General features: G+C 43.4%; 1 protein-coding gene across 2 annotated transcripts; it reads right to left on the reverse strand.

Annotated features, from left to right (window-relative positions):
• Positions 1-7,108: 7,108 nt before the first annotated feature.
• On the reverse strand, positions 7,109-85,485 carry TRPM8 (transient receptor potential cation channel subfamily M member 8). Of its 2 annotated transcripts, XM_004427705.2 has the most exons (24): positions 85,369-85,485; positions 81,814-81,887; positions 75,144-75,300; positions 74,025-74,202; positions 71,368-71,540; positions 65,027-65,201; positions 63,904-63,971; positions 61,213-61,410; positions 56,108-56,210; positions 54,866-54,984; positions 50,288-50,578; positions 48,583-48,678; positions 47,628-47,757; positions 45,935-46,080; positions 43,287-43,399; positions 42,657-42,873; positions 36,123-36,214; positions 34,678-34,819; positions 33,000-33,171; positions 30,749-30,926; positions 20,937-21,127; positions 12,686-12,785; positions 11,594-11,627; positions 7,109-7,159 (listed from the first exon to the last, which is right to left on the reverse strand). In XM_004427705.2, exons 1-24 carry the CDS (start codon positions 85,483-85,485, stop codon positions 7,109-7,111), a joined length of 3,315 nt encoding a protein of 1,104 aa, XP_004427762.1. The 2 variants fall into 2 exon arrangements, with proteins under 2 accessions (XP_004427762.1, XP_087280650.1); XM_087424524.1 differs by lacking the exons at positions 7,109-7,159; positions 11,594-11,627; positions 61,213-61,410; ... (5 more) ...; positions 81,814-81,887; positions 85,369-85,485 and having other exon boundaries at positions 12,595-12,785; positions 42,657-42,879; positions 56,108-56,252.
• Positions 85,486-142,826: the final 57,341 nt, after the last annotated feature.

Raw genomic sequence — 142,826 nt, forward strand, 5'->3', positions numbered from 1 at the left:
CAAGAAGGGCTCATGGTGGACATTAAATCATGACACTTTGCACTTAAAAAAGAATGAGGGAAATTTCTCCTTGTCTAACAAGACTGCTGTAGGAGAGAAAAAACTGATTTTAAAAAGTTGATGTTATAAACATATCTGTGCAGCCCCCAAAGCCCCAGCTTGATCCTATACTATGGTTCAGAAATGTCTGCTCAGGTCTGATCGACAAAAGGGGCAGGCCACCAAAGATTGCTTTTCCCCCAACGACTTCCATCTCCAGGAGAATAAAGGCCCATCCACTAGTGCCTGGGTTGGGGGTCAGAGAGGGCAGTGGGTTGTTTGTCTCCGAAATCCAGCTCCAACTTGGCCGAGGTCCTCACTTCTGAGCCTTTTATTTTTGAGACAGAGGCTGTAGGCACGGCCTGTCCCCCTGATGACCACACAGTTCAGTCCCCATGTGGACCGAGAGGAAGCAGTGTGGGGGGAGGCACACTCTCCCTATTCTCCTGGAACAAATGTGGCTTTGGAGCAGCATGACCCCACCTTCAGCAAGGAAAGCGTGTCCCGGGCAGGGCCTGAGCCTCCATCATCACGTGGGTTTGCAGAAGCTGGCCTCAGGAAGACCTTGGGCACCTGTTTGTGAGCCCACAAGAGACCCCTGTGGCCTCAGAAACAGCTAGGCATATCTGAGGGTGGTGACATATGGGACTGGCTCTGAGTCAGTGAAGCTGGGGACCCTTAGGCTACGGATGGGTGCCTAACTGGGGGGACCGAAAGATGGGCCATGGGCAAATCTGGCCATGCTGGCAAGAAGCAGAACCACAAGGGACATCCTTCTACTTGCATTCAATCAGAGTGTTCTAGTCATCTGCTAGAGAAGTCAGCTCATGTAACTCTGGGAACCCAATCTCTACAGAAACGAATCTGACTGAACTAAGGAATTTTCTTTTTTTACTCTCAATAGAACGACAAAAGCAACACAGGACAGTTCCTCTTCATTATTTAATTCTTTGACACACTCATTGGAACCAAGTTGCAGGATCATCAGGGGTTGTGTACAGGTACACAGGACACACTTGGTACCCCACACAAAGACAGCACCTCCTATTAGAGGTACCTTCAATCCAGGTGCTATTTTCATGAGCAACACCTAAAAGAATAACTGCACACACAAAAATCGTGTAGAGTAACCATGCAAACACATCGACCAGAAAAGCTGAGCTGAAAACACCAAACAGTTCCTTCTCTAATACAAGTGAACTCGAGTATCATTCAACTTCTCCGTTTTTAGTTTCACTTCATTTGCTGCTGATACTGCTGTACATATGAACCTATTTCTTTAACAAAAACAGGGTCAGTGGAAATATGAATATAAAGACAAACACATTTAAAGGGATCAGCAAATAGTTATGCTAAATTTTGTCTTCTGGGAGGTATTCTTTTTTTTCCCTCTTTTTAAAAATTTTATTGAGGTCATATTGGCTTATAACATTGTGTAAATTTCAGGTGGATGTTATTATATGTCAGTTTCTGTATAGACTGCATCGTGCTCACCATAAATAGTCTAGTTTTTATCTGTTCACCATACTTGTGTGCCCCTTTACCCCTTTTGCCCTTCCTCCACCCCCTTCCCCTCTGGTAACCACTAATCTGTTCTCCTTATCTATGTGTTTGTTTATCTTCCACATACAAGTGAAATCCATCTGACTTATTTCGCTTAGCATAATACTCTCAAGGTTCATCCATGTTATTGCAAATGACGCGATTCTGTCTTTTTTATGGCTGAGTAGTATTCCATTGTATATATATACCGCATCTTCTTTATCCATTCATCCATTGATGGGCACTTGGGTTGCTTCCACATCTTGGCTATTGTGAATAATGCTATGATGATGTTTTCAATTTTATTTACTAATTTTCTTCAAATTCACTACTTGAATTTAGGGTGAGAGGTTGGGACTGTTGTTTCTCTCTGCACTATCTAATGTACAATGACATAAACTTCATTTTTTCCAGTCAATATGGAGTTGACATAAGACTCCTCTTAGTGGCCTCAGAAAAGGCAGATATTCTAGTTGCCATGGTGAAATGAAAGTGACATTCTCTCACTAACAGGGAAATTTTAAAAATTCCATTCATTGATAATTTTTGTCATGTAAATTTTCTCCCTTCTACTTTCAACATCCAAAACCATGAATTCATCAGCCCTATTGAATAAGATTCCCTTTGAGGCCATTAATGAGATTCGAGTAAAAAGACACCTTTCATTTGTGTTCATTCCCTGCAAACATTGTGAATGCTGTGATCAGTCATTTTAACTACTGCCCAGACAAAATGAAAAAAAAAAACCTTTTTTGGTTCATGCCTTTGTAGTTTTTCTAATTAGATGATCTTTTAACAGCTTCCTTCTAGGATTTCCTTCTTCAGCCACTGAGTTTACAGGTGAGTCAAAGCTGAAAAACCTAACTATGGACACTTAAATTACCTAATGTGCTTCCAGCATATCCCTTTTGGGCAAAGATACCACCACTTCCAGAGAAAGCTGGGACCGGAGTGTTCAATAAGATAATCTTTGTGATTCTATACCAATACCTTCACCATCTGTAACATTTAAATAAGTATATTGGCTTCTTCCTAAACTAAGGATTAAATATCATATTTTATGTTAAGAGTTCTAAGTTCATGTATCGCATATCTTATACTCAAGTTAATAATTCCTATTTGCTATACATTTATGAAAAAGCCTTGTAAATGGTTTGATAATCAGTACATATTCCTGGGAATCCAGCCATGGGAGATTTTCCCAAATGCAGAAAAAGATTCATGCACAAAGACGCTCACCTCATGGACCAACCAGAAACAGCCTTCAATGACCAACATTATAGAAATCATTAGAGGCTGAATATTATGCAATTATTAATATAATGTTTAAGAAGATCACGAATATAAAGAAAACATCTTTGATTAAATATTAAGGGAAAAATCTTATATAAAATTGTATATGAGGTGTGATGACTGTATGTAAAATTTTAAAAGAAATAAAACACGTCAAAAAAAGAGACTTGGAAAAACATTCAGAAATGTTAGCAGTGATTAGGTAGTGGGACTATTTATAGTCTTTCTACTTTTCCATGTGGTCTAAATTTTCTGGAATATTCGTGAATTACTTTTAATCAGAAAATAATAAATAAGAGGGGAGAAAGGAACACCCAGTGAAAACAAGGTCAGTGCTGCCTCTCCAGGTTCCATTTTTCGGTGGTGATTTTTCACGTTATTAGGAATGGGGATATTTCTTTCAGTTGGAGTTCTTAGCGAGTGTTGAGAGGGAAGGATGCTGCTTTATCATCTCCTTTGATAGATAAAAAGCATAAAGAGAAATGAAAATAGTTTCTTCTGAAAAGAGCAGGGTCCTCTTGCTCCAGCATGTTTTAGAACCCGGCCTGATTTGGGAGACTTTTAACAACATGCCAACTAATGAGTCACATACTACAAAAAAAGGAAATAGCGGGGAATCAATCGGAGATAAATAACAACACAGGAGGGAAAGTATGACCAGGTTCTCATTCCTAGGAGAGATGTTCTATAAGAGGCATGGGGTAAAAGTAAGAAAAGTGAAGGAAAAAGGAGGATGCAGGAACACACTTTAAAACAATCAACAGCAAGTACTAGTCACTGAGCCTCAAGGTAACAGGGCAGCTTTCAGGGGGATCCTATCGTAGGAAATGTCCTTCCTTTATGTCCATCTTCACGTGTGAAATCAATCACACGTTTTGTTCTCAGATTTGAGCATGCTAGAGTGATTAAAACCATCTGCTGTGTACCCAGGGCCTGAACAATCTCAGTTAGCGGTCAATAACAAATTGTTCATCCATCAGCATTCCTTAAAACTTTCCCATTTAAGATGTCTGAGATGACCTGTGAAAACAGAGAAAGAACATGGTGTTAAGAATTGATTTCCCACTTTCATTCTCAGGATATGATTTGCTTCAAAATATATTGGTGATATACTGGCCATGGGTCCAAATATACTACCAAAAATTGAGAGATTTTCTTTTGGTATTGAACTGGCTACAAGACCATTTTTTTCTCTTAAAGATGTGAGTTCTGATCAACTTGCTAGTATGAATGGAATGACTACAGTTGAGTGGTCGAGGCACAACTCATTCAGTCTAGATTAAGACCCAAAATGTTTCTAAGGGCTTTATTTGCTGAGTAGCTTCTGCATAAATAAAAGGGTGAGTTGATTATAATAAAGTTAAGAACTGCAATAATTTTTCTAAATAGTTTTATGATGACTCCCAAAGGAACCTCAAATTCTTTCACTGAACAAGAATTTAAGTGCAACAAATACAAGAATCAATGGATTATTTTGTAGGTATCAAACAATTTCCAGTTACCTTACTTCCCTCATGGTCCTCAGGGAAGGTGCCCACTCCTAAGTATAAACGTATGAAAAAACAAACGGCTATACTCTCTTCCTGGTTCTTATTTCCTTTCCACCTTAGTGTGGAAGAAAGAAAAATATATGTACAATCGTTTATTTATTTCATCCCAAGTTACTGGATCAAAGGCTGATGCAGGGATGGAGAACCCAGATGGGCACATTGGTAAAGACTTGTCCCAGAGTGTCAGTTCCCTGACTTACCTCCACCGGTGCCAGTTCACTCCCATCTGGGTGTCACTCTCTTCCCTTGGCCCTACCTCAAGGAAAGATTACCCTCACCCCTCTAGACAAAAAAGTATCAAGGAATAACTAGAAGAATAATGTTTTAGCAGCATGTAGCTGGTTGCCACTAAAATTACATTTTCAGAGAACTTCTTAAGGATATGCCAGACAGACAACACCAAAAAAAGAAAGTGGATCTTATATCCAGAAGAAAGTATACAAAAAAAAAAAAAAAAATGGACATGCCAAGTTCATTGTGTCTAAAGATATCAGTGCTTAAGAATTTACATGGTTTGGGGCCGGCCCGGTGGCGCAAGCGGTTAAGTGTGCACGCTCTGGTGCGGCGGCCCGGGGTTCGCCGGTTTGGACCCCGGGCGCGCACCGACACACCACTTGTCAAGCCATGCTGTGGCGGCGTCCCATATAAAGTGGAGGAAGATGGACAGAGATGTTAGCCCAGGGCCAATCTTCCTCAGCAAAAAAAGAGGAGGATTGGCAGATGTTAGCACAGGGCTGATCTTCCTCACGAAAAAAAAAAGAAGAAGAAGAATTTATGGGGCATCTGTTTCCTCAGAGGCTCTTCCTCTCATCCTCTTTCACTCATTGACGGCCCACAGAGAAATGGGCCCTTCTCCCAACACATGTTCATTCACCAATTAATTAACTCTCCATATATTCATAAAAATTTCAGTTTAAGCAAAGGGCAAGTTGATAAGAAGCCAGTCTGTCTGCTCATTTTACTCACAGTCAACACATTTGAAAGAGAACGAGAGGTGAGATTAGAGCTTGAAAAGGTGGATGTTCACATCTCATTTTGAATCTTTTCTGATTATTACACCTTTCTGGTTTTTAAAAATAATTTTTAATTGTTTTGTCTCTTCTTGATTGCTTTTTCTATATTTCAGCTCATAAATTAAAGAAAATGGCAAATGTTTCAAAACTCAGATTATAATTTATTGTAAGGTATAATATTATTTTCATTAAATACCATTATGAAAGAGTTGAAATACATTCTTCCTAAATATGTGGAGGTTTACTTTCTTGAGCAACTCGGGAGCTATACCCATCTTTCAGATTATATAAAGTATGCATCAGTCTTGCTCTAACAAAGTCCTCCATAATAGAGAGATTTTTAATATGATCTATAATTTTCAGAACCCAAGGAAAAGTACTAAGTGACCAGAAATACTGAAAGGGACCTGATGCAACATGATCACCCCTATAACACAATCACTCTGTGGAGAGAACTTCTGCAGTTGAGTATTTCGTGCACAGGCTGTAATCAGTGTCTGAGCCCCAGCACAGGTCCCAGCACAGTTCTTGGTAGGAAGGAAGGAAGGAAAGAATAAAGGAAGAATGGAAGGAAGGACGGAAGGAGAGAAGAAAGGAAGTCTTACTTGTGTTTCCATTCCTTGCAATTCACTTTCTCAAAAAATCCTAGTCAAACGGAAGGCCCATTCTGTTTTCTCCTAGCTCCACGTGTCCCTAACAACCTTTTTAACATTTGGTTTCAGAATGGAGACAGGTAATGGGACACAATTAAAGCAAATGGTAAGATCATGGAGCCATGTCTTGGGTTGCATTTTGCCAGTTAATTGAATTACATTTTTATTTTTATTTATTTATTTATTTATTTATTTATTTATTTATTTATTTAGTGAGGAAGATCAGCCCTGAGCTAACATCTGCCAATCCTCCTCTTTTTGCTGAGGAAGACTGGCCCTGGGCTAACATCCGTGCCCATCTTCCTCCACTTTATGTGGGACACCACCACAGCATGGCTTGACAAGCAGTGCGTCAGTGCGCGCCCAGGATCCGAACCCGGTCCGCCACAGCAGAGCGCGCGCACTTAACCGCTATGCCACCGGGCTGGCTCTGAATTACATTTTTATTGTGCAAATGAGCTATTGCTAAAAACCTTGAATGCCTTACTAAAACATTTTGGTAGTAAAAATGTGATCAACATACATTTGTATATTCCATAGTAATAAACATAAATAATGTATCGTGAGAACGAGGTACGTGTTTTAGGCACTGATCCGTAAAGATATCCATAACAGAGAGTTAAAGTAAGGAAAAAAAAAACAAATCTTAGATCAGTGTGACCTTGATTCCATTAATGCCAAAACAGTTGCATAGTTTGCAAGTGCTTTTAAAAGATCCGAAAGGATACTTGGACCCTACTGCTAGCTGTGCTAACCTCTGGCAGGGAGCAAAATTTGGTGGGGAAATTAATGTGAGAAGGGGCTTCCACCTCTTCCTTCCTATATCCCTGTATTGTTTGCATTTTTTACATAATGCATGGTTTTCAAATCTGATAATATTTGAAAATAAAATAACTAATAAAAATACCATGATTTTGAATTAGCCTTAAAATATGTAACTTTTCAGAGAAAAAAAAAAGACATTAAAATAACTTACCTTGCTATAATTAGATTTTTCTCCATCAGAGTCCATGCAGTTTTATTTGATTTTACTAGCAATCTCTTTCAGAAGACCCTTGAGATCATTCAGCTTGGAAAGGGAAAAAAACAGACCTGATCTTAAGATCAATTTTCCAACTTTAAATTTTAAATTACTACTCCATGACTTTTTCATTGGTCTTAAGATCAATTTTCCAACTTTAAATTTTAAATTACTACTCTATGACTTTTCCACTGGTCTTAAGATCAATTTTCCAATTTTAAATTTTAAATTATTACTCCATGACTTTTCCATTACTCTATGACTTTTAAATTATTACTCTATGAAACAGATGCATATATTAAACAGCAAGTATGAGAGATGCCCGGAATAGGGTAGAATGAGTGACATGTGATATTAGATCGTGACGTGATCAGACCATGCCTACGGCTTGCTTTCTGAAATCATTTCACTAGCAAATAATCATTAGTACCAATTAGTATTAGCTTTACTCAAAGGCAAATCACTAATGTTTCCACCAAGAAATTATAGATTTTGACAACGCAGAGAAATAATGTATAGAAATAATAATGTTACATGTAACTAATACTAATAAAATTATAAGATAAAGTTTTGCTTTGATAGTATACTAATAAAATTAAAATGATATAATACTAATAAATCAAGTTTTTGCAAATAAAGTGTCTCCCCTCACAACAAAGCAGTATAAATAGTAAAACAATTTAAATAAAAGGCATAATAAAATTATTTTTGATACATGCATATTTCACAAGTTTATTACACAAGATGCATGCAGCTCATTTTAAATGACACGCCATATTGGCACTTTTGATAGAAGCTATGGACATAACGCAATTCCTGTACAGTTGGTCTCTAACTTGCTATGTCACTCAAGGAAAAATCTGTGTTTAACTCGGGCTTACTTCCAGTAATAACCTCTTCATTTAACTCTTTTTAAAAAAGAGCAAAAAGAAGCCAATAAGGGCAAACCACTGCCCAAAATAAAGAGGCATGTAAGATTCCCTACTTAACAGACTTAAGGTCAACTGTGAATGAGTCTGTTTTCCGGTATGAGATGGAGAAAGTTTTTATTCACTGGAGAAGCTTTTGGGAGAGCCCTGTGTTTGGCGGCAGTAAAATGACCTGAACAAGCTCTTTAGAGTGGGGTGGAAGACTCCGAGAGCTTGCTCAAGAAACAACGACAATCCCTAAAGCTCCCTGCGGATGGAAAGCACAGACTTCTCTGTTGCTCAGAAAAGGACGGGGAGAGGATGGAGGAGGGAATAAGGAGAGAGAGGGGCAGGAGAGCAGGATGAGAAGGGACTGGGATCAGGAGAGAAAGGGGAAAGAAGCAGGAAATCCCGTGGGGGACAGCCGGCGGCTCTGTGCTGTGCGGCTTGAGGCTTCCCTGGGATCCGCCCAAATTCTAACACCTATCCAATGTGTGATGTAGGTGCGCTTCTAGGGGGAACCGGCAAAGGGGCTGAGCTCCACAGCCAGGAGGATGCCAAGGGGATTGGACCCGCAAGCACTTCTCAGAGGTCCCCGAGACCCCTGGCTTGCACACATGAGTGGACAGCCTTCAACTATGATTTCCTCAATGGTTCGGGACTCCCTCAGCCCCCCTCTCCCACAACCCCACTGCTCAGGCCCACTGTCCCCACTGACGGTGTCGCCCCACTCAGCCCCTCAGTGGTTGGGAGGTCTCCCTGGCCCCTGGGAGTCAAGTCAGCTGTGCAGTGCCCCAGCTCTCTCAACGACCTCTGACCCAGGCCTTACAGGTGTCCAGAGGGCCGAGGCTCCTGCCCCGTCCCTCTCTGCCCCGCCCATGGTTGCTGCCATCCTGCCCATTGTCTGCAGGCCCCAGAGCAGGGTCAGCGCCAAGGCGTGGCTTGCAGAAGCTCCAGCCCAACCCCTAAATTGACTTTCCATCAGCTCCCTCCAAAGCCACCCCAAGTGAACCCACAGTAAAACAACACAACAAAACAAACAAAAATTGTGTTCTACAAACACAACAACCTAGACAAGTCCCTAGCACCTCTATTCCCCGAACCAAACTGTTTAAGCCCCTCTTATGTGGCCACTCTGATCGCTCAGAGGGTTCTTTGAAAGGAGCATGCCAGATATGTCCCTCACGGGCTAAAACTCCCCAGAGGCTGCCCCTGCATCGGAATAAAATCCAGCTCTAACGAGGCAGCAAGTTCCCGCACAGGATGACCCAGCCTCCCCACTTCCTCCCACTCAGCGCTCCCTGGTTCACATGGCCCCTCCTTAGCTGCCTGGAACACGCCATGCTTCTCTGGACTCAGAGCCTTCACAGCTGCTGACCCCGCTCCCAGTACTGCAGACTCGGGCAATCTGGAATGCGTGCCCGATACTGCAGAGGAAATCCTTATTGCTGTTCGATCCTACATAATTCAGCTTGAAAAGGCTCCTATACCCAAACCATTTAACAAAGGATCCATTCATGAAATTTGGGGGCCACGTCTGCTTTGATGGCACTTAGCCCAATGCCTGGTATGTGACTGGTGCTCACTAGATATTATTGCTATGTGGCCGAGGCACAGTTGCAGCAGACAATATATTTAAATATAAATATATGTCATGGAAAAAGTGAATAATCAGGTAAGGTTTTATATATATTATACATTAAATATTATATACGTCTAATATACATATTCAGTCTTACAGTACTACACCTTATTGTTCATTTTATACATTCTCTTAATATTCTTTAAATTTTCTCTAGTCTTTAAAAATATCCAGCACTTTTCTTTTCCCTCTCCACTGATTGCAATCACGATATACATCCTAGCACGATAGTTCATGAACAGATACTCAACTCTAATAACATAGGAGTCTTCCCAGCCCCTCAATTAAAAATTAGCAACAGTACATCTGAATGAGAGTAGCCGTAACAAGATCTACTATTGTGTGACAGCGTGTCTCCAAAGACGGCTGCCACCAGTTCCTTTCTCCCCGTACACACGTGTCACTCCCACATCACGAGAGGGGTTACTCCTCCCCCACCTCAGTTGGGCTGGCCAGGGACGGCTTTGATCCATAGACTGTGGAAATGACATCATGCCAGGTCCAGGCTGAGACTTTAAGAGCACTGGCAGTGTCTGCTTCCTCACTCTTGGAAGCCAGCCACTATGTAAGAAGGGGGACTTCCCTGAGACCACCACACTGTGACAAGTTCAAGCCATGTGGATCAGACATCACACGTGAGAGAGAAGCCACTTTGCCAGACCCTGGCCTCACCACCAGCTGAATCCAGGCCAGGAAACCCAGCTGAGAAAACGCGAAGCAGAACTATCCAGCTGAACGCTTCCCAGACTCTGATCCACAAAACAAGAGGAAAATAAAACGGCTGTTCGAAGCCACTAAAGTGTAGGGCTGTTTGCTATGCAGCAACAGGTAACTAAAGCAAATTGTGACTGAAATATTCGATTGTCAGTGCAGAATGGACCATCAGGCTGAGTAGTTGATGCCAATGTATACAGCCCGCAGTTCCAGGGGAAGGGAAGGAGAGGAAGACTGGGGAAGGAAGAACAGAGCTACTCGGCGGGGCAGGGGGAGGCAGGAAGGCACCAGGCATCGACCCACCAGAATTCAGGAGGTGAAGCCCATGAAAACAGCCTTGGTTTTCAAAAATGCTGATGGTAAATAACACATAAATAAATCAACAAGAAATTGTGAACTGCATAAATTCTTATGTTGGAGCTCCATGAAGGGCACCTTTTGTTCATTTATTCATTCAACAAACATTCATTGAGACCCTCCTATGGGCAAGTACTGGGTGCTGGAGATGCTGCCACACCAGACAGGTTATTACCCAGCAGTCAAATTCATAGCACTGGGAGGGAATACGAATGCCACCATCCAGGATGCCATTCTCAAAATACCGTGATAAAACAGCAGCTATCATCTCCTCTTCACAACCTAATAGGGATCCAGCATTTATGAATCGATTATAATTTTTGCTGAATCTAATCATAATTTCTGGCTTCCCAGCTCAGGGTGGAGGTGAGCACGTTCTCCCTATGCCTAACGCCCAAATGTGTGTTCATGTATTTGCAATGCCCTTTAAATTAAATAGGTTATGAATTAGAGTGGTACTGAAGACCAGCATAGAGGCTCCCAGGCTCCCACACTGCTCCTCTGAGCCTCGCTAGTGTTCCCTATATTTGCAAGCATCTGACACCTGCCTCTACAGCCAAGCGAAAGAGAAGAGGGGTCCTGGGTTAGAGAGAGACAGAAAAGATTCTAGAGTTCATGGAATTGGGACTTCAGCACTATTCCCCGTGTGGGGCGGGAGCATCTGAGAAGCAGTTCCGTTCCAGCACCCAGACCTTACGCACTGAATGAAGAAAGCTAAGTGTGGAACAAGGTCACACCTATTTTTTTTTTTTTAATAATTAAACTTTTTTATTATCAGACCGTAATCACTGGCCTCTAGCTGAGAGCTCAAAGATAACAGAGATAAAAAGTATATTTCCCAAACTATTAACAGGACTATACCTTTGTATCCAGCTGTCTAAATCGATGCCTCATTCTTCAAGGAAGTTAAAAAAAGAGAACAAGAGACCGAGAGAGATTGAGAAAGAGCTATTAGTCATTTTACAGTCTTTTAAAGTACAAAATACAGATCATTTTCATTTTCAACTAAACCTCAGCTGCATTTGTCTTTTTTACTTTCTTCCTAATACCCAAACGAGGCAGAATTCGCCCTCTCGCCAGTTAGAAGTGCAGCAAACGGATGTTACCTCGGCTGATGAGGTGGTGGGAGATGACCTGTAAGGTCCTTCCTTCCCCTCCAAAATCTAGATCTCCGAGTCTAGGAACGGAGAAGAGCTTAGGGCATCTGCTTTGTTACTCAAGGAGAAAAAGTATGCCATGCGTCCCATGGGTCCCAATAGCTGTGTTGAACCTAACCAAGGGATTTGTTGTGCTTACATTTACTCTTTTTTTGTTAGAGTGAATTTTGAGGTTTGTTTGGAGCTCTGACTGTTAACCATGTTAACCGCACAATAAGAAGGGCATGCTCCAAGACTCCCTGCATAACACATTCCTTGTGGACCATCCATGGATTTAGAGACTTATCTAGTTCTATGGGATGTTTATAACAACTCCATGTGATTCATAAATGACGCTCAGGACTTCTCAGGGACAGTCTGCAACAGATCCACCAGTTTTACCATCTTCCGATCTCTCTACATCTTTATCACAGAGATACATGTGCGGCACTTGCGAGATGATGCCCACTGCCCAGGATCTGTGGGTCTTCCCAAATCCACCTCTGCAGCCATGGCAGAGGGACCCATGCCCTTGTTACCTGGTTCCAAGGCCCTGCCCTGCAGACTCCAAATACCTCTTTCTTCCCGAGGGCCTTAAAGGACAATCAGGATGGTAGGTGGGTGGCTTTGCCCTTCTTGAAAGGCTAATACACGCTTATGTGTTTGTCATCTTCAACTCCCTGGGTAATGTCTTTTTGGTCTATTGCTCTCTGCTGTAAATTCTCTTCATAGAGTTTGCTCAAATAAGCTGCCTATGTTCTGCTGGCTTACATATACAAGGGGAGCCTTGCAAAGCAGAAATGAACGACTGACATACTCCTCTGACGTGTCATTGGCTTTGGTGTTGATCTTGACGAGGTAATTTTCTTTCATGACACCCTCCCATGCCAGAGTCTCGTTGTCTTCATTTTTGAAACCTTGAATAATGAGACAAAGAAAAACATTCAAATCATTTCATTTGCCCCCTATCTCCTCAATCGACACCTGCCAGGCATTTTGTGATACTCCGAAACCAGGAGAATTCGATTCGTCTTGCACAGGCTGATCTGACCAATGTTACTTACTAGTGACAGCAGCAGAGCGATGGAATATTAATGAATTTCTCGGTAACAATGAGGAATTGCAGCTGCCTGCACGAAATAGGAATGCAATCTTTACTCTAAGTGGAGATCAATCTACAGCCTGTCTGTGTGTTCCGTGACTTAGCAAAATCGTTTCACTAATGAATTTGGTTCTTACATTTATAGGTGCTCCTCATCCATTTTATTGATAAAAAATGCTAAACCGATCATTCAGATGGATAATCACTGATGGATTGCCTGCTCTCAACCTAAAACTGGGGTAGGAACTTCGGAGGAGAGGCAAATAAGCCCTGGACTTTGTTCCCACCTTCTTGAAATACGCAATCTGGGTGTGGAACTCAAGGAAATTTCTCACGTCTAGTTTTCTCCTTTCACCTAGGCCAGGGCACGCCGTAAAACTGGACTAGGGCATGTTCCAGCAAGATTCTTAGTTCTATTTCTTACAGTTGCCTGGGCCTTTCCGGTGGCAGAGCAAACCAAAGAACAGATCAACAAGACACCTGCGTTGCAGGTCCTAGTGCAATGGACAGCAGCCCTCCATATGAATTCACGGGGAAAAGAAAGCATGTACGTTCATGCAGGTGTCCACTTGGAATCAATTTATCTAGTTTCATTTTTAAATTATCTTTTAAATTTGTTCATCGACATGTTAGAGTTTAGGAACAATTATAAGATCTTGCTGGATTTAAAAAGAATTAATTGGGAATCAAAGACAGAGCCATATGCTAGTGACAGGATTGAAGCAAATCCTACATAGCAAATACGGATTTATTTTTAAATGGTGATTATTCACTTTAGAAAATAATTCCTAACTGAATTTCTTTCCGCTGTATTTTTCCTAGCAAAGTTGTTTCCAACGTCTTTTCCTCAAACTAAAATGTATGTAGAAGCCCAATAGGAATATTTAAAAATCAACACAGAAAGGACAGACATTCCTGAACACAGATGGCCAAAGAGAAAGAATGACAACGACCAAGAAAAAATAGCCAACGTCTTTAGCAGCCAAGGAAATGCTGGTTGAAAAGGTAACATAGCATTTGCAACAATCAAATTGGAAAATTAGCAGGGTCTACAGTAATGACTATACCCTGTGTTGGCAAAGAAAACTCTATAAATTGTTACAGCCTTGGAAGATGGGGGATAAGAAGGTGGAGAAGGGGGTGGCAGACAGTATCAAAAGACTTAAACGTGTACATACCCTTTATCTAGAAATTTCTCTTCTAGAAATAACTCAAAGGAAAAAATCACTGATGTGCTCAAAAATGAATGCATACAACTGTTTAACATAGTGTTATATGATAACAAAAAAGTCAAAACAATCTACATGTTTAACAACAAGGGATTGGTTAAGTTAATTATGGTACATCCATACGATACGGACTACGGAATATTCCATATTTTAATACAGAATATTCTACCGTATTAAAAATTGTCATGTAGATTACTATTTATGGTTATGGAAGATGGTCACAGTGTATTATTATTAATTAAATGAACAAATTAGATTATGAATATGTATGCACAGAACAATCACATTATTATACACCCATACAAGAATGATAGAATAAATACCAGTATGTTAACAGTATTTATCTCTGGATGGTGGGTTATATATGCTCCTGCTCTTTCTTATTTGTGCTTTTCTATATTTTTCAAATGTTCTATTAACGAATATAGATTACATTTTCAATCAGAAAAAACACAAAATTTTATAAAAATGCAATTACTGGGTAGCATACTTTTTTCTTATTTGAAGATGTCACCAAAAAGTACCAAAAGTGGAAGCTTGGATTCTACCTTTTATGAAAGTTATTTGAAAAATCTTGCATTTTTCTCCAAAGAGGGGCAATTTCAAGCTTAAATTCCATGACTTCCCCATTGTCGGAGGCCAATGCAAAGTAAATTTAAGAAATGAATTATCGTGAGAGGCTCTGGCAACCACAGAGTGCTGTGGTTTCTTGAATTAGAGGTCTCCAAGGAGAAACATATGTGCGGGCGGTGACCAGGCACCTCGGGAAGTGTCCAGTGAGTAAAGTGGGCTCTCAGCTTCCTCTCTCCTGTCATTACTGCACATTGGGTGGAGAAGGAGCCTGTCCCTCTGTGGTCTCCCATTTCCCCCTCTTCTTGGTTTCTTCCTGAGAATAAGAACTGTTTGAAGAGGGAGAATGTTGACAGCTCACACTGTCTGTTTCTCCACTTGTTGTAACTCTCCCACGGCCCTCTGGGGGAGATGGGTCCAAACTAAGATCATTCATTTCTGACCTGTTTACTTCTTCAAGCTGAAGCTCCTGTCCATTTGCTGGCCAAATTGGGGGATTTATTTCCATTTTTACGTTCATATTGTGCCTAAGTATTAAATAAGTTTTGGGGCAACGTAATCCTGAATCTGGAGGACTGATTTGTCCTTACTTATACACTGAGTTTCCCGGTTCCACTGATCCTGGACTGAGCACAATGTATCCTTGGAGAGTGGACCTTCATCCCACATAGCCCCTCCATCTGTCCATCCCCAACTGGAACCTGACTAATGATGGAGAATTCACTACTCACAGGACTATTCAGTTTTTTCCCAGATAGTATTAATTGTTAGACATTGTTTTTAATTTATATTGAGTCAAAATCTTCCTCCCTGCAACTTTTATCCATTGTTTGTTTTTCTCTGGAACCATTCAGGAAAATATATAAAACTTGTTGCCAGAGCCTTTAGTTGCCAATTCATTTCCTTAATTTACTTTGCATTTGCCTTCAAAACTGAAGGCACAGATTGTCCCCTGAGCCTTCGCCACAGGTCCTATAGGCACTCATCTATGACAACGCCCAGGACAGTCCAAGACAGTTCTGAGACGCGTCATTACGTGCCTCTGATCTTTGGGCATGGTCTTTGAGTACAGTTAAATTCCAGGTCTCAACTTCCAATTCCCTTCTCTGCTACAAAGAATTTTCATTAAAAATGACTCACTTTGTCTTCGAAGGCAAAATGATGGGGAGAAAGACAGCAACTTATCCAAATTGTCAAAACACTTTTCCTTATTAAGAAAGGCAATTACACATGTGTGATAGCTAATGACATCCCAGAAGTGATATTTAATGTCTTGAAATAACGTTGTTAAAAGAGTTGACTATGAGGATTCTTTAAACTGTGACAAGAGTTGGGGGTCGTTGGCACACTTAGATTCTGAAAAACCAGATGTTATGGGATAGCACAGAAGTTTGTTATGACCAATACTGAAGGTCACATTCGTGAGTATCTTGTCTCCATTTCTATGTAGTTAAGGAATCCCACAAAAATTGATGGTTCTTGGCAAGTTAAATTTTTCTTAATTACCAGTGATTATCATGTCTATGTTAGTAAAATTCGCATTTTTACTTTCTGAACCATCAAAATATTTGGGATACACTAAAGGGACAGGAATGATTGGCCCAATATGGAACGTGAATCCAATGATGACAGTCAGTAACCATTCTATCAGGTTCAATAAAGAAAAGACCCAAAAGCAACACATAAGCACACACCCAGTAGCCACTGGGAGACACACCACCTGTGAATAGTAGGAACAAGGCACAAACAAAGGAAAAAATCTCTAACTCATCCCGGCAAAAATCAATATGGAAACAAGAACATATTCCTTTAATTATTTGTACTAGATTCTTCCTTAGATTATCCTTTTCTCAAATTGCCCTCAACACCCATTTTTTCCATTTAACAGAGACTTTTTACCAGTAGTGCTCCAGTGGGGGGACACATGTCAAGACCCTGCCCCACCCCCAAACCCTAAACTGACTGCTCTTCCCCAAGTCACGAGAATGAGCGTCAGGATTTGAAAGGCATCATTTTACATGGTGATCTGAGGATCTCCAAAATGGGCCCTGGGAGTTTCTTTGTTCAGTCCCGCCTTGAGGGAAACAAGTTCATTGGCAAAGGGGTATAGTAATGTATGCTTCGTGATGTATGTCACCATTTCTTGCACTATCATGTCTTTGGTCTACATTTTGTCCTTCTCCTGAGATTCAGGATGGTACATTGTCACCATCTGGGGCTGGGGGCAGGAGACAGGGGGACTGTGTGGAGCTAGAACCTGGCTGTGGGACATGGCCCAGGGTCTTTCATTAGTCCCTCTGCAGCCCTCCACCCCCTTGACCCCTCTCTCCTCTCATCTGACCTCTATAACTTCCTCCTGTCTCTGACCACTCATCACTCTGTGGTCCCCTCCCAGCCCCTGCCCCTTTGCCTGGCTAATTCCAACTCATCTTCTGGGGCTCAGCTTAAAGATCCCCTTCCTCCAGGAAGTCTTCCCTGACTCACTCTAGTATACGGTTTAAGTGTCCACTGCACATGTGACTATCATGGCGCCCTGCACATTCTCTAAATTAGCCCTTCCCACACTTCTTAATGAAGGCTTTTTCATTTTTCTTCTTTTCCTCTATATTATGAGCTCTGTTCGAGGTTAAGTATAGCTTCTATCTTATTTAGCATGGTATCCACAGTGCCTGGCTGCCCCATGGTGGGTGCTTGACATGTATTTGTTGAATTAATGCTCCCAGGCGCCCTTCCTTCCTCGCACGGCAGGCTCCACCTGACACTAACTGCCTCATCCCAGGTCTGGCTCCCCACCAGGCTGTGGCCCATGAGCCCAGCCTCGTAGCTGCAGCCCCAGAATGGAGAGTTAATATTTGTGAAGGAATGACCACCTCCTGCGATACGTCTGCTTTTATAGCATTTCTTTCCTATGTGTTAATGTAAGGTCTAGCCCTTTCATGCTTCACTTTTCTTGCCTATGTACAATGTCCACCCACTCTGGCTCTCCCGCTATATTTAAGCCCAGATCTGCAGTAAATGTGAGGTGGGTTCTACAAAACTCTTCCAAAGAGGATCATGGCAAGAAGTGAGGTGGGTGGGCTCTTGCTTCTGGAACTTATAAGAATTCAGTGATTTTCCTTTCTAACTTTTATCCTGCTATTTAGACATTTTATGAGAATTTTTTCACTGGTTCTTGGTGGCTGTCTAGAATATAAGTGATAAGACTTGTTGAAGAATTCTTCCCATTTCTATCCCAAATCGCTAAAGTTTATTTTCTGGAACCAACTTTGTGCATTTCTATAACAACCACATCAATCACAGAAAAGGTCTTTTCAAGACAAGAAAACCTAGACAGTATTCAAATGACTCATGAAAATATATCAGTTTTAGAAGAATGGAAAAGGAAAATCAGCTAAGTACTGAGAAAGATGAAGAAGCTATTTCCTAAAGATCTGTGTTCATCTGCCTAAGCTTGGTGAGGATCAAGAAAGTTACAGCAAATAGGATCATAAATGTACAGCACGTCAGCCAACGTACTGAGCGTTTCCCGATGGTAAATGCAGTCTTAGCTGTTATAGTGTAGAAAATTTTATTTTAAATTAAGGCAACAAGGATGATTTTGGACTGCTCAGAACTATCCAGCTAGAGAAATGTTTTCATTTCTAGCATGTCGAATCTAAATTGAATACGGCGGGTGAGTTCATGAGAGATAAGCTCCCGTCCTCACTGCTCATTTCAGCTGTGAATGCAGGGGTGGGGAGGGCTGTGAGCAGTTTGCCTTCTTCTGACAGGCCAGCGCTGGGCTGGGGGAGGTGCTCCCAGGGGATCAGCACCCGCAGCCTGTTCTGGGGAAACCTGGTGTGGTAGATGGCAAAATAGGGCCACAGATTCTTCCCACACCTGTGTCCTGGCTGCTCTCCCATTGAGAAGTGGGGCCTCCTTCTCCCCTCCCTTGATTTGGGTGGGCCTGTGACTCGCTCTGACCAACAGAACCTGGCAGAAGTGATGTCATCTGATTTTCTGAGCCCAGGCCTCAGAGGCTGTGCAGCATTTGCCTGTCGTGGGAACCCAGCCACCCTGTGTGGAAGCCTGAGCTGGGGGACACTGAGGCTCCCCGCGACAGCCCAGTCGACCCCACACATGTGAGGGCATGTGGACATCGGGACCATTCAGCCCATGGCCCACCTGCCAACTGCCGGACGCCACGAGGAGCAGAGACCAGCCATCCCAGCGGATCCCTGACCAAGGACTGATCCACAGAATCATGAGCACATAAATGGTTGTTTCAGGCAACCAGGTTTGGGGTCGTTTGTTACACAACAATATATAACAGATCTGCTCAGGGACCTAATGTGACCCATCTTTGCTTTTTCCATAAGGAGACTGAGAATGGAAATCCTGCAGCTACCCAGGCTGGGCCCAGCCTGAGCCACTAACTCTACATCCCTTGTCAACACACGGGGCCATTTTCTGTCTTTTGTGGGCCAGGAGGGTGACCTGCAGCCCCTGAACTGACGGGGTTCCTGGGATGCGTGACATGCAATTTTACAATTGAGACAGTCCCTGGCCAACTGAGACAAGTTGGTCACCCTAACTGGATGTCCAGAAGCAGGACCTTCAGAATAAGAAGGGGACGTCCTGGGCAAACCAGGGCAAGTTGGCCACCCTGGGCCCTCGGCACTTTCGCCATGGAGGGCCCCTCCCAAATAAAAAATATATTAAAAACATTTTATGACTGGGTTGGTATAAAGACATTTCTTCTGATTTTTAAAAGAAATTAAAAGATTTTCATGGACCCTGGAGCACACGGGCCCCGGCGCTGTGCCTCATGAAGTCGGCCCTGCAGCTGCTCCCCCATCCCACTTCAGAGATGGATCCCCTGGCTTAAGTCTGAGGTTAGAGGGCAAGGTGAACTGGCTGGTGGTGCCTTTCTATCTTTTCATTTGTGTCCAAACATCCAGATGAATAAAAATAGGCCTGTCCCTCCTTTTGTGCTGAGTTTGGTTGAAACATGTCTATGGGCTAGGAAAACTTGTCTGGGTTAGTGGCTCTGGGATCAGGTGTTAAGAAAACCGAGCCTGACGCAGAGAAGAGAGCTGGATGTGCACTCCCCACAGTCAAAGGAGACGGTGGACCCGGGTATGACTGAGAATCCAACCGTGAGAGGTTCTGGCTCCCAGAGCAGGCAAGGAGAGGGCCGGGTGGGGACCCGCCTGCCCAGAGTTGTCAGGGCTAAGAAGGCAGATGACCACATGAGAGAGAGAACAAACTGACCTGCAGGCACGTTGACTCCTGCCTTCTAGAAGGAAGTGGTCCTCATCAGGAACAGTCTGGAAACCAGAGGCTCCCAAGGAGCAGCCACCAGGGAAAGCATTGCCAAGTCCTGGGAGTCATGGGTGGAGGGGCCCACCAGGGAACTGCTGACCACCAACCAAACACCCACACAGTAAAGGCTCAGTTTTAAACACGTGTCGGGCCAGAGAGCATGGAGCCAGCCTCGAACAACACCACTGTTTCTAGAAAGGACTTCCTGCTCATTCCCCTCCTTCCTCACTGTGCTCCAACCCACAGAGGGTCTCTAACGCAGCTGGTAAGTGGGAAAGAGGGAGTAAGAAAGAGAAGGAAAGCCCATGGCCCACCCTTCCTGACAAGTCTACCAGCTGAGAGGGGGTGCAGTATAAGGTGGGGGTCTCCCCTCTGAATGGTCATTAACGGGCTGGTTAATATACTGGACCGTATGTTCTAATTTCTAAATTGAAAATGTTTTACCAAGTAAAGATTTTCTATTTTCCGAAGGGCAACCAGAAAAGTCATGAGCCGTGCTGGAGTCAAGGCTCAACATTTCCCAGAGAATAAATTCACAGAAGCAATGGAGAGCAAAAACAAAGTCATGTTTTGACACTTTCTCCTGAATTACGTTTGTTCAATGTACTATTTGCATTATTATTATGTCCATCCAGAAGTTAGTCCCCCAAAATAAGGCTATCCTGGCAGATCTACAACACTTTCTTAGTCTGCTCTCCCTCTTGAGTAATCCATTGGCTGGCCTGATGCCTGATCTTTACAGATATACAGATGTGAGTGGTGAAATAACTGAATAATTCCTTCCCGTTGAGATAGGGACCGGGCATGCTTCCCTGAAATTAAGCACTGCGTTGACCCCCAGCACAAACGGATAAGGCACTCACAGCAGGCGGAAGATTCCACGTGTTTCTCTTTGCAGCAGCACTTGAAGCACTTCTTCAGCACCCTGTAGAAGTAAGCGAAGACGACGAAGGGGAAGGGGATGTTGAGGCGGCTGCAGTACTCGTGCACCAGGAAGTACCTCTGGAACTTCCAGACCTGGTCGTTGTTCTCCTGGACGGTGCCCACCGTGTAGCTGGGGGAGGGGGGAGAAGGTCAAGCCTTAGCCTCCACACGCCTAGTCACTTCATTGCCAAATACGGTAATATTGCTCCTCAGCAATCACTGTAATAGCTTAAGTCCAGATGGAAAAGAAGAATCCATACTGGTGTCAGGCCCAGGACAACTCAGCACCAGGCACTCTTCAATTCATGCTGGGCCAAGACCGTGTCTGGCTTATGTTTTTTGTTGTTTTTTTTTAATTACCAAAAAACTGTCCAATGAACTTTAAAATGACTTTTATTTCAAGACCTTTCAAGGAGTCCCTTTTTTCATTTGTCTGTTATTGTGTTGACGCATAGAGGCCCCAGGTGACGACTGTCTTAGGAATCATTTCCCCCTCATACATTGTTTATGGGAGTTTAATTGTAAACAATCCGGGAAAGCGGTCTGTTAATATTTATCAAGGGCCTTACAAATGTTCATCCCTTTGACCCAGTGACTTTACATCTGGAAATTTAACCTAAGACTAAGGAGATATTAAGAAAAGAAAATATATGAATGGATATACACACATGGCCGTTTGCCACAGCACTGTAAGTAACAGTTGTCCCCGCCTGCCACCCCAACAGAGTGGAACAACCAAAATGTCCAACACTAAGACAATGTGTCACACGTTATGCTGAAACAATAGCATTACATTATGCGGCCATGCTGTGGTGGCGACCCACATACAAAATATGTGTGCCATTATGCAGTCATTAAAAATTATGTTGATGACTAATGTTTATACTTTAGGAAAATGCTTATCATACATGCTAAGTGAAAATAATTAGGCTCACAGTTGCACTTACAACATAATCTCACTATGTAAATCACACTTCACAGGGAGCAGTAGACCCCTCGTGAATGGTGGTCGTCTCTAGTATCACATCATGGGTGCTCTTGGTTCTCTTTCTGTTTGCTTTCCGAGCACTGCACAATGAGCATGAAGTACTTACATCATTAGAAAAATGTCTGTTTATTGGGAAAATGTCTGATTAGATCATTGATTTCTCAGTTACAAGTTAAACCAAGACTATAAAATAGCTAACACTTATTATGTACCAGACACTGTTCTAAGCAGCCTACTTAGATAAATGATTTAATCTGCAAACAACTCTCTGTAGGATGTAAGTCCTATTTTCATCTATGATTAACAGATCAGGAAACTGAGGCACAGCAAGGGTACGTACATTGTCTGAGTTGCCAACTAGGAAGTGATGAAGCCAGGATTTGGACTCTGCAATCCAGCCCAACATCTATTTGCTTCACCACTACACGATACTACTTCACAGAATGGAGCGTGAAATCTTTTGAGCTATGCTCTATTTCAAAAGGATTTGGTTGAACTACTTAGTAAAAGATAACTGTGAAGTATTTTACCATTTGCAAAGTTCAACCATCCAAGACCCTTTTATCGCTAATATCAAATCACCCCTTCGAGAGCCAAAGAAGCAGCATGAACCCTTTGAAATCTCCTATAAGCCAATCCTGAGTGGCGAGGCATTCCATTCTCCAAATTCTGGGTAAAAACTTCAGACCCAAAGTAAATGAGGTGACCAGGCAGAGAAACTGGATATGTTGTTGCAAGACCTCATTCTTGCCCCTTGGCACATGACAATCCAAGACTTCAACATCCTTAGCTATGAGAAGATCATGCACACATGGAAAACCTACACAGATAATGGTTATGGCTTTGGTTATGAGCTTGGCTCCGCTTGTGTTGGAGTTTACTGATAAACTGCACACCTCTGAGGTCTACACCAGGTCCTGGATTTGTGCAGGGCAGGCTTTTGCAGCAAGTGCCCCTGCCATACCATGTGGTCTTTAAAGGGAAGAGAATTAATGTTTATTGAACATCTAATTTTTTTTTTTTTTTTTTTTTTTTGCTGAGGAAGATTCTCCCTGAGCTAACATCTGTACCAATCTTCCTCTATTTTGTATGTGGGTCGCCACCACAGCATGGCCACCAACAAGTGGTGTAGGTCCATGCGCAGGACCCGAACCCAGGCTGCTGAAGTGGAGAGCGCTGAACTTAACCACTAGGCCACGGGGCTGGCCCCCATATTGAACATCTGTTATAGGTAAGCTCCTATGCTAAGCATGTAAAATGGTCACTTGACTGATTCTCACGTCAACCCCACGTGGTAGATTTGTTAGGTGAAAAATAGACAGGACTGTGATGTATGAAAGTGCAGCAAACTGAAGCCAGCAGTTATCCTGGCATTTCTTCCAAATGTAGGTCAGGTTGCTTTGAGACTAATACCAAGCATCATTGTCCATCCTGGCTAGTCCCTGCTGGTTCTACGTCTGCCAAGGGCACTGCAGACTTCTGCTGCTGCAGTAAGAGAAGGCAGTGGACACACCCAGGTTGACGGAGTCCAGGCTAAGAACTTGCCAGAAATCAGTTTACTACTTTGTGCCAGAACAAGGATCACCATTCAACGTATTGTCCCTAGGAGTATCTTAAAATCTTATGTATCTAGTCAAAAATGGATTCTACTGACTGCTCCTTCCACGCATAAAACTCAACACGCCAACACAAAGAAGCAACAGCATCCGTTTTAATGTAGCAAATGTCGTACTCTGAGGTGTTATCCAAAAGGAATTAATAACGCCTAGTGAAAGCAGGAATATTTATGATGCTGAGAGCAGAGGAAGGCATTCTTTCCGGCAGGTGGGCCTCCCTCCCTTCCTCGGCAGCTCAGAGTGGAACTGGAGCTGAGAAGGGTCCAAGTAGGAAGAGATTCACATCTTGGCTTAACTGGTCACTCAGAGACAGTAAGAACATCTCATATCTTCTGGGTCATCTAGGAAAAGGATTGGCAAATTGCAACCTAGGGGCCAAATCCAACCCCTCATCTGTTTTGTAGGGCCCACAAGCTAAGATGGTTTTTAAAAGCAGAGAGGTGGGAATGGGTGCCTCTGGCCCAAGTGAAGACCCTGGCTGGCCCTTACAGAAAAAGTTGCTGATCCCTGGTCTAGAATGTATTTAGGCCAGTGCCCATAAGGCTTTGCATTTGTGTCATGCTTTATTTTGAAGAACTCTGCCTGGTATCACTGTTTCATTTGTTCCTCAGAACAACCTAGTTGGCTGCAAGGAGCCTCCTGTTGGAATCTCCACTTCCTCTGCACAGCAGGGCACAGGTAGATCCAGCAAGCAGTGCTCCTTTCCTGGGCACACAGTAAAAACTCTTATCTACATCCCAGGGGGTGTGGGTGAGATAGCCGATTACTGGGCATTAACACCCAAAGCCACTTCGCACAAATAATGCATTTCCGGGGCTGACCATGCTGAGGTTTATTTACTGAGGTCCACCTTCCCATACGGCAGCAGCTTCCAGATTGTTCTTTTTCTCTCAAGTCAGTTCCAGACTCAGACAAAGACACATGAGGGTTCCCCAGGGAAGGGTGATAACTGAGCACAGCTTCAAACTGCTTTGCTAAAGTAATTTTCACGTTCTTTAGACACTGGTTTCCATTTCTATAGGGGAGAGGCTGAGCGCTGGTGCCAACATGTGCATACCACACTCAGCAAACTCCGACGTCCAGAGCAGCCTAGAGACTGTCTCTCCCATCCAGGCTCTCCTCCACCACAACTCAGGTGGTTCTCAGAGTCTCCCTGCCGACCACTGACCATCCAGGGTCTTCCCCAAGAGGAATTCTGCTCTGTTCCCTTTGATGCTACATCTCCAATGATATCTCGTGCCCTGAGCTACCCAGCGGTGGGAGATTTGTAGTGATAACTGAGCTCTGTCTCTTAAGAACACCTAAGCAGGGGAGCAGGTGAGGAGGAGGAAGCAAGAGTCCCCCAGAGAGACAAACTTTCAGGAATTCACTGAACTTGAAAATGTTACCAAGAGCTAATAAATGTTTGGGATTCAGATAGCCTCATACATAAATGAAATCCAGCAGTGTGTTAAAAGAGTAAGATGCCATAACCAAAGAATAGAAGAATGACTAAAAATTAAGATCATTTATATAATTCATCGTTTTTAAAATACATCATAGATCAAAAGGAAAAAGTATCATTTCAATAGCTGCTAGAAAGTCTTCTGGCCACATTCAACATCCATTTCTGATTAGGAAAAAAAAAAAGAAGAAGAAAAAGAAAGGAGCTTAATAAATAAGAAATAGGAGGACCCTTCCATGACATGACAAAAAGAAAAACAGAGAAGAAAGAATTCAGCAAGGAGACTTGCTCCAAAATAAATAAGCAAAACTTTAATAGCCTTCCTACATATCAAAAAGTGGTTATTAAAAAAACGTAATAGAAAAAATATCTCGCTCATAACAACAAATGGCTAGAAAAAATGTAACAAAAAATCTGCCAGGTCTATATAAATAAAACCATAAAACTTCACTGAGAAACTATATATATATTTGAAAAAATAAAGAATCACATCATCTTTTGTGGATGGTAAGATATAAGATACCATTTTTTAAAGATGCCAGCTTTCCCTGAATGATTCTACAAAGTTAACATCATCACAATAAAATTCACAAGATATTTTTTTTTTTTGGAAAGGGAAAGAAAAAAGGATTTCAGAAGATAAGCCCTGGGATCCTCCATATGATTAAATTTACAAGAAAAGCCAGGAAAGTTTTGAATAAGAGTAATGAAGGGGACTTGTACAACAGATGTTAAAATGATTTTTAAAAAATCAGTAATTAAAGCCATTTGGGAATAAAAACTAAAATAGAAAGACTGATCCACAGAACAGAATGAAAAACCTGCAAAAAATTCACGAAGAAAAGGTGGATGCTAAAACAATGGCAGAATTTCAGAATAAATGGAAATACAAGAAACTTGCCAGCTAGATTTCAATCAAACACCTCCTTCAAGCTTTTCGCAGATTTCACACATTTTCTGTTTGTTATTCCTTCCCCAGCACACCAGCAATATCTAACCAGTGCCACCCCATGACCCCGGGTCACCTTGACTTTTTCCACCCTCACAGTGCCCCAGCAACATGTTACAATGTGCTGCACATCCCTGTGCCCCTCTCCTTCCGCAGCATCAGAAAAGCAGGTTCAAAACCAACAGAAGCCAACACAAGAGACAACCAGCGATTTCACTGCACTGATTTCTGAACTGATCTCTCAATATCGCTATCAGAATAGCACACTGAGACTGTGCCATACGCCTGTGTAAAGACCCATGAATCTCCCTTCACCTATAGGAAAATGTCCAAACTCTTCAACATGGGTAAAAGACCCTCCATAACCTAACCCCTGCCTACTCTCCCACCCTCTGAGGCTGCTGACTCTCCCGACTGGTTTCATCTCCTCTGCTCCTCCCTCTCTGGCCAGGCTCTGGGCTCCCCACCCCCAACATCTGTCACAATTCATACCCCCCCGGGGAACCACAGCCCTTTGTAAATAGCCTTTTAAGCTGCTTACATTATATTATATTGTATTATATTATACCATGTTATATTATATTGCATTACATTGTTATATTATATTAATATATTTATGTGCCCATTAACTTCCTTAACAGCAGGTTAAGTTAGAGGTTACTGCCTCCAACTCCTCATTTGTAAAACGATAATAAAGCCACGCCTACCCCAAAATGATTAATAATTGAATAAGGTAGCACATCTAAAGCACGTGGATGTGCTCAGCACTGAAAAATATCAATAAATATTAGCTATTATTATTGCAATTATCTGCTCTTTTTTTTTCTTCTTTTCACCCCATTTCAACAGCCTTCCTCATACTGCTCAAGTAGCACCCAAAACTTTAGTTGGTACCAGGGGATTATTATCATTTTTCTACTTTTCTGCGTATTCATAATGAACATATATTAGTCCTAAAAATATTTTATTCTTAGAAATTATCCTAGATCTGGGCATGTTTGCTGAGTCCTCTTCAGAAGAATGCACAGGGTGGCTTTATCTTCAGGACACGGCGCCTGGAAGCGTTACAGCCCCGTGTGAAGATGACCCAGAGTCATCTACTGGTTTTAAGTTCACTCCGTGCCCCTGATAAGCCACACAGGGCCTGTGAGCAATCATACGAATGTAGAATAATCGCAGATGTTTGCATGCATTTCCTTTCCCTGTGAACATCATCTAGAGAGCACTCCAATACTGCTTTAAAATTCCCAAGTGTGCGTTTACGTTACACCATGAGGAGGCCGTTGAGTATGGTTAAGTTTTCACATGAATATTTTGATGTGGTGTCAGACAGGGGTCACAGCCTGGGGCCGTGGGCTCACAGAGCAGGCCCAGAACAACTGTGACAACCATTAGAAAGAGTGTCTGAGGATTTAGCCCAAGGATGGCAAGGGGGCCATGCTAGCTGCCCTCAACGCCCCAGACAGGTGTCAACAAAGAAAAGGCCTCTGGTTTAACCCAGGGACTGATCCAGGAGGTCCCCCAAGGCAAGGGATGTTCCCAGGTTGTCACACTTAAGCACTGTAGGGGGCGACAGTGGGGTGCGGTGCAAGGGCTCTGGACTCATGGTGGGGAGACCTGCGTCCCAGCCTCGAGTGGACACAGGCAAGCCCGGCAGTGGTGTGGCCAGGGCCACAGACGCTGCGTTGCCCGACTTTCATCTCCTCAACCTGAACATTACAGGCTGAGCTCCAGTCCCTCCCGGCTCCAAATTCTGTCGCTTCAGGATTGTAAAGCAGACAAGAGGTTACAAACACGACATGGGCCTCGAGAACAGGTCCTTTTGTGAACAGCTCAGAGCACACAGACTCAGGAAAGCTCTGAGTAATATTCTACTCCGCGCCTCGCTGAGACTGACTGAACTAGGGTAGCGCAAAGGTTATGGCATTGGGAGCTGTCGGCCCTTTGGTTTAATTTCTGTAGTAATTATGTTCACGGTCGGTTTCCACAGGGATTATCCAGTGTTCGAGGTGAAGGTTGATAGGATATGTCACTGTAAAATAGGACCCCAAACCATCCCATTTCCTCCCGACTCTTGCTTCAAGTTTGGAAATTGGTCCTCCTGTCCCTGCCCTGGAGTGGACACATAATCACCCTTCACCTGCCACCTCTCTCTGCAAGCTCAGACTTGGGGACCTCTGGCAGCAGGACATTGTCTAGCTTCCTGTGAGTGACACAGGCTTCCTGACTCCTGAGCCCTTCCCTGGTCAGCAGTTAGGAGTGGTGATGGGGAGGTTGCACAGTCCCTCTTTAAGGCCGCAAGGGACCAATGACCACATGATCTTCGTGGCCTAGGCACGTGGCACAGGACAGATTTTAGGCATCTATGACATGAATCCCTTGCTGGTCTGTTATTCACCATTGACGCTTCTCCGTAAATAACAGACCTGGAAGTTAAGCTCGTAACTGATGGCTGAATAATGAACTAAACATGGGAGAGAGCCCTGTTCTCTTCATTCATCCAACAAACCCACAAAGTGCCGGGTGCTGAGACAGGCACAGTCTCCATCCTCCAGAGCTTACTGTCCAGCAGGAGAGAAAGTTGTCCCTGTGCAAGGGTCCTAAGGAGCCTCTATGCAAAGTGGACAGGGCATCAGGGACCACTTGGGTAGAACGATGCTTGGCTCATCAAACGGCAAACAGAAATGGGGCAGGAGACCATCGAGATGGAACAGGTAAGCCAGCAGAAGGACCAGCATTTGCAAAAGCATCAGGCATGACAGATCACCCTGTGTAGAGACAAACACTTAAGTGCCTGCCAGGGACAGACAGCAGGGGTCAAGTTTGAAGATATGTTCAAAGACCAGGTCACGGACTGCCTGGAGGGGAAGTGGAGGAACCTGGAATTTACCCTGAAAGCTATGGGGAAATACTGAAATGCTTCTAGAATTTTTAGCAGAGCAGTGACATTTTAGAAACATCCTTGTGGCCACAGTGTAGACGCTGGACTGGAGGAGGACTTCTCTGAACACTGGAAGACCAGATGGCCACTTACTGCTCAGCCCCTTAGATGAGTGACGTCCCCAGGGCATGTGCCCCCACCCTGTCCCCACAAAGGGAGGCCAATGACCCTCATCTACAATCCTTGTGTCTCTTGGAACCTCAGGGCTCCATATGACACCTGTCTGTTTCTTATTTTCTTTTCTAAATTACAAAAGTAATATGTGGTCATTGTAACTAGTAGAATATAGACTTAATAGTTTTAAATTTCTTGTTTCTTATTGTAAGAAAACAAGATCAAACCACAAAAACTAAGTGTGCAATTCATTTTTTATATTTAACAAAATATCATCCTTCCAAGTCAATAAATATAGATCTAACTTTTTCTTTTTAAGAGCTGCATGAGATTCTGTAGTCTATGACATGCTGTATTCAGTCATTCTCCTATTAATAGGCATCAAACAATGATCTAATAAACATCTTTGTACCTAGATCCTTAGGATAGATTCCCAGATGTGAGGGAGCTGTGTCAACGGTTTGCGTATTTTTTCTTTTAATAGCAATTTTCATATCACTTTCCAAAGAGCTAGAGGCAATTCACGCTCCCAGTAGCAATGCCCACTTCCCAACACCATCCCCAACACAGGGTCCTTTTCATTTTTGCTCTTCTGAAGGGTCCTAAACCAGCATCTCAGTGCTGGTTCCATCTGACCTTTTCTATCCACAAGGTTGAGCCATTTTTCGTATGATTACTGGCCATTTGGATTTTCCTTCTCTGAACTGCATTTCTTCTGTCAGTTTTCTACTGGGTCAGCTTTCTCTTATCAATTTGCAGGAGCTCTTTCTAGATTAGAGATTAAAAGCCTCCACTCACCATATGCCAACATCTCCCCCAGTCTCCTTCACTAGGAGACTTCATCTGAGGCATCCTTTATCTTCAACACTTGTGTTATGAAATCAAATGTGCTTATCTTATCTTTCATAGCTACTCGGTTTCTGGTTTTGACTAAGGGTTTGTCTTCCACCCCAAGGTTTAACAAATAATTTTTTTTAATTTGTATTTTGTTGCTAATTTGTCTGTCTGTCTATGTGTGCCAGGATTTATATGCTCAAAATGACCACCTACCATAAAGCAACAGCATAAAACTAAAGTAATCCCACTGAAAGTATCCCGTGGGACTCTTTGAAACTCTCCTAAGGAAGATGAAGGAGAAACGAAAAACATGATTTTCTAAAAGTATTAAGGAGAATGGCCAAAGGCAATAAAAATATTTTAGAATCAACATCATATTCTCACTCAGCTTCATTAGACATGAGCCCCAAAGGAGAGTCAGTCTCCTGACTCTGCTCTTTTTATTTGTAGTGAAACTGAAAAATATAAAGGACTAACCAACTAAAGTCTGAGTCCTTTAAGCCCTAGGATCCATCCCACTGAGTCCATAGAAAATAAGAACCTTGGCGATGAGTCGAACTGTACTGCAATCACCGTCATGTCAACGTCATGGTGCTCCAGGGAGACTGCGAAACGGATGCTCAACGTACAGCGTCTGAACGGGCGTTACAAGGGCTTGTCTCGGTGTCAAATAAACTTACGGCACAGCTCACAGGGACACACTGTGCTTTTAACATAGTCCCTTTAAGGCCCCACCCAGTTTTGCCACGGGTCCCCCAATCTCTGCCACGACCTCCTCAAGGGCAGACCATCGCTGCTTTGCTCCTGGTTCCCCCGCACCCCCTGGCGCAGTGCAGACGCGGTGAGTGGACCCAGCACGCACCCAAACATGGCGACCAGCAGGTTGACCAGCAGGATGTTGGTGGAGAGCATGTAGATGCACACCAGCGGGATGGTGATCCACTCGGGGAACCGGGGCAGGTTGTGCTCGTCCAGCTCCACACACAGCGGCTTTGACTCGTTCCCGGTAAAGGTGCAGTGGGAAAAGTCGTACGTGGTGCCTGAGGATGCAGAAACCAACAGGCAAAGTGAGGGCCCTCTGGAGGAGACAGTGCCATGGCACCTGATGACCATGGGATGTGCTGGGCACTGTTCTAGGGCGCTTTATACAAACTAGGTAGAATCACCTGTTCACCCACTCAGCAAGTATTTACCGAGAAGCTACTACGAGCCAGGGACTTCACTAGGATCAGAGATAAAAGGAAGGGCACGGTCTTTGCCCTCAGGGGGCTTCCAGCCTCTTTGGGTAGGCAGATAATCAACCACATACATTTAAATTTTCAGCCCATGAGAAGTGCTAAGAAGGACATGCACAGTGTGTTCTGTGGGTGTAACCTGAGGCAGCTCATCCAGGAACAGCTTCCGCAGGAAAGAAGGGTCTCTGAACTGAGAGCGGAAGGACAAGCAGGAGCCAACTGCATGAAGGGGAGAGATGGGTGACTAGAGCATCCAGAGAAGGAACAGCACATGCAAAAGCCCTGTGGTAGGCTGTTGGAAACTTCTGTGGCAATGACAGAATAAGATGTGCAGTGACCAGATATGTTAACTTTTTATGTTTTACTAAAAACAACGGGTAGACATTAGACTGCTATAAGCAGAAGAATGACATCTCAGATTCTCTCTATTAAAAGATCATTCTGGCTAAAGCACAGATCGCAAAGAGCCAGAGGGGAACATGAAGAGGTTACACTACGAGCCATGCAGGCAGGCGATGAGGACGGCTTAGGGTGGTGGTGGTGCGGATGGTAAAAAGCGGTTAGATTTCAAAGACATCTAGGAGATGAAATCAACTAAAAGTGGCTGATAAATTGGATATGGGGGATGAAATCATAGGAGGTGTCAAGAAGGTGACATCGAGGCTTCTGATTGCACAACTGTGAACAATGGCAGTAGAACATAAATTGGGGGCCTTGGAGGAAGTGGAGTCTGGAAGGGAGGATGGAGAGCGTTCCTTTGTGCGTGCTGAGCTGCCCCTGAGACATCTCAGAGACGGCAGCGGAGTAAGTGGCTGGCCCTCTGAGAGTTGCTCTGGGCTAGAGAGCCTCCTCTGAGCGTGTGAGTGAGGTCCTGCGGTCAGTGAGACGCCCTGCAGGGAAGATGGTGCTATGCTGGTTTTACCCACAATGGAACTGAGAGTCAGAGAGGTCAAGTCGCTTCCCAAGCACATAGCGCATTCACGGCTGACCAGGATTTGAACCTTGCCTGCCACTTGCTCTTTAGCTTACCATGAGCTGCCTCACACAGGACTAAAACCCCCGATGTGTAGGGTTGTCACGCGGATGAAATGAGCTCACTTATGCAAAACAGCATGTGCAGATGGGGAATAATAATAACAAGGTGCCTTTCCATTGCCGCGCGGAAAAAGCTGTTTCTAAGATCTTGGAAGAGGCTGCAGCAGAAGAGGCCGGAAAGACTGCGTGAGGCCACAGGGATAATTGAGAAAACACCAGGGAGCTGAGAAATACGACAAGTAGGGCAGGGCAGACATCGGGATCATTTTATCGTGGCAGGATAGAACATGACAAGTCCGGACTATTGTCAGCATCGCAAAGATGCTTTAGACAGCTCATTCAAAACACACACCAGTTTGCACACGCCCCACACTTTCCTCAGGTAAGGTAGGTGTGGGCAAGTTAATGCCATCTGTGCCACCATTAGCCTGCCCCCACAAGACAGCCAGCAGTGGGTGAATGCTGGAAGTTTAAATTCCAGGTTCCAATGCAAAATTTTCAATATTGCCTTTTTTGAAATAAATGGATGCCCGGTTACATAGGAGAGTACAACTCACAACTCTCATTTCTAAACTAGTGAGGCTTGTTGCTGTCAATTGCTCAACTGCTGTTGAAAATATGAGAAACAATATTTTTAAAAGATTAAAAACTGCAGGCCGAATTTTGGGCACCATCTGCAAGGACATAAAATCCTGCTCAGGCACACAGCAAAGGTTTTGAGAGTTAGGGTTCGCCGTGTGCTTCTGAGACACCCCAAAGGGGCAGAGCAGGGAGCGCTGGAGGCTGGTTCTGGAAGCGACTGCCTCCTGCCCCCTGTCCCCACATGGGCCACGTCAGGCTCACCGTCCACGTCGCTGGGCACTTGGCCAAACATGGCCAGGTAGGGCTCGTAGATGACGGAGCGGAATATCCACCGCCAGCGATGCTCGTTTTGCCTGAGGATCCCTTGCCTGGCCACCCCGAAGGCCACCATCCACACGGCGAAGAGAAACAGGAAGAAGAAGACGTCGATCAGCTGTCGAGGGAGGACACGGGAACGGAGTCAGGACCGCACCACGGGCGGCTCGGCCGCTCAGCCGGCCACAGAGAGCGGCAGCGGTTCCAGGGCCCGGGGCACCTAAGTCACCCAGCGTTCCCTCCCTAACTTTAATAAACGGCCATCATCACCTTTGGATCTTGGGACATCTGTTTTCCAGAATCAAAACTAACTGATGCATTTTTGCTGGCTGGTCTCCACACCAGCTCAGCGACAGCAGCTTTCTGAAGGAGAGACCGGCTTGAGAGCAAGAGGGGGACCTCGCTTTGGAGAACTTCTCCTTCTCTACATCTCATGGTGCTCACCTTGTTTAAATCCCTAAACTATTTCCTTTTTTTTTTTTACAGAAAATAAAATCTATCCTTATTAGACAAGAATACACAGTTGAATTCTTTTTAACTTTCTGCACACACAGCATGACTTCATGGTGACTGGATGCCTCAGATATGCTTTGAATTAAAACCACAAGCTCAAAGAACCTCAGCGTTGGAAGGGAACCTCCAGATGAGCTAACACAGATGCCCATCTGATTTACAGACAGAAGCACGGGAGGCTCGGGTCATCTGGAAAACAAGCTCAGTAAGGCAACTTCGTCAGTGTGAAATTCTCTTTCCGTTATTTGTTTTAGTGCCATCGAGTGGATTCTGATTCCTAGTGACCCTGTGGACGGCAGAGCAGAACCCTGCCCAGTCTTTTTGCGCCATCCTCTCACCTTCTGGCGCCCTATCAGATAACACTCTGCTGCTAGTCACAGGGTTTTCATGGACAATTTTTTCTGAAGTGGGTGGCCAGGTCCTTCTTCCTAGTCTGTCTAGTCTGGAAGCTCTGCTGAAACCTGGGTGGACCTGCTGGTGTTTGAAATCCCAGTGGCGTAGCTTTCAGCATCACAGCAACACGCAGCCACCACAGTGTGACAACCGACAGACGGGTGGTGTGGTTCCCTCACCGAGAAACGAACCTGGGCTGCAGTGGTGAGCGTGCCGAATCTTAACCACTAGATCCCATCTTTCTGCTGTACGTCCCTATAAAATGGGTCTGGTAACGCTCATTATATGGTTTTAAGGTTGATGTCAAAGCCTCGCTATGCTTCTAGCTCACTGTGTGTCTCTAGACAAACATATTAACCTCCTTGGACCCGACTGTCCACATCTATAAAATGGGTATAAAAGCCCCCATCCTGCCTATGGTCTTAGTGACTTGTTAAGACTCAAATGAAAGCACTTGGTAAAGCGTAAAATCTAAATAGACATAAGGATTGAGGTTCTTTATTGGCAATGCACTGAGTTACACCATTTGCTTCCCACGGTCATCTTTTGTTAAATTTTAACCTGGGAGAGGGCCCTGATGAAAACACATTGAAGAAAGCAAACCTTACTGATTGCGAAATGCAACAGTCACTCTGTGGCCAAACCCCCCCCATCAACAATTAAAGGAACTCTGGATACAGCAAGAAGAATGCCGGCTACAAATATTCTTTGTTCTTACCATCCTCTGCAACATGATGATCTTCGGTCCTAAATTTCTGCTTACGGTGAAAATGTGGATCAACCTTAGCGTGAATATAATGTAATCCAGGCAAAAGATGACTCGGCCGGAATACAAAGAGGTTTTATTAGAAGCGTGGAGCCTATGGAAAGAAGGGGAACAGAATTTGTGAGATACTGACAAACATTTCCAAGTTTTGTTTTAAAAATAACCAACGTGAAGCAACAGCTGAGAGCCGGGGGACTGAGTGAGTGGAAACAGGCCAGGGACGCCACCCATCTGTCAGTCACTGAAGACCAGAGGCTACGGTCTTCTGCCCTCGTGGAGTCCAGTGGAGGCGAGGACGCCACATAAAACAGAGCTTTCAGAGGTGCCTGCCACTTTCGTCCTTCATCCTCAAATACTACTGCAGGAACCCAATCACGTCAGCACTAACTTCCTGGCCTGCAGGCTTCTACAGCGATCCCAACGCCCACCCACCCCAACCCCCGGGACTTAACCCTGCCAGGTTCCCTCTAATGAAACTTACCTTGTTCGCACCAGATCATTTGATTAGCTGACCACCTGCTAATGTGTTAATTGAAAGCCATATGTGCTTTCTAACTGGAATGCTCTAGAAATCATGGCCAGCCAACTGTGATTCAAAGGCTGGGCCTTTAACCCAAGCAGAAAGGGAGGTTATTGAAGGAGGAAATTGAGTTCTTCCTCCCTTCAAATTGTGAAGTGAGCGCTCATGATAAACCATCTCGTTCTGGGTAGGTATAAATATGAACCGTCAGGCTTCTCTGCAAGCGACTCCACGTGGACTGCTCAGATTTAACCACAAGCTCTACCTTGAAGCTACGGGGGGAAGGCAGGCCTGGCGAGAGGCAGCATAGGCAATGGAGCCATAGTTGGGGCGCACCTCAATTTCTCTATCACGTGGAGTGCACACTGCCTTTTGCCCTCAACCGTAACTTTAGATTGGTTTTTGTAATCATAAGCTCTGGCTCTGGGATTGAAGAAATACGCTTGTAACTGGGAGGGCAGGCTCCACAGCCAGCATTCATTTTGAAGTTAAGTTCATTTTAGAAGATTATATGTCCCAAAATGAAAAGGCTAGGCAATATTTAACATTCTCATTATTGTCTACTTTCCTCAATTTCTAATGATCTCTCCCCAAATTCTATAAGCATGAAGAGAAACACGGGGAAGCACCCCTTTTCAATTACAGATCACCAGGAGGGGGGAAGAGAAGAGACACACGTTATGCCAGGCAAGCTGTGCGCTGTGTCTCCAACAGGCAGAGACAATGGTCTTTTGTAATAATCTCTAAATGGAGAGGGCAGGGGCAAAGGGGGACAGGCTTATCTTGGGCTTGAAACATCAAAGATCTTTCCTTCACCTTTTCACCCAAGAGAATCCAGAAACACCCGAAACTGGGAGAAGTGGTGCAGGCTACTTACCGAAATGCAATTCCTGCTATGAAGTAAAAAAGACCAAGAGTGTCCATAACATTCCACAAGTCAGTAAAATAATTCATCCCATTAACGTACCACTGCAGCACAGAAAGGGACAGAGAGACAACATGAGTAGCTTGGAAACATCAACCGCTTTCAGATTTTTAATGTGCACACATTTTTTTCCAGATCCTTTTTGAGACAATGATCTGCCAAGTGAGCCCTACCACGTGCCCCATGTTATTCCAGGGGGATTGGAAAGGAGGTTGCACGTGTTGCTGACAAAGTCAAGAAAAATGACTCATGTATCCTTACTGGTTTTTACAGGTGAACCAGCAGAGAATGAGTACAACCTGTGTGGGCAAATGTTGAACACCCCAGCCACCATGTACAATGGCTTAGGCTGTGCACTGCACAATTCCAGAGGGTATTATCCATACCATCGTCATAATAGATTTGTGTATTTATTGTAAAAATTTTCTGGCACGTGGCAATAAAACATCTTGATAAAAGGAATCTTCTTTGTTTTTCTTAATTTGCACAGAGGTGCTATATGTGGCACCCACGAGGACAGATGTGGTCACAGAAATAACTGATGGGAACAGTGTGCCTCAGAGATCCTTTCTTCATGATTTGTATATATTGGTCATGATTTCTCGGAAGAAAGCATATCAGGAAAACACTGAGATGAAGAGGAAAAGGATTATCCATTTAGAAGACTGTATCTGGACAGCCTCACTGGCGATCCATGTGCTGGATTTGGGTTCCCTAACCCTTCAGTCATCCATCTATTCAAAACATGTTTACTAAGAGCCCACGGGATCCCAAACACCTGTGCCGGGCTCCTGGGACACACAGACACGGGATTAGGTGCGATGCTGATTCTCAAGGAGTCCACTGGCCCACGGGAAAGACACACGTTGAACATGTTTCAAATGAAGCATGATGAGGGTTGGAGGGGAGGTGAGACCAAAGGCCCCAGTGAGCTCAGACAAGGAGACCACCAGACCCACTCGTGCAAGGCAGGAAAACAGCAGCTGAGAAGTGTCATCGAAGGAACACGGGACTTTTCAGCCTTACTAAATGAACTCGCCAATATGGCTCCGTTTGATATTCAGATGGTATATTTCCTATTTTGCACCTGAAACCAAGGCCTAGAAAAAGAAGCTAAGGAGTTTGTCCAAGGGCAGACGGCCAGCAAGTGGAGGCCTCAGGGTTCTGGATCTCAGCTTCCTCTCTCCAGTGTCACGTTGATTCTTTAGGGCCCACAGAGCTCCTACAACTTTAAACTTGGAAGGGAGTCAGGAAACATCATTGGTTTCTCAAGAAGTGTTTCCTTTCATTCACTTAAAAACGCAAATAGCAATTCTAGTGGACAAAGAGGGAGAGGACGTTACAAAATCAAGCACCAAAGAAATACTAAAAGCTCCAGACTTGAACAGCCCCATTTTTACCACATTCCACTGTAGGATGGCTGAACTTGTGGGCTCAGAAATGGAGTCCATTTGGGTGGTCCCAGTGACAATGGTTGCCACCACCAAGAACCATTTGCAAGACAGGGTGGTTGGGAGAGGCCCCATCTGCCACCCGCTCCCCCTTCGAAACCCTGGTCTGGGAGGTGAGTAGGCACAGGGCAACCCATCAGCCCCAGCCTGGCTCAGCTCTGCCCACGGACCTTTCAGAATCCTGGGCTGAGTGACGGGAAACACCCTGAGTAGATCAGTTCCGGGGCTCAGGGGCACCACTGCAACGAGAAAACATTTTTTTCAAATGAATAGAGGCCTCTTTTCTGAATGGAACGTCAGAGATGGGCTATATTCACAAAACACCAGGACCATATTTCGTCACATCTTTCAGGACTTGGGGACTCAACGGGCCTCAAGATTGAGCAGTGCTTTCCATAAGGGATGATCGGATTTATCTCATTTTACAGAAGCATCCACAATCTGTTTAACAGACATTGGCACTTACTGACTGCCATGGTTAAAAACGCCAATTTAGCAAATCAACATCTGCCCCCGGGGAAGGAGACATGGGAAGACACTGAAGGGCACACTTTTTGACACCCAGACACAATCTAAAACAGGCAACGTCCTGTTTGGTTTTGTTTTTTTCTAACAAGTGTGAATTAGGTTAATTAAGACAGCACCAGGCCAGCAGAACTGAGTGTTAGAGGAAATCAAATTGAGGATTCCAAACGTAGGAGTCTGCAGACAAGAAGAGAAACAGCGACCCCGAGTGTCGGCTTCCTTTAATGACAAGGATCTTCAAGGCCGTGTTCTGCAGACTCGCTCAGAGACGGCAGAAGCAGAGCTGTCGGCTGGCAAAGATCTCGAATGGCAGAGCTGGACTTGAACCCACGATCCTAACCCTAAGCAAGCACAGGGCTTCCCATACCACCGCCTTAATACACAGCACTGCTGAACTAAAACTGGCCTACTCAAACCTAACATGTAAAATGAAAGAGAAGAAACACTTGGACAAAGCTATACGTGCTCATTATCACCCTCCGTATCAAACACCACCCACTATGAAGGCAGGCATAATAGCTGGAACTCGGCCTGACCCTGTGGGCATCACTTCCTCCAGGCAGGCCCCGGGAATGACTACCACCTCCACAGCCCACTTCCCTCCCCCGAGGTTCCTGCCCACCATCCACTCCCACTCAGAGTCCTGCTCTGTGTCCCTCCTGGAAAACACCTCACCCTACACCTGCCCAGGGCCCGTCCTTCTCCAAGCACAATGCACCTGCCCTGAGTCTCCTTCCTGCGTGACCCAAATAAGTGACTTAGTACTAAATGTACATCCGAATTTGTGCGTGGAGATGTTTGTGACTTAAGGACTTCAGGTCCTCTGGGCCACCCTCCCAGTAAATGTGAGACTTGCTGATTCAGTGCTGCTCTCCCGTCCTTGAAAGCTCATTGTCATTGCTGACTGGTAGGAAGCTCCATCAGGACGGAGATATTTGCCTGTTTGGGTCAGTGCTGAATCCCAAGTGGCTAGAACAGTGCCTGGTACTAGTAGATACTTAATAAATATTTACTGAAAGAAAGAATGCGTGAATGAAGTATTTGGCTTAAGCCAAGCTGTGTTTCCCTGCACCTTCCATCCAGGCCAGGCTCTGCCTTCCAAAGCAACCCAGAATAATCCTCTCTCTAGGCCTTCTGGCTTCCTTAGATGCCTGGAGGAAACAAATAATGTTTGGCCTGGAACCGCAGCTTCTGCGTCTTAATGCAACGGGGGAGGCAGGGGCAGAGACGTCACTGGTGGAGAAATGGTATGGAGCATGAGTGAGGGGCGGGAGGAAGCAGGAAGAGGACTTTTTACTTTCTACCAACCATCCCAAGAAGCAGCCACCACCAGCAGCCTCTGCCCAGGAAGGATACCGCCGGGCCCCTCCCCTTCTGCCCAGTTCTGGCCCCATGAGCCCCTCTCTTGACCCCCCACTCACTCTCAGTCACGGCCCAGCTCTGGGGTTGAATCATGAAGACCCTGCCTCATCAATTCATTTCTTAAAAAACACACACATGCTTCCCAGAAACACGCAGACCCCAGCTCCTGTGCTTGCCCCTGAAGACCAAATATGGATAAGAAACCGACATGTGAATCAGGTTATTTCCACGTCACCCAATTCTGGGCCACAACAGAGTAGGTGAGAGGAGCTGGAGAAGCAAAAGGAATTCCCCAGGGGAAGGGAAGCTGGATGAGATGTACGAGGCCACCGAGTCAGGAATCTTAGCCTCTCGTTCTTCTCGATAACCTCTAGCAGTAGGAACCATGCCCATTTAAGGATGAGGATCTAGATGATTATAGAAATTAAGTTACCACTGTCTATTTGCAATTCCTGCTGTTTTTTCCCTCTTCCCTCCTCTTCTCTCTGTCTCTGCTTATTCACGCTAATGACTTTTCTCCCCACTGGGCTATGAATTCACTGTGACTTGATTCTATTTAGTGATTTCATTTAAGATGTGAGGCTGGTCACCTGAGGTGAAGAAACCAGAGCCGTGATGTGTGTTGCTCAAGTTCACACAAACCTCACGCCTTTTCTGATGCCCTCCACTGCTCCCCTGTCATATCCACTAAAGCCCACAGAGCTCGGGTCCCTGTGTGTGACTCAAACCACCAGGGCCCCCTCAGAGTCCTGTGTGACTTGCCGGATGACCTCGCTGCCCCTACCAGGAGCAGGAGGGCTGTCCACTGACTTCCACAGACCAGTCAAGATCCTTAGGCACAGAGGCCACTACTGGGAGGACACTGGAGGCTAAAAGGGCCTCCCCTGCCCACAGAGGATGAGAGGTCTGCCGGCCTCTCAGACAGGATGAGATTCGGGGCCCTCCCTCCTCCAGTGTGGCAAAGCCCTCCAACCTCACCCTTTAGCCCCTTCCTCTGCAAAAGCTAAACTGGGAATGCTGTCTCTTCCTCTTGGATGTTCCTTTGAAAGGTGGTCAGCTGCACCCAGGAGGGAAGGAAAGGGAGGAAGCCAGGGCCCTGGAACCAACCACACCATTTGAGGAGAAAGGAACATGTGACCTCGTGCAGAGCCAGCTCTTGCAGCAACGGAACTCAGGAGGTTCTTAGTCAAAAGGTTGCCAGTTAACTTTCTCACGTTGGCCTGGGCCCATTCCTGTTTGAAATGCTGGCTCTCCTTCCATCTTTCTCTGCTCTCCTCAAACAGGATATTTTCACCCCTTGCTGCTGACACACAGTGGGTCAAAAAGAGAACTAGCAAGTGAAAGATGACAACTGAGAGACAGAGACTATACGAGAGGTGTTGTGGCTGAATTGTGTCTCCCCCAAATTCATCCATGAAGTCCTAGCCCACGGGACCTCAGAATGTGACCTTGTTTGGAAATAGGGTCTTTGCAGATGTAATTAGTTAAGATGAGGTCACACTGGAGTAGGGTGGGCCTCTGATCCAATATGGCTGGTGTCCTTACGACACTGGGAAATCTGGACACAGACAGGCACACAGGGAGAATGTCATCTGGACATGAGGACAGGGATCCAGTGATGCATCCTCAAGCCAAGGAATGGAAAGATGGCCAGCAAATCTACAGATGGGGGAAAGGCCTGGAAGAGATTTTCCCTCATGGCCCTCAGAAGGAGCCAACCCTGTTGACAACTTGATCTCGGACTTCAGGCCTCCAGAACTATGAGAGAAGGAACTTCTGTTGTTTAAGCCACCCAGCTGGTGGTGCTTGGTCACAGCCACCCTTGCAGACTAATACAGAAGGCGTGACCTGGACTGAGCTGTGACTGTATGAGCCAGTGCATGGGGCTCCCACGAGGCTGATCTGAAGTCACAGACTTCCTCTGCATGTCAGCACGATGCTGTCCTGGGGAGAGTTGCTGGTAGACAGAAAGCCTGTCAATCTTGCCATGCTCAATACTGACTTCAGTCATTTATGTAACTCTTCCTCCACCTCCACCCCAACTCCATCCACATCTGTCCCTCCCACCCACTAGGTAAAGGAAGGCAGATCCAGGGCCCTGGTGACAAGACTCCTCCTACCACTCGCACCCATGGCAGACATCACTAATTGATCAAGACGCTCTCCTGCTAAGAACAAACAGAGCCTCAGAGTCTTTCTCAACTCAGGACTCCTGGAAGCCACAAAAAAAGTCTCAGAGTTGGCATGGTAGTTGAAACCAATTTAGGATTCCTATCCTAGGCAGCCACTCTGTGGAGTCAAGAACAGCACTCTTTGCCCCTCCAAATCTCCTGTTGCACTTGACATAGTATCTTATAAACTAGAAGCACTTTGGCCACACTTGTTGAATGGATATGGTGTTGGATTTGGGCTCAGAAGGGACAACAGAAGTGACAGCAACAGTAGTTCTCAAATAATTTATAAACTATTAAGTCTGAAAGGATTTTCTGGTGTGACCTTCCATAATGGTTTAGGGACAGCACCGTCCTTCACCATCAATATCTGTTTATTCAGCAATCACTAACTGAGCGCCAGCTATGTGCCAGACCTGGGTAAAGTTTTGGATTCGGTGGTAGAGAGTGGACGCCAAAAAATGCAGATCCCAAGAAACTGCTGAAAAGATCTATGTATAATTCACATGAACTCCCTGAAATCCACAGGGACTTGTATGACTTTCCAACACTGTCACTCTGACACACTGAGCATTAAGATGCTCTTAGCTGTAAAGTCCTCCCAATCCCCCTGCCACTCATGGTGCTGCCTCCCCTGGTGACGGTAACGTCACCAGAACACAAATGGCTCCCGATGACGGGAGTGGGTTTACAGTCCAACGTCAATTTGCTCTTTGAACACATCCCTGGTCTGGAATAATTAATCTCCATCAATTAACATTAACCAGAGAGCAAAGAGTGTGCTTGGTGCTGAGAGATCTCACTGTAGTGCTGAGATGCTGAAAATGCATCTTCATGGGCTACCACCTAACAAGAACATCTATTTTGGGAAAATAATGACTTTGGAACTTCAGAAGCAACTTCTGCTCCTCCTTGGCGTTAGGAAGATGCCACCCACTGAGGAAAGAAGGAGGTGCCTTCCGTGGGGGCTGTCCTACCTGTCTCATTTCATCACAGAACAGGACAAAGACCAGCGCGTAGAGGACCAGCTCAGGGGCGTGGGGCACAGAGTGAAAATCCATGAGCAGCACGTAGGCGAAGAGCAGGAGGAAGGCGATGTAGAAGACCACGTTCCACGAGAAGACCACAAAAGGGGAGGTGAAGAACGCCACAAAGTACCACAGGAGCTTTTTGTGCCTGTCAATGGGCTTCTTCCTGGACCTAGAGGTAAGAGCATCGTCACCATCCTTGGAAACATCACTGCATGGACTACAACTCTCCTTCTGAACATAAATGAAAATAGACCCACAACTGTGGCGGCGGGGATCGGGGGGAGGTGGTGTCAAAATTGTGCTCTAAGATCCACCTGGCCAAAATTCAGCCCTTGGCATTTCATGATGAAAAAATCCAAATTCTGCCTCGAGATTGAAGACACGACCCTACCTCTACCTGTTTGAAATCAAACCCAAGGAAAGCCAGAGGAGGTCTCAGACCTAATGTGTAGGCACTAGAGCAAACATCATAAGTTCTAGGCCTTAGCATCCTGTATACGAGGGCACACACACACGCAGGTGGATGCATACACACACACACACTCACAAACATGATTATGTGCCTTGGTTTCATACCTAAATGATACAAAGCCACAGCCAACCAAGGGTAAAATGAACAGACACAGGATAATCTTCCAGTTCTTGGTGTCTCGGGAAATCTCTCCATACCACTGCTTGGAGAGAAAATTCTACAGGAAAACAGAGACAAAGGACACGGGTCCTTATTAATGCAATGAAATACGGGATGGTATGCACCCTTCCTTTCCAGCCCTCAAACCTCCTCAAAATAAAGAACTCTCTGAATTAAGGTCCTTATTCTTTTATATTAGTTACCTGGATTCTAAGGGCTCTGATAAAACAATTTAAAATTCTGTTTGACTTTCAGTCCTTTCCTAAGTTGGGTTCTGTAAACTTTACAAGAGAGGTTGTATGAGTCCACATTCACTAAACCTATAAATTTTAACCAACTCTAATTCTTATTACGTAAGTTTAAACAAGCGTCCTTCTAGCTCCTTTCTCCTCAACAATTGCAAATTCACACACACGTCCAGTGCCACCTGCGGTCCCCAAGGATTCATTTCTGGAGACAGACAGGTGGGAAGGTAGAAACCACTGGTGCCTCAACATCAATTCGAGCTGGAATACATGAAAAAGCTTTTCCCAGACTGTACTGACCCCTGACAGGTGGGGCGGGGCCTCCCATGAAGGTGGGAGTTAGAGAACTGAGGCTGCCTCTGAGAGCTGCATTTTCAGCCAACAAGAAAGGGGGAGCATAGACTGGACCACATCAAAGGAACACACAGGTCTCACAAAAGAACACGTTGGAATGAGATTGGTGTGTCTCGTGGCGGAGCAAGGGGAAGCCTGAGGCCTTCCCAGCACTGGCCGGTGGGGCTAGGACCAGCGCAGCCCACCCACGCCCCGGGCACTTCTTTCTAAGAGAAGACAGCTTCTCCTTGGAGCCCTGCCATGCTCTGCCTGGGCTGCCGTGGCCGGGCGTGTGCTTGGCCCATGAGGGACAGCCCCCAACAAACGGCAAACTGCAGTTGGTGGGTAAATGCCAGCTTCTCTGTGTCGGATGGAGAACACTGGGGTAGGCTCCGTGCAGCCCTCCAAAGTCTCCAGTGGGGTTGAGCCCTAGTTGTGCACAGTGGCAACTGCGTCCTTAGGACGTCGTATCTGGTTCCTTCCCTTCCCCATCTCACTGCCCCCACTCTGCTCATGTGCTTCCTGGGCTCACCTCCAGAACAAACTACTTTGCATTCAAATCCTTGCTTTGCAGTCTGCTTCAGGGGTGGGGGACAGGGGACAAACAAAGACAGGTAATGTCCAGCCTTCCTCACTCTCATAGTCCTGCCAGGGTGATGAGCACAGCAGGCCATCACCACTAGGCCCCCGGTCACAGAAAGCTCTCCACTAGCTTGGGTTCCACAGCCATCAGCAACATCTGACCCCACACGGCAGCCTGCCTACAGGAAGCAAACTCCCCAGTCCCATGGGCCTGGCGTTCTGTGAACATCAATAAACTGGCATCTGGTTGAAACTCTTGGGACTGGTGAACTTGGACAGGAGCATGAGGCAGTCTTCCCAGGGCCCACAGCTCTGGGACACCAATAAGGTGGGGTTTGGGGCCTAAGACGCTGTGAGCAGAGCATGGCCACCCTGGCAGCCAGCCAAGTCTCCTAGGCAACCCTGACCACAAGGGTGGGCTCACTCCAGCCCACAATGGTTCAGGGGATAAAACAGAGCAATAGCAAGACTCCTTCTTTGTGTGTTCCTTGTCATAGATGACCACACTCATTTAATCCATCCTAGCTACAGTAGCAAAACGGATTTTTTCATAAACACTGAGCTAATTATTGGCTGCCTGGTATAATGGAAAGTCTATAAGATGGACAATCACCATGGGATCAAATCCCAGCACTGCTACTTCCTAGCAACCTGAAGAACATTCCAGAACCTCTCCGAGCTCCTGAGTCCTCATCAGTAAAATGGGATGACATCCACCTCTGTCCATGCTGTAAAGATGAAACATGATCACATGTGTAATGGGTGTGGCAGACAGGTGTGAGTCCGTCCATCTCTTCCCTACCCCCACTTCACACCCAGACCCCTCCCACTGGGATTCTGGGTGGAAAAGCTCCCCTCTGAAACCTGAGACACCGAGTGCAAACCGCTATTAATTTAATTCAGTGCAGAAAACCTCTACCCTGGCTTTACTCATTCCGTACGAGTTTTTTTAGTTCATTTCTACTAATAATAGCTGTAAGAGTCACGGCTAACATAAAGGGCTTGCACCTTTCACATATGATCTCATTGAATCCTCATAGGAGCCTTTCCTTTAACCCCTATTATGCCCATTTCACTGATGAGGAAACTGAGGCTCACAGAGCTTGTGAAACCTGCCCCACCTAGTTAGAGATATAGTGAATGGAGACCCAGGCAGTGGGATCCAGAGACCGAGCTCATAAGTACGGTGCTGTACTGTTTGCTTTGAGGAAACTCAAAGAATATTCTCTCTCCTGCACCATCTCCTGAAGCAAGGATTTCTACAGATGTCTATACACTGCCATCTCCCGTAACATCACCCAACTTCTCCCGCTATGGCTTTCATATTGGAGGAGGAGGTTTGTTTTCACTATTATATTTTTTTATGCTGCTAACGGCATCTGATGTAAAAGGCCCATTTCTGGACGTGATGTTGGTGACCGCACGTTGTTTACCTGGACCCCAGGCTGGGCAATGAAATGCTGGTCTGTTGCCTCCACCGCCAGCTCCAAACAGTTGCTTCCACCCCAGGCTTCGCAGGAATAGACCAGCAGTTGTTCGGCCAAGTCTTCATCGTTGCTGTAGCACTCTGTGAACAGCTCTACAGTGACATGATCACCAGAGAGCGGGAAGCTGGAGGCAGAGCTGACAAATACACAACACTGTCCTGCCCCCATCGCCCCCCCAACCAAGCCCTGACTTCAAGAAAAACCTGGGAGTGAGCGTCCTGGTTTATAAAAGGCATAGAGAGCGCCAGCACAAGGTAATTCTTTACTGAACAAAGGCATTTTCTTTAGGCACACCATACCCAGCAGATGTCAATAAACACTCATTAAATTCAACTGCATTGAACACTGGGGGCCCCCCATCTTTGGCGGGGCTCAGCCACTGGGGAGGGGATCCAGACCCTCTGCCTCCCCTTAACCAGAGCAGCCCTTCTCCACCTCATTAACATTCTGTGCTTTCTTGGTCAGGTTTCTTTGCAGATAAGGCACAATAAAAAAAAAAAAAAAAACGTGTAAGAAACGCTGACCTGTTGCACCAAGAGTGTGCTTATGTTTCAAGACCTAATGACAAAGAGATTGGAGTGTAGATCCTCAGAGGAAGTTTTTTAAAAGTCAAAATATTAGGAGCCATTGCCTTGTTGAAGTCAATCAGAAATGAACATAATATCTTCAAAATTTTAATATATTAAAAGAAATAATTGGACATCTTTTTTACAACACAGGGATGTTAAATTCATGAGCATTTTTTCATTTGCTAAGACAACAGACAGATATGCATGCATTATGCAGTGGACCACACTGCAAACTTAAAACGACCAAGTGAAAACGGGGAAACCTGAGCAAGCCCAAAACTCTCTGTTGTTGGGAGCCAACTGTTCCTGGATTTCTTACATTCTCACATGGTCCTGGCCTTCTGAGCAAAGGACACTACAGCTTTGTTCAAGGACCGTTGAGTAGCAGAGGAGAGACATTCCAGGAGGATAACACTTAGCAATGCTTTTCCCATCTTCCATTCCAGGTAATGAATAATCTTGCCCTGGAGGGGAGCATGTGCAGGTCACCTGCAGCCCCATAGAAGCTCCGAGTCTCCTAACACCGGGGAGCTGCAAGGTAGCAACACCAGCCCTTATTCACATCACCTCGTGGGGAATCGAGATATGGGGAACCAACCCAAGATGCCGCCTGGTTGCTGCCTTTGCCGTTAGTAACAAACCTTCTGGGTCCCTGACCCAGAGGGCTGGGGTCTTCTCATGTATGTGAAACTGGCAGGCTAACTTATTAGCTTGCAAGTCAGATAAAACCTCAGACTTGTCACAGTTTCTTAACAGCATCCCAAAACCAAACACCCCAAAGCTCCCTGTGGCACTGGGTTACTTACGCCTGGCCTGGGTGTGGCCATGGGCGTCTGCAGGACTAGAGGGCCCACATTTTCCCACTTGTGTTCTTGGAACATCAGTAAGTGCCAGGACCAAGGGGCCTCTGGCTTCTGCCATGGCATGTGTACCCTTGACCTCATGATCTGCAGCACTTGAATCAGGCGAGAGGGGGGAGCCTGGACATGCCACTGACCTCCACCACCTGGCCTGAGAGCACCACGGGTGCACGTAATGTGGCATGTGGCATCCCACCCATGGAGACTTACCCACTGCGTGGGTCTCGTACTCATTTGCCAGCTCCTCCGACTCCCCGGCAGCATTGATGTCATTCTTCACCTTGGCCAGAGTCTTCAGAAGCTTGCTGGCTCCCAGGGCTGCCAGAGTACAGCCCCTGGTCTTTCGGAGGAGTGGAGAATGCTAAGGTTAATTCATAATCCCTTGAAGTGGTCGAGTCCACATTAATGTCAGACCAGGACAAACTCATAGCAAAAGCAGGAAATGGTAAAACCTGAATTGTTTGTAACAATTCAAAGTAAAAGATGCAATGTGCACAAGATAGTCTTGAACCTGAACATACTCACAGTCTTGAACATGAAATTAGCACATAAAAAGAAAACATCAAGATAAATGCCAGGAGGAACTGATAGGGAGACTATGACCATGGGGGCCTGACTCCCCACTGTCATACCACATCAGCTCAGAGGGAAAAAGTGGATAAGGGCGTGGAAGACCTGACAAGCTAGATAGTAAGACTGTCTGTGTGACTGTCTGTGTCAATACTCAACACCCAATTTTGTGCTCTAAAAATGCAGAATGTAGCTTCTTTGCAACTGTCCATAAATCATTTACAAAAGTCATTATGTGCTAAACCACAAAGAAAAATCTCAATGAGTTTCCCAAAGCAGAATTTGTATAGGCCCTACTTCCTGTCCATAATGCAGTAAAGCTAGAAATTAATTTTTAAAATTAAACTGAAAAACCTTATCCACTTGGAAAACAATCACACAGGCACACATGGCTGAGAAGCAGGTGTCTACCAGATTGCCCACCCAGCACAGCTACCTTCCAGGGACCTCCCCTTTCAAACACACCTCGGTCGACGTGGAAACAGACACAACCGTATTCACCTGACAGCAGACATTCCATTTTATCAGTGAGAGTTTAGATTAGGCACGTGAGTTTCGAGAAGGTCAGAACAACCACAACAAAGCAGACGTTTACCTGTTCCCAAATGACTTTGGAGAGCTCCTTCTTGTTCTGAAGAATGGCCCAGATGAAGAGCGCCTGCAGGGGGTGCCGAGTAATAGGTGACACGTCCTGGGCGGGGTTAAGAGAGCATGGGGTCAGCGTGTGCAAATGGTACATCACTGTAGTAGATGCAGCACTCTGAGAATGGAAACTGGGGTCAGGATGCCCCAGGAGAGCACCCCATGTTTGGAGGGCTCTCTAACTTAGCGTATGAATCCATTTTCACAGCACCGTGATGTGATTTTCACCTCCGCCACTCACCGGGTGGTATAATTTGACACAAAACCTTTTATCTATCATGAAAGACGACACGCAACTAGATGGAAAGGTACAAAGAGTGAAAAAATGTGCCGACAGCAATTTAAAAACTGAATGACGTCTCGCAGGTTGAAGAGAAAGCAATTCCTTCTCATGACCTGAGTCTGTTTCTTAGATAGAAAAATTGTTCAGGCTAAATTCTAACTTTCCTATAGTTTAAGTTCAATTATCACAATGTAAATCTATGCTTATTTCTTTGGAGCGTTATTCAAAGTTTCGATTCCTAATACATCAATTGGAATCCCAGCTCATAGTGAGCATTGCATGTCTTCCAATGGAACCTTTTCAGACAGAGAACAACTAAATGTATATATTCCTTTTAAACTTCCTTAGAGGTTTTGCCAAGATCCAAACTTCTTAAGGAGTGGTTACAGATACTGCAGAGGGTTTTAACATAAAGTCAAACAGAAGTTTTCTATACACTTCCAATTCCTTCAAATACCTAGCTTGTTTAGATTTTTGCTACACACACACATATTAAAATCCTAGAACTACAAAAGATAATGACCTAATTTGAGTTTCCCCAGAAGCGATCAAGGATTTGAGACAAGTAGTTTATCTGAAAGGTGATCCCAGAAAAACCAATAGAAGAGTGAGAAAATAAGATCAGAAAAGAAAGAACCAATAAAGGTGCATTATCAGCAAGTTGTCATGGTAGGTAACTAGAGATTAATCCCACTAGGCAATCCCAGGAGCCAGTGTAGAACACACGTCTCAGAATTATCTCCCCCAAGCAGATAGGGAGCTGGGGTATTTATACACCAACATCTGGCAGTCATGGGTCTCCAACCAGAGCAGACCTTCAGCAAAGAGTTGCAGGTGCTGGTAGTTAGATCTGAGCCTGCCTGTACTTAAAATAGCAAAGCTTGAGAGAATAGAGGTGGTACATCCACAACATCCTCTCAAATGGAAACCTGGATTATTCCTTTGGAAATATTTACCACCCCTCTAATTCACAAAAGAATACTTGGCAGGTCTTCAGTCCTCTACGTGGGCAGCAGAGAACTGTTTTAGGCAGATCACGTCCAAAAGGCTAAGACATGAGCAGGCAGCCATTCCATTGTCTCTGTTCCCTGTTAGATACCTTCAGAAAGTGTGTGTGCCACACCAAGCTTTGCAATTAAGAAAAAGTGCAACAACTAGTTTGAAATATAGCATGAAGCTTAAAGCAAGACATCAGAAAACTCACCAGGTAGACTCATTATCTTAAGTAAAGGCAGTAGCAAAAATTAACAATGCCAACACGTTACCTATGTTATGGCAATGAGGTAAGGAATGGGAAAGATGGAGGTAGAGAAATTTTTTGAAGGGAGACTCAAAAACCCAGAGAATTCAAGCAGACAACTGTCCCAATACATACGTGAAGTTCTATGTCTATCTCATCCCTGCTATTTCTGTCTTCCTTCCGGAAGCCTCTTCGGAAGTTAGCCACCAGTTTCCAGACGAATGTGAGGAGGGCGTCATTATAGGAATTCTTGGCAATCTGCAGATTCCGATACACGAGGGTGCTGAAGTGATTGGAGAAGAGCTCGGTGAGGACGTCGTTGGTGAGAAACTTCCGCAGGTTCAAGCCATTCTCCAGAAAAAGGCGGACGAACTTGGGTCTGTCCTTTATGAGAGCAGTAAACATGACTTCTTGAAGGTCAGCGGACTAAAGAGAAACAGCAGAGAGAAAACTCACACCCTAAGTCCAATAAAGGAAACCCAAGTTGTTTTCCTTCTCAGCCACACTGAATTTCCAGACACAGAGTAATAGTATCTTCAACTTGTCCTTCAATTCTGCTTTGAGAATAAAATTTATCTTTTCAATTGTACACAATATTGGATTCTAGTTCAAAGATCTAGGCAGGAGAAGCTGCACAATGGAATCTTTGAAATCAGCCAGATGTGGGCTCGAAACTGACTTGGCCTCTTGCTATTGTAAAGTGCAGATAATTACACCATGTAGGGATGATGTTGGTCAAGAAGGATCATTCAGTTAGGGGGCAGGGGGCTAGCCATATAGCTTCCACCATTTCTCTGGAGTCTACAATAGACACCGATTGTGAGCTAACCACCAGCCACCTTCACTCTGTGCCACAGAATCCTCCTGCTGCCCTTCACACACCACCAAGCAAATGCCTGTTATGTTATGTCATGTTACATAACAGTAAGTCATTGGAACACTTGGTTATTATTCATTTTTATCTCTACTTTCTGGGATCCTGATAAAACTTATCCCACAGAAGCTTATTGAGAATCTTAATAAAGATAATTCATGTTGACTTCAGACACAAACCAGTGGTCTACAGGCCACACCAGCTCTCAGATATGTCCTGTCTGTCCTCTATAGTATTTCTTACAATGTGATTCAGTTGCCAACATTAAAAATTAGAAGGTTCATAAAAGTCCACATTTCCAGCATTAAAATCTAGATTTACGAGTGAAGACCAGAAGCTCTGACAAGATGGGAAACCATCAGCTGGAGCCAAGTGGCAGATGCTCCTGGAGCCTGGGCTCTCCTGTTCCCAAAGTCCCCTCCACTCCTCACTGCTATCCAACCCAGTGGGCTACTTTCCTGACCCCTGGTTCAGGGGAGTACTCCTCGCCAAGGGCAGCATTAGTGGTTTCTGTTTCTAATATTGATCTCATGGGGATCACACATTGCCTGGAGAGGGAACTGTCAAGGGTCCCTTGAGTCCCCACGCTGTGCCTCCAGGCGGGATAGGGAGGGGAAGAGGTGGCTGCCCTGGGGAGGGCGGCAGCTGCCCTTTCTCCTCTGTCCTCACAGCAAGTGTTCCTCGTGCCCAGTGTTTCAAGTTTCCTTCTACATCCATTTGCCTTGTCCTTGGTCACACATTTGGTAGCACATGGCAGTGGTTCTCAAACTTAAATTAAAATCACCTGGAGGGCTTACTAAAACAGGCTGCTGGAGGTAAGCTCAGAATTTCCGCTTTAGCAAATCTGAGGTAGAGTCTGATCGTTTGCATTGCTAACAAGCTCCCAGGCTACGTCCATGCTATCACCGACCCAGGGACCACACTTTGAGAACCACTGGCATACGAGAAAGAGAAAGGCTTTGCAGCCAGACATATCTTTGTTTCCAAACCTTGGTTCTACCATTAGCTAGACGTGTGACCTAGAACAAAACTGTCTCTGAGCCTCGGTTTGCTCTTCTATAAATAGGTGCTGGGGAGGATGAGATGAGATAACACAGGTCAAGATGCTTTCAGAGGTTCAAGCTCAGAGCAGGCCCTCAAAAAACCATCAGTAACTCCCCCTCCTGTGGTACCCATGGAGCCCTGGCTTATTAAGCAGCAAAATGATGTAATCCCTGCTATGGGTTGGTGTGAGGGCCAAGTAAACTAACACAACGAACCTGCTTTGTGCACTACAAAAGGTTACACAAATACTGCCATTATTCCAAAGATTTGTATTTATTTTTAAACAAAGACTTATATAGTGCTTAATATGTGCCAATATTCTAAGCACTTTAGAAACATTATCTGATTTAATCATCATAACAATCCAATAGTAGGCCCTGCTATTACGATCATCTCCATCTTCAGACGAGCAGTGGTGTGCTGGTAAATGTTCAATAACCAAGTCTCTGGAAGAAAATAATAAGCCCTAATTTGTAGTATTTGCCAATTCCTATGGCGTGTAAAAAACAAACAACAAAAAAAAAAAAACAGAAGACTGAGATTTGGAAGGGCAGCAATGAAAGAATTAGAAAGATCATCAAGTATAAGGAAGTATCGTTAGAGACCAAGGCCAAGATTATCCACAGCCTCATATTCCCAGTTACTATGTACGGGTGTGAAAGTTGGGCAGTGAAGAAGGCTGAGAGTAAAAAAATGGATTCATTTGAAAAATGCTGTTGGAGGAGAGCTCTACAGATACCCTGGACTGCCAGAAAGATGAACAAGTGGGTCCTAGAGCAAATTAAGCTTGACCTATCGCTGGAGGCAAAAATGACAAAACTGAGGCTGTCCTACTTTGGGCACATCATGAGAAGGCAGGATTCTTTGGAAAAGACAACAATGCTGGGAAAAGTAGAAGGTAGCAGGAAAAGAGGAAGACCAAATATGAGATCGGTTGACTCCATAAAGGAAGCCATAGGCATGACTCTACAGAGGTTGAGTAGGGCTGTTTAGGGGACAGGACATTGTGGACATCACTCATTCATAGGGTCGCCAGGAGTCAGAGCCGACTTGACAGTACATAACAATAACAACATGGTGTAAATGCTCCCACTATGGCCAATTTTCAGCTACCAATGTGACATCACTGAACGCAGAATTGGGAATAGACATGAGGCAGCACACCACTGTGTAGTATTTCCAGCATGCAGATACAATAGACATGAATAACTTCCAGAGTATAGATCATAGCAAATGTAGTAAAATAATTAGAAAATGATGAGTTTTGATTATTTACTACCTTTGTTTTTAATACAATTTATTTAGTTCTAAGTTTACTTATCCAATTTTTAATAATGACTGTATTTAACAACCAACTCACAAAACCCCTAACAATTTAGCAGTCTGCTCTTGCTAAGGCCAGTATGAACTGGCTGCAACACACCACTCACTGTATGAGGAAATTGAGGCATAGAGAGATTAAGTAACTGGCAGAGGTTAAGTCATGCAGATGAGCCGGCTCCAGAGTCCATTCTCTTAACCATTACGCCCTCGCCTTTAACTATCTTTAGCTGAATTAATAAATCTAAATGTACCATTCAATATGTGCCTGGGTTTATGTTTATTTGCACCATCTGACCTTACTTAAATAGGACATTTCACACACAGGGATTCATTTATGAATCAATTAACTAGATCTACTTAGAATTCTATGTTCCCTTGGCTAACTAAAGGCTTGCAATGTGTGATAGGGTTCATTATACTGCAAAGACCAAACACAAGATAATGTTTGCTAAAGGAATGAATAATTTAAAAATCCATAAGCCATTACTTTATTTGCATTCCATTATTAAAATTGACCACATGTTAACATAAATCAAGTCTTCGTCTTTGATTATATAAGTGGCCTAAAAGTGTTTTCTGAACCTGACTGCAAAGGATGAAAGTTATGAAACATCTACACCTTCAAATCTATACATACATGTATAAAATGACATAGATTTTCACTGCCCAACAACAACTTAAATTAATTCAGAAGAGCTGAAAACAAAGAAACACACGGCCTTGCAGATTCAAGTGTGATGGCTTGTAATTGTCCCTACCAAACAGAGATGCTAAGGCTGATTTAATTTTAGTTGTACACAGAGGGATACTACTGGAAAATGTGGTCCCACAACTCAGATCAAATTGAAAGTGAGAAAAGTCAGTCCACTGGAAAAAAATACAGTTTTTATTGGAAATACAACTTCCATACTGGAGGTGCTCATTTGACTGGGGGAGTCCTGATTTGCTAGCTCTAAGACATTCATTGCATGTCTTCAATCTACTTATTCCATTTTTCCCTTATGCATCTCACTGCTGACAATTCTTTCATCAGAACTTGGCCAGGCAGGTGAGGCAGGATGCAAAATGAGTACTGCTGTCTTGATTTTTAGTCAAACTACTTCTGAGAAACTCCTTTCAATCATTCTGCACATATTTTCCTTATATACTTCTGCCCATCTGCTCCCAGGAGGATATCTGCACCTCTACACCCAGACAAAGAATCACCTCTCGCATCATGGCTGAAGAGCTATAAACTTTGGATGGTGTTGATGGACTGATCTTATCTCACTTTAGTGGATTTGTTTTTATTATCTCTTCACAACAAACCTATTAGGTCAATGTTATTATCCCACACTACAATGAAGAAAGTGAGAGATGGCAACACTCATATATTAGAAGATAGTAATCTTTTACAAGATTCACCACTGAAGACTTTGTCAGAAACGGACCAGATGTGACAGTGGAATAACCCAGGAGGGCTTCTTACTTACCTCCCATCGGCGATCATTGGTGAAAATCTCATCGTTGGCTAGGTCCAGCTGGTTCCATTCCAGCAGAAGCTTCAGCTGCCCATTCCAGTTATCCTTATCTTGTTCATTGGTGCTAAAGGCTGTCAGAGGACAAGATAACAATCAATTCACCAAAGGCCCAGAAATAAGACAGTCAGAACCATTTCATATGGCCAATTATCAGAGCCATTTATCAAAGGAGATTCTAAGCATCTCTCTTACAATCAGACAATCAGAACCATCATTTCACTGTATTTTCACTCATTCTCATCCATATTCTGCATGTCTCAAAGTATATAATGAGGATCAGTTCAGGTGTTAACAATATCTTTCCATTTCATATCCTAACAGTGTAACTATGCTATATGGATATTTTTCCATAGATTCAGATTCCATAAATGTTACATTTCAAGGACCACATCTGATTTATCCTATATCTAAATCTGTGAAATAATGAGCCATATTATAACAATGCTCTACTTGTCTTTTCCAGAGCTAATATTTTCTGGATCGACGTATCTCTACAGATATAATCCCATTTTAATAAATATCCTTACAACCAAATTTCTGACAAGCACAATAAGAATGATTCTAATAAATAGCTAATGCTTAAATCGCACTTCCTAAGTCCCTTGCCCTACTCTGCACAACTTACATATATTAATCAGGAGGCTCAACTCTAGATGAATCTTTGCCAAGGATCTATTTACTTCAGGTAATATCCACCTTGATGGAATTCTAAGACAGCAGAGATCACAGACAAGAATTTTAAAACTGAGGTTCATTCATAAGCATCAGGAGATCTGTAAACCCCTGAAACTGAATGCAAAATTATTTCTTCGTGTGAAGCGTGTGTGCACACGGGCGTACATATATGTGGAACCTTAGGACAAAGGCCCATAGCTTTTATCACATTCTCAAAGGAGTCTGAGACTCAGATAAAGATTTTAAACCACTGTTAAAGACAGCTCTTTGGAGAGTGCCGTGATTGTATTTGACCAGTACTTTAATGACATAAAAATTCTTGTTCTATTAAATTCATTCAACCAAGGAGATTTAACTCAGCAGGTCAATAATAGTTATTCTAGCTTCCAATCTATGATCATCAAAATTAAGTGCAAGATTATATTTCAATAAAGCTGTTTAAAAAAATTAATGCAAGCCATTAAAAGCCATGGAAAGCAACACAAAGCTGAAACTTCTAAAGGAGCTGTTTTTACTCACCTTTGTACAAAGCATAGGAAATAGCGTTGCTCACAATTTCGTCCCCAGCTTCTTCCATTTTAATAACTGTTAATAGGTGAGAACTTTCAAGAATTTCTTTGAGCTGGCAAGATTTAAAGAGCAGAGTTGTTAGCCAACTGATTTTAGGCACGAGGAGCCAAAATTTCTCTCTTAAGGTGAGGAATCTTTTATTCCTTTTTTTCCCCCCAAGCTGCAGTAGATAGTTGTGTGTCCTAGCTGTACGTCTTTCTAGTTCTTCTATGTGGGATGCTGCTTCAGCATGGCTTGATGAGTGGTGTATAGGTCCGCGCCTGGGATCTGAACTGGCGAACCCTGGGCCACCAAAGTGGAACGCACTGACTTAACCACTACACCACCTGTCGGCCCCAACTGCCATTTTTTTTAAGGAGCCCCTATTGGTTGTTCCAGATCTCCTTTGCTCACCTATGGCACCTGTGCTTCTCACGTCTAATTTCTAAATTGGGATAATGAGTCCTTGGCCACAATGAGAATAAAGTACTGATTATACAAGGACACACATACCAAAAAGATGAGAGACTCATTGACTAAGGGTGAGTGTGCGTGTGCATGTGTGTGTTTGTGTGTGTGACAAACTCCGGCACATGGTAGGCACTCAATTGTTGAATGAGTGAATAAATGAGGAAAGGGCACCAGAAAACCACAGAAATGGTCCAAGTCTGGTCATAAGAGCTTAAAACATAGAAGACAAGTTCAACGTGAACAAGATCCAAGAGGACTTGGTGATTAGACAAAAAGATAAGGAATTTGCTATACTATCCTTTGTGATTTTCTGTAATGTTTAATTTTAAAACATTTTGTAAAATTAAAGAGCTGGGATGGGCAGAGCCCCTGATTCCAAGATTTCGGGCGTTGGTGCCCTTGGTGGGGGCTTGGTGAGGAAGCGCACCTTCTAGGGGAGGAAGCGAGTCTGGTTTCGGTTAGACTACATCCGAGGTGTTGGTGGCTTTTCCTGGCAACATTTGTAAATGAGGATCTGGAAGTACAGAGACAGATCCAGCCCAGACAGAGAGTCTCTGCTGGGCGGGAGAGGGACGTCTGAGGTCAGGTGGGAAGGGTGAAAGATACGGACCAAGAAGCGCCCTCGGATTTGGACATGAGGAGGTGACCTTCAAGGCTGTGATTTCCTGGGAAAGGTGGTGCTGGAGGCCTTAGTTCAAAGGCATCTAATGGCGATGAGGAAATACATGAAAACTGCAGGAAAACGCTAGTGGGTTTGATGGAGAGAGTGGGAGGGGCGTAGCATGAAGGGAAAGGCCCTCTCCCCATGCTGGCAGCCTTTGTTCGAGCAGAAGGAAAGGGGTCCAACTAGAAATAACAGGTGGGGAGGGGTCCAGGTCCCAAGATTCCAGGCACAAGTAGGGGTGGGCAGCACAGAGGGGCTGAGACATCTTTTCCTTTGAAATGAAAAGGAAGGAGGAAGTGAATATGGATACAGGGCAAACAGATGGGACCCAGAGACGGCTACAGGGGCTCCTGAACTGGTCTCTCCTCCTCCACTCGTGTACTCTGGCCTCCTCCAGTCCTGTCCCCCCACTGCAACCAGCGTGAGCTTTCCTGAAAGCAACTCTGATCACATTCTCACCCTGCTTCAAACCTTTCAGTGACTTCCCATTACACTTGAACAAGACTAGAACCTCAAAACGATGTTCAAGGAGTTCCCTGGCGTGGGATCTTATAAGCTTTCCAGCTTATACTCACAGTATTTGCTCTCATTGCCATCTTTTGGCTCCTCAGGTAGGCCATGCTTACCTCACACCTCAGGACCTTTGCACTTGCTGTTCCCACCACCACAATCCCAGCCCTCACCCCTTTAACTCTACCCATCCTTCAGGTCACAGCTTCCACATCACTTCCTCTGAGAAGCCTTCCCCTGAAAGGCCTTCCACACCAGGCCATGCTCTCTTGGCTCAAGCTCTTCTGAATCTATGTTACCTTTCTTCAGAACACCGATTTCAGTTTGAAATTATACAATGCATTCTATTGTAGTCACTCAACATGAACTTTTTTTCAATTTCTGTTTCCTCTATGAGGACAAGGACTCTTTCTGCTGTGTATACTATTCTTTCTGAAGTGCCTATTCCAGAACCTGGCTTATAGTATGTGCTCATCTAATAAATATCAATTGAATAAATGAATAGAGGAAAGAGTTTGAAATGAATGAATGAATGGTATCTGGGTTGGCTGATGGAGTGGAAGATTGAAGGGTCAAGTTCTTGAGAAAGTGAGGAGTAGACATAGGGGAACAACTCTGAGATAACCGGTAGAAGAGAAAGGCATGACCTCAGGGAGAAGTATATGGAGTCTCTTGAAAAGGTTGAGAAACTGTGAGTCCAGGTTTGGGGCTAGTTGTCCTCATGATCAGTGAGGTCACCCACGATTACCCTGGGAGGTTGCTCAGTTAATATTTGACAGAATGTATGCAGTCATTAATTAATAATTCTACTCTTGAGCTCGGTCTTTTGGGAAATCTGTACCAATTGCAAAACCTCATATGAGCACATAATTAAAATGCTAGACTAATTTTTATTAGTGATGTATGTCTTCTGACTGGCATGATTATAATTATGATATATCATTAACATATTAGATATGAATATGAATTAAATATGAATCCCAGAAAGGATAATATATTCACAGAAAGCGAAATGTGTCTGATTTTAGCCTGCTTCAGATGAGTTACCTGTAATGGTTTTCTTGAAGCAGAAATCAAAACTCTTCATAAAGGGTATGGGGACCCATTAGGTAGTATGGCCCTTTGGACATGACCTGGTCCTGACTCTACAAGCCAACATGCGCAAGGAGTAAGAGGAAAGTCCTGGAACAGACCCAGGGCCATCTTTAGTGGGTAAGTTAAGAGTTGTCAATTTCTTCCTCTATGAGCATACTTGAACTGGCCACTACATTTCCTCCATCCATGACAGGAAATCACCTTGAGTACAGAGCTCAACACACAACGTCTTACACTGATATTTACACTTGGGGGTTGCTCCGTTGATATGTCTGGAATTGACTCAGACGGTTAGGTCTTTATATCTGGAGAATTGAAACTACATAACCACTCTGGGGAAGGACGACTCCTTTTCCTCACCCACATATTTCCATGCAGAGTGAGTTCCGTCCCTGTTAGGCTCCTGGATGTTCTCCACCCCTTCGCTTACTGCTACTCAGGGCGAGGAAGTGACATATCAAATTGGTGACTTTGGCCTTGCCCAGACAGTTCTTTCCTGCTTCTTTCCTTCTTTCATTGGGATCTGCTCCTTGCAGAGTGCTAGTGCTCGAGTCTGCCATCAGCCACATGCCTAGCCTGGCGGGGAGGCCAGCAGTTATCCAGGGCCGCCTCTGTCTGGGTTGGCTCATCTGTCTCATTCTGGGGCTCAGCATAAGAAGGCCCATTGTGGCTACAACCCCTAAGCCACATCTTTCAACTTTCCTCCATCATCAATGAAGCTGATATTTTGATCTCCATTCCCCTGATTCTTATGTGTGTCTCTCAACTGGACTTGGCCAAGATACAAGAAAATCCCAGCACAAACTTGCATATAAAACCAACAGCTTTACCTTTTTTAGTAAAATCTGCAAAATGTAACATCTCAAATAGGAATATCATATAAGCATTTGCTGGGCAGGGCATCATTTAGCACCAACATTGACTCTCTGTCCCGGGAAGAGGATGCATCCATGTTTTTAAATTCTGAATCTTAGGTAACGAGGCTTAACCCAGAAGGGACTCGCTTTCTGATCACTTCGATCCCTCTGCACCTCATCAGATTATCAGCTAACTGCTCACTCATCTGAAATTAAATAAGATCAATAGTGTCCCAGGGTGTGTTAATTTACCACAGAGTACCTGGCAGCCTAGAAGTCTGGGTTGATTTTTCTCATTATTTACAAGAATTTGGTTTGTCCAGGCTTGACTTAAATAATGACAAAGGCTACCATGAGCAAGAAGATGATCTTCACTATTCCAGGATTTCAGTTTCCTATATTAGGTATTTTGAGGTTCTTCTACAACTAAATGCCGTTGTAATGCCCATCTAGTTAAAGAATTTTTTTTTTAATTTATACTAAATCCAACCTTCAACTCTCATGATGAAATGGGCTCTAGGACTAAAATAACTCTGATTGTCTACAGCCTGTTATTTCCTTTACGGAAAAATTTCCAAGTGGCAGTACATGCTCCTAAAAATATCCAAATATCGAAGGTCATTTTTGAATGAGCTGATGGGAATGCACCTGCTGATATTAACGTGAGCTTTCAAACGAACTGAGAAGTCAAGAAAATAAAAGTCGTTTTAAGTCAACAGCAGTCAGGAAACAGAGAGAAAAATGAGAAAGCATAGCATTATGTTAAAATAAGAAGCATAATAGATATTCTGATAAGTACACATTTCTTACATGATCTAATGAGCAAGGTGAGAGATCCTGAATTGAGTCACAGGCCAGTTAATTTAGAAAGGCAGGGCCGGCCCCGTGGCTTAGCGGTTAAGTGCGTGCGCTCCGCTGCCGGCGGCCCGGGTTCGGATCCCGGGTGCGCACTGAGGCACCACTCCTCCAGCCATGCTGAGGCCGCGTCCCACATACAGCAACTAGAAGGATGTGCAGCTATGACAGACAACTATGTACTGGGGCTTTGGGGGAAAAATAAATAAATAAAACCTTTAGAAAGGCAATTATTCTGTAGTAACAACTTCTCCAACAGATGTAGACCCAATTTAGAATCTGCATTACTAAAGCATCATTATCAGGGATTTCTTTCCTCCCCACTGCTGATACATACAAACCACAGAAGCTCCACATTTGTGGACGTCATGGTGTAAAAGAAGGAGCACCAGCTTTGCAAACAGACAGACTTGTGTGTAAACCCCATATGCTGCCCCTTATGCGGTATGGAGACCTGGCGAGTCATTTAACTCCTGTGAGCTTCAATTTCCAGCAAGAAACATGGTTTGGGCCAGAGTACAGTTTCAAAGTCACTAAGAATGTTTAAAACACCCTCAGCTGTTGGGGGAGTCGGACATTCAGGGTTTCTCCCTTCCCAAGAACTTGGCTCCCCTGCAACTCACCCATTTGATCCAACTCTCAGTCTCCTCCTCAGGCAGCCGAGACACTGTGCGGGGTAAGAAGCGCACCAGCTTTTCCTTGACAATAGAAGATGTCAGGGCGTCCTCCGCCTCTACCAAGCTTGCAATCACGTCAGCAATCTGCCCCGAGCCTTCCACCACCACACAGGGAATTTTACTTTTGATGGAGGTATTGATGGCCTGGGAGAGGGGAGAGATAGTGGGCCTGATGGGAGACACTGATGATCCACAGAACCCAGCTCGGGACCAAGTTCTAAATCAAGTTGGTTAACCGAACATATGGACACATCCTGCATTTTTTCCTTTGGGGTTTTATTTTCAATCAGAAGCAAACCAAAAGTTTGCAATTGCTTTATGAATGGGAAATGTAAGCCAGTTGTATTGCATCCTGTGCTAATGCCAAATTCCATAGTAAGAACATATATGACTACCTTAAGTTTTCCATAAATAAGTGCTTTAAAATATCCCTATATACAAAATCAATCACTCCAAATACTGACATCATAGGTTGGAGTGACAACTCTTAAGATGGTATTCAATGTTATTGTTGATAGCTTATCTGATACAGGTTAACAATATTCATCCTTTTAAGATATGAAAATACCTTCAAAGCAGCAGCCACATATTTTGTATTATGTTGACTCACATATTTCCTCCTCAAATAATTTCCCTTGCCCCTTTTATTGAAAGAGAATAAAAATATATTTGCTTCCTGGATAAACACCTACCACATTTTTATCTCCTTTATGAAAACCACAAAGGCCAGCATAGGGGCATCAGGTTTTAAGAAATTAATCACTTGACAGCAAGACAGCAATCTACACACAGGGACAGAAGAAATTGTGAAGCCCCTTCCTCCTGCCAAGAGCAAATGTCTTCCTTAGAGAAGACATTGCGCGTAAAGTGTGTGGTCCCCTCATCAGAGCAGGCAGAGGGCTGATTCACAGATCAGGCTGGGATTCCATCTGCACCTCACTGCCTGCACTAAAGGTGGGTGTCCGGGCTGCACTGCGGTGGGGGGGAGGGGGGATGATGAGAGAGGGAGCTGAAAGATGAGAGGATAAAGAGATGAAGACATGCTCAGCTGGTAGCTTCTCCTCCTTTCCCTCCTCTCTCCTATCCCCTCTTCTGTGAGTTGTGATTGGCTGAGCAGACACTTGTGAAAAATGCTGTAGAAATTCAGCACCCTACGCCTGCTGGAGCTCTCTAGAAATCTAAATTCTAAATCTAAAATTTGAGAGAGAGAAAATAAATGTAACCATCTTTTAATTATGTTCTCTCCATCTCTCTTCCTCTTTTATGTGGCTGCTACTTCAAGCATTCACATCCTGACAATTTCACATTGAAAAAATTCTCTATTTTAGGGGCTGGCCCGGTGGTGCAAGCAGTTGAGTAAGTGCGCACGCTCCGCTTCAGCAGCCCGGGTTCGCAGGTTCGGATTCCAGGCGTGCACCGATACACCTCTTGTCAGGCCTTGCTGTGGCAGCATCCCATATAAAGTGGAGGAAGATGGGCACGGATGTTAGCCCAGGGCCAATCTTCCTCAGCAAAAAGAGGAGGATTGGCAGCAGATGTTAGCTCAGGGCTGATCTTCCTCACAAAAAAAAAATCTCTATTTTAATTTTTCCCTGAAAAATCTTTCCCTGAAAGACTTTCATCTAATAATGGTCTCAGTAGTCGATCTCATAGCAGGTACTCAATAAACACCTCTTGATGGATGAATAAATAAATGAAAAGATCACTGTTATATGAAGAATAAACAAAGGGAAGTGCTAGATTATGATTCCAAATAACTTTGCCAGAAATTACTTGTAACTCCAGGGGTGTACTCTGGTAAAGAGAGAGGAGAAGATCAAGAATCTTGGATATGTATGCTCTAAGTGCTGTGTTAGAGTTAAAACAATATAGGAAAAATCGGGAGAAAGGCAAATCAACACAGAAATTAATTATAAGGAGGAGTTAAAAATTACTTTCTTGTAATGTCCTATTCCTAGAAAAATAAGATCTTGAAAATGATGCTATGCCTTCAATAAATGACTAAAATGCAGTCACAGGGATGGTTTTTAAAAAGTCAGACAGAAGTCTGGCTGCAGGCAAGATGAACCCAGTAACAGCAGAATCTACACGCATGGGGTGGGAAGCAGAATTCTTGCTCAGTTGCTCAATGTTGCAGGTGTAGAACCATTCAAGCTTTCCATGGTCTTAGAATCACTTAGGGTTTGAGATTCCTTCATGTGGGTGGTGCCCTAGCAGGCTGAGGAAGCACATGGATGAGCTTTAGGTGGTCTGGGAACACTGATTTGGGGGCAATCTGTGTGTACATGATCACAGCTCATCTCCATGCAGATGGGTTGGCCATGGTTTTCCAATATACTTACATCCTTAAGTCTCATGAGTTAACGTCAACCCTTCTCTGTGGCAGGTTGACGGCCAAAGCCAACACTAAGTATACAGGCTATTCATGTTGCTTCAAAGTCTCTTCCTAAATCTTCTCGGCTGAAGAAACAAACTAAGACAATTAGGGGAACATTGTGTGGTGGGAAAAATGCTACCTACTTGCTGCAGTAAAAGAAATTAGTCAGGTTAGATTAGTTGAGCCCCCAAGCCCTACAAATATACATTTGTTGAGTAAGCTTATTGACCGATCTTCTAGAAAACCAAACCAAGACTCACTTTCAAAGTCTCTTTTCCACCTCCTTGGGCAAAACACACAATGGGGATCTTGCCACCATAATTGGAATCTATAAAACATAAAACGTAAAACTTATTTTGGGCTCATTAGAAATACTCGCCTACCTCAAGGAAGAGATGGACCAGGAGCTTCCGCCCCATGAGCCCAGGGTGTGGGGTGATGGCTGCAGATCTCAGACTTGACTGTCTACCCACTGATCACGATGGATGCATCTCTGTGCCCCAAACCAGTAAGAGCATGACACGGGTCATGTTGAAATTTGTTACTGATATTTAAAGGGCTAAAGTCTGTGAATGATTATTTTTGCTAATAGATATTGGCCAAGTTCAAGTTTATCCTTATAATAATTACACTTTCACTCATTTGCATAATGCTGTGATTTCCTGAGTGGGTGAAAAATTTGCATAACTCTGTGATCTCTCAAGGGAGAGTATTGCATATATAAACATCTTCTTTCATGTACATCTCACTGAGAAAGGAAAAAGGCCGTGAACATCCCCAGCAAGTCCCTGTTACAGAGTCTATCACTACATCATGAGGTAATCTGGTTACACAACGGGACACATCTCAACACCAACATCTCAACAACAGGAAGAAAGTGTCACTTTCCACAGCAAATAATGGCTCTCACTCAACTGCTGCATTCTCCCCTTGAAATCAATGTTTTAGATGGTTCTATTGCACAAAAGTAGCCAAGATTCAAAGAAGTAAACCATCCAACTCTTCAACTAGTGGGTTGGTTTTTATCATTTCTACCCTAGCTAATTGCATCGCTTCATAAGCTCATATTTGCCATCGTGGATTTTATTTGTTCTTAAGTGTTGTCTAGCAGAAGAGACAGCAGATGTTCTATGCTGACAAACCAGGGTGGGACAAGCCAGCATGTGCCATTGCTCCAGCACGTTGAAGGATACATATCACAGTGACTCAGGCAGAGGCACTCCTAGTGTGTTAAAGAAAGAAGAGAAATAACAGCTCTTCTTTGGGAATAGGACCTAATCACATGGGTTCATCATGCTTCACTCAATAATTGGGAGCTAGTGTTGTTGCTGCTGCTGCTCATGTTATTGTGTGTGTCTGATGTCCCCCTTCCTAAATACAGACCTTGAATAGTGCGCTCGGAGATGTACTTCTCTAGCTGGTTCCGGAGCTTTGCTTCGACTGTGGGGTGTCCATGGCAGCCGTTGTCCACCAGCAGCAGGTGCGTGTGATTGCTGTCCAGGGTGTACAGAGGGTCTCTCTTGAAGTCGTCCATAATGTACTGAGCTGAAAAATACTCCTGAAAAGCACAAAGAAACTTGTCCTTGAGATTTTATTTGTTGGCCAAGATACATGATGACATTTTTATATGTTCATATGAAGGCTAACCCTTTGGGTTCGACTATATTGATGTCTCCTCCCAGATTCCTAAGTTCAGAGGGGTCTTAGAGATCTTACAGAGCAGGCTTTCATTTTAAATCTGAAGAAACGAAGGTTCAAAATGGTTGGGTCGCTTGCCTATTGTCACATAAATGGCTAGTGACTGTGTAAGGATCAGGTCCCCAGTCCAGTTCTTGTTCCTTCTCCCGGTGCTCTTTTGTATAAATGTATTGAAACAGCATTCAGGAAAGTGTGTAGGGACATGTATATATGGATATATATATCCAGACACACAAATATATGTGTATACACATACACACATATTATATACATGTATGTATATACACATATATACGCACACACACACACATATATTTGAGTGTGTGTGTCTGGATACAGGTAAAGGCAGACGTTGATATACACACATATGTATTTTTCTGGGCTCTATCATATGCCAAGAACTGTGCCAGGGTCTGGGGATTATAAAATGAATAAAATAGAACCTTCACCCTTGCAAAGCGCATAATTACAGGACCACAAAAAGAAGTAACTAAATAGGTACCTTGTCCTAACACTTAATAGCAGAGAATAAAAAACTGCTGTGGGAATATAAAGAAAGGAGTTCATGACCCATGTCATGTGGGGTCATTTCCCATTGAAAGTGTTTAGTTTTTAAAATATCAGGGTTGTATTAAAAGGTGTTTCAACCTGAACTCCAAGAGTATAAGTTAAGTTGAAAACTCAGTGAGGAGAGGAAGGTTATTGACTCTATTAATGACATATCTATATGATCAGAACAGAGGCAGAATGAAAAGTAAAATTCACATGTTATAATTCTATTCTCTAGGTGGCCCTTGCCCAGTCAGGAGCTCCAATCAGGAGAGTCCTGGATATGGCAGATGAGATAATATTTGTAACACAGGCATCCAGTCGTTTGATGGAAGAACGTGACAAACTTTTCTGGAACAAATAATTCCTATTTCATTTACACCCTTCCAGAACACAACAGTGATTCCAAAACCCTAACAAGGAAAGAATCACAAAAGGAAAAGCCAAAGGCCAGGCTCTCTAATGAACAAGGACACAAAAGTCCTGAGACACCATTGGCTAATTAAACTCAGTAGGATTATTAAGGAACAATTAGTGTTGTTTCCAGGAGTTAGTCCATTAGGCTACGGTTTAGAGAAGAAAAATAACCCAACAGAAGCAAAAAGATAGTTTGTACTCAACATTCATTGTCAATTTAAACAATTACAAACTAGAAATAAAAGGATGCTGCCTTATGATACTTCTTAAAAATACATATATATTTAGCCAAATCCTATTTACTGGTGAAATACTAGTCTCATTCTCACCAACTACCTACCTGCTGCCTTCACTGTTATTTGGACATTTTAGCCAAGTCAACAAGATGACCAAAAAATGCAAGGTATAATTAAATGGAAGTGTTATTTTAAAAAGTAACGATATTTACCAATAATATGGTTGCAAACATAAAACAGCCAGAGAATCTACTGGAAAACTATTAGAACAAAGACAAGAGTTCATAAAATGTCTGATTCAAAACAACAAACAAATTACTATTTTTATATGTACCAGCAAAAATCAATCACTTCAAAAATTACATCAAATAAAGACCCCATTCACAACAACAATAAAAATATAAAATCTCTAGAAATAACATTAAGAAGAAGTAGGTAGGACCTAATGAGGAAAATTGTAAGTTTTCCTGAAAGACACAGACTTGCATAAATTGAGAGACATGGCATGTTACTGGACGAGGACTTGATATTATAACAATTTCAATTTTTCCTGCAGCAGCTTACAGGTTTAATATGATTCCACTCAGTGAGGGTGAAACTGTACTGTGTTGTTTGTCTTGTGGTTGTATCTTCACAAAGGGATTTTAAAGTTCAAATAAGAATAATGAGTAGAGACTTGAGCTATCTTTTTTAATGCATGGGTACTGCAACAATAAATTTTAAAGTGTAGTACTGACTCAAGAAAAAACACCTGATAGAAGACGAGAAAAAATCTTGAAAGAGAGCCTCAAAATCATGTAAAACTGTAGTGTTTGTGAAATACAGGATTGTTTCAAGCTAGCTAAATCTAGGTCCTAGTACAGCCCCATGGTAGGGTTTGTAATGAAGCTGTGAGTAGAAACTACATAGGAAGAGATGACCAACAAAGTTATCATGAACAATTATTAGATTCAACTTATGAAAAGACCAAACACTGTTGTTCAGGGAAGAAAAGAAACAAGGAGGCTGACCACAAGATCATATGAGTTTGCTACAAAATTACTCTAAGTCACTCAAGATTATCATTAACAGAAACATAAAAGGAATAATAACTAGCTCTATAATTTGACTATCTAAAAATAATCCATGCTTATTGTAAAAAACATGGAAAATGCAGAAAAGCATGAGGAAAATTAAAATCATGCTAAATTCCACAACTCAGTGACAGTCACCATCAAGGTCTTAGTGCATTTGTGTCTTTTCCAGGCATTGATTGATTGACATACTTTTCATAATTTTCTATTTAAAATTGTAAACATTTTACATGCTATCAGAAAATCTTTGGAAATAGTATTTTAATGGCTCCACAATTTTCCCTCATGTTTGTACAGTAATCTACCTGAAGATTCTCCCATTATTAATATTGCTAGATACTTAGGTTTATGTAAATTCCTGCTACTATAAGAAATATTTTAATGATATGGTTGTCCAAATATTAAATTTCCTAGTCGTGTATTTATAAGTGTGATTACTGGATATATGTTAGGAAGCTTTCATGCTCTTGATATGTATTTCCACATGCTTTTCCAGAAAGAGCACAAACTTGTTCTTTCTCCAGCAATTTGTAAAGATCTCATGCTTCTTCATGTGTTGGAGACTATAAACATTTTTGAAATTAGCAACTAATAGACTTTTTAATTGCTAGGTGAAACCATCTGGCCCAGAACAATTTTGGAGATAATTTTCTATTTCCCTTTAAGCTCATTCATTGATAATGCATCTAGTCATATTTTCATATTCAAGTTCTTCTTGAATCAGGTTTTTGCTTTTGTTTTTTTGAGGAAGATCAGCCCTGAGCTAACATCCGAGGCCAATCCTCCTCTTTTTGCCGAGGAAGAGTGGCCCTGGGCTACCATCCGTGCCCATCTTCCTCTACTTTATATAGGACGCCGCCACCTCATGGTTTGACAAGCAGTGCATCTGTGCGCGCCCGGGATCAGAACATGCCAACTCTCGGGCCACTGAAGCGGAGTGAGCACACTTAACCACTATGCCACCAGGGCAGCCCCTTGAATCAGTTTTGTTGTTGTTTTCTTTTTTTTTTTTTTTGAGGACAATTAGCCCTGAGCTGACATCTGTTGCCAATCGTCCTCTTTTTGCAGAGGAAGATTGGCCCTGGGCTAACATCCAGGCCCATCTTCCTCTACTTTATATGGGATGCCACCACAGCATGGCTTGACAAGCAGTGCCTCGGCGTGCACCCAGGATCCGAACCTGCGAACCCTTGGGCCACTGAAGTGGAGCGCGTGCACTTAACCACTACTCCACTGGGGTGGACCCTTGAATCAGTTTTTTAAAAGTTATAGTTTTACAGAAAAATATAAATTCTAACAAGATTTGCAGATTTATTGACATACAGTTGTATGTTGCACCCATATTTTTCTCAATATTTATTATTATACTTGATTTCTTGGTTTTATTTACTCCTTAAATTAAATTGTTAAAACTATTTCAGAGAATAAAGAATATTTTTATTCTTTCTTTTCTAATTATTTCTGATTGAATATTATTTTTTCCTCTTGCTCTTTTTAAGTTTTGTTCAAGTCATTATTTTTCAAATCTATTAATTTGCATACTTGAGTGGTTAAAGGACTATGAACCATGTCTCTGCCACTTACTAGCCATGTGAGTTAAGGAAGTTTCTTACTTTCTCTATGTCACAGTTTTCTCATCTATAATGAGAGGTAATAGCAGTACTGAACTCATAGGACTGTTGTGAAGATTAAATGAGTTACTGTACATAAAACACTTAGAAAAGGGCCGGCCCCGTGGCTTGGTGGTTAAGTGCGCGCGCTCCGATGCTGGCGGCCCGGGTTCGGATCCCGGGCGCGCACTGAGGCACCACTTCTCCGTCCATCCTGAGGCTGAGTCCCACATACAGCAACTAGAAGGATGTGCAGCTATGACATACGACTATCTACTGGGGCTTTGGGGGAAAAAATAAATAAATAAAATCTTTAAAAAAAAAAAAAAAAAAAAACACTTAGAATGGAACCTAATATATAGTAAGTGTTAGTAAACAAATGTTAATTACTATTGCTATTATTAATATTGAATTTTTTTTTTATTTTTAGTAATAAAGGTATTGGACTATGCATTTCACTCTGAGTGCAGCTTTGGCCACATATCATTAGTCTTAATATGTAATGTTTTCATTTCCATTGCTTTCTAAGTGACCTGCAATTACAGTCATCCCTTGCCTGGGGGATGGGTTTTAGGATTCCTCTCAGGTACCAAAATCCACAGATGCTCGAGTCCCTTAGTTGGCCCTTTTCATCCTCGGATTCAACCAACCATGGACAGTAAACACAGTGTGTAAACCACTGGCAGTTGGTTGAGTCTTCTGCAGGTGCAGACTCTGCGGGTACTATGGTTACAGAGGGCCAACCGTATATTTTTGAAAGCTCATTTTTGACCCAAAGTTATTTAACAAGAAGGTTGTTTGATCGTTTGGTTCTTAATTTCCAAGTGATTGGGGTTTTCTGTTTAATTTTCATAGACTCATTTCAAGTTTTACTTCATGACAGAGAATGGGTCCTCTAAACTGCCACCAGGGAAATACTAAAGTCTTTTGTTCTTGTTGTTCCAATTCAAAGGAAAAAATACATACTTTACAGGGGTGTTTTTGTGATGCTATGAATAATATACGTAACGTATCCACCACGGGGGTCATGATTATACAGCACAAGGTTAACTCCCACATCCATGACAAACATCACTAACAGATACCAGCATTCTTTCCTGCCCAGCTTGCCACTGTCCTCAGAATCCTCCCCCAGGCCACTCTCACCCCTGAAGTTGGCATTTGATGTGAGACCATTTTGCCCTCCCTAACTGAGCATCTAGTAATAACAATAAAAGCTACAATTCACTCTGCACAATTAATTTATCCCATAACAATACAAGGTTATTATTATAAAAACTCAGAGAAGGGATCTCGCTCAGACTCTGCACTTATCAAGGGAGCAGTTACTCACACCCACACTTCCTTGTCTCCAAAGCCCATCCTCCAACCACTCCACCGTGCTGCCTCCTGGGAGACACTCAGGAAATGCCTCCCCACTCTCCTCTGCCCCTTATGAACCCAAAAAATGGTAACAGACACAAAAGTAAAATAATTTAAAAAATAAAAATAACCACAGTGATTTCCAGAATCCTGAACATTTACTGCCTAAACTTCTAAGGAGTCCCAGATGGAAGACAGTGTGGAATAAATTGGGATTTCTGAGCATCTGGCCCAAAGCTTCTGGGTAGAGAGCACGTGTTGCTTAAGGAGGTCCTCATCTCACTAGAAATGCTATTTTCAACATTCCACACATGATGCAAAACCCCATCTGTCTACCTTGTATTTTAACAATGAAATGCGTGTTTACTGTCTAAATATGTTCACAGGAAACTTTGGAGGCAAGGGTGTCTCAGAGCCCTCTTGATGCAAAATTAACCAGTGGCCTAGGCACTAATTTCAATTCCCATGAGTGTGGCCAAGCAATAAAGGCGTGGGAGCCAGAGCTTGAGCCCTCTGGGGATGGAATCAGGTCATGGTTATAAAGAATAAAAAACCTGATTCTAGCACAATTTGTTGGGAAAAAATTTTAATGAACAAAACACATCCATTGGCAACTCCAGTGGATGTTCTTCGATTATGTCATCCTTGTCTTTAATGCCTGAGGTTCCAAAGGTGCTCCTTGCGAGGCTGACTTCCCTATGAGCTGACTGCATCACAAAGCCCCATGCCATGAGCTTTCTCCCACGTGACCCCGCAGAGCTCCTCCTGACCCGCCCTACCTCAACATCGCAATTCCTGATGAGGGTGTCCCTGTTGGAGACCATGCCCCAAGCCGCAATGCCAATGGCCACGATGTTCTCCTCTGAGTTCCTGCTGATGGTGTTGTCTCTCACCACCTCCCCGATGTACTTCATCAGGCCATAGTGGGTGCCTCCAGTGAGAATCCAAGCGCCTGTCAACGAGGAAGAAGAGCACACGCTCAGCTGGCTCGGATTCCTGTCCTGTGCTCAAAGACCCCTAAAGAAGACCCCACTCCGGGAGCAACAGGACACTGCACTGCCACCACACTTCAGAACGGACCTCACCTGTGACCGTATGAAAAGGAAGGAAAAGAAGCTCTCAGCGTTTCTAAGAGATGCTGGATGAAAAAGAATACAAATTCTCGGCCCCTCTCTAGATCTACATCATCAGACTCTCTGGCAGGTGGGCCAGGGAGCCTGCATCTTTAGCCAGCCTCTCAGGTGAATCTTTTTATGGGTAATAAATGCCTGGCCTGAGCCTCTGAGCAAGTTAGGCAGCATCTCCATGGAAAGTGGAGCACTCTCCCCGTGCTCCCAGGCCCCCACCTCGGTGGATCTGTGTGACCTTCCTGGCATTACCCTGGTGCCTACAATTTAACTTTACTTTATAATTACACAATTTTGCATACTAGTATTTTAAGGTTTGCATTTGATGATCTTCACAATGTCAAGGGTTTTGTATGGTTTTTTATTTTGTTTTGTTTTGTTTTCAAAATTGAAGTAAATAAAATACCTACAAAATATTATTTAGTACAATAATAGAATCTAAAGTTGAAAATGACTCTGATCTAATATGCTTCCCACACAGGAATCCAGCCTGAGGGATGGTCCCAGCCTCCCTTGATTAGCTCTGGTTGTGGAGGCTCAGGAGTCTGGAGGCAGAGCCCACTCCTCCAATGGTCAGAAAGTCCTTCTGTCTGCTATTTGTCTCCATTCTCTAATTTTACTACTGTTTTCAGCAGTGAGGAACAAGTTTAGTCAGCTCCCACATAAAAGTACTTCCAAGATTTTACTTCCAATATTTTAAGGTAAATGTGATGTAGTCCTTAGAATTTTCATACCCGATTCCTTCGCCAGTTCTCACAGGATGTGACTTCCAGACCCCTCCACACCCAGCGTCCTTCCTCTAGACAGATTTCAGTTGTCAACAACTCCCTTCAAACTGAGGCACTGGGAAATGAAGTAGCTCTCCCATGGCCAACGCAGAGCACAACAAGACTATTCACTTCCCAGCTCTGGTGCCTCACTTCATCTAAGATGATGTCCCAGGCCAGGGACTTCTGTCTGTTTTGTTCTGCCATACTCCCAGCACCTAAAGCAATTCCTGACACATAGTAGGCATTTAATAAGTGTGTTCAATGAGTAAATGATGTGTGTTCAGGATTTAGTAGTAAGGAAGCTGAGTTACTCTGTTTCGTTACAAAGTTACTACCCACAGTGGCCCCCTCTGGTTGGTCAGGAAATGAGAAGAATAAGTGGGGTGATAAAAAATCTCAATTTCTTCTTGACATTAAGGAAAAACTCATATCTAAACTAAGACACTAAATTCCTTAGTGCTGTCAATCAACTAATATTCCTAATAAAAAAGTTTTTAAATATTAGGCTTAGATCAACTGATTCTAATCATGAGGAAACACCAATCAAACTCAGAGACAGTCTGCAAAAATAATTTGCCTATAGTGTTCAAAAATGTCCTGAAAGACCAAGAAAGGCAAAGAACAGTTCCAGATGAAGGAAAGCTTTTTAGTTTGCTATGATATAAAAAGCTAAATGTCTTGGAGTCCAGATGGAGGGAAAAAACAACTTTTTTTTTGCTCTAAAGGACATTGCCAGGATAATTAGCAAAATTAAAATAGGACTCTTTTTTAGGTAACAGTACTGGTCAATGTTAACTTTGGCGGGTTTGAAAAATGTCTTGGGTTATGTGAGAGAACACCTCTGTTCTTAGGAGATGCATGCTGACATACTTAGGGGCTATGGCTGTGATGCCTGCAATTTACTCTCAAAAGATTCAAAAAAAAATCATAATATGTGGATATGGAAAGAGATGACAAATGTGGGAAAATGTTAACAATTGGTGAATCTAAATGAAGGGTGGACAGATGTTCATTGTAGTATTCTTATAACTCTTCTGTAGGTTTGAAATTTTTCATAATAAAAAGTTAAAACGAAAAAAAAAAAGGTAAAGCTGAATATTTCAAGTAACAGAGCCACGGTTATTTACTTTGATCTCTATCAAACACTACCGTTGTCCTTACAAACTGTCAGGCACTGTCCCTATTTCCAAAAGCGCATCACTGACCTCAAAATTAAAGAGCAAATTCAACTTTCCTTTTTGATTCACCAGAAGATTAAAAGAAACATAAAATTACCCGCAAGGAAGCACCTTAACGCTGATTTTAAAGTTACTTTGTGAAACGCCCCCCCATCCGCCAGAGCTCCCTGGCTGTCCATTCATTTAAGGATCTTGCTTCTAATAAGATACTGATTAATCATCTAGTTCTAGAGCATCTGGATTCTGCGCAGGACTTGCATACGGGAATTTCTGTCTCCGAAGTGGCTGCGCAGCCAGGATGGCCTGACCCGCCGCGGGCGCAATTCCCCGGGACCGCGGGGACCGCGGGGACCGTGCGCACCTTTCGACTGCGCGATGTAGATCAGGCGGCTGAAGATCTTGCGCATGCGCGGCTTCAGGGCGAAGTTTTTGGCGCCGCCGGTGACAGAAATGACGAGGTTGGGCGTTTTCAGGTGCCAGTGCTGGGTCAGCAGCTCGTAGAGGGTTTCCGCGTCGGTGTCACAGGACAATCGGATGTACTGTGGGGAAGACGGAAAGCATAGGGTCGGCACTGCTCACCTGACCATCGGATTTAGCCCCTGCCTCACCTGCCCCTATGGGAGGGGGTGAGGAGAGCGCATCGCAGCTAAGGAGGGTCCCACGGGGAAGTGGAAGGGAAGCAGTAGACTAAGGGGATGTGGATGCCACTGAAGGGTCTTCCCAGCCAGCGGGAGAGCTTGGGACTTGATCCTGCAGGCAGTGGGGCACCTGTGAGGGATGGGATTTACATCTGAGGGAGTCCTCCAGCGGTAGTGTTGACTACAGTTTGCGGGACCAGACAGGTAGAGAGAGCTGTGGAAAGGCAAGGGATAGTGGTGGCCCATCTTGGGGCAGGGACCCTGGGAAGAGACAGCAGTGGACCAGCAGGGTCACCTTCCAGGGCCACAACCACTGGGCTTGAGGACAGAAGGAGTCAAGGCCCAGGCTTCCAGTTAGCTGTGGATAGTTCAGCCATTGAGATGGAGGACAGAGGAGGATTTAAGGATATACACTTCCAGTCATTAAACTTTGTTGTAAAACCCCGTGTAAAAGCCGGCCATGTGGGTGTGTAGAGGGAAATGCCACCTTATTCAGGGCCATATGTATTCTCAAGAATGCCGTATGCCAAGCTAAACGGGACAGTTCACAAAAGTGTTCATCGGGCTTTTTGTAGCAGTGGGCATCAACGTGGATGTTACATGAATGCCGCAGTGTGTGCAGAGAAAGGCCGTTGGGTGATCATCCAGTCACCATCTGTGGAGTTCTCCAGATGCACGTAATCCAATCACAGCTTTTGACTTTTACAAGGTTTATCTTTTTCTACAATAGTTTTTGCATTGACTGCCCATCTCTCCCGCCTCCACACTATTAGACAATTCAAAGTAGCCCAAGTTGTGTTGGTATATGAATTAGCTAGTTAAAGTAGAAAACCACTGGTTACCTTCCCTTTCTTCCCCAGGGTCTCAAACTGAATATCCCCAAAGGCGTCAGTTGGAAATTCCTTGGTGTGTTTCTTGTAATTCCATTTCTCGTTTTGGTTGATCTGAGTGCCTTCGATGTGCTGGCTCTGGGCATAGCCACACTTGCACACGTTTTCCCTGAGCAGAATAATATTCACAGGAAGGAACAGGTTTCATTAAACCTACTTAAATAGTCTGTCACATTTTTAGAATAAGTCACACATCATTAGCTTAAATAAACACAAAAAGAGATTTGACCATCAGGTGTTATTTTCAGACTATTTTCATCATCTCAGTTGGCTGTTCACAAACTATCCTGGTGTTCTATCCCTGTTGTCTGTTGTCTGTCTGCCAGCAAGCTGGCTCTGTGCTGAGACATAAGATATAAGGAGAGCAGACTCTGCCCTCATGGAGTCTATCATCTGCGCAAGTAGCCATGAGGTTATTGTGGGATTGGGTCTTAGAAATCTGGAAACTGTTTATTCAGCTTCCTGCGTGATTCGTGACACACAGGAGCCCTGGGGCAGGGCTCAGTGCCTTGGTGCCAGCCCTGCCAGTTTGCCCAACTCTTCTGAAGTGAGGTGAACCCTCCCCATGGGCTCTACTCCCTGGAGAGAGGTGGTCCCCTGGCAGGGGCCCACAGCATTCCAGAATGTAGAGAGACCATCCTTTCCGTGCTGGACATCACCTGCTTGGGAAACTTTCAATAATTTGGGCTAGACAAGGATAAACTGCAATAAATGAACACCATTTCTTCCCATTAAAGGTGCAATAGAACTAAATTTAATTGTTTGTTAAATGACATATGCATGATACGAAATTGGAAGAGGATGAAAAGATAGACAGTAAGAGGTGAAGCCTCTTCCCCTTCTCCTTCCCAATGTGCTGTAATTGTTCAGCAAACATGGATGGAAAATCCACTCGGAGTCAGACCTGGGCTGAGCTGCATGGCATCCAGAGATTACCTGGATGGGATTCCGGGCCTTGGGTTTCTTGTGATCTCTCGGGAACAGCTAAGTACAACACCTGGCAGAGTGCAGCGAGGAACAAACAGAACACTTCCTTTTATCCTACACAGTCCTTCTCTTGTTGGCTTGCTGAGATGGTTGGAAATGATGCAGAGCATCCAGCTGGACCCAGCACACAGTACACTCTCTATCAAGTGACTTTAGGTTATGGTGGTGCCATACATGCAAATCGAGGAATAGCAAAGGCAGTGGCAACAGAAAAGAAGCAAAAATATAGTAAAAAAAAAAAAAATCTAAAAATGCATGCCATGTCTGCTTGGCCCCTCTCTCCAGGGCTGTGTTGGATTCTGAGGGTCATGGTCTCCAAGGAGATGAACAACAACCACAGAAAAATTCTAATGTGGCCAAAGCAACTCTCCCTAGGGAGGCACTGCTCACCCTCTTACCGGTTTCTTTCTCCCTGTCTCACCCACATGGTTCTGCATCTCTCCTTATTTCCTCTCCAGTCAGTCGTTGGACAAGCTTAAAGAGGGTGCTAGGAATTCAAGGGGGCCATGGCCAGTGTAGAAGGAGAATGAAGAGTTCTGTCCCAATGAGACTGGAGAGCAGCTCAGTAAGAGACATATTTGGCCACTGAAAGAGGCCAGAGGGACAGATCTCTCCTTTTTCTGAGAGAGCAAAGACAGTGGAACAAGACAAGGCCACCACCAGTGGGTGACAAACGTCCCGATTTGTGCACGACAGTCACAGTTTATATTTTGTTGCCCAAGCCCTGGTAGGACCAGTGCCTCCATCTCTTATCAGTGTCCCAGGTCCCACAATAGTGAATAAATACATTGATTGGTCTTCTTGCAAGTCGTTTGTATCCTCATCCATCCTGAGTAATTTTGCAAAGCAAGTATTTTTGCCTTCCAGAGGATAGGCTTAACTGTATATGGCTGTCATGACCAGAGAAGGGCTCTCTTCTCAAGCCCTTCCTCACTGTTGAGCTTATTTGACAGATGGCAAAATGTATTAATTCTAAAAACGCTCTGTGGTGGAGGATCACATTTTCATTTTACAGGATGATGATAGTGATATGCATTTCTGTGACTATTGCTAAAAATATAATACGAGCAGAAACTAGTTGCTTTGTAGGCAAGTTTTATGACTGCACCAGAAGCAGATGGATTCCAGTTGTGGCCAAGATTCTACCACCTGGACACAATTGGCTTTGATCGTGTTACATGGACCTGGAGTTACTCTACTGATAGAGATCTTTTTGAGGTACTGCAAGCCCAGGGTAACTGCCAAAGCCATTCAACAAAGAGATTTTATAATGAGGAACAAATGTATCCCAGTGGGAATCTTTGAAAGCAACTTGCTCTCCTATGGGAGAAGCTGCAGATAATCCATCAGTGTGAGTCCCTGCTGGAGATTACACATTTGATGTGGACTCCCGTGGGACTGTCCTCACTCTTCAACCTCAATGACACCGTTGGATCAAGACAAGCCTGTTCATACAACTGAATCCTGTGGAACTGTCCACAGTTGATGGGCCCAGAGGTAGGAAGTCAATCCAGAATTGACATAGGAATCCCTTTCTTGGGAATTTGGAGTTAGCACCAAAAGAGCTGTTCCTATGTCTCCAGGTCTAGACCTGGGACATGGAAGTTCCAGGCAACACAACACAATTGTATCTACACTGAGAAAGAAAGCAGGTGTGCAGGGAGAGGTGGAGATAAAAGGTAGACAGAGAAGACTTCTTGAGTCCCCACATGTTCCAGCCATGGCCCTAACCAGCCCAGACACCCAGCCACTTCTCTCTCTTAGGTTGTTTGTGGCATTCCTGTCTCCGTATAGTACATCCCCCCTTTTAGGTTAAGCTACCTTGCATTCTTGTAACCAAAAGTCTTAATTACTATAGAGTATGGAAATTATCTGTTTTCAAAATATATGTCAGAACATTCAATATTTTCTGGATCTGTAAAAATTGAGCTAGAGCTTGGATTCAAAATCACGCTTCCAGTGGCAATCTTGCCTCCAAAGGAACAGTTCCCTGGGGCATCACTCAGTTTGGCCAACAAAAAAAAGTCATCCAGAATTGATCACAGTTGCCTCAGTCATTTCTCTTACTAAGTCCCAGGGCATTTCCTGAGCCAAGACTGCTGCCCATGGTCTCAGAGTCCCACCCACTAGAGTCCAAGTTGGCTTCCTCTCCCCTTTCCTTAGCTATTACCATCCCCCTATCCTTTGGGGTCTGTCCATACCTACCCAAGCTCATTGCAGGGTGGGGAGAGAATTCCCTGCCCCACCCATCCTTGCTACAACTGAAGACAGATTCTTGAGACCTTTTCCCTTCTAAGAGTAGGGGCGTGTCTCAGGTGACCTTGACACAGAGAGTTGTGTGGCTCCATGTTGATGGTCTGTGGGCTGAGCTGGTAGCCCTCTAAGCATCAATTTGCATGAATAGGTTTACAAATGTTGAAGAGGCCAGAAAGACATTAAGAGCTCAGATACCTGGAGGAGGGATAGGAGTGACAGAGAGGAGAGCTGAAGAGGACAGGAGAACATCAGGACCCTAGTTCTACCTCGCAAGCCAGGTCTGAATCCTATAGAGCTACACTGTCAATAAGGTAGTCACTAGCCATGTGTGGCTATTTAACTTTATATTTAAGTTCATCAAAAAGAAATAAATTCAATTCACTGGTTACACTGACCACATTTCAAAAGCCACATGTGGCTACTGACTACCATAATGGACACTGCAGATACAGAATATTTCTCTCATGGCAGAGAGTTCCATTGCACAGAGCAGCTATAGCGGAAGTAGAGTTCTTCTAGTTTCTACCTGGAACCCAGCATGGCTGAGGCAGTGAGAACTGAAGAGAACAAACCCAGATCAGGGGCTTACAGCCTCAGGAGTGCCAGTGGACAGCCACTAAACTGGGCGGCAATGTCTCAGAGGGCATCCAGCAACAGGCGCAATGGTCAAGCATCACTCTCCAGTGACTGCTCAAGAAATAGACATCCACAAGGGGTTAGGGTGGAGAGACATGAGTAGTCTGGGCTTAGCACATATGACGCAACCCCAGGGATTCTCTGGGGAGACTTTGGACAGCCTATGTCAGCTGGTGTGGCAAGCAGCAGCAAAACTGGGGTAGAATATTAAGAGTCACTTCATCTGATTCGCATGTCTGATGGGAAATTTAGATTACACAGAGTATTCCCACTACCTATGGCGAGATAAAATAATAAATATGGAGAAACTCAAAGAGTATAGAGTCTTGACCCTGGTCTACAACCTTGTGTCCCTTTGAGATGGGAACTGGAAGACTCTGACATCTTCTTGTTCTCTACTTGTGTTGTTGAGGGTGGGGCTGCTCACCACATCTCCCTTTGTTCCAGCCAGACTCAAGCTGAATCAAGCATCTAAGGTGGACCGCTCCAGGCTTCCCTACCTTGCATCCATTTTCTCTTCTGCTGGTAGGACCACCTGGATTTCCCTTTGAGGAATCATCCCTTTCCACACTGGGTCCATGTGGACACATAACCCAAGCCTGGCCAATCAATATATTCCATCCCCCAGCCCCAAGGATTAGCTCAGAGACAGGCACACGGCCCAACCAGGCCAATAAGAGCCATGAACATCAACCCAGGACTTTTGGTGGAATTGCTAGGAATGAGGCCCTCTCTCCTGCAGTGGTAAAATGGTAAGCTGATAGCATGTAAGCCAAAGATATGGTGACCATTTTGACACCACTTGTGAAGAGCCTGGCCACCCAGAAAATAGCAGAAACAACAGGTGGAAAGAGACAGGGTCTTGGTGAAATTGAGCCCTGCATCTGGCTGTGCTTTTCAGTCAGTAATGGGACGACCCCCTGTCACCTAAGCCAATTAGATTGAATATCTGCAACTAAGAAATTGCTGATGAAAATGGTCTGCCTGAGGCATAGAAAGGGCAAAAGCTGGGGATAGAAAGAACGCACAACCTAGGAATCAGAAAACCTGGGTTTAACCCCTCATCTATCTCCCACTGGCCACGTGATGGGTAAAATACTGAAGACCCCTGGGTCCCACGTGCCTGGTCAAATGATAGTAGCAGCTACCTTGCAGAGGGGTTATAGAATTAGCAATCAAGTATATAAAGTCCCCGTGACATAGTAAAAGCCCAATACATTTTTTTTTTAGAGGAAGATTGGCCCTGAACTAACTTCTGTTGCCAATCTTCCTCCTTTTCTTTTTTCTCCCCAAAGCCCCAGTACATAGTTGCATATCCTAGTTGTAGGGCCCTCTAGTTCTTCTATGTGGGATACCGCCTCAGCATGGCTTGATGAGTCCTGAGTAGGTCAGTGCCCAGGATCCGAACCGGCGAACCCCAGGCCGCCGAAGCAGAACTCGAAAACTCAACCGCTCGGCCACCAGGCCAGCCCCACCCAATAAATATTTCTTGAATGAATGAATGCATCCAAATGGTGTTTTCTGTCAGTCAAACAAATATATTAACAGCAAAATCTTTCAGTGAAACATAGGGGAGATAAATAGCTGATTCATAGAGTTTGACTCATAGAGTCAAAATGACTCATGATGAATACATTTATACCAATGACAAAGTAGAGATCTCTCAGTGTTTCTGATGTTCATTTTCTAATTCACGTGAAATAAGAAAACACATTTATTGGGAACCTTTTAGGCTCTGAGGCACTGTGGTAGGTATTTTATGTGTTACTTCATTGACTCCTTCCCACAACCCATAGGTGTGCTTTTCTAGAGTTTTAGGATGAGAAAATTCAGTTCAGAAAGGAGAGTAATTGGCTCAAGGTCATGCAGTGAGCAGGCAGCCAGGCCAAGGTTGGACCCAGGGCTGATTCTAAAGCTTCTGCTCTTGCTCATTCTTACATCCTTCCTCTGTTCACTGCCTCTGCTCAACAGAGGGTCAATGCTGTAATTATAAACTACAGCAACAACTATCCAGTCAATTACTAGCTAGACTTTTTCTCCTATCACCAGCAGGCAAAAGAGAGGGGGCAGAGAGGAACAAGATGAGAGGGAGGTGGGCTAACATTGTTTCATTAGATCTAGGTGCATCTGCTGTGGGAGAGACCAGCAGTCAATCCATTCACTCACTCACTCATTAGCTAACATTCTTTGAGGACCTCCTGGGTGCAGAGCTGCTGGAGGCTGCTCCCCATGGCTTTTGTAACCCAGCCTTGATGTTCTAAAACACACGAGACTCAGAGCAGATGAACACCCAATAGTTGGGAAGGCTCAAAGTCAACAAAAGGGCATGACAGCCTGACAGAGGAGCAGGTCAGATTGCCATGTGTGCACACACGCTTAGTGTCACCTGCCACCTGCTCTAAAACAACAACGTGCACTGCCATGGCCACTCAGGTGGGCTCCCAGGCTCATGGGACTACTGAAGGGGGAAGCAGCCTCTTGGAGCCTTTACCGACTATTGCCATAGCTAAATATCAAACAAAATGAAGTTGCTCTAGGGACCGACTCCAAGCTACTTGCCAAATTCTTCCTGCTCGCAGACCATTTCTGAGAAAATTCTTCCTGCTCACACACCATTTCTGAGAATGGCAAGATGAAAACAACTTTAATAATGAACGAGCAAGCATTTGTTTGTTTGTTGTAATGGTTGTTGATAATTTATCTTCAGATGTGGAAGAAAAACGGAGGGAAAATAGTTGCTTACGTGGCCTTGGAATCTTTGGTGAAGAAGATACATTCCCGTTTCTTAAAATTTGCTTGAATAAAATTCACCAAGTCCTTTGGAGAAAGAACATTGGGCAACACATTACTGATTGATCCTCACCCCTTGCTGTTATTAATGCATACTAAATATGACGCAGCCTACTCCAAAGGTTTTAAGAATTTACCACATATGCAGAGCATGCAGCATCTGTTCACAATTTTTAGAGTACACGGTTTTTAAAAAGAGGCATACGTTTAAATTTTTATCATTAAATGCAAATTTTTCTGAAAGTTACTTGGAGTTATCTTGTAATAAATGTCATTATACACATACAAATGGTGTTTTCCATCTCTAGGGCTACCAGGGGAATACAACCCTTTGTTGACAGTTTAGCATAAATCACATCTCAGGGCCGATTCCCATTCCTTCTGTGCTTTGCTTTTCAAAAGAAGATATATTCCAAAAATTCCTTCTTTGGTTGTATTTGCTCCCCCTTGGGCAAGGTGGGAAGGCATATCCGGAACCCAATTCTGACAAACCACCAAAAACCTTTATAAACCAAAGCTTCCCTTTAGTTAGCAGAAGCAAACTATTTGGAAACAGATGAAAAATACTTTCAAAATATCTATACTCCTCAAAGTGGGAGAAGATATTTGCAACATGTATTAATATGATAGGATGGGTAAATAGAATATATAAAGGACTATAAATCGCCAAGAATAAGACAGACAACCTAATGGAAAAGTGGTAAAAGACATTGAATAAAAGAGGACACACAAGCCATAAATGTGTGAAAAACTCAGCCTCCTCAGTAATGAGGCAGACGTGAAGGGAAACCACCACGACATTCCACTGCATGCCCGCCAGGCTGGAAAAATTAAAAAGGCAATTGACACCAAATGTGGGTGAGGGGCAAGGTGCTAGGGCCTCAGGCCCGCTGTGGCTGGGTGAGTGGATTGGTACGACCACTCTGGAAAATTGTCCACTGTTGCCAGTAAAGTTGTACCCCTAGAACTAGTACCTTATGGAGAGAGAGGTAGGGTTGTCAAGTGAATGACCCATCAGCTCAGAATGCCCAGCATTGGGTTGTCAGCTTTAGGGGGCTGCCTTACGCTGGGGAGGAGGGGCTGGAAGCCCAAATCCACTTCCCTTGGGTCACCGGGCACTGGCAGCTGCAGTTCTCAGAGAACTTCATGCAAGTTTGGCCTCCCAAGTCAGGCCACTGGCACCAAAGCCAGCCCTGACTCCTTATCCCCTACGGCGAGGCAGTCACCAGCCGTGTACCACAGAAAGGGGCAGGGGCAGTCTCTCTCCTGGAGCAAAGTCCACAGTGCATTCAGCAGTCTCCCCTCTTGCCACCCTTCCATACGTCCTGAGACATCAGAGAACATGGGCCACATGCCTCCTCGTCCCAACCCTTTGAACGGGTTTCCCCATAAATCCTCATAAATCCTATGTCTTAAACCCAGACATGGACCTCATCATGGCATGAGGGAATGGTGTTCCCCTTTACCCACCTGGCCTCAACCCAAAGCGTGTTTCCCAGGGAGCCCGGCTCACACGTCCGAGTGTTCAGAGCGGCATTGCTCCCGGTAGCAAACCAGAAACCCACATGTTCACCCGCCTCAGGCTGGATAAACATAAGCACCCGGTGGAGAGCCACACAGCGGCGAAGTGAATCAGCGCCTGCTGCACCTGTCCACGTGGATGAATCGCAAAGACAACGGCGTCGAGAAACAAACTCCCAAACGAAGACGGTGTGTAATTCCATATATCAAAAGCAGACAAAAGTAAACAACATATTGTTTAGGGATACATATGCAAATTGTAAAATTATAAATAAAAACAAGGAATGAGTAACACATCATTCAAGACAGTGGTCATCTCTGACCAGAGGGAGGGACCCCAACGTGCAGGGTACGTGGAGGACTGCTGAAGTCTTGTTGATAGCCTGTTCCTTAGGCTGGGGGTGAGTACAAGAGCGTTCATTTCACTAGTCTTCCTTGAGCTGAAAATTTACATTTGTACATTCTTTTCCATTAAAAATGTAGAAAGCACAAATAATTTCTACACTAGTTCCAATGCAAAAATTTTGAAAACCTGCGATGCCCTTTCTTCCTGGTAATATTCTCTCTCCTCTTAACTAATTTTAAGTCTGCTTAACACAAATGAGGAAAGCTCAACAGAGGTATGAGCATATGAAATCAATGATCGTGGGGGAGGGGTAGAGATAAAAATTGCTTTGTTGCTAAAAATTTCTGCTGAAAATATGTGTTCTCAGAGGACAACAGGAACCCCTCAGAACTGAGACTCCTGTGGGCGGTCTCAGAAGATCTACCCCCGGGGCCGCCCACATCTCTGAGAGGTTGAGAAAACCCTCCAGGATATCCAGTGGGAGCCCGCAGGAGCTCAGCAAGAGAGTCGGCCTTTGTCCATCTCCCAGAGGCACCAAGGCCTGAGTCCACGTGCCATCTAGAAAGGCCTTTTCTGCCCTCCCAGATGTCTTTCATTGCTTGAGGCTGAAGGAGGACAGCACGAGGGGGCAGCATTGAAGAGGCCACCACCATCTTTTGCCCACAGTTTATTTCTTGCAGGGTCAGGGCTAAGTTCAGACCAGGTGCCGTCTCCAAAATCTAAGGAGATGCACAGTGTCCAGAGTGGGCAAGTTCAGGGACGGCCTCTGACAGCCGGAGCCTCCTTAAATACGCAGGGTCGGGGGACAGAATTTTTGGCTTGCTTGTTTGTTTTTTACAGCTCACTGATGGATCACGAAGTCAGCCCCCATGTAACCACCAGTCAGATCAAAATCCTGATGTGCCCAGCACCCCAGAAGCATCCCCACTCCCAACCCCTCCTCTTTCCTTTCTTTTGAAGCCAGCCACTATCCCGACCTAACACTACAGTCACGAGGGAACCGTGGTCTCAGTCTGCAAGGTCGTCTGTATTTCCTGACAAAGGAGAGTGTTCTCGATGACCTGCGAGTGAGCAGAACACTTGTGGGAACTACCCAGGTGCCCGGAAGGACAGGGATGGGAGAGGCAGCCACCCCACCCCCAGGCCAGCCCATCCAGTAAGGGCTGACTGGGTGTGTCTCCACGTCCTGAAAGCAACATGGTGCCAGCTTGGAATGAGACAGGTGGGCACCCCAGAGAACAGGAGAAGCTATGGCGGAAACAAACGTGGACCCAAACTGAGGTCCCAGCTACAGGGTTGAAGAAAAGGACTCAGACTCAAGAATCATTTCTGAGGTGAGCTGACAGGACTGGAAGCAAGAACGCCAAGCATTAAATAGTAAATGAATATTAAAAGTGCGGTACTTAAAATTTCATAACAAATGCATTATTTAATCACTTATTAAGGCTACTTTAACAATCTTTAAAATAGGAATGCTGGAAAATGGCACAGACAAGGAAATGCTTCTACATTTGACAAAAATAACTCACAGAACAAAATACTATATGTTGAGATCTGATCTTTTTAAAAAAAGAATATTGGTCCCCAAATATTCCTAACTGTGACAGGATGGCGGCGCTGCCCGGCGCCGCCTCGACTTACGCCCTCACTGTAGGACACGTCCGTGCTCCGCGAGGCGCTGGAGCACAGGGTCCGCGTGCTGTCCAGCATGCCATTCCTCCTGTTTCTCATGCTGAGCCTGGCGCTCTCAAAGGACATCTGTTCTCCTGTGGAGAATGGGGGAGGGACAAGTTTGGGTTACAAACAGTAAAAGGGCTCCATTCAAAGCTTGATCACGAAGCCCCTTCCCTCCACCTTTTCCCCTTGGCCATTTGCAGAGCGTCCCATGCTCCATCGGCCACCCCCGTGGAGTGACTGTACCCCTGTCCCTGCTCTTCTCGCCTCCCTCCTCTTCATCCTCCAGGACCCAGCTTGAGTCTCCATCCTTCAGTTACTCTTCCCTGGTCCCTCACGCCTCGGGTAGGGCCCTCCTGGGTGCCCTCTCTCCGAGGTGGGATCACAGACCACCACACACAGGAGGTTTGCAATAGCTATATCTAAGTTAATGAATCTGGAGTAAAAGAAACTTGCAGAACAAACTGTAACTTGCAGCTTTCATGGGCTAGAGGATGAGAGGACAGGGCCATGAGCAGGGGAGAAGGATCCTGGCCCTGATCCAACCAAGCGAAGGGGGAGAAGGACCTTGACGGACAGTGGTGTAGGGCCTGAGGGTCAGTGTGCCTCAGGTCACCCTTAGACTCAGAGCTGGCACATCAGTCCCAGGGATGCTGGCAATTCCCTCCCAGGCTCCGGAGCAGGCCATTAGCCGGGGCATCACAGACACCTCAGTTGCCATGGAAACGTCTCCTGGGCTGCCCCCTGCTCTTCTCAAACTCAGACCCTCCCATCCCAAGCTGCAGGAGCTCTATGTCCCTCTTGTCTCCCAAACATTAACTCAGAGCCAATTCCCAAGCATCAGACAAAAACCACCCATGGCCTACAGGACATCCCGTGTTGTCCGCAGACGCAGTAAACATGACATTTCTAGAATGAAAGCATCATCCTTCTCCTACACTCTTGCCTCCTTGTGTCTCCATGCTTCCTCTTGGCACCAAGCTCTCCTAGCTGCCCGTGACCGTCCCCCTACCCTGTCACCACCACATCCAAGTGGCAGTCCCACCTCCTTCATTCCTCACCCGCCTCTCCAGCAGCCGACGGTTGCCACTTGGGCCCTCCTCCCAGCCTGACAGCACACACCTCCCTCTCCCTCTGGGCCCTGCTTCTCACATGGGCCCCGCCTTTCCCATCTGCAGCCCCACCCTCTGTCTGGAACCCTCTTCCTCAAGCCCCTCCGTCTGGTTATCTCCTGGTCATCCTCCCAGCCTCACTCGCACATCATTTCTTCAGGGAGGTGCCCTGTGATGCCCAAGGGCAGGTGCCAGGTTACTGCTTTGGCAGCATCTTCTACTCCCCACCAAGCCATGAGTGTCCGGACCTGATTCGTGACCTGTCTGGCCCTGTTAGCTTGCTGAGGGCAAGGACCAGATCTCCCTTGTCTGGCATAGTGCAGGGAGTAGATCTGTACAAATATTCGTTAAGTGAACAATTTAAATGAATAGGTAACACCCCTTCCCACCCTCCAAATCCTCCTTCGGTTTGCAAATTACTTTCCCGCTGCATTCCATAAGCCCTGGATGTGGGGAGGCCTAAGACTCACGGCTCAGCCATACTGTTGCTGAGCCCTCAGCCCAGTGGGCCCAACCCCTCTGTCCAGATCGCCCGTTCCAGGCCAGGCTCAAAACTCTCCCACCCCACCGAGACCAGAAGCTTCTTTAAACCTCCCTTGGAACAGTCGGTCTAGGCTGTTTAAAACACAGAGCGCTTCCTTTACTTCTCTCCCCAGGCATTTCAAAGAGAGGCTCAGAGTATTAACTGCTACTTTACATACATTATGGTAAAACCACTAATCGATCTTGCAAGGTATTTACTATGATCCCCATACAGCAAATTGCTTCTGAGTACGGCACTGACGGTCAGGAAATGATTTCATTTGTCTCACGATGAAAAACAGCTTATTGCACTGCAAAGGAAAAACTGTATTTTTACTTTTTAATCACATTCCGGTTAAACAAGAAATGAGAAAGCCATGTAAGATGTGCAGCAAATCTCCCTGTTCTGACATCTCAAATGCCTTCATTACGCATTAGTTTCTAACTGGTTTTCTGAAGCCAGTTGCATTCACATTGACTAATTATGAGTCGAGGTGTTCTTTACGACGTCTTCCACAATGGGTATTCCTGGTATCTGTTTATCAATCATCTAAACACATTCAGGATCTGAGGCTTGGGTGTGAAGGAAGATGGGGCATTAGGAGAAGGGATGTAGGGCCAAGGACCAAGGGAAAAGATCAGAGAGGCCCCAGGGAGGGCCTGGAGAGAGAGAGGAGGTCCAGAGGGGACCCCCAGAACCTTGGGAAAGAAGACTCTGCCCTGAAGGGGAGTGCACTGGAAAAGTAAGATGACAACCAGTAGGAGGAGGAAGAAATGAAAGGTTCACCAGGAAGAAATCAGTCGAATCATCACATGCTAAGGAATACTAACAAAATTGTAGAAAACTGGGCAAAGGGCTAGAATCCAAATCCACCAGACGAGGGAACACAAATTGCTAATAAATACAGAAACATGCCAAACCTCCTTTGTAATAAAAACAACAAAAGTCCATCAACCATGAAACACCAACGGGCCATGTTTTCAAATGATACTGTTTGATGATGGGAGGAGGGTGGTGGGACAGACACTCTCATGATTGGGTGGGGGTGAAGATCGTTTTACTGCCAGCCAAGCAGTGTGGCAGTAATGTCGCAAGGCATTTACAATGATCATTGCTGACCTAATGAATTGGCTTTGGAGAATCTAGATAAAAGAAATCATCAAAAACACATAAAAAGTTATACTCAAAATATATTCATTTCATAGGAAAAATTAGAAATGACCTAAATTCTCATCAATGGGAGAACATTACACCCAGAAGAAGTAAGAGGATGGTGCTGTGAAGGGGGTGTATTGTAATGACGTGGAAAAATTACTGTGATTTATCGTGACTAGAAAAAAATTAGGACGTTGGGGACGGCTCCATGGCATAGTGGTTAAGTTCACACGCTCCACTTCAGTGGCCCGGGGTTCACAGGTTTGGATCCCAGACACAGACCTACGCACCGCAATCATCGCTTATTTATATGGTGGCATTCCATATAAAGTAGAGGAGGATGGGCACGGACATTAGCCCAGGGCCAATCTTCCTCACCAAAAAAAGAAAAAAAAAATTGAGAGGCAAGAAATCCTAATGATTAAGAACTCTGGCTTTAGAGGCAGTCAGCTTGGGCTCAACTGTAACCCTGCGACCTTGAGTGAGTCTTTCACCCTCTCGGCTTCCTTATAAAGGTGACTCAGCAGCTGACGTGTGACGCACCTGCAGGAAAGGCAGCTATGGCTGCGGGGAAGTCAATGCATTATGTTTAATGTGTGTAAGGCCCATGGAAGTAAATACACCCACATGTTAACCATTGCCATATGTGGGGGATGGGACTATGAGTGATTTTCATTTTATTCTTTCACTTGGTACATGTACCAAAATTAAATATATTCTGATGTCATCTGGAAAATATATTTAATAAGCAGGAAAAGTGTCTAGAGGCTGGGCAAGGTGAAGATAACCAGTGACCTCAGCAATACTAGTTTCAGAACTGGGAAGTGAGCGTGAAGACAACAGTGCAGACAGACCTCTCCTTCCAAGGAGAGTGGGGTCTAGAGGGGAGGAGAGAGTCAACTGCTGACTTGTTTGCTCTAAAGAGGTGAGATCATGTTTAAATCTTGGGGGAAGAAAACTAGCAGAGAGGGAGAGAGAAAAGTACAGGGCAAACACAATAATTATGATAATAACAGAGCATAGAGTAGAAAGATTTTTGGGGTAGGCAGGAGTGGGGAGGTTTTCAGCACTAAATGATATATTGAAGACAAATTGAAGTTAAATAATAAATTGAAGAAAAAAGGAAAAGATAATGAACAATAACATAATAAATACTGATGAAAAACTTTGATTTTTTTTTTTTTTTCCTCTCTCACATCATATTCTTTGAAATCCTTCCTGGACGTGGAGCTGATTTCCTATCCCACCCAGCACCTTAGTCTTCTCTGGACTGACTTACTCCAGAGAAGAAATGCCAGTCTGACCCAGAGCAGAGGCCTGCTGGGGACATTGCCTGGGTTTTCAGGGCTTCACTCAACAGACAAGTCTTGAGCAGTGGTTTAAAAAGCATGTCTTCAGGGTACCACTGGTGTGAGGGGCTCAGGGACTTCTCCCCACATCAGTGGGAGTGGTGCTGCCTTTATCAGATTTACATCTCCATGGTCCTAGAAGGTTCCCTCTGAGGAAAGGCTTCTGTTGCTGAAGAGCAGCTAGAAACATCAGCTCTGGAGCTCTGGTCTGCTCTGCGCATTTGCTCCCGGTCACCTAGCTACACAGGAAGTCAGGGGATCCGCAGCTCCCGTCTCTTGGAATGGACAAGAGAACCACCACTTTACTTGAAGAAAAATAAGGTTTACCAAGTTCTGGAAGTTAAAGGTGGTGGACTTTCTCACTGTAGCCCCCAACAGTTAGGAGTTGGAGTTTCTAATACAACTTGGAAAATGTGATTGCGTAACTACGAAACTATAACACGACATAAGATAATCTAACATGGTATAACCATGATATATAAATCTTATGATCTTGAAACCCCACTAAAACTGCCTGTCAGACATTGCCTCTTTCTATGGATCAGATTTGCAGTATTTGGCATTCACATACAAGGGGTACTGGCATTCCACCCATTTGGAGGGCAGTGGAGTATATTGCTTAAAAGCATGAGTTTCAAGTCTAGGACCGTCCTCTTGCTTTATCTTTAACTCTATCTGAGCGTATTTCTCTAAGTTGATGGAACTCTCAATAAGAAGTGGGAAAATGAAGTCAAGAAAATTGTGGTGCTCAGTGCAGACTAACCCCACCTACGGGACCTCCCCAATAGGAATCCACTAGTAAATGCCACCAAGCCCGCGCCATGATGTTTAATACGACATTTGACGAGGATGATTTCATGTGACTCACAAACTCAGTTCACTATGTTATTCTACTTCTGAAAAATCGTGGGGTTGGGGAATGCGCCAGGAAAGTTCTAGCATCATACCACAGGCCAAAAATTCAAAAGTTCAGGCAAAAATGAAAGAAGGATTTGTCTTTAATAATGAAAAATACAATGTCATGAGGGATTTAAATAAACACACCAAGAAACATCTATCCCTATAATCAAACTTGGAGGGAAATGAAGACTGTAGTGGTACAGAAAAAACAAAACAAAACAGAAGCAGGGGTTTGGGAGTCAGGAAAACCAAGTGTGAGGCTGGGCTATACCACAGACTGGCACCTCAGCCCCTTTCGGTCTCAATTTCTTTATCTCTAAAAACGTGTCTCCCCCCATGGACTTGTTGTGAGGATTAAATAGGACAAGCCGACAGCAGGCTTGGCAAGATGCTTGAGTAATATAGTTAGTGCATTTATCATTACTACCATTACCAGTCTTGGGGCTTATCATTACTGCCATTACTAATATTGGAGCTTCATAACAAGGGCAAGTAAAAGCAACATGGTGTCATGGCCCTCCCCCCTTCCTCACTCACTTTGGAAACTTATGTTTTATCTGCTCAGCTCCTAGGCCGCGTGGGGGGTGAAAAATTGGGAGTAGCCCAGAGGAGCTAAATAGATTTACATTCAAAAGGACCCAGAGACAGACGCAAGCCTATTTGTGGGGGGCTGCTAGAAACTGCACCCTAATCTTGCCAGGGGCCAAAGCCAAGGGATGAACATGATCCATTGCAAACTTCACAGTGTCCATAAAGCAAGGTCAAACCCAAGTGTTCTGATACAGAGGCTGGTATACAAAGAGCTCCTGCAGGTAGGGGCAGGGGGTAGGGAGGATGGGTGTGACTACAAGTGACAACGAGGGGAATCTTTCTAGTTATGGGACAGTTCTATAACTTGATTGTGATGGTTATACAAATCTACTCATGCTAAAATTGCATAAAACTTACACACACACATGAGTAAAAGTTGAATAAAGTCTGTGGATTCTACCAAAGTCTATTTCCTGGTTTTGATATTATCCCTTGTTTACATGTGATAAGACCATTGGAGGAAACTGGGTAAAGGGTGCACAGGACCTCTTGGCACTAGTTTTTCAACTTCCTGTGAATCTATTTTTATTTCAAAATAATAAGTTAAAAGGGAAAAAAAACTCCTCTGTGAAAAGAACACTAGGCCACACAGTGGGAAACACCCATGACATAACTCTGCAATACCTACAGCACCAAACTGTGTGGCTATTTCTTATGAAGTCTTGAAGGCAAGTTGAAGATATGTCACCAAGGTCAAATTCAATGAAAGCCATTCTATGGCAGACCCAAAGGATGGGCCCCCAGTACAGAGATAGCTGGGATTTCTGCCAGATTTAGGACCTATTTGTTTAATGATGTAAAATCTTTGCTTTTATATTTTCACCAATATCTCGATTATTTTTATTTGTGGTCCTTATTCTCAAAGATTGCAGATGGGTCTGGTGAAATTAATGGAATCTTAACACCCACCACGGAGGTTAACGCAGTAAAAATTAAAATCACAATGAACTCTGAAGCACCATTCACATTTCTCAGACTTCACAATAGATGAAGATGTCAACTGCCATAGGTATCAGGAGGGACAGGAGTCCCATGCTAAAGGCTGACAGCTTCTCCAGTTTCCGACTCAGGGACACACGTGATCGCTCGGAGGGCTGAATCACTGAGACATCCCCAAAACTCAGATTGCTGGGCCCCCCTCTCGAGTACTGACAGACCTGAGGTGGGCCACAGGTTCTGCATCTCTAACAGGTTTCCAGATGCTGCTGATGCTACTGGTCGGGGGTCCCACTTTAGAAAACCAGTAGGCTAAACCGGGATGCTACAAATAACACCAATGTCTTAGGTGTTATTTGTCTTAACACCAATATCTCCCTCATCTTAGGCTGCAATCAAATTTTTTCAAAGCTTTTAATCAAATCTTTTTAAAACACAAGCATGTAATTGACAGGATGCTTAAGAAGCGGTATCATATAAATTTTGGCTTACAGTTCCTCTGGGGTTACGCCTTGAATTTATGAACAAGACAAATTTGTCCTGCTAGCACATGAAACATGCATCTTCATCAGGCCAGGAATAAATAACAGCTAGGTCTTACGTAATTCCCACTATGTGCCAGTCACAGTGCTAAGCTCTTCACATGTGTCAACTCTTTCAATCCTCCCATGAGTTACATGAATTATTATTTTCTCACTTAAACAGATTAGGAAACCAAGCCACAGAGGGGTTAAATAATTTCCCCAAAATCATGTAGCTGATAAGTAGAGGACACAGGATTCAAACGCAAGCAGGCTGGCCTGAAAGCCATCCTTAAACGTTAAGCTACTTTGTGCTGCTTTAATACTTCTTTGTAGAAAACCAGATTATCATTTTTACTATATTAATACACCACGAAAATTTAAATAAAGGATTAGAAACCTCATATTGTGGATTGAGGCAGAGATTGGCCTAATGTTACTTTTATTATTGATGCTCATGAATAATTTTAAATAATCTAGAAGTCACCCATTAACAGAATACTCTTGTGTCCTGTAAGCCCAATGCAAAAGGAAAAAAAAAAATCCATCTGCTATGGTATCGTCCTAAGAGACAAGACTGGCATTTGGCATATTTTTAAAATTACCTTTTAACCCGCCTGTCGCTGTGGTCAGATCAGTCCTAAGATGTCATTTTCAAGTAGAATGTATAGTTCTAAGTCTCTTTATGGTAAAAAAGGATAAATAAGAACTTCTCCTTATATAACACTGAACGAGAGAGGAACTGGATTGTTCATGCTCTGATGAGAACGTTCCAAAGGACCCATACCAAACCCCAGCCATCTCCACTCTTCACTCCTATCAATTATTCATTGTAATGAGTGTGACACTTGCAGAGGCTTCAAATATAAATGACACCATCAGGAGAAATGTTCTCGATTCCCATTTTGGCCAGAGGCCTGCGGTGGTGCATGCAAGAGTTACAGGGACCCTAAAGGGTTAATGTTCACCTTCACCCCCACGTCTCACTCACCCCTAGAGAAGAACTGAGATTTGGTTTGTTACAGGCATGATGCTGTTTGTCTAACTGCCACATTTTTGTCAGCCACAGTTTTGAAGTTTGAATACATGGGTGAAAACTGGGAAAATGGCAAAAGCCAATAGAGGTTTCTCAAGTCATTGATCCCGATGTATCCCACCCCAATGAATAGAGGTGAGAGACAGGAGGTAGGACTCAGGCAGCAGACGATGCTTGAAGGTGCTATTTGCTGAGAGTCCCCCAGAATATGGAGAAAGGCAGGCGGCCCTATGATGCCCTATTGTCTTCAAAGGTGCCAAGAATAACATCAGTTCTTAAGAAAGACAAAAAAATTAATAATGGGTGATAACAACATTGTTCCAAATTTTAGAGTTATAAATCCAAAGTCACAACCTTGAAAGAAAGTTCTTTATGCTCTCAAGATATTGACAGCTAAAACTCCTATCACGATCAGTATATCTGTATCAGCACATATAGAACAGACTTAAGGAATAACCATTTCTTTACTTTCAGCTTAAGAATCTTCACACTGAAAAAGTCAGCATTGGCAATAACGGATTCAAAACTAAATAGAAATAAAAGCTTTAATTATTCATCCAACCCCTCAGTCTTTCTCTCCTGCTTCTAAATAATACAAGTGACGAGCATGTTTCAGAAGCTGAAAAAAACTAAAGGAACCATAGTATGTAAAAATAAGTCAAATACACTTTTCTCCTTTTATTATCAAAGAATATTGACTATTTGAATAAATTCTTTCTTGATGTTAATTTGTGTTTCGCCATGGTCTTGATTTAAGAAAAACTTGCTTCTTTATGGTCCCAAAATGTTGAGAACATAGGACTGGTTTAGACAGCCAGTCGCAGAGTTAAGATGCCAGCGACTTTCTTAGTAAAGCTCACGTGAGGAAATTTGTGACTCTGTCAATCAGGAAAAGAAAAAGCTGTGATTATGTTTTAAATCATTCAAAAATCTAGGAAAGATTTCTAAATAAATCCAAATGAGTACGAAATATATTTGTGAACTGGCATTTTGCTTACCCCCGCAGCTCTTTGAGAAATTTCAAATTTCGCCTTCCTTGAATTTCAAATCTTCGTAGAAAAACTAAACAAGCCCTTCTCAAACACACTATACACATATCAATTCTACAAGTTACGACAATTGCAACATTTATAGAGAGACGAAAAGCAAAAGTGGATAACATACCGGTGGAGGTTTGTGAAGCGAGATTTGCTTCCAGTCCAAAGACCCTGCATGTCTCCTCTTCTTGCAGGAGGAAGAAGGCTTTTATCACTTGAGCTCTCAGCTCCGCCTTCTTCTCTGAGGTTCTTTTAAGAGGAGGAACGAGAAAACTTGAGCCCCTGGAAGAAGACTCTGAAAGCCACAGCATACGGTAGCAATTTAGCAATTGAATATGAGTGAGGAATGCATAATTATAGAACATGACATTTTAAATGCTCATAAAGTAAGAATACAAAATTCCCACTCTTGGCTTGCCAATAGTATCATAGTATTAAATCATATTAAAATTTAATTTCTGCAATTTGTGGCACATTTTGAAAACCACAAATGAAATAGGAAATGTTCATTATGGGAAGTAAGGACAAAATTAATTAATAGGTTAGAAGCTTTTAATTAAGATGAAGAAAAATGCTTAAATAGAGGAAATTTAACAAACTGTGTTTTTTGTAGATTTTGTTAACTTTCTCCATACCTATGTATATTTGGTATTGGGCTAGCTAGGCAGGGGTGGCAGGGGTGGCAAGCAGGCTCAGCAAGGCTAGCTCTATTAATTTATGTAATTCCCATGCTCCTTTTAAACTATATTTTGTCTTTGTGAAACTCCTCTAGAAGAGATAAAGTAATAATTGCCAGTAGGCAACTTTCAGTCATTTTATTTAAATGACGTATAGCTAACATTGTTATAGCTAATGTTCCTTGAGTGTTGGCTATTATTTATTTCTATTATATATCTTTGTATGAAGTATATGCTGCAGGCAAGTAGAAATAGGGTATTATAATTTTTAAATTGATTATACAGGACATACAAATGCAAAGGAGTTAGAGATTATACACAATGAGTGTCAAGGGACAATTTTGTAAAGGCAGGGGGATTTGAGCAAGATCTGAAAGGAGAGATAAGATGCAATTAAGTATATTGGTAACTTCTACAGAGAGCATATTCAGTTCAGAGAGAAACTCCCTTTGACAAAGAGAAACAAAAAATTTAAGATGGGAGTCACAAACTCAAATACTCCAAGGGTCAGACAGTCATGAAAATGAATGGAGTGACCAAGTGTCAGGCAATGGGGAATGGTAGGGTCTGTGGAAAATTGGAAATGACAGGTGCCACATCTGAATGAGGACCCAGATGAGAAAAGATCTAGCCAGAAATGTACAGACAATCAGAGAAATCTCAAAACCACCCTTCATACAGATCCTAGAACTAAAAACTCTCATATCGCTATGATTTCCTCCCCTACACCCCATGCACATGCACATACAGACAGAACCAATGGATCCCGGTCCTCTCTCTCCTTAGCCCGCAGTCTACACAGCATCCTTCCAGGTGTTTTCAAAGATATAAAGGAATTGGAAAGCAGAACCTAAAACCTAGTTTGAAAACCAAAAAATGAACTGGAAAAGACTAGAAAGCTAGGACATTACAGAGACTGAAGAGCAAACAGCATTCTTAACTGCTACAAAGGAATACTCCTTGTGGAAAGTGACAGAGCAATGATCCCAGGCTGGCAGAGAGAAAGCTGATAGCAGAAGGGGAAATGAGCATGAAAGTGGGAATGACAGAAACAGGGCACAGAATGATACTTTCAGCAGATGAAATATTATAGAGCCATTAAACGTTTTGATTTGACCTATATTTCCAGAAAAAGGTTCAAAATACATGTTGCCAAATGATGGGTGTAGGTTACAAAACAGGGTGTACAATTTCATCTTGGGTTTAAAATATACCTGGAGGGAAAGAACCAGTGGATAAGGAGGCTGGCATGGGGACTTCGGTAGAGGGACTGTGTTGGGAGAATCCAAGCTGGGACTGGAGGATGTTGTGGCACTGAAGAATAAAAGAATGACAGCTTTGAGTCCTAGGCTGGGAGATTCAGCCTTGATTTGATGGGTGATTCCCTGTAGGTCCTCGATAGTGAGAGCGAGAGATGCACGTAGGCTTAAAAATCACATGCAGCATGAACTGGAGGGGTCGGTGCTGCAGGAGAGGAGAGTCTCCAGGCAGATGCAGTCCTGTGAGGTCCTGGGAGAGCCGGTGCCTTCTGAGCGTGAAGAGGACAGGTCCAGACCCCAGGCCTGGAAGCTGCACCTACTGTATGCTTCCTGTGACCATGGCTCAGCCTTGCTGCCTCCCTCAGAATGCTGGATTCGGCACCTGTTATGGGCTAAGCTGTGACCCCCCCTCAAAATTTATATGTTGAAATACTAAACCTCAGTACTTTAGAATGCGACTCTGTTTGGAGATAGAGTCTTTACAGAGGTAATCAAGTTCAAATGAGGTCATTAGGGTGGGCCCTGATCTAATATGACTGGTGTCCTCATAAGAAGAGGAGATTAGTACACAGACACACACAGAGGGAAGACCATGTGAAGACACAGGGAGAAGGCAGCCGTCTGCAAGCCCAGGAAAGAGGCCTCAGAAGAAACCAACCCTGCCAACTTGATCTCCAGCTTGCAGCCCAGAACTGTGGGGAAATACATTTCTGTTGTTTAAGCCCCCAGTCTGTGGTATTTTGTTGTGGCAGCCCTAGCTGACTAATACAGCCCTCAATGTTGGGTGGAGAAGGAGTTGTCGACCCCTCCGTCGGGACAGCCAGGACCACGACCGATACCCAAGGGAAGAGCAGAGAATTCCCATGGGGGCCTTCGGCACTCTCCCTTCCCCCATGCCTCGATTTTGAGCACTGCACAGCCGAGTGGGTCCATCTGAGGAGCCACAAAATGGGCTCAAATGTCCAAATTCCTGTACCAAGGCAAACACAAGATTTCTTTTTTTCTAAAAATCTTTCAGTGCTAGGTTACTGCATGATCTTTCAGTGCCAGAAGCTGGCTTCCCTGAGCAAAACCAGTGCCTGCAGCGGAGACATTTCATCCCTCTATGTCCCCCGACATGTTTCACAGGCGAACAAAGATATTGGCCCGGCGTCTTCCTCCAGACCCTCCTTTACCCCACTAAGATAAGCAGAGCCCGTCAGCACGCTCCCTGTGAAATTTGCAGACCCAGAGTCTCAGCTTTGCTTTCCTACTTTTTGTGCTGTAAGAAAACATGTCAAAATTGAATGCACTGGAAATGGATGGTGGTGAATATTGCACTACAATGTGAATGCACATAATGCCACTGAACCGTACACTTAAAAATGGGTACGATGGTAAATTTTATGTTCTGTGTATTTTGCCACAATGAAAAACAGTTTTTGAAAATATTGAGTGAAACCTCTGTGGGTTTGAACACCGGCTCTGAGCCTTTGCTCACTGGGGGAGTTCAGACAAACTCAGCCCCCAGAACCCCAGGTCCTGCTCACTCAAATGGGATCCTGACGCCTGCATCTCAGGCTGTGTCGGGATTTAGGGGGGGACATGAAAGGACCAGCCATGGTGAATGTCCCAACCATATTAGTGTCTTACCTCCCTCCAATCTCTTTTATCCCTCCAACTCAGCGTCCAGGTGTTTGGCGTTTCACTTTACGAGGGCAGGGGGAAGGGGCCTTTCTTCCTGTTGCCCACCCCCCACTGAATGAGTGAGGAGCCAACCCCCTATCGATAGTGCACCCCCATGTGCTTCCACGAGTGTTTCTGGGTGAATGGCCCGTGACCACTTGCATCGGCATCTCAGGGGCACGGCTTGAAAATGACGCTCTGGGTCCCACCCTAGACCTGTCGAACCAGGATCTCTGGGTGGGGTCTGGGGAATCTGATGACTCTCAGGTTCAGCAGATTTTGAGAAACGCAGCTGTGAAGAAACAGGTGCCATCAGAAGAAACGCCATCACTCGGCAGGAAGAAGGAGAAACAGCCTGCTGGGCGGTGGTGAGTGTGCTGCCCTGGGGCAAGGACAGCTGGCAGGAGCTGGGCCACCACGTGGAGAAGTGACCTCACTCCCTGATCTCACCCCCAGGGCTCCTTGTCTACAAGGGAAGGAAAAGGTCAACGCAAGCACTTTTCCCCCAGAGCTTGGGTTCCTCCTGCAACATACTGGCTCTCTGGTCACGAAGAGATTTCTTGGTCACTTGTGCCTCCAAAGACCCCTTCTTGAAAGCAGTGCCGTCCTGCCCACCTCGAGCACATGGGCAGTCGCAGAGCTAGGCGGCTGCCACCCTCTAGCCCTACAGGAGACACACACAGGCTGTGAAATGGAGCCCAGACATCAGCGGGTGTGCAAGGCACTTGCTCCGGCTCCCTTCCGTCTCCCCAACCTGCTCGCTCTCATTTCATCTTCCCTCTCTAAACTCCCAGCTTCCCAGCCACTGGGCATCACCTCCTCTCCAGGCACTCGGGCCAGGCTCTCCCCTCCCCTGGAGATTGCGCACAGACTCCCATGGCAGCCCTGCCCTCTGGCCAAGTTTGCGCCACTGGAGCTGGCTGGAAGGAGGCGGCCTCTGGTCCAGGACAGGGAAGGCCCACTTGGGCATTACATGAAGAGTCCACCCTTAGTGTGGAGGCTGCACTGGCAGCTGTCCATGAACTTGCCTCCCCGCCCCGGATGGTCTGCGTGAAGTTGGAGTCCCAGGTGGGCCCTGGCCTTGCCTCCTGACCGGGAGCACAGACTTCCCCCAAGGCCCGGGAGAGGAGAGAAGCCTCAGGTACTAGTTGAGTGGGCACATGGCCTGGGGCAGCTGGCCCACACTGCAGGAAGAGGCTAATTCCCACCTCTAGACACCCCAAATCAGGAAGCCGGAGGGAGGACCAGCAGGGCCCATTCTGTTCCTCCCACTGAATGTTAGCCCCGGCCAAGCAGAGGAGAGAATTGAGCACACTGGTAGCAACTGATGGAGGTGGAACCTGCCCCCATGTTAGAACTCAGGTTGTTCAAGGGCATTGGTGTCTTCTAGGCTAGGCCTGTGCAGGAGGCACAGATACTCACCTGACATGTACTAACTCCTGGGAAGACAGGTGCAGCTGATGAACACACTGAATAGGAGACCCATCAGCTCACAGATCCTCCCCTCCCTGGTACAAGGGTGGAGGAGGTGTTATTCTTACCCTCATCTCTTGGCCTCTCCTGGTGGGAAAGCCAAGATCCCGCCTTCTCCAGGAGAACTAACAGCTTGCGCTTCACTCCTGCAGGCTCCATGGCTTCCACTCACCTGCATCCTCCAACCATCCCTGCCACTGACCCTCTATGAACTTTGAAATATGCATAGCTCATTAAGAAAGAGAAAGGTTACCACGACACCAAAAGTACGAATATGTGATAGATCTGGTGACAAGACCCGAGTCCTTCCCAGTGAGTGTTCACTCCAAACCCATGGACTGACCACGCCAGCTCCTGGCTTCTCAGAGTCACCCTGGGAAAGCCCTCAGGGCCGCAAGCTCCACCAGTGGGGCTGCTGAAGAAGCCTGCACATGAGTGCTGGACCTTCGCTTTGGTGGACAACTTGGACAGGTCCCAAAGCATGACCACGATCCACGTGACCCACACACTGACAGTCAAGCAGAAGTCAAATCCTCGGCTACACTTCCTACATCAGCATGGCTGGTCCACTCTCTCACCAGCTCAGAATTGCTTATGAATTAGGCAACTCCTCCATCAAGAATGCACCGTTCCATAGGAATTACGGCTTCCAGCCCAACTCCTCCTCTGAACCACAACAATTTTGTACCTGGAGGAATTTCTAGCCAACATCTAGAGATCCACAGTACCCTCTAGCACACCAACGAACAGGACAAAGAATGCATTTACAGGCCCCAGAAGCAGCAATGTCATGGAGGGCTCCTAGCATAAGTGCACCTTCCAACATGCATCACCCACGACTGCAAAACATTATGAAACCCTCCTTAAGCCACTCAAGAGATCAGTCCCAATACAAACCAAATCCGTGCATCTACACCTATCTTCCACAATTCCTTCTGCCCTTAGCCTTCCATTTCACGTTCCCAGGGGTTCTGCAGTGGAGTAATATAAAGTAGCGCTTCTCAAAGTCTCATGTACACACGAATCATCTGAGGATCTTCTTAAATACAGATTCTGGTTCAGCAGATTTGGGGTGGGGCCTATGATGCTACATCTCTAACGAGTTCTTTCCAGGGGGCCGACGCTACTGGTCCACAGTCACTCTTTGAATAGTGAGGGTCCAGGAAGAACCAGATTCTTGCCAGCACCATGGTTAGCTCCAAGGCTGGTAACAGCGAGAAAGATAGGAGCCAGAAAAGTGATCAAGAGAAAATGCCGCTCACCTGAAGATGGTCCCCCAGGTGAACTCAGGGACAATCTGTGCCTAGGGGAAAAGAGGCCCCTCTGGATTTGGGGCTCTTCAGACGTCACCCCAGCCCTCAGAGCTCTGCCCTCTTTGACAGAATCAGGTGTATCCAGCTCCTTCAGGCACTCGTCTCTCCTCTGGTCTCAAGTGAGAAGCTCCTGCTACAGCCCTGAGTTCAAGGTATCTGAGCATTGGCCAGCCTCAGCCTGGCTTGCCCTGGGTCCCTTATTTAAACTTTGCACCTTCCCAAATCCATTGCAGGTGACCTCACCAGGGAACTATGGGCTCGATATCTCTTTGGAGATCAAGGTTTTATTGAGTGATTTGTTAAGAAATAGGAGCTTGAAACTTTCGTGCTCGTAGGGAGACTTCCTCAGTTATGCCAGACATAAAGAGGGTAAATGAAGCTCCTCAATGATTTTTCTATGTCAAGTATCCAAGTTGCTTTGCATATGAGAACCCACACTTGGCCTAGAAACAAGAACGAAAAGTAGTTGATATAGGCAGAAATGGAGATGGAGAGAGAGATGATGGGGATGGCAGTGGAGATGGGGATGGAAATGAGGATGGAGATGGAGATGATGGAGATGGAGATGGGGATGGAGGTGGAGATGGGGATGGAAGTGGAGATGGGGATGGAAGTGGAGATGGGGATGGAAATGAGGATGGTGATGGACATGGAGATGATGGAGATGGAGATGGGGATGGAGGTGGAGATGGAAATGGAGATGGGGATGGAGAGGGAGATGGGGATGGAGGTGGAGATGGGGATGGAGATGGAGATGCGGATGGAGGTGGAGATGGGGATGGAGGTGGAGATGGAGATGGAGAGGGGATGGAGGTGGAGATGGGGATGGAGGTGGAGGTGGAGATGGGGATGGAGATGGAGATGGAGCTGGAGGTGGAGGTGGAGATGGGGATGGAGATGGAGATGGAGCTGGAGGTGGAGATGGAGATGGGGATGGAGATGGGGATGGAGATGCGGATGGAGGTGGAGGTGGAGATGGAGATGGGGATGGAGGTGGAGATGGAGATGGGGATGGAGGTGGAGGTGGAGATGGGGATGGAGATGATGGGGATGGGAATGGGGATGGCGATGGAGATATGGATGGAGATAGGGATGGGGATGGAGATGAGGATGAAGGCAGAGAGAGACAGAAATAAAGGTAGAAATAGAGATGATAGAGATACCAAAGTGACAAGGACCAAGAAAAACTCAGAGTCAGAGATCAAAGTATTTGATGTTCACCAACATAAATGTAAATAATGATAATTTGCCTTATTCTTTTGCAGTAAATCGCTCAGAATAAGGTAGAATACCTTAGTCATTATGCACTCCATCTCTGGTAGACAGGCCTGGATTAAAGTCCAGGCTCCAGGGCAAATTGGGCAAAGGTCCCCAACCTCACCTCTAACCATAAGACCACCTATAAAGCTCTCAGCTCAGGTGTCACCACACAGAATAAAGAATCAGCGAATGCACTCCGCTGAGAGATGAAGCTCCTCATACACGACTGCATGCTCTCTAAGAGCAATGCACAGACATTCCTTGACCACCAGACAAGCTTGTCAATGATGTTGGTGAACAAGGAATTAGAAAGAGGATTCGAGATCAGAGGAAACTGCATTTAAAAATCTGCAATTTGAATAGACAAACCAAACGGAGTGGTGGTGGTGGGGTGAATTTTGAGGAAAGATTTTTACCCTAACTCCAGCCCAAATGTGCTTCAGCTCCTGAGTGTGAAAGAAAATGAAACTACTTTGTGTATTAAATATTCACATAGTAGTCAATTTGGCCTATCTGACCTTGCTCTATCCCATTTCAGAGCTCTGAGCAATAAGAACCCATTTCTCCAATTTTATCCAAATTACTGAAACTTCGCTTGAGGATATAAAATAAGTTCTGAGTGATTTCTGACCACTTTTATGTGGTAACACCATGGGAAGAAAAACACATTCCAGGCCCCCTTAGGTTAGGCGAACTGCTCCATCTGCCTTATGTTTCAGGGGATGAGAAACCCACCCCAGGACGGGAGGGATGCTTGAATGATACTTAAAAGCATGATGGCTACGGGGAAGAAGTGTAATGGAAAAAAGAACATGAAAAGCAGTGGACAATTAGGATTATTAGAAGTATTACCATCCCACAGAGTGGCCCCTGAGTGGAAAAGGGTTCAAATGTCAGACACAAAAATAGCCAAGAGACCCCAGATAATAACTGAATATTTGCCCCAAAAGTAACCTGACGGGAAAGACACTTTCCACCAGGAGAGTGGGCACCGCAGTAGGCTGGCCCCTAAAAGTCCATCCCCACGCCTCACACCGGTATTGGCTGGTTGCCAGGCCCTGGGCTAGGGGCTGCAAATTCAACCATGATGAAAGTAAAGCCCCCACGTAGGAACTCAGTCCAGTAAAAACCATGTAAGGTAAGGAAGAAATAAGTGTCTATGATTGTGGGATTCTGGTCCGGTTTGGTGAGGCATTCCATCCAATGACCAAGGATAGGCTTTCTGTTAAGCCTTTTTCCTTCTATCCATTCTATAACAATGCTATCTCAAGTAGGAGAGTATTGGACCATTCACCCAATAAAGAATTGCTTTTTTTAACAAGTTGCAATCATAAACTCTCCCCACACTGATGTGCACGTGTACACCCTCACCTGGGACACTAGCTAGCATTGACTGAGTGCCAGTCCTGTGGCAGGCACAGTCCTAAGTGCCCAACATGTGCTGACTCATCAGACCTCCCTACACACCTAGAGGTAGGTACCACTAGGATAGTCATCACCATTTTACAGATAACACAACTGGGGCCCAGACGGGTTAAGTAGCATGCCCAACGTTACATAAGTAGCACATGGGAAAGCCAGGTTTGAAATCCAGGCTGTCTGGTACCAGGGCCCTTTGGCTTAACACACATATACATAGAGACATGCATACATACAAAAACATACCTACACACACAGACATGCACACAGATATGCACACAGATACACACAGACACAGAAAAATGCACACACACACACACACACACACTCAGAGTTACTCAGTTAAGAGGCACAGGGAGGCTGGCTGGCTCCAATAAAACACAAAGAAAGGTCAAGACTGTTTCAGCTGCCCTTTTCAGCCTTACTTTTGTGGGACAAGTTATGTTTTCAGAAATTTCTAAGGATTGTCCTTGATGTCTCCATTTACATGTCTAATAAGCATCTCAGACCTAACAGGTCCCAATCAGAGTGTCTGAGTCCAGGCCACCCCCTACCCCCTAACCTGCACCTTCCCCATATCAGCTCGTGACCCCATCAACCACCACCCTGCTGTCATCTTTGGTTCTTCCCTTTCCTCCATGACCCAACTCATCAGTAATTGCTGTCTGCTCTGCCTCTAATTCTGACTCCGTGTACCCCAAAGCTGACCATTTCTCTGGTCACTGCTGCTACCTCCTGTGTCCAAGCCACCACCATCTGCTTCCTGGAAGCTGGCCGCAGCACCTAGCTGGTCTGTCCACTTCCACTTGAGCTCCCAGGATCCATTCTCCACCCTCTTCCAAAGCCGTCTCGTCAAAGCACTTGTCAGATCACATCAGATCCATTCTTAGAACCTTCAGGTGGCTTCCCACTGTAGCCAGGAAAAACCCTGCTCCATACAATGGCTGCAGCAACCTCCTGACTTCATCTCCTTCGTCTCTGCGTCTGCCCTCTTGGCCCTCCTCAGCCTCTGGGTGCTTTCCATTTGCCATGTCTAGAATGCTCTTCCACCAGATCTTCTAGCACACAGCTGCTTCAAGGATTCGTAGCGCAGAGGTGAAGAGCTCAGACTCCAGAAGGGATCTGCCTGAGTGAAAATCTCAGCTCCACCATTTCACCTGTGTGACCTTGGGCGAGTTTCTTAGCCTTTCTGTGCCTGGTTCTTCATCAAGAAAATGGCAAAGATAATCATAGTATCTACACAGGGGTTCTTGTGAGGACTAAATGAGTTAACCCATGTACAGGACTTCGAGCAGTGCCTTTTCAAGCAATGTTCACTGTTATTATTATTACCATCACTATCTTATTACTAATTATTAACTGCAAATCGATTATGAGCTTGGAGTCTGGAGAGTCAGACCACCACTCACTAGGCTGTGTGATCTTAGAGAAGTTACTACACCTCTCTGTGCCCAGTTTTCCCATTTATACAATGGAGATAATAATTCCACCATCCTCATAGATATTTCGTGAGGATTCAATTAGTTAATATATGTAAAGTGCTCAAAATAGTGCTTGGCACTCAGTAAGTGTTCAGAAATGTTCCTTATCATTGTTATTATATTCTCAACATCATTCTCTTCTTTGGAGTCTCTGTTCAACTATTCCCTCATTCGAGAAGCCCTCCTTGATCCCCAATCCTGGTCGCTCTTGGTCATATCACCCTGTCTTCTTTGTCATCACTGTGTGGACCTCTACTTGATCTTAGCTTCATTGTGGTGTTGCATGTTACTGGTCCTCTCTCTCCCCCTCCAGCCTGTAAGCTTCACCAGGACAGCAGCGTTGTCTTATCCACCAGTGTTTCCCCGGAGCCTGGCACATGGTAGGACTCAATGACAGTCACGTGGGCAAATGTCTCAGAAGTCAATGTTGCACGTGTGGGAATTCTCCATTTGTGCGAGGTCTCTCTTGGTTCCCTGGGGTTGTTATTCTGCTGCCCCCATTCATGACCAGCCATCCCCGCACCTCAAACGTTGATGGGAGGTCTTGATGTTGTATTCGTGAGTACATTTTGCTGCTCTCCAGTGGCTGCCCTCTGAGCAGCCCTCTCCATGGAGGATGAGAAGTTCAACGGCAGTTCTTCCTTGGCACAACAGCTCAGACACACCCTCTGATATTTACCTTCTCTCTTTACTCATTGACTCCTTCCTTTATCCATTACTTGATTCATTCATCAGACTAACACTGACTGAGCGCCAACCACATACAGGCCAAATGCTGAGCGCTTAAGTCACTAAGGCTAATACGACCTGGTACCTGCTTGTAGGAGTCGCAACACAGCCCAGGAGGAAGATACAGAAATGGGTAACTGAAATGCCAGAAGGGCAGCAACACAGCCTACGAGAAGGAGATAAAGCTGCCCCTCCACCATGTTCCTACAGAAGTATGAACCAAAACACAGGACGGGAATCAGCCAACAGACGGGTGTGGCTGGAGTGTGGAATAAAGGTGGGGGCTGGGGGTGGGGGAGCAGATCTAGCATGGGAGGGGCCTTGTGTGAGCCTGGAAGTGCAGTTCAGAATTTCTCTTGTGAGCGTGCAGGCATTGAAGGGCTTTATCACAAGGTCCTCGCCAGATTTGTGCTTTAGGAAGGTCTCCTTGAGTCTCCTCAGCGGTCAGGTTAAGAATGGGAACAAAGGAACGACTTGGTCCCAACAAGAGATGGGAAGAGTGATAGCGATGATGGAGAAGAGGGATGGATTTTACAGTATTAGAAGCCTTGAACAATAGGATATGAGAAAGAAGAGGAATCAACCAACCTGTCCAGTTCTTACCTGGGGAATTACATGCAATGAGTTCTAATTCACAATCACCGTGCTCTTTGCAATTGCCTTAGAAACCCTCTTATCGGGCCAGCCCCGTGGCTTAGCGGTTAAGTGCGTGCGCTCCGCTGCTGGCTGCCCAGGTTCGGATCCTGGGCGCACACCGACACACCACTTCTCTTGCCATGCTGAGGCCTCGTCCCACATACAGCAACTAGAAGGATGTGCAGCTATGACATACAACTATCTACTGGGGTTTTGGGGGAAAAAATAAATAAAAATAAAAAAAAAAAGAAACCCTCTTACCAACACCATCAGAACTGGTACGATATTAGTTTCTTTGAAGAGTAGCAAAGATTTAAAGACTCTTGAGAAGCATTCAATTAAAATTTCTATGGTAAACAGAATCATGGCCCCCCCAAATATCTCCATGTCCTAATGCCCAGAACCTATGAATATGTTAGGTTACATGGCAAAGAGAAATTAAGGTTGCCAATGGAATTAAGGTTGCTAATCAGCTGACTTTAAAATAGGGAGATTTTCCCAGGTTATCCAAGGAGGCCAATGTAATCTCAAGGGTTCCTTTATGGAGAAGAGGAAGGCAAGAGAGTCAGTGTCAGAGAAATAGATGTGACGAGGGGAGCAGTCAGAAAGGTTCTACAAGGCTGACATCAAAGATGGAGGAAGAGGCCATGAGCCAAGGAATGTGGGCAGCCTCTAAAAGCTGGAAAAATAAAGGAAATGGATTCTCCCTTACAGCCTCCAGACAGGAACACAGCCCTGCCAACACCTTGATTTCAGCCCCACAAGACCCATCTCAGGCTTCTAACATACAGAATCGTAAAATATGAAATTTATGTTGTTTTAAGCCACCAAGTTTCTGATAACTTCTTACAGCAGCAAGAGAAAATTAATACAGTTCCATAGAAACAGCAACTCAATTTTCACATACATTTTTCATCTTTTTATGAAGTATTTAATTTACATCATTACAACATCAAATAAAACTGGCAGAAACAGAATTCGGGAACAAACACATCTGACACTTGCTTTATCAAACTCGTATTATATTGATTGTGATAACAAAGAAAAGATGGGAAATGTGGTGGATCTCCAGGCAGCATGGGTATATTCTGTTGCCAATGGTATTTCTCTGTCGAAATCATCGGTGAACGAGAATCAGAAGACCTGAGTCTGAGCGTCAGCTTTCCTCCTTGCTCTGGGAGTCACAGGACCACTCTGTACATCAGTGCTCACAGCTGCACTACAGAAGCGTTAACACCGCCCTGCCTGGGTGTGGCTGCCTCAGAAGTCAATTTTCCATGTATGGAAATGCTCTATTTGCACCTGGTCTCTCCTTGTTCGCTGGGGTTGTCATTCTGTTGCCCAAGTTCATGAAATAATGCACCTGGCACGTGGCGGTGCTCAGTCAGGCTTAGTGGAAGCTGCTACAGGCAGCTCTCCCAGCATGCACCGGAGGATGCATGCGAGGAAGGGGGCCAATGCTGCCTGAATCACTACCCAAGATGCTCCGGCTGCAGACAGCTCGAGCCACAACAGGAGGCAGAAGAAAGCCTTGAATTTTCTTCTGAGTACATCATCTTTGATCAATTACAGACTGTGGGTTAAGGATCCTCTCCAATGTATACATCGTTAGCCTTTACACAAACAAGGTATGACTCTAACAACAACCAAGACTGGACACACATCAACCTGGAGTCTTGGGAACTGTAGGAGCATTGGTGTGTGTTTTCACTTTTTGGCCCCTGACTAAATTTTTCCTAATCTTGGAAATGCATACATAGTCCAGACTCAAATATGTTCAATGCCTTCTTGTTCATTTTCCCATAAACCAGAAACAAATGGAAAGTTAGTTCCTATGTGATATGATATCTCAGGTGTAAACAACCATGGGCCTCAGAGAGGGTGGCGACCAGCACAATACTCGTGCCTCCCATGATTCCCGGCATAGCCAGTGTCCAATAAATATTGGTTGATTGATTGATCAAATCATCTGCATACGACCAGGGCTATGTCAAATGGCCATACTGTATACTATGGTTTGAAACTAAGATCACATACAGGCGCACTGCCTGTGCTTCCACCTCCCTAGAACTTGAGTTACTTTCTTACCTTCATCTGAAGGTAAGAAGCCTGCTTTATCAGGAGACTCTTGTCTACAAACAACTCTATTTCTAAAGTCAGGTAATAGCAAGTCATCAAATGTGGACTAACAGGCCCCACCTGTACATGCTACAAGGTGAAATGGAAATACGTATGAGGACTTTTCTTCACAACCCGATTCTTTTTCCTTGAAGGGTATTTTCCGTTCTCCCACCTTCTCTCTCTCTCTCTCTCTCTCTCATCCTTTCCTACTCCTCCTTTTGTACCTTCTCTTTCACCAATGTGTTGGGATTCTTGCCAATTCCAGTATAACCACTGAGCCCAAACACTGATACTCAGACTTGGAAGTTGCTAGGAGAAATTTATTCACCGTATCTTTTAAAGTGAGCAGCATATCTGTTTGACTTTCTGTTGCAAGTAAATGAAAACCCAACCCAACCCAAATTAGCTTTAGTAAATAAGGATCCGTTGGCTCAGAAACCTGAAAGCAACAGGGGCATACCATCTTAAGGAGCAGCTTGGTTGGGGGCTCAGATAACATCCCTAGGACCTGTCCTCTGTCTGTGTATCTTTTGGTTTCAGCCTTCTCTAATTGGACTTTGTTCTCAGACATGGTTTTCACTCATGGATACAGGATGGCCACAGCAGCAAGCTCTAACATCAACTCATGTGCAAGGAAAATGGGGAAAAGTGTATGTCCACTTCCCACAAACAGAAGTCTCGGAATCGAACCTTTAGATTTGATTGGTCTGAATGAGGTCGTGTGTCTATTCTTACCAATTACTGTTATCAGTGAATACAAGCCAACGACTGGCTTGAGCCCGGATCACAAGCGCATCCCTGGGGATGTTGTAGACCAGGGATCACCAACTGGGAGCCAGTGGGCTGAATCCAATCTACATTCATTTTCTGTTAGGCCAGCACCCATGTTTTAAGATCGTTTACGGGGACACATTTGGCTGATGTCTCCACTCGTAGGTTTCCTGTAAATCCTGCTCAGCCTGACTTACACATTTATATCACTGCTTGGTCCTGGCAGAGAGTTGACTTTGGGCTCTATTATAGATGGAATTCAAGAATTCAGTGTAGCTGAACCAAATGACCTTTGAGGGCCAGTTCATCTTATGTCCCCAATACCTGGCACAGTGCCTCACACAAAGAGAGCCATGCAAAAAAACTCATTGAATTATACTCATTAACCTACCAATGAACAAATGAAAGGTGCCTTCTTAATCAGAGAGTCTATGGGACCCGGAGACCTTGATCATGGGCCTTGGACAAATCGCTGTGCCTCAGCAGGCTACAGTGAGGATATAGTGTGTGTGTGTGTGTGTGTGTGTGTGTGTGTGTGCAAGTCCCTGGAGGCTATGTCTGTAATAGTCAGGGCAGGCTAATTACTATGACAAGCAACCCCTATTTCTGAGGACTAATGCAAAAAAAAAGTCTGTTTCTTGTTCATGTCCAAGTTGAATGTGGGTGTTCATCAGGCAGCTATCCTCACGGTGTTCAGGGACCAGTCCCCTCCATTATGTGGTTCTGCTGTCCCCTGGGCCTCAGAGTCCTCTGAAGATTATCTATTAATCCATCAGACAAGAGGAAAAGTGGGAAATTGTAAGGCTGGGCCTGGAAGTGACAAATATCACTTCTAACTACAATACACTGGCCGTAACTCAGCCCTGTGGCCACACCTGCTTTTCAGAGAGGCTGGGAAATCCAGTATAGCTGTGTGACCAGGAAGAAAAGAAAATAGGGTCTGTGAACAAGTAGCCAATCTCTACCAGAAGCTATAAATCAAATGAAGGGTCTTATTCACTTTGATCATAGGCTCCACATCTTTTTTTTCCCCCAGTTTTATTGAGAAATAATTGGCATACATCATTGTATCAGTTTAAGCTGTACAGCATGATGGTTTGATTTACAAATATTGTAAAATGATTATCACAATAGGTTTAGTTAACATCCATCATCTCATACAGATACAATAAAAAGAAAAGAAAAAAATTCTCCTTTTGATAATAACTCTTAGAATCTACTCTCATAACGACTTTGCTTTTTGTTTGTTTGTTTATTGCACTAACATTGGTTTATAACATTGTACAAATTCCCACATCTTTATCCTGGTGGCCTCGGTATAACACTTAACACTTCAAGGCAAAATAGAAATAAGAAAAATTCCCTTTTTCATCCTAAGCTACTAAAGGTTCAATTTCCCAGGCCAATCAGGAACAAAAGAAGAAAAAGGAGAGGGGTGAGGAAGAGGAGGAGGAGGAGGAAGAAGAAGGACAAGAAGAAATACAAGTGAGTTTATACCCCAAACACTTGTCTTCGGGAATTCTTGCTGCTGTTAACCATTAGCCAAATGCTCGGGCTAGGGTGTAATATTGGATGGTGCCCAGTACATGTCCTCACTGATAGGGAATCGTTTTTAATGGTAGCAAATAGGACTTTCCAATGTCCAATACTTAACAGAAAATTTGCAATTTGTATGTTCAAAAACACATCAAAAGAAAAATACTAGATGAACTAGTTCTTCCTTGGTAAGTTTGATTATTAAAATTTTCATAGTCTTGGGCCAGCCCAGTGGCATAGTGATTAAGTTCGTGCATTCCACTTTGGCAGCCCGGGCTTCACAGGTTCTGATCCCGGGCACAGACATATGCACCACTTATCAAGTCATGCTGTGGCAGGTGTCCCACGTATAAAGTTAGAGGAAGATGAGCACAGATGTTAGCCCAGGGCCAGTCTTCCTCAGCAAAAAGAGGAGGATTGGCAACAGATGTTACCGCAGGGCTAATCTTCCTCACCCAAAAAAAAAAAAAATTTCATTGTCTTTTCATGGTTTGCTAAACTTTCCAGAAAGCTTTTACTGTTTATTGCTCTGGACCATCTGGACCCATGGACACATGCACACCTTGGAGATCTTTTCAAATGATCAGTTTCAGTTGTCCTGATTATCAAATACCAGCTTTTAGTCATAGTCCCCAAAAGCTCTAGATACGTCAGTTCACTTAATCTCTAAATCACCCCATGGGGTGGGGATCATTATTCCATTTCACAGATGAGGAAACTGAGGCTCAAAAATATTAAGTCACTTGCCCAAGTTTAGCTGATAAGTGTCAGAGTCAGGAATTGAACTTCAGTTTGTCTGCCTCCGGAAACCATGCTCCAGAGCAGCCTCCAGAGCAGGACCGGGTTTTTCTCCTTATTGTTTTGTCTGAATGATTGTTTTGGCGAAGTTAATTCAGAACACTAGCTGAAATTTCAATCACTGCTTAAAAGGTTCATTTCATTGTGGAATCTTATGTCTACACTGTACCCAGTGGAACTACCAGTTCGTTGGGCTGTAAACTCACTCTCATGCTCAACCCTGGACCTATCTTCTGCTCCTGCAAACTTCTGAAGCAATGACGTTCCCCCTGAGCCTCTGTGGGAGCCATAGTCAGAATGATAGGCAGCTGAAGTGTGCCCACAGGTGTTCCTGGTCATTCCTTCTTTGGTGACCCCATTCCAGCTCAGAGAGTCAGGCAGAATCAGAAGATGAGGAAAGGAACACCCAAATCACCGACTTCTCTGATGCCTATATTGACAGAGAAGCTCTGTCACTGAAAGCAGTTGAAAGCAATTATTGAGAGCAATTTAAATTCTAAATACACTGAATTTTAGAGAAAAAACTGCAGTGAAATGACACTTTTATGAAAAATATATGAGGTTGCTTCCAGTAATTATAGATCAATGCGGATATGTTTCTTTCATTGGCCATTAATTTATATCAATTATTTATCCAGTCTTGTGATGCTGTGTGCCTAAAATCACTTAGGACTGCGGCCTTAATGTGTTCTTTAAAGGGACAGATTATGGATTCCACTTCAAGATTTTTTTTCTTTCCTATGACTGACATGAAGGAAAGAATGAGCTGTTGGGATCAAAATCAACGTGCTCCTTACAGTGGAGTTACTTCCCCCACTCTCCACTCCCTAGAGTGACAGTGAGAATTTTTACAACTTTTTTTTTCCATTAGCTTCCCCAATTCCAGAAATGATGCTATTCTTGAAAACATCCTTGGTGGTCTGAAATGATGGGAATCTTAGGAACTGTCCCAGCTCAGGTATATTCCTGATTGGATGACTCATTGGGTGTCCTGGCCACAACCACATTATGATCAAACTTTCCCCGGGTTTCTTCATGACATCTGGTCAACCGCCTAGGCAACACTAGCTCAAAACTCAGGTCCAGCTGATTATATTTAATATACAGCTGTTTATTCTCTTCTCTTTTTACTTTTGTGCTGCCTTCTGTTCTTGGATCTCTAATGATAACAAAGGTGCCTGCTCTATACAGAACGGAAACTTCCTGAGTGTCAGGAAAGAAGAATTAGGAAAAAATGGTAATGATGGCTCAAAGATAGAAGCAGTAGCATTGGCAATGTTAGGAAAGGTTGCTTCGACTTCGAGATGAGCTCAGTTGCATGGGCCCACTAATTGGAAAAACTATTTGCCAGACTGGTTCAACGTATTGAATTCCAACCCACCTTACAAACTCCCTTCAACCTTCCTGCTGTGTTTGAATGTGAGCAAGCTGTCTGGCCAACGCATCTCTTCTCTTTTCACAACTGCCTTTGATGCTCGTGCTCCCACCAGGCTGAACGACCGTCGGTGCCCACAGCCTGATGCTCTTTCTCTCCTCCGTGCTTGGCACGTTGCCTTGCTCACCCGGGCATTTTCTCTTCCACCCTCCTTGCCTGGTTAACTCCTACTCTCAGCCTCGAAGGGCCCAGCTCGAGTACTTCCTATTTCAAGAATCTTTCGCAGTTGGCACCAGCATCTTCCTGCCCTTCGCTTCCCTGAGTCATGCGTCATGCAACCATCACCACCACTTCCTTCGTCAGCCTCCCTGCTGAGTTGGGACTTCTAAGAAGGTAGGGACGATGTCTTCTGCATCCTGTGTTCTCAGGGCATTCTTTTATTCCTAGAGCAGTCAGATAGAGAGAGGTTGGTATATGTCACATAATTAATGAACCTCACCAAAAACTAGCGAACAAACCAACCCTAGGTGTACCTGGAGGAAACTATTCTTGTTGACAAGCTTAGAAATATCTCATTGGTTTCAAATCTCAGGATTTGAATTCTTTTCATCTATATGATTCACACGCTGGATTCCTTCCCCAAATATTCTGACAATTGCAGTTTTATTTCAAATGTAAATAGTTGGTAAAAATAGCCTACTACAAGAAGAGTAGATTTGAAGACCTTATTCATAAAAAAGAATGAAGGACCTGGTATTGATCAAATCATAGATTTCATTCAGTAAAAGAGTAAGATTGTAAACGGGAAATGATATGACCAGAAATAATAATTTCTCATATTGAAATAGTTCCTTATCAGTTATAAAGTACTTTTGAATATACCATGCCTTTTTATTCACCCATATTTCATTTAAGTGCTAGACTAGATAAAATTAAACCCAAGCATCTGGCATTTCAGTCTAGCACATAAGCCATATAGATCTAGCTTAGGAGGGTCCGCTTTAAAGCCAGTCTGCACGTGTTCCAATCATGTTCATCACAGACGAGCTGTGTGACCCTAGGCACATTGCTTAACCTCTTTGTGCCTCAGTTCCCTCACCTATAAAATGAAGAAGATAATTGAATCTTCCTTCTAGGGTTGTTGTGAGATACAAAATGAGTTAATGCTGTGGTTCCCAACCTGGGCGGCATAATAGTCACCTGGGGTGAGGAGGGGCTTTTAAAAAACACTAATGCCCAGGCTATCACAGACCAATGATAGCAGGATATCTGGGTGGAGCCTGGCCATCCAGATGTCACTATTTTAAAAGTCCCCCAGGTGATTCTAATGTGAAGCGGTGTTTGGACCCACCGAGTTAATTGATGGAAATCTCTTATCACAGTGCCTGGCACACATTACAAAATGCTCGGTATATGTGCTGTTCTTCTTACTCCATTTCATTACCAGCTGGTTTACCTGCATCATCACAGGATGGGGCTTCAGGATGACCTTCGACTTCACCACTTTACTGATTTTCTTTTGTTTCAGCTATTTTTTAAAATGAAAGCTCTTTAAAATGTGCTGCCTACTTTCCCACATTCTTTTTCTGTTAATAACTTTTTTAGTTGTACACAAATAATTAGAAGCTAGAAAAGAGCAAGACACAAAAACACATTTAAGTCTCCTATAATCCCACACAAGAAAAAACTACTCTTCACGTCGATACATGTCCAGATTTTAGTAAACATGTATATGTTCCAAAATTGGATCCTTCAAGGAGTTCTATTTTGCAACCTGCATTTTCCACTTTAACACCACATGAATATTTTTATTTTGATAAATATATTTCTAAGACTTATTATTCTATTTTAGAAACCACCATATTTTTAACCATACCCCTCTCTTTTTTTTAACAAATAAGCTGTTTCCAGTTTCTCTATATCATAAATAACATTGCAATACACATTTATTCATGTGTTTATTCATTCTTTCATTTAACAAAAATGACTAATTGTCACCTTGTGCCAAACACTGTTCAAAGCAGTAAGGACACAGCAACAAGCAAGAAAAATCCTTGGCATCCCTTGCAAAGGGGAAATTTATTTATTTGACAATAAACAAATAAATAAATACGTAATATGTTGGTTGGTGACAAGGGCTATAAGGAAAACCGAATGAGGGCAGGGGGAGATGGGTGTGTTAACTGGGTGAGCAGGTAAGGAGTTGACACCTGAGCAGAGAAGTGGATGAGGTGAGGAGTGAGCCAAGCAGGTCCCCGGGGAGGAGCATCCCAAGAGAAGGAACAGAGTTGTCAAGGCCCCAATGTGCTCGAGTCACAGCAAGAGGGTCCCTGTGCTGGGCCTGGAGCAGGCAAGGGGCAGAGTGATGGGAGAAGCAGACCGCGTAGGACATTGGAGAACACGGCCAATACTTGGGATTTGGCTCTGAGTGAGATGGGAGCCAGGGAGGGTTCTGAGCAAGGGAGGGAACAGGACCTGAGCTGCATTCTTCGTAACAGCTGCTTGTGTTATGTCGTGTTTTACATGACTGGCTGCTTGAGGAGAGTGGACAACAGGAAGGCAAGAATAAAACATGGAGACCAGTGGCAAGGCGATGCAGAACCTGAGGGAGAACCATGGTGGCTCAGCCAAGGGTAGGAAAGTGGAGATGTGAGAAGTGGTTCTCGCAGCCAAATCTTTGTTCACACCTTCACTTTCTGCTATGGGTTGAATTGTGCCCTCCGAATATTCATATGTTGAAGTCCTAACCTCCAGTACCTTAGACTGTGACCTTATTTGGAAAGAGGGTCATTGCAGATGCAATTAGTTAAGATGAGGTCATATTGGAGTAAGGTGAGTCCCTAATTAGGTATGACTGGTGTCCCTATAAAATGGGGAAACTTGGAGACAGACACGTACACAAAGGAGAATGCCATACAAAGATGAAGGCAGAGATCAGGTGATGCTTCTACAAGCCAAGGAGCACCAAGACTGAGAGCAAACCACTGGAGGCTAGGAGAGAGGCGTGGTACAGATTCTTCCCTCACAGCCTCCAGAAGGAACCAGCCCTGCTGACACCTTGATCTTGGACTTCCAGCTTCCAGAACTGTGAGACAATATATTTCTCTTGTTTAAGCTACCCAGTGTGTGATACTTTGTTACAGCAGCACTAGCAAACAAATATGCCTACCTCAGATAAACTCCTGTGATGGAATTGCTATTTCAAAGGAAACATGTATTAAGGTTTTTGATACACATTTCCATCCGGAAGGGTTTTACCTATTTACATTCCAAACTACAGCATCTACAAGTGCCCATTTCATCATATTCTTACTAACAAAGACAATTGGGATTTGTTTTGTAACATTTCACAGTGCAATAGGTAAAATTATCTGTTTTATTGTATTTTAATGTGCATTATTTGATGACTAATACCTGCACATTTTTATATGTTTATTGATTTTTTGTGTGAATCATCTGTTCTCATCCTTTGCCCATTTTTCTACTGACCAACTTGCTTATTTTTATTGATTCATAAGAACTTTTTATATTTTAAGGATATAAACCCTTTTAATAAATAGACACTCATACATACACAAAATAAACACCATAACTTGCAAGTTTTCATTTGGCTTTTAATTTTTAATAGTCTATACCTGTGTTGTCTATTACAGTAACCTCATGTGGCAATTGAGACTTAAAATACAGCTATTCATACTGTGCTGTGAGTATAAAATATACACCAGATTTCAGACTTAGCATGAAAACAAAGAATATAAAATATCCCATTAGTAATTTTCAATATTGATTACATATTGAAATGATAATACTTTAGATACATTGAAGTCAATAAAATATATTGTTGAAATTAATGTCACTTCCTTGTTTTCACTTTTTTAAATACATCTACTAGAAAGTTTACAATTACATATGCCACTCACATTTGTGGCCCATGTAGTATTTCTATCAAACAGAGCCATTCTATATTATAGACTTATGATGTTTTATGCAAATAAATTCTTAATTTTCTTTACTAAAGTAAAATCTATCTGGTGTTTCCTTTGTGGTTTTGGCCTTCAGTATCAGGCTTAAAAAGTTTTCCACAGCCCAAGATTATATTAATTATTGTCTATAAGTTGTCCTAATACATTTTACATTTAAGTATTTACTTAATTTGAAATTTATCTTTTGCTTACGATGAGAGATTGGACTCTAACTTCAACGTTTTTTTTGAATAGTTATATTGCTTTGTTTCTGAAACTTGTTGATCTTTTCATGTTGTAATTATTATAGCTTCGTAAAGTATTTTAACATTTCATAGGACAAATATTCCACATTGTTCTATTTCAGAAATTTCTACTTAATCTCATACATTTATACATCCAGATGTACTTTATATTCCTTTTATAAATGAAAAAATATATTAGGATATTTATTGGAATTATGATAAATGTATAAACTATTTGGTCTGTTTGCAGTATTTTTAATAACAGAGAATAATGACAACAATGCCCAAGAATAGGGGAACATTTATGTAAATCGTGGTACAACCCGACTGGATTCTCTGATGGTGTGGCTGTATATTTACCTGGCCTGGAAAGATGTCCATGACATATTATTCAATGAAAAATACAAATTCTGAAACATGAAGTTTAGTATTATCCTCTTAATGTAAACTCGTTAACATGGATCTGTGTCATATTCAGAGAGACTGGTCTGAGAGGGTGTTAAAATAGTAACAATGATTACCTCCACATGATTCTATTCAGCTCATTTCTTTTTTCTTTGCACTTTTCTACGTTACTTGACTGATTTTTTTTATAATTAGTCATTTTTTAGAAAACAAAAGGCTATAGTTAAATAATTGACCAATTAATTAATTAATCCTGAATTAGCATTTTTACTCTACTGTGTCTAGCCATTCAAGAACATGGTATATCTCTCAAGTTTTTCAAATCTTTTGCTTCCTTCAGAAAAATTTTGCAGTTACAGTCATATAGACTCTATATTTTTCTCATTATTTGTATTCCTATTTTTCTATTTTTCCACTGTGTATTATAGTTAGTGTTGATGTGTGGGAAAACTAGAGAATTTGATTTATATATTTGTTTTTTATTTTCAGCCACTTAATAAACTTCCTAATTAATTCTATATGTTTCCCAGTTGACTTATCCTCTTAAATGTTCTCAGTGGACAATCGTATCATCTGCAAATCATCTGTCTATTCTTTCCTGATGTTTAAACTCTTTTCTTTTTTACACCTAATACACTGGACAGCTCTTTATATTACTATTGAGTTATAATGTTATTAAGACATATCCTGGTCTTGTTCTCAACCTAAACAGAAATACCCTGCTATTTTGTCATCATCCCAGCTGTAGGCTTCTGGCTCCTTCTGGAACATGCTCCCTTGATGTTGCAGCTCTAGTGGACCCAGTGCAGTCCTGGTTGGGTTTTGGTGTAACTAAGCCCTAGTTATAGCCAAATAACTATGGAGGGGTTGGGAGCAGAAGCTGGGAGAGCACATGTTGTCCAAAGAGGGTGAAACCTCTGCATCATCTCCAAGTAGAAATGGTAGGGGTGCTAACTCTTATAAGGAACAGTGGGCTATTTCTGAAGGGTCTGGGAATTCCAGGTTGCTGGAGACACCAGTTGGGCCATCCCAACCCATGAGTCAGGGTCCTGTTCTTTCCCAACCAGGCCCCTGACCTGGGCAGAGCAGACCTGCCTCATTTGGGATTTTACCTTCTCTGGAGCTTGGCCACACTGAACATTCAGTCCTGGACCTGGGCCTCAGCCCTCTGTGCCTTGGATTTAGGGTCCACCCTAATCCGGGATGATCTCACCTCAATATCCTTAACTTAATTACATCTGCAAAGACCATTTTCCCAAATATAGTTACATTCACAGGCCCAGGAGACATATCTTTTTGAGTGGCCACTGTTCAACCCACTACAGGTGATGATATAGTGTTTGGGACCTGTCCTGATGGGAGCCAGGTACAAGGTGGAGGTCCAACAAATACAATGTCCTTTCTAGGACCACTCCAGGAACCAACTGTCCCAAGTTGGTTTCCTCAAGAAGCAGACTCTGAGATGGAGTTTGAGCACAGGATATTTATTAAAGACTGCCCTTGGGACTAACGTCTGTGCAAGGAAGAGTGGAGGACAGAAGCAAGATTGGGCAGAGGGTTGAGCTACAATCAGGCCCAACGACAGCCTTGGCCAACCTATGGAGTCCTTCAGAATTGCCCTAAGTTGGGCCACAATGATCAGTCATGAGGGTGGGCCATCCTGGATGGGCGTGCCCTTGGGTGAGGCAGCTTTCTGTAACTGAAGCAGTCCCTGGAGGCACTGACAGCTGAAGGCGTCTGCCAACAGCGCTCCCAGCAGCTGGGACATCGAGCTCTTCCTTGAAGAGGAGACTAAGTGGCACATCAGTCTCCAATACAGCTTCTTTGGCACAATACTGTTTTGTAAGATTCATCCATGTTTTTCATTGTGTATAGTTCAGCTGTTTGTACTGCAATCGATTTCCATTGTATGAATAGGCCACAATTTATTTATCCATTCTCCTGTTGATAGGCATTATTAGGTTTGCGTTATGAGATGAATTGTGTTCCCTCCCAAAATTCGCATGTTGAAGTCCTAACCCCAAGCACCTCAGAAGGTGCCTATATTTGGAGATAAGGCCTTTGAGGAGCTAATTATGTTAAAATGAGGTCATTATGGTGGGACCTAGTCCAGTATGACTTGTGTCCTTGTGAGAAGAGGAGATTAGGACACAGACACACAGAGGAAAGACCCTGTGAAGACACAGGGAGAAGACAGCCCTCTACAAACTAAGGAAAGACACCTCAGAAGGAACCAACCCTGCCAACACCTTGATCTCAGACTTCTACCCACCAGAACTGAGAGGAAATAAATGTCAGTTGTTTAAGCATCCCAGTCTGTGGTATTTCGTTATGGCAGCCCCAGCAGACGAATGCAGTTTGAGTCCAGTTTGGGGCTGCTACCAACATCCTTGTACATGTTCCTTGGTGCACATGTTCATAAGCTTCTCTCGGGCATATAAACTTCTCTGGGGTATGTCCTCCTTAGACATGAGTAGAATGATTGGTTGAAAGTGTGTAGACAATTCCCAAGTGTTTTCCAAAGTCATTGAACTAATTTGCATTCCTAGCAACAGAGTATTCAAATTCCAGTTGCTCCATATCCTTGCCAACACTTAGTATTATTACCAGGCTTTTAAGTGTTTCCTGACCCAATGGTACAAAATGGTACCTTATTGTGGTTTTAATTTGTATTTCCCTGGCTATTGACAATGCAGGGCGCTTTGTTACATGTTTAGAGGCCATGTAGAGTTCCACTGTTGGGAAGGGCATGTTCAAATCTTTGCCCATTTTTCTATTGTATTGTCTGTCTTATTTTTGTTGATTGATTCATAGTGATCTGGAATATAGTATTTAGTATTAATATATATTATTATATATTCTGTTTAAGTTGCAGATGTCTTTCCCCACTCTGTTGCTTTACTTTGTGGTGTCTTTTGATGAATAGTTCCTAATTTTTAATGTAGTCAAATGTATCCATTTCTTTTTACAGTTAATATTTTCTGTGCTTGGCTTAAGAAACCCCTTTAGCGCCTCCACCTCTTTCTCCACTCAGCTCTGCTTCTCTCTGAGTGATGCCCTCATTGTCCCCTGCTGTAGATGGCTTCCTAGATGCCAGAGGGGGAGAAGACTGGGGACATCTGGGCCACCGGGAGCGTTTGTCTTTGGAGCTGGCAACTCCAGAAGAAAGACGGCTTCTCTCTCCCAGTATCTTTACAAAAAATGCCCGGAAGGAATCTCATTGGCCCCATCTTAGGTCACTCCCTCACCTCTGCAGTAGAAGAGGTGTGGCCACATGATTGACAGCCCCATGGGAATGATTTCATTCTATAAGGATGAGATGCTGATCCTATCCACTAGAACCAGAGCATTCAAGAAATGGAAGAAAACAGTATGGCTGGAGCATTCTAGAAAGAAAAGAGTTGTGTGAGATGAAGCTGGATATGTAGGCAGATCCATATCACACAGTGTCTCATAGATAATGTTAAGGATTTTGGACTTTTATCACTAAAGCAATGGGCTAGACCATATCTGTATGATGACTTGGGCCAATGTACATTAACAGAGCTGCTATCAATACATTCATTAATTAAAATATTATTTGAAGTTCTGTTGTGAGAGGTTGTCTCTGGCTCAAATGAGATGACTTGTCTTTCTGAACTCCATTATCTTGAAAATAAATCATTAGGATAACAAGTTTCTATTTCATGCCTAAATCTTGGATTAGTACCACGAGTTTACGCTGAAGCACAAAGATGTGGTCCTTGTCCATAACGCACTCAGTCTTATGGGGAGATAATAATGTTAACACTCCTGAGGCATTTAGAAAGCCAATTCTTACTGAGTCCGAAACTTTCCACATCAAACATTGTTATGAAATTTAAAGCATGTCCTCCCTTGCTGGATAAGCAATACTGTCTGCTTCTCCTTGGAGATCTCACTTTAGACAAGTAACAATAAATGAGACTGAATTATTAGTTGTAAATATAAGATCACTAATATATACCCTTCCAAGTTGTTATGAGTCCTGGTTTAAATTACAGATTCCTCTGTTATTTGTCATGATGAATTATCTAGAACAGCACTGTCCACTAGGACTTTCCATGATGATGGATTGTCCCATATCTGCTCTGTCCAATATGGTAGCCACTGGCCACATTTGACTATTGAGCACTTGAAATGTGGCTAGTGTGACTGAGTAACTGAAATTTTAATTTTATTTCATTTTAATTCATTTAAATTTTAATTTTAATATTCACATGGCTATATGCAAGAGCAATGGGCAGCTCAGGTCTAGAACATGGCCAAGAACCCAGGAAGAAGAAAAAGTGAGCCCTCAGTAGTCAAAATGGGTGTTACAATATGTGTGTACAGAAACCATTTAACCCATTAAAAATTACCTCAGACTCTTGTGGAGAATGTGAAGACTCTATGTATGATTATTTTTGACACTGTTCTAATAAGTTTTGTTATACAGTTTCCACTGCACCAAAAAAAAATGAAAGGTGCATATTAAAAATGTGTGACAAAAGTCAGCATGATGACAAAAACAAGAAGTGAAAATTAAAATAGCTAGAGAAGAGACAAAAAAATGAATATTTTTTAGTATTCCTTAGATTGTGTTCTGCAGGATACGAGGGTCTTACAATTTTGAGAAGTGATAAATATGTTAGTCCCTCTTAAAGATGCAGTTAGCATACAAATGCTCTGAGAATCTTGTAAAGAAAGAGGTTTAACTTTAGTTTAAACCACTGTTTCCAACCAGGGAAACTTGTTTTTTAAGATTGTGCAAAACAAGTTTCCCATGAAACAGTTCGAGAAATTAGAAACTTAAAAGAACTAAGCAGGAGATATTTATTACATGTTAAACATACCCCAAATCTCACAGAAGCTTTACCAATTTGCTAAACAAATAACTCTCATGCTATTTACACTGTTTAAACACACACACACACACAAGAGATGGAAAGCTTCCCAATTTACTCAACAAAACAAGCAGTTGCTAAGACAGTGAAAACCTGAATGAGATAAGACAAAGAAAGAAAATTATGGATCAGCCTCACATACGATGATTAATGAAAATAAAATCCAGCAGCAGGAGAAGGAACAAAGCTCTTGGACCAGGTGGGGTATATTCTGGGATTATTAACCACTGGTAAATTAATGAAGATAATCCATAATACTAGATGGGCAAAGGTGTAAAACAACACAAGCACATTGATAGATGCCAATATGGCAGCTGATAAAATTAAAAATCAAAATGTTTAGTAAAATGAGGGGGTGAGGAAATTTCTTAATAGAATAAAAATAATTATCTGGTGCCAAAAGCAAATGCCACCCTCAGGGACCGTGGGGGTGGTGCCATGCTGTGCTGCCCAGACTTGCAGCACAGGACTCACGTGGGCTGCTTTAGGACTCTCCTGAGCCCTAAGTAATGTCACCTTCACGGGCCTTTTCCTCCATACATATATATTAAAATTTATATTTTCATGACTGTATTGGTATAAAGGCTAATATAATTCAAGCTGGGCTACATCCACTTTTGTTTATTTTAAAAGAAATTAAAGAAGAGTTACATCAGTGGTATGGCAGAGTGAGTTGTTCCTTTTGCCTCTCCCCCACCAAGTTACAACAAAACTGACATTCATTAACTGGCAGAGGATTCCCTGCACAGCACAACAGGACTTCTGAGAGATCCACGCAGCTATACATCTGAAGGTGGGTGGACTGCATCCCTGGGACACAGTGGAACTAGGAAAGTGCACCCCTTCCCCTTCCGGTGTCAGGGAGCCAGGTTGCAGATCCTCACACAGTGGCTGGCACAACTGTAAGAAGAGGCGGGAACAGCCTGGCCTGTGCAAATGCTTTCAGAGTTGCAGCCCGGCCTGCAGAAGCACCCACTGTGCTGCAGTGGCACTACTGGTGGGAACGCTCTACAATGAGTGGCAGAAGCTCAGCTGCCATGAAGACACCCACCCTCTGAGCATGGCAGCTCGCAGGACTCACCAAGTGGTGGCTCAGGCCCCACCAAGTGGTGGCTCAGGCCCCACATGGGCGCCCCTTGCCCTTAGCGCTGTGCAGGCAAGAAGGCACCCCGCCCATTCAGAAGGTACCCTGCCCAAGGAGCACAGCAGCCCACAGGACACTGAGTGGTGGCTCAGCCCCCACATAGGCACCCCTCCCACCTAGCATACAGCAGCTCAGCTGGTCCCCTGCTGAGCACAGAGGCACCACCTATGGTGCTCGACTCAACCACCCAGCGCAGAGGACCTGCTGACATGAGTGCAACCTGCAAAGAGGCTGCAGCCAAGGTGCAAACACAGAGCAGCCCTACCCACAGAACTTCCAGCAGACAGGGCAGAATCAGAAAACACAGCTCCTGCTCCCCTCTGTCAGCCGTGGCAGGTGGAATCTGCCACCTGATACTACCACAAATGCATCAGCAAAGGATCACTTCACCAAATACCATGAAGAACTACAGTTATATTTCAGAGCAGAAGGAAAATGACAAGTTTCCAGAAACCAATCCTGAAGTCACAGAAATTTACAATCTAAATGACAAAGAATTCAAAATAATTGTCATAAAGACACTCAATGAGATACAGAAAACTCAGAAAGACAGCTCTATGAGCTCGGGAATAAAATTAATGAGCAGAAGGAATACTTCTCCAAAGAGATTGAAACTCTAAAAAAAAAAAAAACCAAACAGAAATTCTGGATATGAATAACACAATTGATGAGATAAAAAATAATCTATAAACCATAAAAAACAGAGCAGATGTTATGGAGGACAGAATTAGTGAATTAGAGAACAGAAATATAGAAATGCTATAGGTAGAGGAGGAGAGAGAACTAAGATCCAAAAAAAATGAAGAAATTCTTCAAGAACTATCTGACTCAATTAGGAAAAGCAATATAAAGATTATAGGTATTCCAGAGTGAGAAGACAGGAAGAAAGGAGCAGAGAGCTTGTTCAAAGAAATAATAGCTGAGAACTTCCCAAACTTGGGGAAGGAACTGGACAAAAAAGTACATGAAGCCAATAGAACTCCTGATTATATCAATGCAAAACGACCTTCTCCAAGGCATATAATATTAAAACTGGCAAAGTCAATGACAAAGAAAAAATATTAAGGGTAGCAAGGCAGAAGAACATAACCTACAAAGGAACCTCTATCAGGCTTTCAGAAGATTTCTCAGCAGAAACCTTACAGGCTAGGAGAGAATGGAATGATATATTCAAAACACTGAAAGACAAAAAAACTTTCAGCCAAGAATACTCTATCCTGAGAAACTATCCTTCAGATATGATAGAGAAATGAAAGCTTTCCCAGATAAACAAAAGCTGAGGGAGTTCATTGTCACTAGACCTCCCTTATAAGAAATAATGTAGGAAGCCCTCCTACCTGAAACAAAAAGGCAAAGGTTTACAAACCTTTGAGCAAGGAAATAAATAGACAAAGTCAAAAAATTGCAGCTCTCTATCAGAACAGGTTAGTAAACACTTAATTATAACATAAAAAATAAAGGGAAGGAAAGCATCAAAAATAACCACAAACACTTCAACTTAGTCACAAACTCACAACACAAGAAAAGAATAATTTGTGACAACAATAACTCAGAAGGGGAAGAGGAAAGGGATGGAACCTGCTTAGGCTAATGGAGATAAGAGGCTAACAGAAAATGGACTATCTCATCTATGAGATCTTTTATACAAACCTCATGGTAACCACTAAATAAAGAATCAGAATAGAGTCACAAATCATAAATAAAGAGAAAACTGAGAAAACTATCACAGAAAACCACCAAACTGAAATGGCAGTTAGAAATACAAGAGAAGAGAAACAATAGGAATATAGAACAACTAGAAAACAAGAGATAAAATGGCAGTATTAAGCCCTCATATATCAATAATCACTCTAAATGTAAATGGATTGAATGCGTCAATCAAAAGACACACAGTGGCTGGATGGATTAAAAAATAAGACCCAACAATATGTTGCCTCCAGGAAACACATCTCAGTTCTAAAGACAAACATAGGCTCAGAGTGAAGGGGTAGAAGATAATACTTCAAGCAAATGGCAAGCAAAAGAAAGCAGGTGTTGCCATACTTACATCTGACAAAGCATATTTCAAGATAAAAAAGACAATGAGAGACAAAGAGGGGCAGTATATAGTGATAAAAGGGACATTCCACCAAGAACACATAACACTTATGAACATATATGCACCTAACATAGGAGCACCAAAGTATATAAAGCAACTACCAACAGACCTAAAGGGAGAAATTGACAGCAACACTATAATAGTAAGGAACCACAACAGCCCACTTACATCAATGGATAGATCATCCAGACAGAAAGTCAACAAGGAAACAGTGGCCTTAAATGAAACACTAGACTGGATAGACTTAATAGATATATAAAGAACATTCCATCCAAAAAGAGCAGAATAAACAGTCTTCTCAAGTGCACATGGAATATTCTCAAAGATAGACCATAATTTGGGAATCAAGGCAAGCCTCAATACATTTAAGATTGAAATCACATCAAGTATCTTTTCCAACCACAATGCTATGAAACTAGAAATCAACTACAAGCAAAAAGCTGGGAAAGCCACAAATATGTGGAGACTACACAACATACTACTGAACAACGGTTGGATCAATGAAGAAATCAAAGGAGAAATCAAAAAATATCTGGAGACAAATGAAAATAAAAATACAACATACCAACTCTTATGGGATGCAGCAAAAGTGGATCTAAGAGGGAAGTTTATATCAATACAGGCCCACATCAACAAACAAGAAACATCTCAAATAAGTAATCTTAAACTACACCTAACAGAACTAGAAAAAGAAGAACAAACAAAGCCCAAAGTCAGCAGAAGGATGGAAATAATAAAAATTAGAGCAGAAATAAATGAGATAGAGACTAAAAAAACAATAGAAAGGATCAATGTAGCAAAGACCTGGTTCTTTGAGAAGATAAACAAAATTGACAAACCTTTAGCCAGACTCACTAAGAAAAAAAGAGAGAAGGCTCAAATAAATAAAATTATAAATGAAAGAGGAGAAATTACAGTGGATACAGAAATACAAATGATTATAAGAGAATACCAAGAAAAACTATACACCAACAAATTAGATAACCTACGAGAAACAGATAAATTCTTAGACTCATACAACCTCCCAAAACTGAATCAAGAGGAAAGAGAAAATCTGAATGACCAATCACAGGTAAAGAAATTGAAACAGTAATCAAAAACCTCCCAAAAAATAAAAGTCCAGGACCAGATGGGTTCTCTGGAGAATTCTAACAATCATTCAAATAATATTTAATACTTATCCTTCTCAAACTATTCCAAAAAAGTGAAGAAGACGGAATGCTTCCTAACTCATTCTATGAAGCCAACATTACCCTAATACCAAAATCAGACAAAGACAATACAAAGAAGGAAAATTACAGGCTAATATCACTGATGAACACAGATCCAAAAGTCCTCAACAAAATATTGACAAACCAAATACAGCAATACGTTAAAAGTATCATACACTATGATCAAGTGGGATCTATTCCAGGGGCGTAAGGATGGTTCAACGTCTGCAAATCAATGTGATACACCACATTAACAAAATGAGGAATAAAAATCCCATGGTCATCTCAATAGATGCAGAGAAAGCATTTAACAAGATCCAACATCCATTTATGATAAAAACTCTCAATAAAATGGGCATGGAAGGAAAGTATCTCAACATAACAAAGACCATATACGACAAACCCACAGCCAACACCATACTTAATGGTAAGAAACTGAAAGCCATCCCTCTGAGAACAGAAACAAGACAAGGGTGCCCACTCTCACTACTCCTATTTGACATAGTAGTGGAGGTTTTGGCCAGAGCAATTAGGCAAGAAAAAGAAATAAAAGGTATCCAAATTGGAAAGGAAGAAGTCAAACTCTTGCTGTTTGTGGATAACAAAATTCTATGTATAGAAAACCCTAAAGAATCCACCAGGAAACTATTAGAAATAATCAACAACTACAGCAAATTTGCAGGTTACAAAATCAACTTACAAAAATCAGTTGCATTTCCATACACTAATAATGAACTAGCAGAAAGAGAAGTCAACAATACAATCCCATTTACAATGGCAATAAAAAGAATAAAATATCTAGGAATAAATTTAACCAAGGAAGTGAAAGACCTATACACTGTAAACTATAAGACACTATTGAAAGAAATCAAAGAAGACATAAAGAAATGGAAAGATAGGGCCGGCTCCGTGGCTTAGCGGTTAAGTGTGCGCACTCTGATGCTGGCGGCCCGGGTTCGGATCCCGGGAGCGCCCCGAGGCACCACTTCTCCGTCCAACGTGAGGCCGAGTCCCACGTACAGCAACTAGAAGGATGTGAACCTATGACATACAACTATCTACTGGGGCTTTGGGGGGAAAAAACTGAATAAATAAAATCTTTAAAAAAAAAAAAAAAAAAAAAAAAAAAAAAAAAGAAATGGAAAGATATTCCATGCTCATGGATTGGAAGAATAAACGTATTTAAAGTGTCCATATTACCTGAAGCAATCTACAGATTCAATGCAATCCCAGTGAGAATCCCAAAGACATTCTTCATGGAAAAGAACAAAGAATCCTAAAATTTATATGGAGCAACAAAAGACCACAGACAGTCAAAGCAATCCTGAGAAAAAATAACAAAGCTGGAGGTATCAAAATCCCTGACTTCAAAATATACTACAAAACTATAGTAATCAAAACAGCATGGTACTGATACGAAAACAGACACACAGTTCAATGGAACAGAATTGAAAGCCCAGAAATAAAACCTCACATCTACGGACAGCTAATCTTCGACAAAGGAGCTAAGAACATACAATGGAGAAAGGAAAGTTTCTTCAATAAATGGTGTTGGGAAAACTGGACAGCCACATACAAAAGAATGAAAGTAGACCATTATCTTACACTATATACAAAAATTAACACAAAGTGGATTAAAGACTTGACTGTAAGACCTGAAACCATAAAACTTCTAGAAGATATAGGTAGTACACTCTCTGACATCAGTCTTAGCAGCATCTTTTCAAATACCATGTCTACTCAGGCAAGAGAAACAAAACAAAAAACAAACAATGGGTACTACATCAGACTAAAAAGCGTCTGCAAGGCAAAGGAAATCAGGAGCAAAATGAAAAGACAACCCACTAACTGGGAGAAAAATATTTGCAAATCATATATCCTACAAGGGGTTAATTTCCAAAATATATAAAGAACACATACAACTCAACAACAAAAAGACAAACAACCTGAACAAAAACTGGACAGAGGATATGAACAGACATTTTTCCAAAGAAGATATACAGATGGCCAAAAGGCACATGAAAAGATGTTCAACATCACTAATCACTAGGGAAATGCAAATCAAAACTACAATGAGATATCACCTTACACCTATCAGACAAGCCAAAAAATAACAAATGTTGGAGAGGATGTGGAGAAAAGGGAACCCTTATACACTGCTGTGGGAATGCAAACTGGTACAGTCACTTTGGAAAATAATATGGAGATTTCTCAAAAAATTAAAAATAGAAATACCAGATTAGCCAGCTATCCCACTACCGGGTATTTATCCAAAGAATATGAAATCAACAATTCAAAGAGATTTATGCACCCCTATGTTCATTGCAGCATTATTCACAATAGCAAAGACATGGAAGCAACGCAAGTGCCCATCAACTGATGAATGGATAAAGAAGATATGGTATAAATATGCAATGGAATACTATTCAGCTACAAAAAGACAAAATCATCCCATTCACAACAACATGGATGGATCTTGAGGGTATTATGTTAAGTGAAATAAGCCAGACAGAGAAAGACAAACACTGCATGATTTCACTCATATGTGGAAGATAAACAAACACATGGATAAAAAGAACAGATCAGTGGTTACCAGAAGGGAAGGGGATGTGGTGAGTGAAAGGGATAAAGGAGCACATATATGTGGTGATGGATAAAAATTAGACTACTGGTGGTGAGCACAATGCAATCTATATAGAAACCGATAAATAATAATGTACACCTGAAATTACACAATGTTACAAACCAATATGACCTCAATAAAATAATTGGGGAAAAAAAAGAATTAAAAGCAAAACTTCTAAATCTGCAAAATAATAAAAAAAAATAATTACACGTATAAGTTTTCTCAGAGCCCATTTCTATATCTAAACCTCAGAACCTATGCCTTTCTAGAGGCTGGGATTGTGTCATAGCCGTGGGTGTAATAAAGTAATGAATGCTAACATTTAATGAGTGCTTTAAAAAACGAAATTAAAATATTTTCATGACCCCTAAGCATATGGTGGCCCTAAGCACTGTGCTGCACTGGTGGGGAAGCTGACCCCGGAGCTGCTCGCCGTGCAGAGGGTATTATTATCACAAAGTCAGAATAGGGGTCACCTAAGTGGGCGGGGGTACACCATGAGTTTCTGGAGTGCTGGCAGTGTCCTATTTCTTCATCTTTGTGGGGTTCCAGGGGTTTTGTTTTATGAGTATTCTTTCGACTGTATATGGATGTTTTATGCAGTCCTCTGTAATGATTAATCTCTCATTAAAAAGGGAAAAGATTTAACAAAAAAAAGTATACTTATTGTCCCTGTTATCATTTAGTGGCAGCACTGTCCGTTGTTCTGTTCCCTCCGATAGGCAGGAAGAAGGAACAACCATTTTTTCGAGTTTCCCTGTAATCATGATGTATAGCTACAGCTGTGTGACAACTATCAGACTTTCTCACCCACATTCCCCAAGACAGAGGAGTTGCAGATAAGATCAGTGTAGGTAGGGAGCAATGAAGGCTCTTTCAGGTGGTCTGACGAAGTCATGACTGCCCTCTTGACCTGCGACAGGTCTAATTGCTTCCATGAACGATGAAATCAGGCCCCTCGTTACCTGTTCTTCCCAGCAATGGGATATATGAGCCTAACTTCCAGGATGTTAGTTTCGCATCAAGTGACACTCTCTGTGACGTTAATAGACATTCTCCCCTTCCTGGGACTTGTATTCAATTAAAGAACAAGCAGACATCAAGATGGATATAGTAATCCCCAACAAATGGGCCTGGAGCTGAACCTCAGCTCTCCAACAGATGAGTTGCTTGAGGGACTGCAACCCAAAGAAACACAGTGGTTTAGAAATGTCCATGCCATAATCCTCAAAGCCATCAGAAAGGTTAGTAAAAACCTCACACTCTGGTAGAAAGGAAAGCCACAGCCTGAAAGGCAACATTCCCTGCTCACAGCCATTCAAAGTTGTGGCAAAGAAGTGTGATATCGTGAGACCTCTCTGGGGCAAGATGGTCCATTAGGCTCCATCCACAACACGATAGGTGTCCCATAAAAGCCAAGAAAGAAGGCACAAAGCAGACAACTGGAGAATGCAAAAGTGGTGCCCTCCAAAAAGAGGAAAAGGAAAGTAATTTAGTCCAGATACCTGTTCCGGGGCCATTTAGAAATCTCTGCCCTTGAACTTACACTAATACTCATTTTGTTTCCATTTGGCTTTTTAAAACTTTAAAGCTGGATCCAAGAGTTATTCTCTGTAATAAGTTGGTAGTTCTTTCCAGGCCTCAGAAAAACCACGAGACTTTGGATGTTAATCAGAAAATGGTGCCTCCACCCAGCTTTCTTTCCTAACTACATACCTTGGATTGACACACTCTTGTCACTACCACTCATGGCATTGGGATGTGATTTAGAAGCAGCCTCCATCTTCTGCCTGCTCTCCAGCCCACAGTCGCATGGTTAGGAAATTAGGTTCCTTAGCAACCATCATACTTTATGCCAAGCACTGTGCCAGCTCTTACCTACCTTGTTTTATTTCATCTTTATAACTCTATGAGATAGATACTATTCCCATTTTGTAGATGCCATAACTGAGGCTCAGAAAAATTGCCCAGGGTCGCCCGGGTTACAAAATGCCCAGATCTTGGTTTCTAATACTATTCTCCAGGAAAAGGAACTGGGGCTCCTTGGAGAAATGGTTGATTCTAGGACTGGGGCAGGAAATACACAAGATGAGCCAAAACATCTGGTAGTGCCAGAAAGTTAGGAAGTGCTCAAACAAACAAATTGATGGGGGTATGACAAAGGGACACAGGAGCCAACTGAAGGAGGGCCCAGTGGCCAAAGCTGGAACAATTTGAGCAACAAAATAAAGCAGTATTAGACTATAATCCACAGAAATAAGAATCCATGAGTCTGTAATGGTATAAATAAATGATTAAATAAATAAATGAGGTTGAGCAGACAAATCTCTCATGCAGAAGAATTCCAAAGAATGTAGATCCCTCTCAAGGAATATCTCAAGGAAGTGGAGGATAATTCCCCACCCCCTTAAGTGTAGGCTGCATATAGTGACTTCATTCCAAAGAGTAGGGAAAGGAAGAGAGAGAAAGAGAAGAGTAACTTCACAGTGGAGGAAACTGACAACACTGCCTCAGCCAGGTGATCAAGGTCAACATCAACAGTGACAAGGCATGTTGATAGAATGTACCCTTGACACAATGGGGTGAAAACGGCACTTCACCTCTGTGATCTTCCTCCCAAAATCCCATAACCCAAGTCTAATCATGAGTGAAACATCAGATAAATCTCAGTTGAGGGACATTCTACAAAACATCTGAGCAGTGCTCCTCAAAACTCTCAAGGTCATTAAAAACAAGGGAAGTCACAGCCAAGAAGAGCCTAAGGAGACATGAGAAGTAAATGTAATTGTGATATCTTGGATGGGATCTTGGGACAGAAAAAAAAAGGATATTAGGTAAAAACTAAGAAAATTTGAACAAAGTGTTGATTTTAGTTAACTTTTTTTAAGTGAGTGGGAGGTTGTTTACTCCATCTCAAGAAGAGGAGTCCCGGAAGGACCAGGAGAAGCACCATGCCCTGAAGTGGAGGCACCAGCCCTGCAGGCAGTGCTGCAGGCGAGCAGGAATCAACACAGGATTCTGAGGACGAGGACCGTCGGGCGCTGTCAAGTGGCACATGAGCCACCAGAGAGCACACACACACGTGTATAATAAACTGTGTGCATAGAAATGTCGTCTGGATGCTTTCCTTTAAATATGTTTGAAAAGGTGTTTGAAACTTGGTTATGCTATTTACAATTGACACACTGTTTTGAATTGTGCCAGTACTACGTTGTAAAACACTGTTGTATTTTATGATATTTAACAATGCTTAACACTTTAAAATGCCGCTTTTGAGGAATGAATGTGGTGTAACATACTTGAATATATGTGATGCCAAGCTTTTTAAAATAAATTATAAATATATACAAAACATATATTATATATATACACATATACATATTTGTGTGTGTGTGAGTGTGTGTATATATATATATATACGTAAAGATGTTTATTATGAGGAATTGGCTCATGGAGGCTGAGAAGTCCCACAATCTGCCCTCTGCAATCTGGAGACCCAAGAAAGCTAGTGGTGTGTTTCCAGTCTGAGTCTGAAGGTGTGAGAACCAGAGGGCTGATGGAGTAAGTCCGGGTCTGAGGACAGAAGCCCAATGTCCAGCTCAAGCAGTTAGGCAGAGGGAGTGAATTCTGACCTTTCCTCTGCCTTTTTGTTCTATTCAGGTCCTCAATGGGTTGGATGAGGCCCACCCACACTGGGGAGGGCAATCTGCTTTACTCAGTCTTCCAACTCAAATGCTAATCTCTTCCAAAAACACCTTCACAGACACACCCAGGAATAAAGTTTCACCAGCTATGTGGGTACCCAGTGGCCTAGTCAAATTGACACATAAAATTAACCATCATAATCCCCACCCTGGTGAACCATAATCCCACAGTAAGCATTAGCAGGATCCACATGAGAGGGCAAAGCTATCTATCACCGCCTTAATGATGGTCATTGTCTTGGTTTTAGTCTGCAGGTCCACTTTCTTAAGCACACTATAATTTAAAGGGTCCAAGGACCCTTCAGGGTACAAGAGTTCATAGTTCCTCCAGTGACAGTCAGGCTCAATGGCACTTACTCACTGCAAATAACTATGGAATGTTCCAGGTAAAGGAGACATTGGTTTCCATAATTTCTTCTCGGAACACTAGCAAATTATATTATTAATTTCAGAGGAATGGCTGCAAATGAAGAACATAACATTTTCACAATAAATTCAATATATGGTAAAAATACTACTTATAGACCATAGAAAGGAGTAGGGTTTGGAATGTGAGTTATAATTTTTTTTCTGTCAAATACTTCTGAAACTATAGAATTAAGAAAATTCATAAAGAGTTCTAAAATACACACTGCACTCAGCAATAGAAAAAAATTTGGAATATAAGCAAGATATTAAAAATACAGGAGAGGAAGTCAAGATGGCAGCGTAAGCAGACTCTGAACTCACCTCCTCCCACGGACACAGCCAGTTTACAACTACTCATGGAAAAACTACCCCTGAGACAGAACTGAAAACTGGATAAGAGGAACTCCTGCAACAACGGACAATCCTAACTGAGGTGGAAGAGGCAGAGACTCCCTTCTGGAGAGGAAAAACGCCACCTTCACAAGCCGCAGCGCTTCACAGCCGCCCGGGAGCAGCCCACAGGTGCGCAGCCCTCCCTGGAGACGTGGGGCCCTGAGCCGGGGAGCGCCCCCGCTGGGGGCATATTGTGGACCCAGCACAATCAAGACCAGCGGCATAATATCTGACTGTGCCTGCTACTAAAACATTGGGGAGTACCCCCAGAAAAGCTGGTTCACGAAGAAATTAAAACTGGCTCTTAAAGGGCCCACGAGCAAACTCACCCATTACAGAAAGCATCCTAAAATCACCAGAAAGAAAGGTACACAGTGCTGTGGTGAAAAGAGACTCACCTAATAGGCCCTGTGAGAGGTGAGACCTCTCCAGGGATTGGGACATTGGTGGCGGCCATTGTTGTGGCCTGGTGTGGGCGTGCTGACACAGATGCCATTGGAGTTCTCCCTGAGGCCTGCTAGCCCAGGTCTGCCCCACCCGCTAGAATGGAGTTCTCCCTGAGGCCTGCTAGCCCAGGTCTGACCCACCCGCTAGAGCACCGATTTAATCCAGCTCAGCCAGGGCAGGCAGCCCACCCTAGAGACTGGCCCCACCCAACAACAAGCCCTCAGGCAACTTGTGGGCCCGCATAGATTGGTGACTGGATTCTCTGCTGCCTGGCAACTGAGCCGACTTCAGCAGGGCAGGATGTACACAAGGAGCAGGTGGAGAGTGTGGGGTGGTGGTGGAGTGGTGGGGCTCCCGCCGTGGAGAGACTGGGTTCGCTTCAGGAGGTCGGGGCTCGCACACGGGGCAGGACTGTGTTGACTGTGTGTGTGGACATGTGGGCGGCAGGGCTTGTCAGCTGTAGAAGACTTGTGCTTCTCAAAGACCCACATAGGGGGTTTGCCCCACCTTCCAAAGCCTGAAACAATTGGGTGCTCCTGTGCCTGAGGCCAGCCCCACCCAGCTGCAATCCTCAGAGAGCTGACAAGAGACCTAAAGGCTCAAGGCTTATAGCAATTGTAAGGCCCTGAGCCTAACAACCTGCCATGCTGTGGCCCTACTCGCTTAAAAGAAATACTGCAACACAAATGTGGTATTAGAACTTGCAGCCGACTGTGTTGGGGCTCCCCACAGCTGATAAAGAGACTGAAGGGCCCACAACAACTACAAGCAGCTGAGCATTACAACAGCTGGCCAGGAGCATAACTCGGCCTCCCTGGGCGCCTACAGGGAGAGCAAACAGGCCACAACAGAAGGACACACGTAGCCCACATAGGGGTCACCCCTGGAACGTTGAGAACTGAGGGAAGCACACTGCAGGCCTCCTAAGCCATAACTTGCATAAGGTCACCTATCCAAGAGCAGGAGACGTAGCTGACCTACCTAATACGTAGATACAAGCTCAGGGAAACAGGCAAAATGAGGAGGCAAAGGAATACATTCCAAGTAAGGGAACAGGACAAAACCCCAGAAAAGGAACTAAGTGAAACAGAAATGAGCAACCTACCTGACAGAGAGTTCAAACTAAGAGTGTTAAGTATGCTCACTGATCTGGGGAGAAGAATAGATGAACTCAATGAGAATGTCAACAAAGAAATGGAAGATATAAAAAAGAACCAATCAGAAATGAAGAATACAATACTGGAAATGAAAACTTCACTAGAGGGACTCAAAAGCAGAGTAGAGGATACAGAAGAATGGATCTGCGAGCTGGATGAAAGACTAGAAGAAATTACCCAAGCTGAACAGGTAAAAGAGAAAAGAATTAAAAAGAGTGAGGACAGTCTAAGGGACCTCTGGGACAACATCAAGTGCACTAACATCCGTGTTATAGGTGTCCTGGAAGGAGAAGAGCGAGACAAAGGGGCAGAGAATCTATTTCAAGAAATAATAGATGAAAACTTCCCTAACCTAAGGAAGGAAACAGACATCCAGGTACAAGAAGCACAGAGAGCCCCAAACAAGATAAACCCAAAGAGGGCCACACCAAGGCACATCATAATCAAAATGTCCAGAATTAAAGATAAAGAGAGAATCCTAAAAGTCGCAAGAGAAAGTCAAGTTACATACAAAGGAAACCCCATAAGGATATCAGCTGACTTCTCAGCAGAAACCTTACAGGCTGGAAGAGAGTGGCACGATATATTTAAAGTGCTAAAAGGAAAAAACTTACAGCCAAGAATACTCTACCCAGCAAGGTTATCATTCAAAATGTAAGGGGAGATCAAAAATTTCCCAGACAAGCAAAAATTAAAGGAGTTCGTCAACAGGAAACCAGTGCTACAAGAAATGTTAAAGGGACTGATTTAAGGGAAAAAGAGAAGACCACAAATAGGAAAATTTATCTATTTCCATGATAAGAATGTAATGGATACAAATACACAAAAAAGAGGTTAGATATGATATCAAAAACATAAAATGAGGGAGGAGGGGAGTTAAAGAGTAGAGCTTTCAGACAGAGGTCAAACTAAAGAGACCATCAATTCTGTATAGAAGGAGAAAGGAACAGAGAAGGACTACTAAAACACTGAGAAAAAAAAAGTTAAAAAATGGCAGTAAGTACATACTTATCAATAGCTACTTTAAACGTCAATGGACTAAATGGTCCCATTAAAGGGCATAGGGTGGCTGACTGGATAAAAAAACAAGACCCATATATATGCTGCATACAAGAGACACACTTCAGACCTAAAGACACCCACAAACTGAAAGTGAAGGGATGGAAAAAGATATTCCACGCAAATGGCAATGAAAAGAAAGCTGGGGTAGCAGTACTCATATCAGACAAAATAGACTTTAAAACAAAAACTGTAAAAAGAGACAAAGAAGGGCATTACATAATGATCAAGGGAACAATCCAACAAGAGGATATAACACTTGTAAATATCTACACACCCAATGTAGGTGCACCTAAATATATAAAACAATTATTAACAGACATAAAAACAGAAATAGACAGTAACACAATAATAGTAGGGGACTTTAACACTGCACTTACACCAATGGATAGATCATACAAACAGAAGATCAATAAGGAAACATTGGCCTTAAATGACACACTAGAACAGATGGACCTAGTAGATATATACAGAGCATTCCATCCAAAAACCGAAGAATACACGTTCTTTTCAAAGGCACATGGAACATTCTCCAGGATTGATCACATATTAGGCCACAAAACAAGTCTCCATAAATTTAAGAAGATTGAAATAATACCAAGCATCTATTCTGACCACAACGGTATGAAACTGGAAATCAACTATAGGAAGAAAATCAGAAAAGCCACAAATACGTGGAGATTAAACAAAATGCTACTGAACAATGATTGGGTCAACGAAGAAATCAAAGAAGAAATCAAAAAATACCTGGAGACAAATGAAAATGAAAATACGACATGCCAGAATTTATGGGATACAGCAAAAGCGGTTCTAAGAGGGAAGTTTATAGCAATACAAGCCTATCTCAACAAATAAGAAAAATCTCAAATAAACAATCTAACAATGCACCTAAAGGAACTGGAAAAAGAAGAACAAACAAAGCCCAAAATCAGTAGAAGAAGGGAAATCATAAAAATCAGAGCAGAAATAAATGAAATAGAGACCAAAAAAACAATAGAAAAAATTAATAAAACCAAGAGCTGGTTCTTTGAAAAGATCAACAAAATTGACAAACCTTTAGCTAGACTCACCAAGAAAAAAAGCGAGAAGGTACAAATAAGTAAAATCAGAAATGAAAGAGGAGAAATTACAACAGACACCTCAGAAATACAAAAGATTATAAGAGAATACTATGAAAAGCTATGCCAACAAATTGGACAATCTGGAAGAAATGGATAAATTCTTAGAATCATACAACCTTCCAAAACTGGATCAAGAAGAAATAGAGAATTTGAATAGACCAATCACCAGTAACAAGATCGAAACAGTAATCAAAAACCTCCCCCGAAATAAAAGTCCAGGACCAGACGGCTTCCCTGGTGAATTCTACCAAACATTCAAAGAAGACTTAATACCTATCCTTCTCAAACTCTTCCAAAAAATTGAGGAGGGGGGGAAGCTCCCTAACTCATTCTACAAAGCCAACGTTACCCTGATACCAAAACCAGACAAGGACAACACAAAAAAAGAAAACTACAGGCCAATATCACTGATGAACATCAATGCAAAAATCCTCAACAAAATACTAGCAAATCGCATACAATAATACATTAAAAAGATTATACACCATGATCAAGTGGGATTTATTCCAGGGATGCAGAGATGGTTTAACATTCGCAAATCAATCAATGTGATACACCACATTAATAACATGAAGAATAAAAATCACATGATCATCTCAATAGATGCAGAGAAAGCATTTGACAAGATACAGCATCCATTTATGATAAAAACTCTGAATAAAATGGGTATAGAAGGAAAGTACCTCAAGATAATAAAGACCATATATGACAAACCCACAGCTAATATCATCCTCAATGGTGAAAAACTGAAAGCTATCCCTCTAAGAACAGGAACCAGACAAGGATGCCCACTCTCACCACTCTTATTTAACATAGTACTGGAAGTCCTAGCCAGAGCAATCAGGCAAGAGAAAGAAATAAAAGGGATCCAAATTGGAAAGGAAGAAGTGAAACTCTCACTATTTGCAGATGACATGATTTCATATATAGAAAACCCTAAAGAATCCACCAGAAAACTTTTAGAAGTAATAAACAAATATGGTAAAGTTGCAGGATACAAAATCAACATAGAAAAATCAGTTGCATTTCTATACACTAACAATGAAGTAGCAGAAAGAGAAATTAAGAATACCATCCCATTTACAATTGCAACAAAAAGAATAAAATACCTAGGAATAAACTTAACCAAAGAGGTGAAAGATCTGTACACCAAAAACTATAAAACATTGCTGAAAGAAATTGAAGAAGACACAAAGAAATGGAAAGATATTCCGTGCTCTTGGATTGGAAGAATTAACATAGTTAAGATGTCCATACTTCCTAAAGCCATCTATAGATTCAATGCAATCCCTATCAAAGTTCCAACAACATTTTTCACAGAAATAGAACAAAGAATCCTAAAATTCATATGGAACAACAAAAGACCCCGAATAGCTAAAGGAATCCTAAATAGCTAAAGAACAGCTAAAGAACAAAGCTGGAGGTATCACACTCCCCGATTTCAAAATATACTACAAAGCTATAGTAACCAAAACAGCATGGTACTGGCACAAAAACAGACACACAGATCAATGGAATAGAATCGAAAGCCCAGAAATAAACCCACATATCTATGGACAGCTAATCTTTGACAAAGGAGCCAAGAACACACAATGGAGAAAAGAAAGTCTCTTCAACAAATGGTGTGGGAAAACTGGACGGACAGCCACATGCAAAAAAACGAAAGTAGACCCTTACCTTACACCATACACAAAAATTAACTCAAAATGGATTAAAGACTTGAATGTAAGACCTGAAACTATGAAACTTCTAGAAGAAAACCTAGGCAGTACGCTCTTCGACATTGGTCTTAGCAACATATTTTCAAGCACCATGTCTGACCAGGCAAGAGAAACAATAGAAAAAATAAACAAATGGGACTACATCCAACTAAAAAGCTTCTGCACAGCAAAGGAAATCATCAACAAAACGAAAAGACAACCTAACAATTGGGAGAAGATATTTGCAAACCATACATCTGATAAGGGCTTAATCTCCAAAATATACAAAGAACTGATGCATCTCAACAACAAAAAAACTAACAACCCAATTAAAAAATGGGCAAAAGACCTGAACAGACATTTCTCCAAAGAAGATATACAGATGGCCAATAGACACATGAAAAGATGTTCAAAATCATTAACTATCAGGGAAATGCAAATCAAAACTACAATGAGATATCACCTGACGCCCATCAGAATGGCTATATTTAACAAGACAGGAAACAACGTGTGCTGGAGAGGATGTGGAGAGAATGGAACTCTCATACACTGCTGGTGGGAGTGCAAACTGGTGCAGCCACTATGGAAAACAGTATGGAGATTCCTCAAAAAATCAAGGATAGAACTACCATATGATCCAGCTATTCCACTGCTGGGCATTTATCCAAAGAACTTGAAAACACCAATGTGTAAAGATACATGCACCCCTGTGTTCATTGCAGCGTTATTCACAATAGCCAAGACTTGGAAGCAACCTAAGTGCCCATCAAGGGACGAATGGATAAAGAAGATGTGGTATATATACACAATGGAATACTACTCAGCCATAAGAAAGGATGAAATCCAGCCATTTGTGACAACATGGATGGACATTTCGGGTATTATGCAAAGCGAAATAAGTCAGAGGGAGAAGGTCAAATACTGTATGATTTCCCTCATTAAGTAGTAGATAATAACAACAATAAACAAACACATAGAGACAGAGATTGGATTGGTGGTTACCAGAGGGGAAGGTGGGAGGGGGGAGGGCGAAAGGGATAATTCAGTACATGTGTGTGGTGCTGGGTTGTAATTAGTATTTGGGAGGTGAACATGATGTAATCTATGCAGAAATAGAAGTATAATGATGTACACCTGAAATTTATACAATGTTATAAACCAACGTTACTGCAATAAATAAAAAATTAAAAATTAAAATTAAAATAAATAAAAAAATAAAAATACAGAAGATGAGGGGCCAACCCCGTGGCCTAGTGGTTAAGTTCTGTGCACTCTGCTTCAGCAGCCTGGGTTCAGTTCCTGGGTATGGACCTACACCACTCATCAGCAGCCATGCAGTGGTGTCAACCCACATACAAAATAAAGGAAGATTGGCAGCAAATGTTAGCTCAGGGCAAATATTCCTCAAGCGAAAAATGAAGATTGGTGACAGATGTTAGCTCAAGGCGAATCTTCCTCAGGAAAAAAAAAAAATACAGAATATGAGAAAACAAGTGAGAATTTCTAAAAAACCTAAATTCTGTGCATTTTATAACAATGTTAAGAAATGATTGTGATAAATGAGAGAGACACAGAAATAATTCTTATTTCTTGCAAGAAATAACCTTAGAAGCAATGGAGATGGTGGTTGAATATAAGAAAATAAAGATAGTTGAGAGAAGAGGTAACACTATTAACATAAAAGTTCATTTTAAGTAAGGACTGGGTGCACCCAAACTTTTGAAAAAACAGAAGAGAGTGTCTTCTGTACCTGTCAAACATATTCCAGTAAACCATGGGACATAAAGGGACTGCAAAGGGTTGAGGAAAGAAGAAACAGGAGAGGTAATCCTGGAAGATTTCTAAGGTAGGTCATTTTTTTAAAAACTATTTAGCGAATCATCAATTAACCTGGTGCCTCCTGTTTTAAAATTATTCACACATGATAACAGAAGAGCTCATCCTCGAAGGCTCCAGAGAAAAACGTCCTGAGAGTTTTCGGATCCATAAATAACAAGGTTGATTAAAAATAAGCCATCCAAATCAATCTAATTGCTTTCTATTTTTAATGTAAATTCTTTTCATTGATTTTTAAAATGGATATCCCATTAAAACACATTAATCATGACCCTAAAAGTGTACTTGTATTGCAAAAAGCCTAAGGTGAAGAATAAAAAGCAATTTCCCACCACATGAAACTGAGGTAGAAACATCACTAAAGAGAGCAGGAGCCCTACTTTTCCCAGGAAAATACATTTCTGGGTAAAAGCTGGAGCTGAGGTATCATTATGATAAAAACGTTGTCCAGCTGTATGACAGCAGGTTTTCATGTTTGGAGCCATAAGTGATGTCTTATTTGGCTAAATGATCTCTAATTTTGTAGCGTCAAAGTAAAAACCCATGATTGGCTCTGCTGCCCTTTCTACTACATGAGTAATGTACTCTCATAATTGCAGAATACACATTCATTCTAGAAAATGCAGCTAAGGACAACTAATATTTAAAATAATCCATAGTACCATCATCCAGAGATAACATTGGAAACATTTTGATATGTACATTCTCAAAATTTTAAAATATATAATGTATATATATATATTTTTTTTTGGAGGGAATGTGAATTAACACAATCTTTATTGATTAAAATTATTCTTTGATCCAGCAATTCTGCTTCTGGAAATTTGCGCCACAGATATAGTCACAAAAAGAGAAGTAACATACATGCAAACAACTTGTCTTCCACTGATAGGAAACTGCTTAAATTTTGATACATCCATAAAATAGAACATTATGTAACCACAAAAGGAATGAGGCAGCTGCATAGATACTGACATAGAACTATCTCCAGAATAATCTGTATAGTATGCCACCATTTGTGTAAACAACAACAACAAAAGAACTCGTAAATGTATGTAGTTGCATTGGCATAGACTACATCTCAAAGAGCGTGGAAAATCCTGGTTGCCTCTGGGACTCAAGGGCAGAAGAGAGCCTTAGTATTCATCGGATACTTTCTGTATCTTTTGAATCTTGTACCTGTTTGATCTATTACATGGTAACAGCAACACCAACTCCAGCGCCCACCCCATGGGCTCCATCTGGGCCTCATATCTGTCCACAGCCACCTTAGTATCTGCTTGAGAGTCGAGTTTCCTATTCGGGTTTGCAGCTTTCTCTTTTTTTTTTTTT

Source organism: Ceratotherium simum, chromosome 37, assembly GCF_057802395.1.
Source record: "Ceratotherium simum simum isolate JZ-2026a chromosome 37, ASM5780239v1, whole genome shotgun sequence".
Lineage (NCBI taxonomy): Eukaryota > Metazoa > Chordata > Mammalia > Perissodactyla > Rhinocerotidae > Ceratotherium > Ceratotherium simum.

Bases quoted from the DNA above. Each gene is read 5' to 3' on its own strand.
- TRPM8 (XM_004427705.2), bottom strand. From the start codon at position 85,485: ATGTCCTTTGAGAGCGCCAGGCTCAGCATGAGAAACAGGAGGAATGGC. The intron at 54,985-56,107 runs GTGAGTAAAAAC...GTCCTCTGACAG, and splicing joins TTCCTATGCTTTGTACAAAG to CCTTTAGCACCAATGAACAA. The intron at 7,160-11,593 runs GTATAGTCCTGT...TCCCTTTCCAAG, and splicing joins TTAGACAGCTGGATACAAAG to CTGAATGATCTCAAGGGTCT.